This window comes from Diceros bicornis, chromosome 3 (assembly GCF_020826845.1).
Source record: "Diceros bicornis minor isolate mBicDic1 chromosome 3, mDicBic1.mat.cur, whole genome shotgun sequence".
Taxonomy (NCBI): domain Eukaryota; kingdom Metazoa; phylum Chordata; class Mammalia; order Perissodactyla; family Rhinocerotidae; genus Diceros; species Diceros bicornis.
Window position 1 is genome coordinate 84,177,937 of NC_080742.1, and position 143,490 is coordinate 84,321,426.

The following is a 143,490-nucleotide window of genomic DNA, read 5'->3' on the forward strand; positions in this document are numbered from 1 at the left end:
GAACTTCAGTAAATATTTATTGTGTTCAGAGGCTGTGCCAGGCACTTGCTGGGCACTGAGGATGGAGTCGTGAAGTGAATAGATGAAGTCCTCACCCTCATGTAGCTCACCGTCTGGTGTCTTGCAACTCAAAACATAGTCCACAGACCATCGGTAGCAGCATCATTTGAGAGCTTAGTAGAAATGCATAACGTCAGGCCTCAACTCAGATATACTAAATCAGAATCTGCAGTTTAACGAGATGCCCAGGTGATTTGAATGCACGTTAAAGTTTGGGAAGCAACTAGTCAAGACTTGACTGAGTCAAGTTTTAAACTAGACATGTTGGAAAGTAGAGTGTGTTATAGACATTTACCAGCATCAGCATCTCCTTCCTCTTAGTAGCCACTTTAGTTCAAAGAGAGCCTGCCCCTTCTGGTTATAATTGATCAGGGAGCACCTGACACCAGCTTGACCAATCAGCATTCCTTTCCCAGGTATTTGAAAATGGTAAGGAAAGAGTGATTCTCTTTCTGTTGGTTGGACCACTTAATGAGTAAACTCAAGTAAGTTACAGTGGCCATATTCTGGAAAGCAGAAAAAACTCAAAGGCAAAGAGAGAGAACAATGAAGCAGATGTACGGAGAAAAGCAGAAATGGAGAGAAAATGCTGCTTAAATTCCTGATAGCCTTCCTGTTCCCAATCATTGTCCAATGTATCTCTGTGTTAACACTCCCATATGGTTTATTTAAGCTAATACGATTCAGTGGTTGTTATTGGGAACCAGAGTTCTACTCAACAGAGCACATAAGGGTGAATTTAGAAGGCTCAGAGCAAAGAGAAAAGGGTGGTCTTGCTTTGTAAGTGTGTTGGTTGATGGAGGCTGTTGAGGGACTTGAAGACCTGGAGCAGGAGGTGGCCCACAGCAGGGTGGGGTAGCTCTGTGTGGAGAGAGGACAGGAGAAGTCTTCCAGAGCTCACTGCACACATGACACATGACAAGCACTTACTGATCCCTCACATTGTCTCATTTGATCCCTGCAACAATTCAGCGAGGGAGCTGGTGCTAGCCTCATTTCAGAGAAGGAAAGCGAACTTCAGAGAGGTTAAGTAACTTGTTCATGGCTGCCAGGAAGTGCAAGGCAGTCACGAATTGGACCCAGCTGTGCCAGACTCCAAAGGCCTCCATCTTAACTACTTAAGCACCTCACCTCTATCATAGGCGCTCAATGCAGGTTACACAGCATACCCATGGAACTTTTGAAAAATACAACCGTCCTCCACTCCCATAGATTCCGCCTGGGGCCCGGGTAGAGTATGTTGCAAAAGCACCGCCAGGTGATTCTGCTTTGCACTTACGGACGGACGGGAACTGCTCCCTCATGCAGTCCTTCTTGGTCAGGGAGTCCTAAGCCTGTCTGTGCATCAGAATCGTTGGGATGTGGTAATAATACAGAGTCTGGGGCCCAGACTCAGGTTTACAGAAGCGGTATTTGGGGCTAGGGCCCCAGAATCCGAATGTTCAAAGACTGACTTGAGACTTGCTGCTCCTCACAGGCCTTCCCGCCGGTCGGCCAGTTCAAGCGGTAATCCCGGGGCGCTCCGCCAGGGGGCGCAGGGGCGCCAAGAGCTGCTTCCGGGTGAGGCGAAGAGAAGCGGCCGGAGGAGCGGGCGGGGCGGGGCGTGACCCGGAAGCCGAAGGCGGGTTCCGCCCTTCGCGCCGGGGAGGCAGGCTGGGACCGGCGCACGGGACGCAGCCGCCCTTCGCGCCCTCCCGGCGGACATCATGCTCCAGTTCCTGGTGAGTGGAGCTGCCGAGGAGCGGGCTGGGGGCTCGGCTCAGGTCTCGGGACCCCGCAGCCCCCGCGCCTGCTCGTCGCCTCGCCGCTCGGGGTGAGCTGCGGGGTTTTGTGTCTGCCGCGCCCGCATCCCTTTGGTAGTGTTTTTCTGCAGCCATTCAAGTCCCCAAAACTTTGAGGTGTTGGACGGAGCGTGCACTTTCAGAGCTCCTTGTCGTTTGCCGTGCCCTGCGGGCACCGTGTCATCTCGGGTTAAAGTCTCGGGGTCCTTAGTGACTTTTCATAACCGTCCCCCCTTCAGCCCTTCCGGCCCCCAGCGTAGACACGTCCTCATCCTGACTTAGAGCCTTGCTGGTTGGCGGGTTTGAGGACCTAGGAGGGCGGGGAGGCCAGGAATAAACTCTAGATTAGTAAGCCGCCTCACGAGGCGCAGACACAGGGTCGGAGTCAGAGGCTTAAGGAGAGGCTCGTCAGAGCTTTTATAGCTTCCAGACTGTGAGGGTGGCTGGCTGCTGGCATGAGTCAGACCCTGGTCTACAAGTAATTTTTCCCGAATGCTCGTTTTGGGGAAAAATGAGTGTTGCCGTGAGTAAACGAATTATTTCTCATGGCTCTTTATTTCAGTTAAAAACGGGTGTTCTGGCAAAACTCAGTGTATTTCACATTGCCTGGTGGAGGTTTCAGGAGGTCTTGCCAGTCAAATTTCCAAGTGAAAGTCTTTCTTCCAAGCTTTTGTGCCTTCGAAACTTGGTGCTTTCAATCTCTAATTCTGATGAGAAGCAGGTATTCTGGTATCATCTGTGTGGCCAGTGGAAATCTGGTGCTCTGGGCATGAGATGCTTTCCCAATGTTATATTCTTTATCAAAGAGATTAAAGAAGAAAAAGAATGCCCGTTTTGTTCTTTTTGAGATGGTAATTGATTTTTAATTCTTTAGGCCAAAAGGGGGTATCCTTCACATAAGCTGCCCAACTAGACAGGGTGGCTGCTCTGCCTCTGGAAGTTTCTCCAGTGTCCTAGCTAGGTGTTAGCTTAGGAGTCAACAGAAATAATTACTGTCGTTTAGTTGTAGGAAATACTCAGCGTAAAAACAATAGCCGTTAGCCCAAAAGTGTAAGATGATATAATTGGCCGCCTACTCCAGCTATGGCTCATTGATTAACTGGGAGAACATTGATTCAATTATAGTACTTTGTGAGGGCTTTTGTAGAGTGAGTTTATTTGGTTTTGGAATAAACTTTTGCTGGGTATAAATATGGGTGTGACTGATTTGAGAATTCAGAATTCTCAGTATGTAAGGACAAATGCTGAAGCCATTCATTAAATTCCTAGCTCAGAAGGAACTGGAACACCGGGTGTTCTCTTGCGGTCTGTTCTCCCTCTTCCTCATTGCACTTGTGAAAAGAAGTGGATAGCATTATTTTTCACCTTGATTCTGCCTCTGTCAAATGATTCACTAACTGTGAATTGGGCAGATCTTTCTTTTTGCCTTCAGGCATTTCGTCTATAAAACAATGGGGTCGAAGTAGATGATCCCTAAATTCTCTTCTAGCTTTTAACCTGTGACATCATGTCCTAGTGCTTAAGGGCTTCAGTTTCCACATCTGAGAATGGGAGCCTACCTCTTGGTTTTGTTGTGAGGAATAAAAATGAGTTAATACATTAGAGTACTTAATGACACTTAAAAAGGAAACAAGACACAGATATTGTTCAGTTTCTCTTTTACAAGATATCAGTTGAACTCTGATTTAGTTTCTTCTCAGAAATGGGGATTAGTTTATCCGCAGAAGGGTAGGTGAGGGGAAGAGTTTTGGAAGTGATGGAACAGTCACAAGTTAAACGTGTGCCCTGTCATCACACATTTTGGAACCTTCCGGGATGTTTCCTGCAGTTGTCATTTCCTGGAACACTATTTGAAAACCACTGCACCCGATTGTGTTGCTTATATATTCATTGGTCCATATATTAAAATATTCACCATCATCCCAACCTCGAAAACTTGTGCCTGTGGTCCTGCTGCCTCTTTTCCCCTTCTTCTCACTGCAGTAGCTTCCGTAATTGCAGTAAGCTTTAGCTACAGTTGTTGTAAGGAAACTTTTGAAGCTTTTGATGGGAAGCCTGACGTGATGGCCCTGCGGGGGGCTTTGTGTACAGTGCTGTGGTACTGTGAGTGGGGTCACATGTCGCTTTTCTTACCTCTTGAAGTGGCAGCGCTTGGTACCCTTCTTTAATCCCTACTCCCTTGGCCTTGGGATCCCGCGTCTCAGTACTTGCTAATGTTCTTTCACATGATAACACACAGGGAATTATTTTTACGGAAGAACCTGCGCAGAGTGAAGGTGACTGGCTCTGGGTGCTGGCCGCTCCCAGGGCTGAAGAGATCAGTATTTTGGTGCACCAGTTGGGAAATGGCACTATGTAATCTCTCCTGTTTGTACTGGCTGCTTTTCCATTTTGGTTTCTGGTTGTTTCTCAAGACTCAGTCCTTGACTCTCTCCTCTTCTCTTCAAACCCACCCTTAGGAGGTGTATTCCTTGTCATGCCATCGTGTTCACCTCTTTGCTAACAGCTTCCAAAACTACCCTGAGTCCTTTTCTCTGAGTTTTCTGTTGCCTGTCATCAACTGCCTACTGAACATCTCCTGTCACACCGTCTATCTCAGACCCAACACGTCTGGACTCATTACCTCTTCCTTTCCTCACCCTGTAACCCACATCCCAACACCTAACTTCTTTCTCTGTTCCCTTGCTCTGGCTTTCTCCATTTGAAATACTGACGTACCTTTAATTTTTTCTCTTCTTCATTCTCCATATCATTTAGCTCCTATGTGCCTGGCACATATATTTACTTGCTATGTAATCTTTGGCAAGTTACTTAACTGCTCTGTGCCTCAGTTTCCCCAACATAAACTGGACAGTAACAGTACCTGCTTTATAAGGTTTTGAAGAGCATGAGTTAATTCATGAAAGAGAGTTAGAATGCTACCTTGCACATAGTAAGCACTCAGTAAATATTAACTGCTGTTTTAAACCATCAAGTCTTCGTTACTCACCTATGAAAAGTTCTGACTTTATGTTCCCACTGCCAAGTTCATGGAGCAGGTCTTTTTCACTCCACCCTTGGACTGGCTACACTAGCTCAGCTGGTGTAGATATGACAGGTTTTGAGTTGGAAGAGTTATTTTAGGTTCTCTAGTCCAGCTAACATGCTGATGCTTCAGTCTCCACTACTAAGGGGACATCCAGTTTATGCTCGGTCACCTCAAGTTACAGCAGGCTCACTATTTCCTCAGGTAACCTCTTTCACTTTTGGTCAATATCTCCTTACCTAGATATTATACCTAGAACTATAATACCTAGAACTACTTGTCTAGTTCTAATCCTTGATGTTAAAGAGCAGTTCTAATCCACATGATAACCCTTTACGTATTTGAAGAGCATTATCTTGGTACCTCTCTCTATCTTCCTACCCCTATGAATCTCTTATTTAGGCTAAACATCTCTACTTCTTCCACCCATTCTTCATCATTTTAGGTTCATGCTGGTTACCCTTCTCTGAATATTCTAGTTTGTGAATCCTTTTTTAAAATGTGCCACTCCCATTATAGTCTGATCAGCCAGAGAAAAGCACGACGGTTGCCTCTATGTGTTTCCCTCGATGACCTTAGTTTTGTCTTGTCTTGCAGCCACCAGAGTAATCCTCCAGGATTAATTGCCTTATTTGCATGCTTAGAAACTGTCAGTGGTCCCTGTGTCCTTCCATATCAAATCCTAACCACTTTTACTTGATGTTCAAGGTTTGCTAATCTGGCCCTATTTTCCTTTCCCCCTGCCCTTCAACATATACCCTCTGTTTTCGATTGCCCGGGCTAATCTTAGTGATCCAGACCAACCTGTGGACCTTCTTGCCTTCACACCTTCATACCTTCTCACATGGTTTTGCCTTTATCCTCCTTTTTGCCTTACCAGCTACTCTTAAGGCCCAGCTCCCATCTTTTTCCACGAGCCTTCTTGATGATTTTAAGCTCCTTTAGGTCTTACATGTCTTTCATCAGTGTTTTATTGTCTTCTCAGTAACAGTCTTGTACCTTCTTTGTTATATTTATTCCTAGGTACTTTTTAGTGTAGTTGTTGTGAGTGGCATCCTTTTTAAAATTATGTTTTCAAATTCTTTGTTGCTGATGTATAGAAATGCTAATAATTTTGGTGTATTGATTTTGCATCCGGTAATCTTGCCAATCTTTTATCTCCAGTAGTTTGTAGGTTCACTTGGAAGTGAATCAGTGGAGGCAGTACTGTGTATCTCCAGTGAAGGCAAAAATGACAAATTTTGTGTTCTTTTCCAATTTCTCTCTCTCTCTCTCTCAAGTTAAGACTTCAAGTAGTGAGAGTGGATATCCTAGTTTTGTTTCTGCTTTTAGTGGAAATGCTTCTCAGGTTTTAGTATGGTATTTGTGTATCTGATATTTTCTAACAGATTAAGGAGATTCTCTTTTATTTCTAGTTTGAGTTTTTATTGTGATTGGTTGTTGAATTTTATCATGCTCTTTCCCCATCTGGTGATCATATGATTTTTCTCCTTTAATATGTTAATACGAGTAATGTTAGATTTCTAACACAAAGCACTTAAACCATGTGGCCCATTCAGACCATCATTTGGTGATGAGTCCCAAGCACGTGGTGCTTAGTCAATACTTTGTGATTGATTTCATTTATTTAATTAGATATTCCTCTTTTGCCTAATTACTACTGTCAGATATTCGTAAGATATTTGAATATTTGAATCAGCTTCCTTGAGAACAGGCAAACCAGTTCTATCTGATGTACCTCTTTCTGGAGTGTTACTGGCTAACTTTTTCATGAATGTCCCTATCCAATTTACTGGCTCAATTGAAGAATTAACAGTTTGTTTTCTTTCTTCATTCTCTAAGGAAAATTAGTGAATATAAAACCTAGCTTACATTTTAGAAATGTGTTTCTCTGTGGTGGTAGTAGAAGGGATATAGGTTATATCCTCAGCAGATTTTTGTTTTAATGTGCAGAATGTGGGTTTTATTATTACTTGAAGCAGTTGTTAAACACATTTGATAATGTTCTTCACACCAAGTCCTAAGTGTTTAAAGACTAAGGCACAAACAAGGGTGACTTTTTTCCCTGCTTCCTTGAAATGGAGAGGTCTTCTGACTGCTTCTCCAGCTGAGACTAAAACTGAGAAATAACATTATCAGTTTATCTTTTATTAATGTTACATAGTGTATATTCTTGGTTTTCTTGTCAGTGTGTAGCTTTTCTCACCTGAAACCATAAAACATTTTTAAGTATCCTTTTGAATGCTAGTGGTAGCTACACTTGCTACATAAAATGAAATTATTTTTAGATTTCTTAAACCCTTGTCAGTAAATATAGTTCTATGTCATAACTTGGGTTTGGGTATATACTTTTTGAAAATGTAATTTGATGTCATATTTCAGACTTGTCAGATAGTATTCACTCTGGGCTATTGCCAGGGCCATCCACAGACAAAAGTTGTAGCTTTATTTGCTGGTCTACACACATAACAACTTTTTGATTGGGAGAGTCGAGCAGCGAATGATGAGAAGAATCAGACTGATTTTGGAGTGGCTTTCTTCTTTTTAAGACTTAGTGCTTCTTTATGGTAATAGATGTAGTGTCGTGACTAACCTACTCACGTGTCCATACATAAAAGAGTCAGCTGACAGCATTTTCCATGGAGCTCTCATATACAAAGCCAGCCATTTATCTGAGTGGGCCTCCTTTTTTCACTCTGACATTTCCATTCTTTTTAAACGTTTGTCCAATCTGAAGACCTTGAAGTTATCTTTGATTTCCTCAGTTTTATACCATAGAGCTGACATTTTACCAAATCTTATTGATGTTTTTGAGAGTTTTGAGATATAATTCACATATCATACAATTCACCCATTTAAAATGTAGAATTTAGGGGGGCCGGACCAGTAGCGTAGTGGTTAAGTTCACGTGCTCCACTTCAGCAGCCCAGGGTTTCTGAGTTTGGGTCCCGGGTGCAGACCTACACACTACTCATCAAGCCATGCTGTGGAGGTGTCCCACATACAAAATAGAGGAAGATTGGCACAGATGTTAGCTCAGGGACAGTCTTCCTCAAGCAAAAAGAGGAGGATTGGCAACAGATGTTAGCTCAGGGCCAGTCTTCCTCACTGAAAAAAAAAAAATTTAATGGTCTATAATATGTTCACAGAGTTGTGCAACCGTCACCACAATCTAATTTTTATGTCTAGTATTTCATTGCCCCCAAAAGAAACGCCATATGTTAGCATTCATTTCTCATTCCCCTCACCCCTAACCCAGGAAAATCACTAATTTATTTCGTTTGTCTGTGGATTTGCCTGTTCTGGACATTTCTTTAAGTGGAATCATATAATAAGTGATCTTTCTCACTGCCTTTCATTTATCGTAATGTTTTCAAGGTTCATCAGTGTTATAACGTGAATCAGTACTTCATTTCTTTTTATGGCTCATTAATTACATTATATGGATATAACACATTTTGTTAATCCATTCCCAGTTGACGGACATTTGTGTTCTCACCTTTTGGCTGTTATGAACAATCTTGCTATGAACGTTCATGTACAAGTTTTTGTCTGGATATGTGTTTCAGTTCTCTTGTGTATATACCCTAAAGGGGAATTGCTGCATCATATGATAACTCTGTGCTCAACTTTTTGAGGAATTACTAGACTGTTTTCCAAAGTGGCTGCACCATTTTACATTCCCACCAGCAATGTATGAAGGTTCCAGTTTCTCCATGTCCTTGCCAACACTTGTTCATGTTTTCAATTAAAGTCATCCTAGTGGGTGTGACGTGGCACCTCATTGAGGTTTTGATTTGCATTTCCTTAATGACTAATGATGTTGAGCATCTTTTCATGTGCTTGTGGCCATTTATTTGTATATCTTCTTTGGAGAAATGTCTGTTCAAATCCTTTGCCCATTTTTGAGTTGTCTTTTTATCATTCAGTCATAAGAATTCCTTATATATTCTGGATACTAGTCCCTTATCAGATGTATGATTTGCACATATTTTATTCCATTCTGGGGGTTATCTTTTCACTTCCCTGATGGTATTCTCTGAAACACAAAAATTTTAATTTTGATAAAGTCCAATTTATTTTTTCTTTTGTCACTTGTGCTTTTGGTGTTATACCTAAGAAACCATTGCTACCTCAAGGTCATGAAGATTTACTCCTATGTTTTCTCCTAAAAGATTTATGGTTTTAGCTCTTACATTTAGACCTTTGATCCATTTTGAGTTAAGTTTTGTGTATGATGTGAGATAGGGGTCCAGCTTCATTCTTTTGCATGTGGATATCCAGTTGTCCTAGCATCCTATCTTGAAAAGACTACTCTTTCTCCCTTTGAATGTCTTAGCACTGTTGTTGAAAATCACTTGATCATAGATGTAAAGGTTTATTCCTGGACCCTCCATTCTGTTTTATTGATCTTCATTGATTTTTAAGAAGAAAAACCATTCGTGTTGCTTGCCATCTCCTGTGCCACCACACTAATCTGGGCCTTCTCTAAGCTGTATTTATTCAGCCTTTTTTGAGTACAGCTGCCAGGTGAATGCTTACAAAGCAGTGCTTTCATCATGTTGCTGCTGGTAAAGAGTAGTCAGTGGCTCCCTACCATTTTTGCATGTGAACTAAACTCCCTTGCTTGCTTTTTGAGGTCCATCAGCTAGCCCTGCCAAGATCTCCATTTTTAAATTCAAGTTCTCTTTTGCTATTCAGGCCTGTTTCTTTTATTCAGGTCATCACATCCTCATTCCAATTTGTGCCTTGATTCTCCACATTCAGTTCCCTTCCCAGTTTAAGTTTTAAGGTTTCCTCAGCATGTTTAGAGCCTTTAATAACAAGTTCAGGTACATTGATCTCTTTCAGATATGGTTTCTTAAAAGAATCACTTCTGTAAGTGATTTTGCTGCTAATGCAGGACCCAGTTCTGGTTAGTTTTTCTTGCGTTTGTTACATTCAGGATCCCCTGCTGGGTGCTGCCTTCTGTTGCTGTATAACTCTTTTACTTATATGTAGCTCTTCTTCCTATACATCATATAAATTCTTTAAGGTTAGAGACCATTTTATAATCCTTTCACAGGGCTGAATATAAAGTTGATTTTTAGGATATAAGGGTCTGCAGTCCTTTAATCAAAACCTTTGGGGGCCAGATGTATTTGGGAAATCAGATTTTTTTCTTATTTTAGAAGAAGTACTGTATTTGCATATACAAATACTTTGTTACCTGACAACTCCAGCAGGTGCTAACATCCATGCCAATCCTCTTCTTTTTGCTGAGGAAGACCTGCCCTGAGCTAACATCTATTGCCAGTCCTCCTCCTTTTTTTTCCCCAAAGCCCCAGTAGATAGTTGTATGTCATAGTTGCACATCCTTCTTAGTTGCTGTATGTGGGACGCTGCCTCAGCATGGCCGGACAAGCAGTGCGTAAGTGCGCACCCAGGATCCGAACCCGGGCCGCCAGTAGCGGAGCGCGTGCACCCAACCGCCAAGCCAGGGGATCCTATGTTTAAAGATTGCTATTTCTAAACCAAAAAATGAGTATTTGTACTAAAGTGCGATAAATAAAGAGACTATCAATAGTCTCATATCAGTTCGGGTCAGGTGTGATTTTGCTGCCAAATGAGTTATGTTGAATATTAGTTTGAATAGAGTTTTGAGTTTCAGAATTGTGGATAATGGATTGTGGAGCTTCACTGATTCTAGGTGTACTGTGTAATTCTAGAGTTGGAAAGCGCTGTCTCTTCTAGTGTGCACTGCTCTGTGCCAGTTGACTTCCCTCCTGGGGCTCTTAGCTGCAGCCTCTTCTCCCGCCCATTTGTCCTTTACACCATTTTCCTCATGTCACTCCTCTGTCCCCAGACTTTCGGTGTTTTACTGTTTATTGTCCCCAATGTGTTTGTGAGAAGAAGCTACATATTTCTGAAGTCTCAAAATGATTGTGGAGAGGGTGTGATAGTTGTGTATGTAGTGTTGAGCTCTGGAAGAAGGCATTCCCCTTCTTTCTGCACTGACTTCTCTGCAGGGAATACCATGGCGGGGACCATGTGATGCAAAGGGGTCAGACCGTGATGATGGCATCCAGCCATCTGGATGGACTACTGACGAGGCTTCCAGGTCTTGGCCTGGAAGAAGTTAAGCATTCTTGGCCTGCAGAGAGTTTTCAGACTCATTCAAGACCTTCTATCATCTGGCTCCAGTCCGACTTTTCAGACTTATGAGTCACTGTTCCTCAGATTTAGATTTTACTTTTTTAGATTTTTTATTTATTTATATTTTTAATTGTATCCTGTCTAAACTTGCCTATTGACCATCCCATGAACAGCATATAAATGCTTTTCTGGCTTCATGCATTTTCCCCAGCATTTCTCTTAATATGCGACATTTCTCTTCTTATATTGTGTATCTAGTTTTAGATTATCCCATTGGTAGACCTGGCAGTATTCTGAAATCAGAATTGGATTATGACTTATTTAGAGGCCCATGATTTGTGTTTTGTGTTTTAAAATAACTGCTATTTTTTCATGTGCCCTGATGCCTGGTGAAGTTGCCAAAATGAAGCCACGTTAGATATGCCATATTTATCCTGAGACACATATGGTAGGAACCAGGAATCTAGAATGTTGGAGGTGGAAGGAACATTGTTGGTGTAATGTTTTATAAATCAGGAAATTCAAATCAGCAAAGCTCCGAAGAGGTTAAGTGTCTTGCCTAGAGGTACACAGCTATGTACCAGAACGTAGAACCAGAGCTCTAGTTTACTTTTCTTGAAATTTTTTCAACCCTGTGTTCTTTCTGTTTAGTGTTAGAGCTGACATTCTCAGTTGATTTTTTTTCTCTTCTTTTAAGCAAATCTAATACTCTTTATGAATTTGAAAAACCTCTGTCTATTTGGTTTTAACCCATAGGAATGAAAAAAAAATCATTTTGCTTCTTGGTGCCATGTTGTTAAAAATAGTATTTCACAAGATGTATCTGATTAATCAAATCATCAGAAAATGGTCTACAATTAGAGACTAGATAGCCTGTTTTATGCTTCTTAATTTACTAACAACAAACCAATTTAAATTATGCTTTTGGTGTTTAAAGCTTAGTAAGCATCAAGCATTATGTTTACTATGCATCTCCACCTGGAAGCCAAGGTTAGACCACGCCATGTATTACTGATGGTTTATTGACTAGGAGCAACACGGATTAAAGAAAGTGATGAGAAAAAATTAGATGCTGGTTCAGATTTATGAAATTAGAAATTAGGCATCCAGTTGGAAGTTCTTAATTATTGGGGGAAGAAAACCTTCAGGGAATTATAAATTATCGTTAAAACTCAAAGCTTAAGGAGCTTTGGCTCTTTTGGTGTGAATGGAGTTTTTTAAATTTTCATGAGACAGTTTCTGTTCAGGAAAATAGTCACCCAGTGGGATAAATATTTATAGTTCTCTAAAAATCATGCCTGTCTCTCTTGTCACTGAGTAAGAGCTGGTTAGGGGACCTGTGTTCCCCGCAGGTCTTAAGTGTCCTGCCCATTAGACTCTGCGTGGCAGAGTTCTAAGCCATATTCTCTCTCAGTTGGATGTTAGAGTTTCCTGTTCTTTTCTGTCATTGTATACAGCCATGCCCCGCATAATGACGTTTCGGTCAACAACAGACCACGTATACAGTGGTGGTCCCATAAGATTAGTACGGTATAGCCTAAGTATGTGGTAGGCTATACCATCTAGGTTTGTGTAAGTGCACTCTGTGATGTTTGCACAAGGATGAAATTGCCTAATGACACGATTTTCAGAATGTATCCCCATCGACACACAACTGTATTTTAGTTGTTGAGTGTGAATCTAATTTAGATTGTCCTGTGCTCCTTCTTGTGAATGACGCTGAACAAGTTACTTCACTATCCTGGCCCTCAGGTTCCTCTTGAAATATGAAGAGATTGAACTGTGCAAGTCCCTCCGTTTTCTGAGATTCTGTAATTTAGCCAAATACTTTTTTTTAATTGAATAATTTTTATTTGATGTAGCAAGGAATAACAATACTCATAACCAAAAAAAAAGAAGAAAAAAGACAAAAAACATTGCAGCTTTTAACAAGAATCAGAACTTTGGCTTGGATTTCCAGAACTTACAGTCAAGTATTTATGACAGTTCTGAGGGGCAAGGAGAATTTAGGGTAGATTTGTTCAGTGCTGCCGTTTATTCTTTTGTATGCTCTTTAACCCTTGGGAGGATATTTCTATGTTTATTTTATAGAAGAAAGATGTGAATTTCACACTGTGCACAGCCTAGACTGGACGCTAGGGTCTTTAACTGTCCTGAGCTCCTTAGGAAAATATTGTCTGTGTAGTTTGGTTTGGTATTAGATGGCACAGAACTCAGTATCCAGTGTAACTCTTCCTGTTCTATTCTTTCAGCTTGGATTTGCTTTTGGCAACGTGGTTGGAATGTATCTGGCTCAGAACTATGACGTAAGTGACCATATCCATGTCATCCTTGATTCCACGTAACTAATTTCTAGTGACTTGTATCTGTTGAAGTAAGGTGTGCCTTCTAGCATAAATGAGGTCCATAGGTCTGAGGAAAAAGTTCTGAATTTTGTGGAAAGATTTTCCATTGTTGGAAAAAATAATAGGACTCACAGAAGCATCTGTCCTCCGTATCACCACAAGAGGGCAAAATCCCATCAGTTTAGGTGGTCTCATGATGATCCTGAACTGTGTTTGTTAGCCCAGAGTAATTATTATTTTAGATTCTTACAGTTCTATGGAAAATCATGTGAGAATTTACAGATTAGTTGGATAATCTTTTCAGCCCCCCTACCCAGTAGCAGAGATGATGGAGAATTTTGGAGATGGACCTATAGAGTGCAGCATGTTTAAGGACAGAGTTTTATGGAGTGGGAGTTGTATTAGTTCACTTTACTGATGGGGAATTTGAAAACCAGGTGACACAACTGCTCGTGAATGGGGATCCTGGAAAGATAATGTTTGTTTTAAAGAGACAAGAAAGGGAAACACGACTAACTTTTGATTTGTTTTGTAGTGAAGCTTTTAGTGTGACAAAGGGAATTCTCTTTGTCAACCTTCACTTGAGTCATATGATTTTCTAGGCAGGGGCTTTATTAATTTATATCACATTTATTATTTATATAACTTTTACTTGGCACTGGATTGAGGGGCTAAATGGGTATAAGTAGAAGTCAGGATCTGGTTTCAGAAAGGGAGCTGACTTTAACTTTCAACTTCTGATATCCTTCTTATGCAGTTATGAGGCTAAGAAATACCACTATTTAGCAGGCCTCTTAGGAAAATAAAAACTTGTACAACAATTTATCTTTGGAGGAAGAGAAAATAATATTGATTAGGTAGATGCAAAATTATGATAATCTTTTTTCTCTTTAAAGATACCAAACCTGGCTAAAAAACTTGAAGATATTAAAAAGGACTTGGATGCCAAGAAGAAACCCCCTAGTTCATGAGGCCGACTCCAGCACTGCCTTCTGGATGTACTGATTCTGCTGCTCTTGAGGGCCTCCTTTACCATCTGAACCAAAAGCTTTTGTTTTCATCTCCAGCTTCAGTGCGTTTCTTCTTTGCTGGACCCTGCGTTGCCTTAGAGCACAACTGGGGCCACAATTAAGAACTACCCTTACTTCTCCAGCATCCTCACCTCTGCCCTTCTTCCTTCCAGCCGCTTGGGAGGTCCTAAGACTGGAATTATGGTGCTAGATTAGTAAACATGACCTTTAATTAGTAGTCACCCCGTTATTCCTTGTGATCTCTACTATGTTTTTTCAAAAGAGAAATGGATGAGTTTTGTATAGCTGATTAGATATAAATGATGCTGATTTCACAGTTTAGAAATTAAAATGGGTGTTTAAACATTTAGTACTAAATTACATTGTTTCAAAGTAATTAAAATTGAAATCTAGAAGCCAGTTTCTGGTGAATTATCTATTTTATACTGTTGTCAGGCAGCTCCATAATTGCTAGTTTAACCAATAAATCAATTTACTATTCATCAACTTGAGAAACTATATTCTGAGAACCCTGTCAGGAACTGGGGAATTTAAAAATACGTAAAATAATGGCCTTTGTCCTCAGTAGAATTCATAGGCTAGTATGCATATTTTTCCTTAATGATGCACTTGATCTGGCTCTTTTCCCTCAGAAGAATCACACTTATTATAAGGAGTTACAGGTGCATTTGACATTACATGGTGGATAAATGAGAAGTTATCTATAAAAGAAATTCTATGCCTTTTCACATTAAAAAAAAGTATTTACATTATAACTTTATAGTGATTCTCATAAGAAAACTTTTCTTTTTTGTTTTTTTCTGCAATCAGAAATTATTCTTGTAATTTGTCAAACATATAATCAGTCCATTTTTTTTTTTTAGTCCATATTTTTTTAATTGGGGAAAAAAAAAGTTTAAATATGTAACTTTTCCCCTGGGTCAAGATACAAGAGTGAGTTAGAGTAAAGGCCCTCCCTCCCCTGTCCTCCAGCACTGTCACCAGTTTCCTGTATACTTTGAGAAGGATTCTGTGCCTAAACAAACACATGTGTGCACGGGGGTTTTATTGAAATGATAGCAAACTATACACAGAGTTTGCCCCCTTTTTTTAGATGGAGATCATTCAATATCAGTATGTAAGGAACAAAGAACTTCTTTCCTTTTTTGGCTACATAAGGTTCTATTGAATGTATACACCAAAATTTATTTAATCTGCTACTGATGAATGTTTAGCGTGTTTCCTGTCTTTTGCTATTATAGTGATAACCTTGAACCTAATGTTATTTTACATATCTATGCAGGGTGAAGCTGTAAGCTAAAATCCTAAAAGTGTAATTTCCACTAAATATATAGTCCCACTTCATTGGGTGTTTTGTTTCAGAGGGCTTGGGCAGCTTCACTGATAATGCCATTTCTGAAGACATTTTAGCAGAATCAGTAAACTGGGAGAATTATTTGGAGACACCTTTTTTTCAGACAATGATGACACTGATATTATATGTGATTATAAAATAAAGTGATTCTGCTTCTGTTTGAATCATGTATGGATCTCTCATACATAGAGATAACTTTTACCTCTATCAGGTTGTCCTGGGTGTGAGACAGATTAAGATCATATTATGATTTGGCTTCTCTCTAGCAGTGTGATCATAGGCAAGTGGCTTATTTTTCTGAAACTGTTGTATTCTCTGTAAGGTACGGATGCAATACCTACCTCATAGGACTTCCATGAGAAGTAATTGAGATAATGTATGTGATGTGTTGCACAGTGCTTTGCAAATTATCCAATAAATAGTAGATATTAGTCCAATCATGCTGCTTTTGGTTAGAGTACTTTGTTTTTCTGCAGTAACTTTCGGAACTAGTTTATGAACCATGCAAAATTTGTCATTATTCTGTGGTTACTCTCTTGGTTGTTGATGAAAATCTATAGTATCCACCTTGATCATACCACTTGGCTCACAAGATTTGATTTTCAGTGACTCAGTTGTTAGGAGAATGAACTACAGCCTCAAAGGGTAAAGGGTTACCATCCTTGAGGGTATTCAAAATGCCACAGGCTTAGAAATCGGTTTCCGAAGAGGGATTCCTTGTTATCAGCCTTGGTAGCAGTGTTATTTGTGTGTGTGGTCTCCCAGAGTGGTTTCTTTGGGCGTGAAGTTCACTTAGATGTTAGAAGATTAGGTCTCTATATATTATAACTTGTAAACAAAGCTCGTTTGGACTTAGGGCTTCCCTTAAGGTCACACTTAACCTCCCTGATAGGATCATTTCTACCAGCGGGAGCCATCCAGCATTTCTGTTCTTGCATTCACCTTCACCGTGTAAACTGCCAAACAGTGAATACAGGCTGACTTAGTGGTCACCATTCAGATACCCTCTCCCAGATTTAGGTTCTTGCAGCAGTGACAAGGAGCTGAGTTCTGGGGCAAGATTATCTTCACTGAGATGTATGTTGGAGGGACCCCAGAAAAAATCATGGATTTTAGGGTGTAGTTGAAAGTTTGTAATGTGGATAGGGGTGGTGGTGATTGTGATCCTGGCACTGAAAGTTACGTTCCCTGGGGGGCTTTGTAGGGACCCTTGCCTCACAAATCAGTGGAGGGATGGGAAGAACTACTGCAAGACACGCCTTTTTTTTCCTTTAAAAAAATGTTTGAAAACTCCTGTTGGTGTGATTTAAGAACTTTTTGCCACACGTGACCATAAAAGGAGGGTTACATAAAATGCTACTGAAGATTACTCCCATGTGAAAGAAAGGCTTCAGTTCAGGATTGATGTTGAGAACTTAATAAATACTTGAAAGCTTATCCTTAAACTGTCCCCCTCCCAAACAAAAAATCAAAGGGAGAGAAAACCCAAAACAACCTTGCTTAAACTTATCAAAAGGGGCTATATTTTATGAGTTTAAGTTACTAGTTGACATCTTTAGACTTTTCTTCTGATTTAGTGTTTTACGCAATTAAGCAGTTACCTGCTTCTGATTTAAAGGAGCAATTTTATTTCCTTTTTTCTAATTTGTTTACTCAATTTTCACTGGTGTGACTATAGAGAAAAGTTAAGGTGTGTGGTTTTTCCAGTTGTCTGTACTTATGGGTTCATAGAGGATATGTACACGTACCGTGTTTTCATTTCCACTGCGCCGTTCACTCCCTAGATACTATGCTGGTGTTTGTTTTTCTGCTGAGGTCTCCCACATTTTTAATCCTTTTTCTGTTATTCCTCCTGAAGGAACCCCATATACTGTACTGCAGTAAATGAGGCTTTTCTGAAACTTCTCATCTTGGACTTTGCATGTAGCATTTCCATTCCTCATGCAGATGAATGAGTTCTCTTTTCCCTACTAACCATCAGGGCCTTGCCTTGTGGAAAGGAGTAGGGTGGTGAAGGAAAGTATTTTGAGACCTTGCCTGGTCTCAATATGGAGTTTGTCACACTTAGATTTTCAAGTGTTCATTTTATACCTTTCCTAAATCTGGATGTAACTTACTTAGTCAAGTGCTGAAGATCTAATGGATGGCCTGTTTTGCAAGGCACTGGGAAAGAAACAAAAGACCAGAACAGTGAGGTTTTGTGGAAAGCGCTTAGGGCGGGGTATTGTAAAACCTGAGTCTTTTTTTTTTTTTTTTTTTGTGAGGAAGATCAGCCCTGAGCTAACGTCCATGCCAATCCTCTTTGCTGAGGAAGACCGGCCCTGAGCTAACTCTATTGCCAATCCTCCTCCTTTTTTTTTTCCCTTTTTCTCCCCAAAGCCCCAGTAGATAGTTGTATGTCATAGTTGCACATCCTTCTAGTAAAACCTGAGTCTTAAGCCTGCTTGAATCATTGCCTGTGTGGTAACATCTTATGAAAGGTGCAGTGTGGTTGCATCATTCTTACATGAACAGTTGTACAGGATTGGGACAAGAAAAAGGGGCCATGTAAATAGTGCGGGCAGTTGTGCTCAGCATGGATTCAGTGAGGGCAGCCCCAGAATGAGTCACCTGTGCACGCGGGTGGTCTCCATTCCCTTTGTGTTCTCATGGTTCCAGCAATCTTGCTATACTGAGAATGAGTCTAGTGTTTAAACTTTCTCAAACATGGTCCCTAAGGGTGACGCAAACTACTTTATTTGGTGTTCAGCTGAAGAAACAGGGATCTATTCTGACATGGGAGAGAAAACTAGCTATTTTTTGTTTATTAAAAGATGGCATGTGAGTCTTTGTGCCATGTAAATGCTAATGTAAAAGATTGTATACCATGTACTTCATGAGTGACTTAAAGGACTTTCAAAGGCAGCTTTGACTAAGCAAAATTGATATATAATTGACTTGGGAATAAGATGCAACCTACACTTACTATCTTTGTTTCTCAGTTTCATCATCTGTCAAATAAGCTGGTATAAGATGATCATTTTCAGCTTTTCCATCCATATAGTATTGTGATATTAAAAGATAAAAACTAAATCATAATCTATTTCCAAGAGACACAAGACTACTAAGGAGAGCTCCAACAGTGGAGTGATTTTAGGTGACAAGGAGTTGTTAGTCATATCTGACATTTCCTGTCATTGCAATGAGCAATGAATGGCCTGAATCTCTGGTGTGGGGAAAGAACAGTGCTGTTCTTTAGAGTGGTCAGTAGACCAGACTGAAATAGATGCTCTTTCTGAATTGGCTAGTTGAGTGCATTAGCCACTTGGAGTGCCTGGCAGTGATCATAGCGGGGGAGTTGTGCTGCTTTCCCTTTAGGAGTGAGTCAGGTTCTCAAATAGCTGAGCAATGGCCAGTAATTCTGAGTCAGCTTAATTCGAAGTCAACTTTTCTTTCTATTTTTACTTATTTATACTCCTAGAATCTTATTGATTATCTGCACCTTCGACTTATTGTCTGACTTAGAGCATTCATGTCTAACTTCTGTAGTGGGTCAGACATTTGATGATTTGGCTAACCCGACAATAGGAGTAACACCCTACTGACTCTTCTGAACATTTTAAAGCAAAATAACTGTAGAGATGCTGGCTTGATGAAACCAGCTGTCATGTACCTAATATTGGTATTTCATTTGGGATCAGTAGGTCTTCACTTTTATAGTCGCCAAATAATTTGGCCTAAGCTAATTCACAGGGCAGAAGCAGTAATAGTCCTGGTTAAACCTGGTCAATCACACGCTGAGGTCAGAGTGTGCAAGTGTTGACTCGCACAAAAGAAACTTTACAACTCCTAAGATACTTATCAACTAAGGGAGTGATTTTATTGATAAGTTATTCCTGTAGGAAAACTGTACATGCTGTCAATAGTAACTTAAAATAATGAAAACAGTATAATAACTATGGGGTGCTCTATTTCCCATAAGATGTATTTAGCAAGTAACTGATGGTAGAAATTGGAAATATGTAATGCTTGAAAGCCGGGGGCATTGGGAGCTATATCCAGTCAGAGCAAGGATGTCTGTCATGGAGAAAGTGACACGGTCTTCAGGAGGAAGAAGGAGCCCTTGATTCCAAAGTGATTTTTCTCAAGGGAAACATTTATTGAGCAGTTACAGTTTACTATATTACATAAGTTGCTGGGGACTTGAAGAGACATAAGACATCTCCCCCTCCCTCAAGGGTCTCGTCGACTTGTAGGAAGTGACTGATGTGTTGGACTCTTGTGTACTTGCCTTCTCAGGAATGAACTACTCATTACATCCAGAAGAAAGCCAGCCAAATAGCATTAATAGTGCTGTGGTTTAATTATAGTCTTGGTATCCTTAATAAGACAGGTCTGAAAGTTTTTTCTCCCTCCTAGCACTTAACCAACGCAGTGGTATTGATGGTTAGTGATGAGTGAAGAGAGAGATAATAATCTTAGTGTGTCCTCTCTCTCTACTTCCTTTTCCTTTGACAAAGAGAACAGCACCAGCCTCTTTCTAAAGGTGAACACTATTTCTTTACAGGAATTTGGTGCCAAGGTAAAGAGAAGCCATTGAGGAGAGATGCTTAAAAGGGAATCAGAGTAGTGATAAAAGAGTACTGACTGCCACAAAGAGGACTTACTAAGAATTACCTGTTTGTGGAGAGAACTTAGGATAGAAACTCTTGAGAGAGAGTAGCTGACATTAGGTCTCAAGTTCTGGGGGAGACTTTCCCCCGAAAGGGGAGCTGTGACTGGTTTCATTATCTGTGCATAGGTAGGATGGTTTGGATTTCTCTTTCAACTCCTAAAAAGGGATTAAGAAGTTAAGAATAACATAAAACCTAGTGAGCCCAGTCAGGTTGTGAGGCTTAGCCTCTGAGGGGCAGCTGAGACGTCCTATCTTCAGAAAGAATTGATTGGAGAGACTAGATACAAGGAAGTGAGAAAGAGTTTAGATTTTCTTGAGCTGTGGTGCTAAGGAAGGAGGGCAGAGAAGACACTAACATCCACGCATGTATATTTGGTTGTCGGAGGCTTCTTTTACTTCACTTGAGATGGTAGATGGTGGAATCTTCTGGTGGGGGTTATGTGCCCATGGTGGTTTTCTTGGCCCGTTGGTCAGATTCTCTGGGTGCTGGCAGCTCCTTTGGTTGGGTGGTTTGCCCACTTGTGTTAGGCCTGATCAGTGATGTTACTAACCTGAGCCCAGGCTGGAAAAGTGTCCAGGTGGAAGAGGCTAATTCCCCATGTATTGATGGCCACCATCACAATCACCAGGCCAATGACATTGACCCCTAGGCCAGCTTTCACCTGCATGACACAAACCAGCACACCCTAGTCACTGAGCAGGCAGCAGCACAGATCCCCAAGTGCTCCCCATCCATGCCCTACACCAAAGCCTTGCCCCTGACATGATCACAGCCCACCTGCTTGGCCCTGATTTGTTCTGGTCACTGCCTGGAGTGCTCTAGTGTTGCCTCGTAGGGTAGCACAGGGCTATGGAAGGATGGGAAAGGCAGGGAGGGCTTGGGGCTGGGAGAGGGCCATTAGAATCAGCTCCACTTATAGCATTCTCACTATCTAGTGGAGGCCTAGAAGGTGTGTACTTGGAACACCAGATCTTGGAATGTGAGAGTTACAAGGAAAAGGATCGTGCAGCTACATGATAGGGAAATGTGTTAAAATTAACCAGGTCTCTTTAAAGCAGGAACTTAGAGCCTTTAAGGTGCTGACACATCTGGGGGACTTGTAGGATTGGCTGTATTCTATGAAGCCTTTGCCACCGTTACTTTTTTTTCCCCCTCAAAGAACAGCTCACGGACGAAGTGTACCTTGGGTTAACCTAGGGAAACAGGTCAGCGGCCTCTGCTCAGCCCTTCCACAGGAAGGTGACACAGGCATGCTAGCTTTGCTTCTTTCTTCTGGAGGAATGTCACCTTCGACTCTGACCCCTTCCATTTCTGCCGTGGTATTGACACGCCCAGGCTGAAGGGGGATGTGAGGGATGACGATGGCAGAGCCAGGGCCAGATGGAAAAATGTACGGTAAGGATAGCTGGCATCCTCCCAGGGAGTAACCAGGCATACAGCGTGTAGCCACAAGTCCACTAGCTGGCATTCAGTTGGGCAAGTTACAAGGGAAAAATGAATGCTAGGAAATTGTTCCAAGCAAATGACTAGACGTGTCACCTCTCTTTCTGGCCTGAGCCCTGGACTTATTAGTCATCCTGGCCCCCTGGACCTTTGAGTGTAGAGAACTGCCCATGTTTCCCAGCAGGTGAGGGGAGCAGGTTCTAAAGGAGTTAAATTAAGGTTGCTTCTGCTGAAAAGGACCACGTAGAGCATCTAGTTTGAACCTCCTCATTTAGCAGATGAAGACATTGAAGTCTCGAGTCAGTGCCCAGGCTGGGAATAGAACCCAGGACTATCTTGCTTCTTGCCATCTGGTGCCTTCGGAAATTACTGGCTCCGATCACTTGATTCCAGGGTAGAAGGCTGGGGGTGAATGGTGGGGGCACAGAGCAGAGGAAATGGGATGGGGGGCAGGAGAGCTGGGGCAGAGCTCAGTATGAGCAGGCTGAGGGTTGTGCAGTAGGATAGGAGGGGGAGAGGGGTGGCTGTGACCGCCCTTCCCTAGGCGTTACAGATGACTTAGATGAGCAGTTGGGAAGGATCTGAATATCTGAGACCCCCACTGAAGCTCTTTGTTCCTTTCCTCCATTTGATACTTACAGAGCTGCTGAGAAGGAGTTTGAACCCTAGTGAAAAAAAAACTTTTTAAACCCTCAGCAAGGGTGAATGGGCCCTATTTCAGACAGTCCTGCCCCAGCAATTTGTGTTGGTTTTTTTTCATCCTTCCCCCACTTCGGTCAGCCCTGGATATTAAGAAGCATAGCTGTGAGTATAGGTTGAGGAGTGGAAGGTGGGTATGCCCAACACTAAAATCAGCCGCAAAATATCTCCTCACAGCCATCTTTTGTGAGCCCAGCTGAAAAGTAAGAAATGAGAAATTTGCCATTGTTGCTTCAGGGGCTTCTTGCTTGGGAGAGCTGAACATAAGGATCCTGTTCTCACAGAATATCTTTCACCCTAGGTTCATACACTTTCTCATACTTCAACTTCTATGAATAAACCAGCAACTCTTTGAATGAATATGCCCACTGGTCCAATGAAGAAACTGAGGCAAAGACTTGTGCAAGCTCATCCTGTGTCTGTTCCAGCTCCTTCTGTCCATGTACCACTTTCTCCCAGATAAGGGTTGGGGAGAGCACATTGTTGCTATTCTTGGTGCTTATGGACCAACCGAAAACGTTTTTACCAGTACCCTTCTTTCTACCACGCTAGATTGAGTGTTTTGACAGACCAAGGACACTGCTACAAAATAATAAACTTTAGGAGAAAGCTGTGCAGCCAGTCATCCCTGTCCTCATGGCAGCTGGGCCTGGCAGGAAGAGGGCACCCATGACTCACCATATCTTTGATCTGGCAGTGCCCGTAGCTGAAGACGATGGCATTGGGGGGATTGCCCACAGGCAGCATCACTGCAAAGGAGATGCACATGGTGACGGGGATCAGGGTGTAGAGTGGATTAATGTGCAGTGTTTCAGACTAGGAGAAGAGAGAATTCAGAAACATTAGCATTGACATTAGACTTGGCATTTTCTGTGGTTAACATCACAAACATGTTTTAAGTGCTGGCTTGGTGTTGGCTAACCTTGGCCGGACACCATGTGCTAGGAGTGGTTAAATCACTGCCCTCAAGGGCATGCAGTGCTGGCCAACCCAAATGGGCTCATGCTGCTCACTCACTTGCCACGGAAACACGGGCTTTGAGTTACTTCCTAGAAGGGATGTTTCATTTCTTGGTGCTGGTCTAATTTTATTCTTTAGCTGAGAAATTCTTTCTTCAAACTCAAATCTCATGAGTAAGCTGCTTTGATTGAAGTAGGGATACTTCACCCTTGGGGTGCAGAACTAAGGTTTTTTTTTTTTCTAGGTAAGATGCTTGCTTTATATGGCATTTGAGACCATAGTGTTGCCTTCAATATTGCCAAGTTTTAACTAAGTGCACTCCCATGCTCACACAAATGAGATGATGGAAGGGAGAAGTTGGAGGGAGACATCTGAGCAATGGGCAAAGAGCGAGGCTAGGGGCCAGTTTGGGGCTAGAAGGAGCAGGAGGATGTTACTTTGTTGGGGTTGGTCATTTCATAGGTCCCACCTCACAGAATGGGACAGATGCTTCATTGTGGCTAGTGCATTACCTTTGGGGCTGCTTAGCCAGACTAAGATCTGGCAGTTGCTCCCCTTCCCTATTCCATTAATAACAAATGGTTCTGAGACCGCGGAATGAGGCTGGCCTTGCTCACAATTCTCAAAACCTCCTGGACAGAGAAATTGGGTGGAGGTGGTGATGATAGTTAGAGCTGTGGTCTTGGTCTTTGCAGCTGTGTGTATTTCTGGGAGCATTTTTGCCTCCATTTTCTGTGGCTCTCTGGCCCTACTGTTGCATCTTATCTCAGAAGAGAAAGGTTGATGATGATTGTGGGGAATTGAAATCCTAGGGTTTTAACGTTATTTTGTTCATTCTTTTGTTTTGACTCAGGGCTGCCCCTAAACTAATCCTAATCCTTTGGAAAAGGTTTCTAGAACCCTTGCTGTGATTTATTAATTTATATATTTACTTCTCAATTGCTATTTAAAAAACTTGATTTTTCAAACTATGGCTTGAACACCGATCAGTGAAGGCTGTGGCAATGACCAGAGGAGAGAGTACAGCCATGGAACTGCTCCCTGCCACCTCAGGCCCTTGGGGCAGCCCATCTAGATATGTGGGAGCCCTGTTCTACTCACCAGGCTGCACAGGATGGGCAAGAAGATGGTGATGGTGGCAGGGTTGCTCACAAACTCCGTGACAATGGACACCAGAATGCATGCCAGCAGGGTGACAGCCCACGGTGGGAGGCTGCTCAGGGACAACATCTGGTGCCCAATCCATGTGGAAAGGCCTGAGCTCTGCAGGAAGACAAGGTGATACAGTTAGAAGAAAGGGGGAAAAACACATTCCCCATGGAATTCTTAGACTCCAGAAGGTCAGGGATGTTGGGGGGCTGGAAGGGACCACCAGGAGGCATCTGATTTGCCTCCCTATTTTCAGGCAGACTGGAGCCAGCAGCATTCCTGATTTTTATGGTTAGAACATTTTTGTAGCCCAGAAAATTCTTTTTTATGATTGTACAACATTAAGTCTTATGGTCTCCTGGTCATTCGTCATGGGGCATGGAGAGCCACCCATCCTAACTGCCATGATCCTTCTTAGGACTTTGCCATGATGGGTTGGCAGGCATTGGAGATCTGTGGGGCCATCAGCCCCTCAACTTCAATCTCATTACCCGTAAGCATAGTCACTTATGGTGACTAAAACAGCCCCAACCTGTTTTAGGTTCAAATCCCATCGTGGATGACATCAGGATCTGCGATCTGCTAGTGCTTTTTGCTGCACAAGATATGAAGGCATATTGCCACTCTTGAATCTTTTCCATGAGCAACATTAGAATAATGTTAGGATAGAATAATTCATTTGGCTGGAAGCTGTTCACCTGTCAATGTGAGGACTCTCCCCCCGCCCCCAAAAATGGAGGGCACCATTGAGTTTTTGTATTGAAAAACCCCACGCTGCCATATGCATTCGCCTGCCCTCTCTTGTCTCCCTTCTATGGTTGACATGCTCTGACATTAACTATTTACCCTAGAGAGTGCAAATGCAATAAAGAAATGGGAGTAGGGCAGAAAGCAAGGTGAGACATTTTATGATTCCTTGAGCTGTAAGTCCTACTCATGTTTCACTATTAAAAACAGCCTCACTACACCGTCAGCAGGCTACCTTTTCTCCTCTTTTCCAAATTCATCAAAAGCTCATTTTATCACCAGAGCACCCGGCCACCTCATAGACAACTGATGACCAAAAGCCTTCAGAATTTTCTCTGCTGTAGCCATTTTCACCTTGGAGCGCTCTTCTTTCTTTGTTCTCTCCACTTGAGAGCTGCAAATCCAGTTATGTGGGCACTACATCAACTAATGGTTGGTACAGAGCCTCGAGGCCTACAGGAACTCGGTAATTGCTACCTCTTGTTACACATTAAACCTGGCTTATTGGCAAAGACTGGGGAGGAAGAGCAGTTAGCTGAGCAGAAACAGTACCTTTTATAAAGAAATGGAATTTTATTTATCATGTTATCCAAACAGTACTCATAAGTAAAGTGAAGTAATTTAATGGCAATTTTTTTCCAATAGAACTGTTTTATACTATAATTTGAAATAAATTCATAAATTAGACTGCAAAGTTAGAAAAAAATACAACAAAGGAAGTCTTAATTTTTTAAAACCTTGATATGGAAACATTTTTACATTGGATTTTCCTCACTAATGTCAAGACTCTGAATTATTTCATACTCGGTAGGAATCACGTATATCATACCCGAATTATATTATTAAAATTAGTAGAGTCAGTAGGTGTTACAGAAATATCAACTATACTATCTATAATACATGCACAGTTTTGGTTAAAAAAAAAAAGTCTTTCCAGGCTAGACTCAGGAGCCAAAACTAAGAACTGAAATTCAATAAAGATAAATAGGATATCCTGAACTTAGAATTAGAAATATTGACAGCACAAAAACAGGACTAGTTTTAGGACTTGAGGTTTCATAGTGGCTAACGATTAAAAGAATGCAGGGTTTTAGTTGAGTGCAATTTCAATATAAATGTTGACATGAGTGCCAATGAAGCCTTGTAAAAGCTTCCATAAAAATCTCGGATGGTACTTGGATCATAGATGAGAGATGGGGCTTGGGTAATATAACTACTCTGCTCTGCAGTAGACTGACCATTTCTGGACCATGTTTGAATAAGGCCAAGGGCAAAGTGTGGTGAGTCCTGGGGCGAGAGACCAGCATGCTAAGAGGTCACTACTTCTATGAGGAATGGTTAAAGGAACTAGGGAGTTTTAGTTGGAAAAAAAGATGATCTAAGGGGATCTAATGACTTTCTTTATTAATAATTATTACCTCAGACAGGGTTCCAAAGGACAGAGCAAGAGCAAACAGTGGAAGACATTCAGAAGACCTGAGCTGAAAGTAAAGAACAACTATTTTTTGTTCCCTGTGCAAGGAGTCCCTGTCACTGGTGGTGTTCAAGCCAGGGGTGTCATGGAGGGAAATCTTACACTGAGTAGGAGATGGGACTCAGTGTCCTCCAAGGTTCCTTTCAAGTGTAGGATTCTGTGACCTTATTGTTAGCGATGCTGATGGCATTTAGGCCCTCACTGAGGGGGCAATCAAAGGTGAGCCAAGTTTAGAATGGGGGAATGTATATAGAGAAGGTGGAGGGAGAAACAGTGGGAACCTTAACCTGATTCATTGGTAGGGTCATTTTCTATTTCAGAAAGGGCTAACACTTTAGGAAATTCAACTATTTTCCACCAGCCCCCTTTAAAAGATCTCATTTCAAATCCTCCCAATCAGGAAATCAAGAAGCATTTATATCAGCCTTAGCATAGATTATCCAAAGGGGCTCAGTATATACATATGGACTGACTGAGGGACAATTTACTGTGTCACTTGGGGTTTCTCTGGGCCCTTACAGACCCTGTCTCCTGTCACTTATCACCACTGTCATCCTCAGAAAGAGATGGCTACAAAATCCAATAAACCTTTCCTTATGGCAGTGTGGGCCCGTAAATGAGGTATGAATGCCCGTGTGCCATGACCCTGTGGCACAGCTGATCTTTAACTCTCTGTTCCCAGTAGTGCTAGCTCAGGGTGGGACAGGATATTCATCCCTGGCTATATTGCTTCCCTTCCCAGTGACTTGGGTGAACATTCACCTCTCCCTCACATCCTTTGAATCTTCTCTCCCAGAACCGTAATGACTCAGGTAAAGCTGCTGGAAAAATATTTGACCCAATAAGAACAGAATTCAAGAGTTACCTTGCTGCCAGAAGCCAGAGCATAGCCTCCTCCCACCAGAATGACAATCTCCCAGGGCATGGTCTTCTGGAAGTCCTTCCACGTGATGATGGGCTCTGTCCCCAGTGAGGGCTCCCGCTTCTCCCCTGGATCACAGGTAGATAGAGAGGTAGATAGATAAACCCCAATGGGGGGGATTTGTGGAGATAGGGGCCCAACTGATGATCTGGATGATTTAGGAGGCTGCTCTGCTATTTTGGGGTGGTGGTGGGGAGAATCAGAAGGGCCTTGGTTAGGCTCCTTCTGAAAATTCTGACTTGAGTATTGGACTAGAGCCAGACCCAACTTCTTCCCTTGAGCTCCTCTCACCGTCATTCTTTTTCCCAAAGCAAGGCTTCTTTGCTGGAATCAGGAAGAGGAGGAAGCCAAGGAAGACAGAGACCGTGGCGTCGGTGCGGTAGCCTTTCCTAGCAAAGAGACAATCAGGGCTGGAGGAGAAGGGTCAGGAAGCCTCATGGGTAACATGAAGTCTCAAGTCACTCTGTCTGAACACAGTGCCTCTTTTTAGCACCTCTTCTAGAGAGGACGTCAACCTTACTTCTTGCCAGTTGCTGCCATGCTATCCAACTGTGGATTTAATTGGCGATGGTTAATGTTGGAGGCAGGGCCTGGCTAGGGTAGATGTCTTACTGTGAATTTATGAGCCCATTAGAAGGAGTGATCAGAAGTTATTTAGATAAAAGAGAGCAGAAAAGGATGAGTCCTCTTTCCTGCCAGAGTCATACTTCCATGTGTGTCTTTTCTCAAATGAGAACCTGGTGCTGAGGAGCTGTGGCCTGTGGCCCGGGCCTCGAGGGAATGTGCAGGGGAGGTACAGGAGCCTGTGTTTGCGTCTCCCTCCACTGGCCTCAGCCACTCCACGGCCAGCCTCTTTACAGCTGGCATTTTACTTTATAGACATTTTCTCCTTTAACTCTCATAACAACCTATGAGACAACTGAGGTTCCAAGAGCTTTAAGGAACCAGACCAAGCTCACATGGCTGGTAAGTGGCAGCACCGGATGGCAACCCAGACTCAGATTCCAAAGACTATTTTTCCTCCTGACTCCACACTGCAGCTTCCCTAAAAAGAGGAGACTTCCGAGGGAATGAAGTGCTTCCTGGGTTCATGACTGCCCCTGAGAGTCTGGAGGGGACACCAGTGGGAACTGCCTGAAGAGTTTCGATGAGGGGGTTGTTCTTCAGGAGGAGACGATATCACTTACTTTTCAAAGAAAGAATCCCAGCCGGGAACAAAGCCAGGCTCCCGGGTAAACCACAGCACGGTCATCAGGATGAAGAAAAATCCAGTCACCATTTCAGGGTAGCTACAGCATAAAGCAGAAAGACTCGCTCCAGGAACGGGGAAATTGCTGTTAATTTTTTCACTTTGCTTCAGGATGCTCCTGTGTTCAGAGCTCCAACACCGGACACATAAAACCAGTTACCGCTTCACCACTCTGAATGGCTGACTGTGAAGTGGGAAGAGGGCTGAGATGATGCCAGAAAATATGACATTAACCATGCTTGCTAGAGAAATCTAGGTGGGAAGGGAACAATAACACAGCACCATACATTTATAAAATAAAATACAGAATGCAGTGAAATGAACCCCTCAAACACTGCCAGTGGGGGTAGGAATTGCTACAACCTTTCTGAGGCAATTTGACGATATATATCAGGAGCCTTAAATTCAGTCATTCCTTTCATCTAAGAAAATAAGCAGAAATGCACATTGAAACATTACCTATTAAAAAATTAAACATTAAAAAGTGGAAACAACCTACGTATCCAATGATATTTCATGACGTTAAATACATGTTGCTATAAATATATGTTAACATGAGATGCATCTAATAATCATGTGTCCACAGCAAAATTAATGACCTGGGAACATAATGACAGTCTAATGCTAAGTGAAAAAAGGCGAGAGAGAAAACTGTGTTCACTATGGACTGAATTTTACCAAAAATACATAGAATTTTGCACAAAAAAGCTTGGAAGGAAAAGTACATCATGTTAACAGTTGTTAACAGTTAACACTCGGATGCTAGGAATGCAAGTCAATTTCAATTTTTTCTTTATATTTTCCTGTGTTTTCTCAATGTTCTACAATGAACATGTATTCCTTTTATAAATTAAAGTTTTAAAAATTACAGCTTATACCTTTTACCCAAAGTTGTACATGCCCATTACCATAAAAGGAGAAACAGCCCTAATATAGAATGCTGGGTTGCTGTGGGAAAGCTGATGGACATGGCTGAAGGTTGGTGAGTGATTTCGTGGACCCTCTGCCTTCAAGTCTGTATATGATGCTGCCTGATGCTCTAAATACAGTACAAAGTCCCCAGCTCCCAACAGTGGCCACAGGATCTTGGGGTGGCCCATTCTGAGCAATGTGAGGAGTGCTGACTTCAGAGAGCATTCAGCCTGTCCCAAGATGGTGGCCGTGCTGTCCTGCGTTGTTCTTTCTCCAGCAGCCCCAACTACGACACTCTACCCCCAGGCCATGGCTATACCTTGGACGCGGAATATAGCAAAGGGAACGGGCAGCCATCTGGAATCAGCCAGCTGGACTTTGGCATTAAATAACCTCTCTAAATGCCTGGATTCATAGTTGTGGGAAATTCCCCCAGCTCAAAGAACTGTGGAGAACAAGGCTGCTTCTGTGCTCACTTTCCCTGCCACACTTTCCCGGGGAAGGAGAGAGGTGAATGGCTGATTTTTACCTAATGGCTCCCAGCTTTTCATATTCCTCTTGGATCCTCTTCTCTGACAACTCTTCCCTTTTGGTCTTCTTCTTCTTGCTCAGAGAGCAGGTCTCTTTAAAACTGAGGGGAGAATGAGCAAAAGAGTAAAGGAAACATGCTTCTGAGGCCCGGAGGAGATCAGGTGTCAGGCAAATACTAGACCACTAGCTTGCTGTGGGCACTTTTCTCCTCTTCACTCACACGCTCTGCCCCTCCAACCGCACCTATCGTATAACTTTTATTTGCCAAGTTTCACAGCCTCTCATCAGTCTTCTCCCCTAGCCTTTTGGTATATCCCTGTGGTATATCAATGTGAAGTTACATCTTATGGACTTGTGCAAGTGTATTTATGTGGGGTTGTTTCTCCATGCTTGTCTTTTACATAAATGAGAGTCAATGTGATGTGGCATACATGTGTAGATGTTTATATGTTTGTGTGTTTCACACACATGTATGTGTGTGTGTTTGTCTAGAGACAAGGCTTATCTGGGGTGAAAGTGGGTTGTTGGTTTACTATTAGCAACACTGGAGGTATAGAAGTATACAGCTATCATTGAATTGACAACAGTCTCTGAGTTATTAAAAAAAATGTCAGCTCAGAGAACATTCCCTGACCAGTGGGAGCCTTGGGTTCCGTGGACTAATAGGAAAACATCATACATATCTTCCTTTTATGTGTTTGAAGCTGATCTAATTTGGAGTAGTTACTGATTGTGAAGAAAAGGTTTGCTAAGCAGGTTAATATTAGAAATAATATTGCAAGAAAAATGTTAAACTTATTATTTTTAGGAGTATAAGCATTTTCCATACGACTAATAAGTATAAATCACTCATGTCTATAAAGTTTAGCCCAAGGCAACTTCTACCTGGAGTCATATTACTTTAGAAGTTAGTTCAAATTATTCTGTATGCTTTAAGAGAAATCAAACTACATTAAACACTCCCCAACTCAGACTTTTTATAAATCAGACAGTTCCTCTAACCAGTTAGTTGGAATTAAGAACATTTCATTGTAGAGCTTATAGTGAAGTCCGTGTATGTTTAGAGTCCACTGCGTCCTCCTCTGAGCATCCTCTGTGGTTACTTGGCAGCTCCCCCTTGAGCGGCACCCTCCAGGGTTTGTGCCATGGCCTTGGATGGACAGGAAAGCCTCACTGCCTTGCTGGCAGGGCCCTGGGACTCACTTGCAGCCCAGAAACAGCCAGTGCATCCAGAACCAGCTGACTACCAGCATGATGAGGGAGATGGGGAAGCTGAAGAGGAACCAGGTGCCGAAGTTGACCACCTCTGCAGCTGGGTACTGGCTGGAGGGGAAAGAACCAGGTCAGCGATTAGAAGGGTAAATTTCCATGCGGTATTTTGGGGGTAATAAGCTAAATGCTCCTTAAGAAGAGATACAGAGGAGCTAACAGTGGAGATAGTGATAACAATATGGTGAAACATTATCTAGAACTCACTTATCTGACAGTTGCAACTGTACAGAGCCCAGCCAAGAATTATAAAGTAAAAAAAAAGGCATCTAAGCAACCAAAATAGATATCATTGAAGTGTATATACTTTGCTCTCAGGAGAGTCACTCAGGATCTCTTTGCTCTTAATTCACGTAAAGATGCTGATTAAGTTTACTCATCTGGTTTTCAAGACAACAGAGAATGGAGAGAGCAGTCTGGTGTACTTTGTTTAAAAGTCACTGAAAGAATGTGAGTTTTAATAGGGGGACACAAGGCACCAATTCTGGAGAACTTTGGACTCTAGAGCCTCCTGAAGGTTCCAGGTGTTGACTGTGCCCATAGGAGAACCATGACTTGGATTCTCCAAATCTTTTATCGACGTCCGCTGCTGTCTTAGGGTGCCAGGGAAGTTGCCTGGAGGACTCCTCGTTCACCATTGGGCAGAGCTGTAGCCCCCAGCCCAGGTGTTTCCTGGGGAGCCAGCATGGACCCCTGTGAGCCATGACTATAGCCTAGACAAGGCCTGTGTTTCTTTTCCCTTGGGCCTTTCTTGTGGGACTGGGCACAGAACTCCTCTAAGGTGGGAGGAGACTGTGCCCCTCTTCACGCAAGGCACTGCGTGGAAAAAGAAGGGCCAAAAGCAGGATCCCCCACAGAGAGAATGCAATGGAAGGACAGGATGCAAGAGTGTTTCATCTTCTCTGTCATCGCAGGGACATCTACTGTGGGCTGGTCATGGACTTACCTTTACTAACATCCATGTGCCTCTTGGGGAAGTTATGACAGCTTGTGCCCTCCCTAAAGGCCAGATTCGGTCACTGATAGTGGGGACTGGGAAGAAGGGCTTTTCAAGCTAGATGGACGCTGGAGGGCATAAATCATTCAGTGACTCACTATGGGCTGCCCTGGGCTAGAAGGCATAAAGTCTGTGGCATCATCTCTTCTCTGTACATAAAAGCCCAGGCCCTGCTCCTGGATCCAGGAAAAGGAATGGACATTTAGAATAGATTAAATAGACTTTTGTGGATAAATGTGAGGGCCTAATGCCATTTAGAGCACTTTTATTTTTATTTTTTATTTATTTATTTTTTAGAGCACTTTTAAAAGTGAGAGTATATATACTGAGTGTAACAACTAATTTGTAGGTTTTTTAAACACAGCCAAAATGATCTCTGGGGGTGGTATGTTCGCCATGTCAAGAAAAACAGCATGGTGGCACTTTCAGACCAGTGGGGATCCAGGGAGCCTACCTTCCTTTCCTAGAATCCTTATTGTACAGGTAAGCCACAATTATGACTAAATGTACCATTTCACGACCCAAGAAGTAGACTATGAATATGAATTGGCTCAATCACAAAATGAACCAGAAATTAAAGAGCAGAAACTCAGAGCCTGGACAGAGTAACATGATGTGAGGAGTCCATGAAGCTCAGATCCTGGAGAATTAAGTCTTAAACTTTCATTGGTCTTTCCCCCTGCCTCCTCCCCCGCTTCCTCCCCTTTCCATCCTTCTTTCTTTCCCTTTCCTGCTAAAATGAAAGGTGTGTTTCTTCTCTTGTCCGTGATTAATCTTTACTCTTTGCTCTGGATCCCATCCCTTTTTGTTTTCTCAGTGACGTCACTCTATCAATCATCTCCTCTTTCCCAAATCTTTAATTTTCCTCTCATCTGGATTGTCCCTATCAGCATTTAAATGTCTTCCATCTTAAAACCCCTGTCTTGACCCTTTATTATCTCCCTTTATTCTCATCCTGTATCTTTCCTCCCCTCCACAGCCAACTCTCCATTTCCTCACCTCCGTCTTACTACTCAACTCACTGAAATTTGGCTTCTTTTCCCACCACTTGATCAAATTGCTTTTGCCTAGGTCACCAGTAACCTCTATGTCACCAAATCCAATGGATACATTTTTGCCCATATTTTGCTTAATCATTCAGCAACTTTAAACAATGTGAACCACTCCTTCCTCCTTGAACCACTTTCTTCCCTTGGGTAGAATGACACGAGATTTTCTTCTTTCTTGTCTGATACCCTGTTATTCTCTCTTTGGTAGTCTACTTTAAATGTTCCAGCTTAATAATTAAGCCCCCTGCTCCACTCACTCTACATGTTCTTCCTGAGTAATTTTCACTCTTGTGGCTTCAGTTTCCACGTGCATGCTGCTAGGACTGACACCATCTAATTTGTGGGGCTGAGTGCAAAATGCAAGTGTGGGGCCCCTTACTCAAAAATTATTGAGAATTTCCAGATGGTGACAGCAGAGCATTAAACCAAGTTTGGGGCCCTTCTGAGCATGGTGGCCCTATGTGACTGCACAGGTTGCATGTCCATGAAGACAGCCCTGCAGGCCACTGACTTCAAATATATGCCTTCAGCCTAAAAATTTCTCTTGAGATTCAGAGCTATATCTCCACTGGACATCTCAACCCCTACATCAACCTTTCCTTATCTTTCCCCTCATTTAGGTCAAGGGCAACTCTGTTCCCTCAGCAGCCAAACCAGGAGCCTGACACTCAGACTTGGCCTTTCCCTCTCTCAGGCTCTTTCTAATCTAAGCCAGTCAACTCTACCTCTGAATTTCTCTCAAATCTGACAATTTCTCCTCTCCACTGCCACTGTTGTCCAGCCCACCGTCAGCTCTCTGCCGGGCATCTGCAGCAGGGTCCTAAATTGTCTTCCTGCTGCCTGCTTTCTCCTCTCCAAGCCATTCTCCATTTTTTTTGTGTGTGAAGAAGATCAGCCCTGAGCTAACATCTGATGCCAATCCTCCTCTTTTTGCCAAGGAAGATCGGCCCTGGGCTAACATCCATGCCCATCTTCCTCTACTTTATATGGGTTACCACCACAGCATGGCTTGATAAGCGGTGTGTCAGTGCACGCCCAGGATCCGAACCCTGGGCCGCTGCAGCGGAGCATGCCCGCTTAACCGCTATGCCACCGGGCAGGCCCCACCATTCTCCATTCTTTAAGTCCAGACTGAGTTTTTAAAGATTTTATTTATTTATTTATTTTTCCCCCCAAAGCCCCAGCAGATTGTTGTATGTCATAGCTGCACATCCTTCTAGTTGCTGTATGTGGGACGCGGCCTCAGCGTGGCCGGAGAAGCGGTGCATCGGTGCGCGCCCGGGATCCAAACCCGGGCCGCCAGCAGCAGAGCGTGCGCACTTAACCGCTAAGCCACGGGGCCGACCCACACTGAGTTTTTAAAACTATAAATCTGAGACTGAGTTTTTAAAACTATAAATCTGGGGCTGAGTTTTTAAAACTATAAATCTGGGGCTGGCCCTGTGGCTTAGCGGTTAAGTGCATGCGCTCCGCTGCTGGCGGCCCGGGTTCGGATCCCGGGCGTGCACCGATGCACCGCTTCTCCGGCCACGCTGAGGCCGCGTCTCACATACAGCAACTAGAAGGATGTGCAGCTATGACATACAACAATCTGCTGGGGCTTTGGGGGGAAAAATAAATAAATAAATAAAATTATTAAAAAAAAAACAAACAAACTATAAATCTAATCACCTCACTCCCTCCCTAAAATTCTTCAAAGGCTTCTCACAGCCTTTTGGGTGAAGTCTAAGTTCCTTAGTGGGACTTGCGAGGCCCCTTGTGATCTGTGTGTCCGCCTCCCTGCCTCCTTTTGCCCTCTCATCATTTTCTTTTATGTGCTCTGCTCCCTTTCCTCTGAGCCCTCCTACTCACTGTTGTCTTTGTCTGGAAAATCTCCCTTCATCTACTTTACTCTAATTCATGCTTCAGGTCTGTACTTTCATCATCACCTTTTCAGGAAGGCGTTTCCTCCCTCTGGGCTGGGTGAGCTCCCCCAGCAGGGCTCTCCTGGCAGAATCCTGCCCTTCTCCAGTTCCATTTAACTGTAATGACTTGATTGTCTCTTTTCCCTCCTGGAAAAGAAACTGTTCTAGTATCATTTTCTGCTGTATCCTTAGCACTTAGTCCCATTCCTGACACATAGTGGGTGGTTAGCAAATATTTGTTGACCAAGTGAATTACTTACTTGTTGAAGTGTTCCAAGAAAATAAGGCTGGTGGAGGTGCCAATGATGGTGGTCAGGCCCCCAATGGTGGCAGCATAAGATATGCTCAGAGAGAGGCACTTGCAGATCATTTGGTCATGCTGGGACTTGTACTTTCTGTTGAGTTCCTGGTTCCTGGGCCCCGGGGTCAGGACTAGTGGCTTTTCCTACCAAAGGAAAATCAGTGAGTCTCTCCAACCCAGCTCGGGCTGTCCGGCAGTCAAACCATGAAAAACAGGGGCACCGTGGTGCAGTGGAAAGGTTCTGAGTTTGGGTGTCAGAAAGACAAGTCCCAACCCCAGTTCTACCACTTACCAACTTGGTGGCCCCACCAAGCTGCAGTTTCTTTTTCTGTAAAATAGGGAAAATCCTATTTTCTCTGCCAGATTGTTGTGAAGAGTAAATGAAGTAATATATCTAAAGCACTTGGAACACTTCCTGGCATTTGATGAATGGTAAGCTATAATTATTTTTGTTGTTGTTAATATTAACAGCTTGTACTGTTTTTTACTTAAATTCCAGTAAAACTGGTTGCTCTCCACTTTGTGTTTGAATAACACATAGAAGATGGTTGTTCTATCTGGAGTTAAAATGACAGTGCTGATTGGGAGATGACTAAAAAATAAGCCTTGGATTACAGAAGGAATCTAGCTTTAATTGGGCAGAGGGTCGAAGTGTGTTTCTCTCCTCCCTTCTTTCCTGACTTATTTTTCCTTCTTGCCCATTGGCCTTTCCTCCCCCTTGCACATAAGCCTTGCCACGGTCCTTGCAGGCTCTGCTTGGCCCAGGTGATGTCCTTTCAGGGTCAGAGTTTACTGACCTCTGGTCTTAAGAGTGGACTAAAGAAGTGAGTGCCATCTGCCCCTCCAGACCTGGCCTGCTCTCACTGAGTCTTCGTGAGACTAGGAGCAGCCTGGCCCAAATGTCAGCAGGCTAGGTCATAGGAAAACCACGGGGAAGAGGCCCCGTTGCCACATTTCTCAAAGTCCTTAACCACTGCTCTATCTTCCTAGGAGGGCCCAGGTACGTCTGGACCCTTCCAAACCTTCCTGAAAGATTCATTAATTATCAGAGCTGGAAGAAACTTCATAGATTCTCTGGTCCAGCGGTTTTCTACAGTCCTTTCTTCTAATGAAATTTTACCTGGACCTCCAATATATAAAACATAAATGTAGCATTTAATTGGCATATGTTTATTTTATAACTGAAAGTAGAGACATATGGTCAGGGAGACTTGGATTTGAATCGAGGGGCTCCTCTCACTAGCTCTGAGGCCTTGGGCATGTGATGTCATCTCTCTGCCTCATCTGTAGACATAGAGTTCAAAATTGTTACCTCATTGAGCCAAGACTAGAGAGAAAATGCTTAGCACAGTGCTTGGTACATAATAAATGTTTAATAAATGGTGGCAGTTATTTATGATGATGATGAATGTGAAATAATTGAGATTATGTTGATGAACACAGAAATTTGAAATTGAGAGTTACAAGTGATGTTTGTAATTTTATACCTTACAGCTTCAACATCCATTTTACTTCTGCCTTTTGTTTCAGTGGAATGGTACCAGGGAAATCCTTATTCACATAGAAAAGCAGTTGCCTTACAATCTCAGGGTACTCAAATAAAACATTTGCAATGTCCCTGAAGGACCTTTATGGAATAGTTTGAACAGCTCTGATCTAGACCAATCCTCAGCTTTTATACTTGTAATTGGGGCTCAGACAGTAGAATGACTTGCCAAAGTCAACAGTGAGTTAGATGTTTTATCTCCATGGCACACGCAGGCCAGACGTATATGTGGATAGAGTGCCTGGTGACAGCTCACTAGCCTGACGCCCTCACAACTTCAAGACCAATGGCCCTTGGAAAGCTCAAGGCATTTCATGTAGGAAACAGGGTCAGGAGGTGCAGTTGCGTTACCTGGGGTGGGTGCCACTTCTTGCCCTGGTGGTTTGCAGTCTTGACAGGATTGGTGATTGTGGGCACACCATTCAGGTTCTGTCAGGACAAAGACCATCACACTAATCAGGAAGAGGATGTGGAAGAACTCGACAAGTACCACCCCATCGTCCCAGGGGCGCCTCACACCTCAGCCCTGTGGGAATCAGACCAGAAGCCAGGGAAAGCATGCAGTTATGAGCCACCCCGACTATGCCTGCCTCCCTTTCACAGGTTCCCATCCAGCCTGGTGTCAAGCACCCCATTTGAAGTGGCTTTTGAAACTTGGCAGAACATGGCTCTGTCCTTATAGGAGAGCTTGACTTTCTGGAACTTCATTAGCTAATGAAGAATCCTTCATTTTTCTTTAACAAAAAGAAAATGAAAAAAAAAAAAAATCTCACCATAACAAAGTCCACAGTTTGGACTGATGTAAGAAGAGATGTACAACCAGATTCAGGGGGAGGGAGTGAGGCCGAGTAGCAGTGTGCAGGTAAACTTTGCTTTCCCCTATAAAGCAAACTTTGCTTTCCTTTCCCTTTTTATAATACAATTTTTGTAAATGGAATCCCCACTGCAAGGAATCCTAAGGGAAAATCTGTGGCTCTTGAAAATCTGGATGGCTGAGTACTGGGTTTCCATGAAAAAAGGTTGTCCTGTACTTTATGTGGCTAGACCCACTGGGGTTCAGAACTCCCCAGGCCCACGCCAGGAGCCTGTCCAGCCCTCCTTATGTCCAGGCTTATGTGAGCACCTCTCTGTTCTCACATCAGTGGAGGCCACTGGGCTCTAGGACAAGCTGCCAGGCATCTCTGTCCCTGAGTTATCTTGAGAGACTTTCAAGTAACCTCAAAGTGCAGGAAGAACCCAAGGCCATACCTTGTTCTGCATCAGAGAAGTGAAGTCTGCAGTTGATGTGCTAGAACAAAGCAAAGGACATGAGAGAAACAACAGTGGTCCAGACTTCGTGAGATGGGAATTCTCCCCACACATGGCCGTTTGGTATATTGACCTCTCTAGACTCTGTTTTTCTAGGCTACAAAGAAGAGGAATCTCACCCTAGTCTTCCTCGCCTTCTGGAGATGCTGTCAGGATTCTTGGGGACAGGGGCCTGCTCCTTCCTGAGGCCAGGGCAGTGCGTTTCCTTTGAAGTGATACTGACACTCCTAATAATGGCTAACATGGACTGCTTAGTGGGTGCCGAGCACTCAAATAATGGGCTTAAATCCTCACGACACTGTTAATCCTCATAACGGACCGATGGTGCAGGTCACTACGTGCGTTTACAGAGTAGGAAACCAGGCAGAGAGGTTACCAACTTCCTGAGGGCACTGGGGTGCTAAGTGGTGGCTCCGGATAGGAGCCCGTCTCCCTCTGCCTAGACAGCCTGAGCCCCTGACCACGTCCTCACTGGCTGACTCCATCATGGTCACTATCTAGGAAGAAAAACTTGTGAAAGGCTTATCTGAGGCAACAAGAGCAGAGAGGGCCCTGACTGCACGTGGTGAAGGGCAAGTGAGACAAGAAGATGGAGAATTTCTGCTCAGAAACTGCACCTCAGGGGTGGCAGTTGACTGTGAGTGCTGAGTCCTTCCACACCTGCTGGTCCTAGCCTTTGCCTTGAGTAGAGAGGAAGCTGAGGGTTTAACTGTCACATTACTGACTTGCACTGAATACTAATGCTTCTGGTTTGTCTTAGTTCTGAGGGGGGTGGGTGCTACGAGCTCACCCACCGTGAAGACAAAGGAGAGGGGCTGGACACACGTGCAGGGCGTGGGGTCCTGTAGCCATCACCCGTCTCCAGCTACATCAGGGGAGGATACAGGGTTGATGGGGGTTCACAGGGGAGCATTCTTTGGAGAGAGTCGTTAGTCTGGGAGGAGTAGAGTGTTGTGACGTTTCCCCTCCCTCCTTCCCAAGTCGGGTGACGGGTGATGAGGGCAGGCAAGGAGCCCCTCAGCCAGCATGGGAGGAGCAGGCCGCCCTCGAAAAGACTGCATCCCCACACCACCAACAGCCCCGGCTCCCTCCAGCACTCAGCTGAGAGAGTTCTAGGGACAACTGAGGTTTTGCTTTGGAATTTGGGGATACATATTTGTGTCTGGAAAAGAACAAAGGCAAGAGGCCAACGGGCACTGCCTGCAAGGCCAGAGTGAGAAGGAAAGAGTCCTGCGATGGGAGCAGCCTGTGCTTTCAGTGTTCAGCAGGGCAACGGTGCCTGGTCTTGTCAAGGGTGGGCGCACTGGAGGGTAGCTGGGCTAGAGCCATCTTGAAAAGGCCCTGCCGAAGATGCAGAGGTGACCGGAGCAAAGGGGCTGTGGGGAGTGAGCCACCAGAGCCCAGAACTAAGGGGAGGCCGAGTGGTCATCCAGGAGCACCTGACTACCGCCATCAGGCCTGCGGCTATGCACAGGTGGCCTCAAGGGGACACTCCAAAGACCTTGAAGGTAGGTGCCCAACAAGTGAAAGAGCCAGGGTCTGAATCTCAGAGAGGGCACCAACCCCACTCTACAATTCCTCCGGCCCAGTCCCTTTTTGCCCCTTTATCTTTCCTGTGCCCTACAGCCTCTGCCCTAACCCTGGAGAAGTCAGAAGCAGCCGGGTGAGTTGTGAGGGGCAGAGGAGAAGAGGGAGGTGGAGGAAGAGTGAAAGAGGAGTTGACTCTGTCCCACTGACTTTTACTTCTTACTCTGCAGACCTGGGTGAGTTGTGAGGGGCAGAGGAGAAGAGGGAGGTGGAGGAAGAGTGAAAGAAGAGTTGACTCTGTCCCACTGACTTTTACTTCTTACTCTGAAGACCTGGGCTGAAGTGGGTGGGTGTGAGCATAAGAGGAGGAGGAAGGACCTCTGGATGAGAGATTAAGTTTTGATGTGAGTCTGGACTAGACTGCTGAATATCTGAAAATGAGATTGTTCTAAAATCTGAAAGGAATCAGAAGAACTATGGGATTTGCCTGCGATATCATCAAGGGCCATGGAGGGAAATCCAATATGGTACACCTGAAGACTGTGGTGAGAGGAAAATGAAGCCATTTCCTGATGGCACCCTTCTGTGTCCATCCCGTTACATATGCTGGTTTCACTCAATGTGAGTTCTCCATTTCTTATGAAAAGACCAAATTACAAAACTGAGCTCTATTACAAATCCAGCTTTTAAAGTGTAATATTAATCATAGTATTCCTTGAAGACCACATTTTGATATAGAATCTCCAAAAGAAATCAGCTGTTAATGGATCTGTTTCACATGAATGTTTGAGATTGTATTTCTCCTTTTTTAGCTTCTTTCTACCATCACATGGCTCTCTCACCAGCTGTCCTCTAATCCCCTACCTGTCACCTAATTTTTCTTTGCCATATCTAATGAGACTAAATCTAGTAAGACCATATCTAATATCTATAAAATCCTTTGTGATTCTCTAAGAAATCTCCAGTGACATTTATTATGCGAGTGTTTTTCCATTAATAGATTAAACGTATTATTCTCCTAAGAGGGACATCAATTTAGATGAAATTCTACTTGGGAGATGTATGGAAAATTCACATACCCCTCAGATTCAGTGTAGTCATTTTTTCTTTTCTCTCATCACTGCAACACCCTGTGGTTAAGGGAGTTGCCCTCAAGATCTTGGCAAGGGGCTCTCGGGTGTTACTGGAGAGGAAATCGGGGCAGGGAATGTGGTGGTGTGGCAAGATGTGAGCTTGGCCCATACATCTGAAAGAGCTGTTTAGGGGCTCAGGCCCCAGCTTTCCTGACCCCTGGAATGGACCTGGAGAGGCTCTGTCCGGGAGAAGGGCAGTCATACTCACTCTTCATTGACAAAGATGAGTTCCAGAGAAGGTTGGCTGTTGTTTACATCAAGACCTACAGTAGCAAAGGGAAGCAGGAAGTGAGATGCGGAGGCTGGAGCTGACCCTGTGGGTCAGAGCATAGTTCAGGGGCTCAGGGACGAATGGGGAAACAAGGGCATCATAAAGGCTCCTGCTGGAGGCGTGGTGCACGCTGACCCCCCTTCCCTGCCCTCTGAAGGCATGGTGGGCTCTCAGGTATAGACAGGCCCAGGGTTTTGTCATAACCCTTATGCGTTTGGGAGAAAGGAGCAGTGGTGGCTGCTGTAAGTGGGAAGAGTGGGAATGGGGGGCCACAGGGAAGATTCAGGTTAGCAGGGCTGGTACGGGATAGAGGGGAGGGAAGGGGAAGCAGCAGAAGATGCAGGAGGGACATAGGTGAGGGGGTTGTGGCGGGGGCACCGAGCTGGGCAGTATCAAGAGGAGGGTGGAGGAGCAAAGGGGAGATGAACTCCAGCAAACTGTACTGATGGGCTCGGCCTCTTCGGCGCTGGAGTTGCCGGCCACGAGCTGCTCCTCCTCGGCACTGACCAGCTCCTGCAGCACGGCCTCCACGATGGGCATCACCATGGCGGTGGTGGACGTGTTGGAGAGCCACATGGAGAGCAGCGTGGTGCAGCACATGAAGCAGAGCAGCAGCCTGGAAGGCGGGCAGGGCCGGCAGAGCATGGGCAGTGTGGCCATCTCCCAGGGCCCAGACTGTCGACCTCACAGAGCTCCTTCGGGGCCTCCCACAGACCCGGTGGTGCTGGCCTAGAGAACCGTGGCTCGCATTTATCCAGAAAATCAGGTTTTTATGTCATACAGGGCACCATTTGGCTTTGTACTCCCAGGGCTTGGCACAGAGTAAACATTAAATAAATATTTGTTGAACGAATGAATCACGCTTCCTGGGCTACTGGCCGTAGCCAGAAACCAGCCCTTACTTAAGCAAAGGACAGCTTTGGTAGTAGGCACACAGGGTGTGGACTTACTGATTGCTTGTCTCTCCTGTGGACATTAGCTTGGTGATGAGGTGTGATTTTCGTGTATAAGGGATTTTTTTTTTTTTTTGCCTGTGTGGCCAGCAATTCCATGAATACCATTACATTCCTTGTTTTGCAGCCAACCTACTGTCGTTATTAGTGACCAAAGATGAACGTATGAAGCTCACAGTTCTGCCCACTACTTGTCCCAGCTGAAACATGCTGAAAGTCAACATGCTGAAAGTATAGCCCTCACAGTCACAGAAGTGTCCCATAGCGCTGTGTGCCTTTTTCAGCTGGTATCTTAAAGAGTCAGCGCCTAGAGGAGAACACTATTAAACATAACTCTCAAGTGATTTCTCTTTGGCTTTGAAAACATGGAACGTGTGTTTGTACAGACTTGGTTCTCATTTCCATGAGGTAAGCCAACATAAAGACTAGCCGTGTTTATTACTTTAGGTGGAATCGTGGACTTTGCACAGTTTGGGGACAGCACATTTATCGTGTGGATTATGTCTGGGTAAGCCAGAGTCCTGATGGTGTTTTTGTTTAGGCTGACCATGATGTGAGTTTGCTTGCCCCAGAAACGCATGGCCAAGAGAGCACCATAGGGGTGGAAGCTCACTGGGGGTGAGGTAAACAGAGACGAGTGGAAATGCAATGGGGTAAAAATTCTTGAAGCTAGTACCCCGAGGTTTTAAAGAGCCACAGAATCCCAATACAATGTGAGGAAATGTGATTGTGTGCCTAGGAGGTTGAGTGTGGGGTACAAGATTATTACTGAGTGAAGGGGTGAATTACGATAAGCTGTAGTTAAGTGGGAGATGGGACATGTATTTTAAGGATAACCTGTATTCATCTAAATGACTAATGTTGAAAACTAATCCTATATTTTTTATTTATACTCTATTGGACTCTTGAAGGAGTCAGGGCTGCTTACATAAAATGTTGCAAGAAAGCTGTAAACTAGAAGGAGGTGAGAATGATATTCCAAAGGGAAGATAAGGGTAGGTCTATCCAACGGGGCAGAGGTGAGGTTAACACACAACTGACTTTCATCCTGACTTTCCCACACATTCCCCAAGGCTGGGAATCCCTCCGCTGGCCTTCTTGACAGCAGAGAGAAAAGAGGAAGCAGCGGAGGCCATGCAGTACATTGCAGACTCTGGGTCAAATGCAACATGTCTAACAGGTCTGTGGTCTGGTTCAATGACAACAAAAACTCAGGGTGATTGGGAGGAAACCCCCACATCTCCTTAAATGACAAAGGAGAAGACACCACTTCCTTGTCCAGCCTGTTCCCTGATACACCGGAAAAACGTTGGGAAACAATTTATGTTGGTCCATCTTGTTTTACCTAACGAGGCCCTTATATTTTGTAACCTGCTGCCCTGAAGCCTAGGTTGCTCGGGTAAGTTATTTAGATCGTGACAGTCTAATCTATCACAGGGCCTCTCACTGGAGGGAGAGGCTGGAGCCTGTGGCCCTGGTGTCATCCCATCCCCACTGGTAGAAAAACAGCCTGAAGTGAACATCCCCCTGTGGCCCAGGACCACTGACCAGGTGGCCCCCTGGGAGCTGGGTGGATGCAATACGGCCAGGCACTCCAAGTGCAACTTACATGCCTGGCTTGGCTCCGGCCATGATGACCATGCGCAGAGCAATGCGCTTGTGCAGGTTCCACTTCTCCACGGCAGCCGCCACGCAGATGACGCCCACCAGCAGCAGCGTGGTGTTCTTGAAGTACTCTGCTGCCACCTGCGGGAGGCCAGCGCAGGTCACCCCCTGCCCCACCCAGGGCCCAGCCCTGCCAGGAGCTCGGGCTGTGCCCAACACAGCTCACTCTCAACTGAGGCTGGCAAACAAGAAGCAGGGAGATGAGGGTTATTAAAATAGCCAACTGTTATATATATACATATCTTAAATTTTGTTTTAAGATATGATATCATTTATGATATGAATATGATTTCAAAGAATAAACATACTTATAATTTTACCTTAATCTTAAAAAGTTATTAAAATAACCTTGAGTTTGTCCCCAGATCTCATTTTTCTCTTTTTCAGCTTTTTAGAAAATTATGTTCATTTTTCATTAGAAAATTAATACATGCTCATTATGGAAAAATTCAAAATAAAGAAAAATTTAAAGATGAAATTACCCTTAATCTTACTTAATACTTTGGTATAGTTTCTTTAATTTTTTTATGTCTATGTAGATACATAATTGGATTTATACACTATGTACAGTTTTATATCCTGCTTTTTAAAATTTTACATCGAACACTGATCATTTTCTAATGAGGCTTAAATTTGCTGGAAAAATCCATGTTAGTGGTAGCATAATGTACCATAGAATTTTTTGGCCATTTTCCTTATGTTGAATATTTAGGTTGATTCTTTTTTTTTCCTGCTACAAATGGAGCAAAGAATAATTTTCTGCTTAAATTGTTAACCTTATATAAATGTGATTATTTCCTTAGGATAAAGTTCTTTCTTAGGATAAGTTCTTAACTTGCCTTAAACCTTAAAAAAAATTTTAAGTTTACATAACTCCAAATAATTCCAAAGTTTCAAAGAGTTCCAAAATGATAATGGTACAAGGAGTATCCATATACTCTCTTTGTCTACATATGTTTTTTTTCTGAGCCATTTGAGGCTAAGTTACATACATTTTGGCCCCTTACCCCTAAATACTTCAGTGTGTATTTCCTAAGAATAGGGATTTTCTCTTACACAACCACAGTACCAGTTATCAGTTTCTTCCTGGTTTTTAATGATGAGGAAATTCAGATGTAGGCCTGTTAAAAATATGTTTCATATGTTTGGACCCATGCACCAACTCTTCATTGATTCCCTCCCTTGGAATGCTCTCTTCTCATCTCTGCACAGACCAATCAGACTTCAAAGCCAGTTGAGGTCTGGTGCCCTCCAGAAAACCTTCCTTGTGACTCTGGTCTCTGACTCTAGAACATTCCCTGTGGGCACCATGAATTCCACACCTCACAGAGCACTAGGGCAATGCTTGAATTGTTGCTGCATGACTGTATTGTTTATTTTTTTTATGTGTAGCTCTCTTTTCTCTTAACTAAATTTTAGGCTGCAAAAGGACAACACAATGTTTCTTTCTAGATCTCTTCACACCGAGTAGAACAATATACAAAAGAGGATGCTCAATAAATATTTGTCACATACATGAGAACTGTTCCCCACAATGGAACCATGACAGAAACTGAGAGGAAAAGATATAGAAAACTTTAACCTCTGATTTAGAAACCCTCTTAAGTGAGAAAACAAGAACACTTTTAACTGCAGGAAAAATAAAAATTGAACAGGGAAGGAGATGTATAGTGAAATATGTAGCATTTGAAGTAAACAATATTTACATAATCATACTGTTAAACTTTGATTTTGGAATTAAAAATGGTGATATTCCTGTATTGGGAGGATGGAGGCAGGGGAACTGGGGCATGTAGGAGAACAAAAGCCTCATCTGCAGTAATTGGAAGTCAACTGATAATATCTAAGAGTGATAACTCGAGAATTAATCAAAGAATAACATGTAGGGATGTGGACTTGAATACCAGCAGAAGCAGTTAACAAGGTTAAAAGTTGTTGACTCTGGGGGTGGGGAGGTGGGACTTGGTAGGGGGTGCAGTGGGGGTGGGTGGGAAAGGCGACTGTTGGTTTTTCATTATCAGCTTTTCAGTATTATTTGATTTTTAAACTCTGCACGTTAACACTTGGATAACATAAAAGCCAAAAGAAAGGCAAACTGCTCCATTTCCCCCTTCTCTCTTTGGCCCCACAGAGATGGAGATGTCGTTCATCTGGTTGATCAGGTTTGTGTAGCAGAAGGATCATCTCTCCTCTCTGTGACCGTTTCCTGGCAGCAGAGCCCTCTGCTTGTGGTTCATCTAGGTCTGTCCTCAACCCCAATCCCCACTTACACTGTCACTAATGTTCCCAGAGGGCAGAGAAGGCCCCCTGCTCTGCTGGGCTTGTGTTTCTGGGGCAGAGTCCCCTCTGGGAGGGGCAGGAAGGCCTCTGGGCTGTGACCATGGGTGGAGATGCTGCCCCCTAGCGAGAGGTGGAAGCACCGCTGGGAACCCTGAGGGCTATGCTGAGCTGGGGGCCTAGGACCACTCTCACTGCACCTTACCTACCCAGGCTTGTAGGAAGCAGCTCTGTGGCAGAAGCAGTGTTTTAATTTCCTCTGTCTACTGAGGAGGGAAACGCACAGAAGACATGAGCCATGTTGTCCTGGGTGACAGTCTCTCCATGGCCCCATGACTCTCAGCCCTCTGCAAAGCTTTTAAAGAGTCACTGGTACCAGGGTTACTTCCCCAGGGGACTGACTGATGGCATTTTAGTTTTCTGCCTCTTTGGCACGTGTCATAATAGAACACCAGTTTGCGATGGCCTTTTAGGAGGCTCAGAGCCTACATGACAGATGGGGTTACTTTCTCTGAGCTCCTTTTAAAGCGAAGGAGAAAGGAGCCAACATGTATAGAGCGCCTTCTACATACCAGGAATTTTGCATTTTGCATTCGCTGTCTCCCTTAAGCCCCACAACAGTCCTAGGAGGGAGGTACTGTTGGTGTCTCACTTTGCAGGTGAGGAAACAGACTCAGAGAGGTTAAGGAAGGTTTCCAAGGTCACAGTGTGAGGGGTGGAGTCGGGATATCAATCCAGGTCTATCTGAATCTGAAGCTACTAGACAACACGCCACTTAGGATGGGCCAGCTGGAAACCGCTCATCTAATCCAACTCTAGGGCAATTTTCCTGGTCTCCCTGATAGCACAGGCCAGCACACATTTGTCATCTTCATTCATAATCACAGTCCTGACACTGGCCTTAAATACCTGGGCCTGGCCAGTGTAAGCCCCAGGCCCAGCTTTAGCTGGATCTTGGCCCTGTGCTGTTTTCTTATTTGGTGTTTGGTGGGCTCATGTCTATTCACGTGCCTTCCTGCCCCCTTGTAAGCGATGCCATGTGCTTGGCCGCTGCAGCCTGGGTGTAGTTTGTGATAATGAGGTAGCACAGTCAAATGGGGGAAGAGAGAGGGCTCTGGAGTCAGCCAGGACTCAGCTGTGTGACCCTGGGCAAATTATTCAACCTCTCTGGGCTTCATTTTTCTCATCTAAAAAAAATGAGGATTCTGTGAGTCCCTACCTTTTGTAAAGCTGTTGTGAAGATTAAAGGACACGTGCAAACCAGCTAGCATGGCCCACCACAGTGACAGCCAGGATTCCTGGTGGCTCTTCCTGTCACTAAGCGGTCCCCACAAAGGCTGGCCTGGTCTGAGGCCGTTAGCACACAGAGAGGGCCCAGGCACAAGGCTGCCTTTTCCCTATTATGAATAAAATCCTGTCCAATGGTGGTGTTTGTTAGTTTTCTAGTCCATTGATTTTTCTTTTACAATAAAACCTTGGTTTTTCAGAACCCCTCTGGGAATGCCAGAGTTCCAGGGTTCTGGAGGATTATTTTAATCGTTTTCTAAAACGTGTTGCATACTCATGCTTGCCACGAGCATCCCTTTCCTCGCTATCTAACTTCCAAGACTAATATTCTGTGAGTTGGAAAACTAGATAACGAAGCTTGTGAGTGCATGGATTTTGTGACGTTTGCAATGGTGGTGTTATTGCCTTTCTGCTTTTCTGCTCTGTGGTTTTCTGAGGTATGCCAAACCACTGAGCTTGGAGAACAGAGGTGTTTCTGGGCTGTGGTTTGAAGACAGGGGCTCTGTGAAAAGGTGGAGCAGAGAATGGCAATACTTTGGGCTGAGTTCTGGCTACCTGGGTTTAAATGGCTGCCCCCCACAGATGAGTTGTATGCGCTTGGACAAACTACTGAGCCCCTGTGTCCTGTTACTCCAGCTTTTCAGTGGCGACAGTAATGATACACAGCGTCATGACATGGGCCTTCAGTAGGATAACGCAGGCAGGCTCCTGGAACAGTCTGGCATGTGGGAAGTGCTCAGTGAATGTCCATTATTATCATTAAAGAAGTAAAAAAGATAAAAATCTTCAAGATGAGATTGAGGGTTAGGAATCGCGTAGGCCAGCGTGACCAAATGAGGGAATAAGAGAAAGAAATGAATTAAGAGGGAACAAGTGGACCTAAAAAACAAAGATTCCTCCACGTTTTCTTAAGTGAAGGCTGGGTGCTTTGGAAGAGCTTTTGGACCCAGCCTGGATGCAAAAACACAAGGACAGAAGTGTTGGCGAATGTGGTCTGTTAACTAACTAGTTCATTGTTAGTGAATTGCAGGCAGCATCGTTAGTAGTGAGCTTTTAAAAACACTACTTTCTGTGGACACAGAATTATTTATTGCTCTCTAGATATGTTAGGTTTATAACTTAAAAAAAATTTTTTTTAAAAGGGGAGGGGGGAGTTGGGGTTCTATTCCTAGAAGTCTGAGGAGAATGGAAATCTGGACATTAATCTCAGATCAGTGCTTCTCTCACTAAGAATGTTTGAGTCTTCCTCCCTGGGGCCACGTCCACCATCCACCAAGAAAGACAGAGACAGACCCACCAATCATTCATGCCTCTGGGTGCTGTGATAGCACTTGCACACTCAGCATTGTCTAAAATCCTCACATCTCCCCACGAGGTAGGTATTTCCATTATTCTCATTTTTCAGATGAGTAAATGGCAGTTTAGAGAAGTTACACGACTTGCTCAAGACCAGTTAGTGACAAAACTGGATTCAAACTCAGTTCTACCCTGCTCCCAACTTGGATCCTCCCCCTTTCCGCATTGCCACTCTACTTGCTCACGGTAGCGGCAGCCAGAACAGACCAGCAGGATGTGTGCATCCGACTGTGTCCATTCTTCTGATGTGGGCACTTGGTGGCATGAGTGAGTCCCATCCCCTGTTGCCGACCGCACAGACCCAGGCTCTCTTTGCAAGTCAGCTGTGGGTGGGCCTCTTCAAATGGCGGGAATGTGGCAACCCCTCAGGAGACCAGTGGTGGCCTCTGGCAATGGACCTGTTTTGAGGATTTTTTGGGTCATCTGAGCAATTTTGCTGTGAAATCCTCTAGACCCCAGGAGGGGTCACCTGGGCTGGCTCTCTCCTAGTGCTGAGCTAAGCCGCCAGTCAGAGTGAAGCCCCACACCACAGCATTCCAGCTAGTGCCCCAGCAATGCAGCCAGATCCAGTGTGGCGGCTCCCGGCCTTCCCTGGGGGCAGGAATGCTGTTTCTGTGGGTAAGTCTGTGTGGGCTCAGACACTCTCCTAATTTACCTGATTTGCATTCCCCAAGGACAGAGCTTTTCAAACTACACTCACTGTCTCTGAAACTTCAGGGGCCCCGGTGGGAAGGGGCTGGCCATGAGGTATGGGGAGGGAAGGGTCCAAGCAGCCAGGGCTCTGGGCCCCCATTCTCAATTTGGGTAGGACTTCCTCTTCCATCTGTTTTACATGTTGAGTCTCCTAAGATTTGGTTTAAAGAAAAGGTTTTGTTGCTTAAGAAGAATTCTTTGCAAACTGTACCCTAGAGAAGTTTACAGCAGAGAAACCCGGATGGGTGCTGATCTGGTCCAGAAGTCAGTGCAGCTCCTGCACAGCTGGAGATGCTGACTTGCGGACTCATAAAGTGCTCCCAGTTTCTTTTTGGAACTGTAGGAACTGCTACAATGGAAGAACCTAAGGCTGGGGGCTGGGCTGTGAGCCCAGAGGCAAAGGGGCTGGCTCAAACGTCGGGAGTAGCTCTTCCCACAGAAACATTAGCTTGGCCTCAAAGGGCTGCAACATCTGTAGGTTCCTGCTTCCAGGCCCCACTCAAGGCGTGGATGTGGAGCTCAGCTCTGGGCTGTGTCTGGATGACTGTGGGTGATGGGCAGCCTGGGTTCAGGCAAGTGGCCGGGCCTGGATGCTCAGCCTACATCGCCACTGGCCTGTACGCAGGGGGTCAGCCTCCATGGTGAGTAGAGGCCAGAGAGGCCGAGTGGAGAGCAGCGTATAAAATGCCCCCCAGTTTAAACAAACAGAGAAAGTCAGGGTCTAGGCACTGGTCTCCTGATCCAGCGGGTCAGAAAGATCAGGAACAAACCGGGAAGCAGATTCATGACATCAGACTCTAGCGTCATTTGGCTGCAAAGGCTGTTTTGTTAACCCAGCTGGAGCTGCTCACTGCCTCTCTTGCTCTGGCAGGAAGCAGAATCTGAATGAGACTTGCCGGGGGCCTGCAGTGCAGGGCCACTGAGACAGCGGAGGATGGATGAGTGTGTGGGGGGGGGGAGGGGTAGAGAGAGAGAGCAGAGGCAATCATTACCAGAAGTAGTACCTGACCCTGGCATCCTGGAGACTACTCCCAAGCCCCAGCATTTAAAGCATGCTGTTTACTCTCCCGGAGAGCCCCTTCACCCCCACTCCTACACCCTTCTCCTGTAAACAGTAAGTCCTGGCTAGCTTGATTGACACTGTACTGTCCCAGGCTATGGTAACACATTAGAAGGGCTTAGACGACTTCAGAAGCAGATAGGACAGCAGTGAGAGTCACAATGGAGGCAAAACAAAAAAAACTAAAAAAAAATCTAAAATATAGGCCCGAGCTCTGTATACCAGCAGAGGGAAGTAGTGGATGCTTACAAGATCAGAGAATCCTAAAGTCAAAGGGACCTTAGCATCCAACCCCCTCCCAAGATGTGAAGTCTGTCTCTAACGTCCCTGACGTGTCATCTGGCTTCACTTCAGGGACAGGAACATGAGGACCACGCATGGCGGCCCACTTCAGAGTCTTTCCTCCCACAGAGCGGGACCTCCCTCATGGCGCTCTGAGGCTTTGGTTCTGGTTTGACCCTTTGAGCCTGGCATGTTGAGCTGCAGAAGCCAGAAATCACACCTCTCTGGAGTCTTCTCTTCATTCCTCATGTGACTCACGTTCTAGAGTTTTGACGTCTTGGCTACCCACCTCTGAATGACCTCCTTATCCAGAATTTGATGCTCTGGACACAGATGTTTGTTAAGTCAGCAGATTTCAGTACGGATTGGTCAGTGGTTCTGAGCACAAGTTCTGGAATCATACAATCCTGGGTTCAAGTCCTGGCTCTACTACTTACTAGCTGTGTAACCTTGAGTAAGTTACTTAACCTCTCTGAACCTCAGTTTCCTCCTCTGTAAAGTGAAAATAAAAATAATAGCTACTCTATAGAGGATTAAAGGATACAATGCATGTAAAGGACCTCCCATAGTGCCTGGCTTATGGTAAATGGTGGAAATTCTGGCAGCCACATTGAACTGATGACATACTGAGTTTGTACTCAACTAAAAGCCAAGTGTCTTTTCACACAAACTGCTAACGTTTATCCTTATTAAACTTCATTTTGTCAGTTTCAGTTCATTGTCTCATGGTATCAACATTGATTCTGTCACTGTACATTGGCTAGCCCATCCATCTTTGAGTCATCTGCAAATCCAATAACACGCCTTTTATATTTTCATTTGAGCTCTCTCTCCAGTCCAGTGCCAGTATGTTACTCAAGATTCTTTAGGTTCAGCTGTTCAACCAGCACTCAGTTTACTCAACTGTGCTAGCATCCAGCCCACATCGGCTTCTCTGATTAAGAAAATTTTTTTCCCCAGAAATTTTGAAGTCTCCAAAGAAAAAGTTAATTTATGTTCAATAACTTCTGTTTAAAAGGCCAGGGAAATTATAAAGCCTTTTAGAAAGACCTCAATCAAAAGGTGGTCAATGTAAAGTTTAGGCACTTGATAGGTTAAATTTCATTTATCTAGAACAGTCCCTCATGGGGAATTGTGTAAATTCTCTGCAATGCCAGAAAATGAGGCATTACTGCAAAGGGTCTTCTGTGTTTCTCCATTTGGTTTACACTTGCTGTCTGCTAGAATGGAAACTTCCAAAGGTCAGGAGTCATTTCTACCATTTCGTGTCTCTTTCAGCACCTCAGTTCCGCAGAGAGAAGGCAGTCTAAGCTTTGCACACAGACAACTCTCAATACCTGCTGACCAACATGTCACCATAAAAACTAACCATTTACTGGGGCCAGCCCAGTGGTGTAGTGGTTCAGTTTGCACGCTCTGCTTCAGTGGCCCGGGGTTCATGGGTTCGGATCCTGGACGCAGACCTACGCACTGCTCGTCAAGCCATGCTGTGGCTGTGTCCCACATACAAAAAATAGAGGAGGATTGGCACAGATGTTAGCTCAGGGCTAATCTTTCTCAGCAAAAAGAGGCAGATTGGCAACAGATGTTAGCTCAGGACCAATCTTCCTTACCAAAAAAAAAACCAAACAAAAAACCCTAACCATTTATGTGCACACATCTAGCCGACAGTGGGAAACTCAGAAGTGTCTGCTGTGAGATTCAAAAACGCAGGAATTATGTGTTTCACTTTTGCCACCTTCTGGGTACCTGTAACATCCTGTATTGCACATGTTAGGAACAGAACTCAGAAAAATTTTTTCTGAATGTTGAGTGAATAACATGAGGGACAAAAGCCACAGTCCCAGAGTCATACTGATCCTATTCACATGCCTTCCTTCATATGGAGAGTACACTATTGATACACCATCAGGAAACACTGTAATCAAGAAATAGTAACTGAGGGCTAGTGCAAGGATGGCCTGCATACAGGCCATAAGACGTCATTATCATAAATCCCAGGGGGTATGACTCTTGGTGGAGAGAGGACATGTCTGTGGAATGTTTCTATCTCCTGTATCTCATGTACCATTTAAAGGATAAATGGTACATTTATCCAAGGGAAGGGAACAGCACTTTTAGCCAAGGTCTTTGGAAAGGCTCCACCGAAGAGGGTAATTGGGTAGTATTTTAAAAATTGAAGGAATTGGAGAGAACTTTCCAAGGTGGAAGAATGGCCTGAGTCACAGCAAGGGGCTGGGCAAGCACAAGGGGGGTTTGCGGAGTGACAAGTAGATGATTTGTCTGCAAGAGGGGGCTTCTGCAGATGCCCAGCCCAGCTTCTTTCGGTGAGCCATAGCACACGCTGGTGTAAGAGTTTGGCCTGTGGTTGTGGAGTAGGTGTTTTCTGTCTGCAATGGTAACTGGCTCACAAAGGGCTCTAACCCACATCCTCTACCTTATTGGCATTTTCCTCGAATCTGAGTGTAGAAGCTCAGCTAAACAGACTATATTTGGCCTAAGCTGCTTGCTATAGCCCAACTGCTAAATATCATCACCAGCCAAAACCACTTTATCAGACAGATGGGGTAGGACTTTTCACCTAAAATGCTAAACTTTGCCCTCTAGCTCTTCCAAGGTTTCCCATCTCCAGCCTCAGCAATAACAACGCCCAGTCTCTCACCGGACAGTCTTCCTTTTCTCCTCACAGTCATGTTACCCTCAAAAACTACTGTCTCCTAGATTCCTTCTAGGTTTGGCCTTCCTGTTTGTGCAAAGGGGCGGGCCCTTGGATGAACTGTTGCCTAGTAACTTCTCTACTATGCAGAGGGGCTGACTGGCCCACCCACTGGGGGGACTGACATGGCAGGCAGCCCTTGGAGAAACAGAGATATCATCTACTTTAAGGCTGAGGCCTGCTGTTGGCTTTGGGGCTGCCTGTAGTGAAATACAAAGCTCTAAGTCTCTCAATTATTAGCTCACTTTAAAATGTTACTTAAGGTTCAATTCTTTCTATAACTTCATTTTTTTTTTTTTTTGTGAGGAAAATCAGCTCTGAGCCAACATCCATGCCAATCCTCCTCTTTTTTGCTGAGGAAGACTGGCCCGGGGCTAACATCGTGCCCATTTTCCTCTACTTTATATGGGACGCCGCCACAGCATGGCCTGACAAGCGGTGCATCAGCGTGCTCCCAGGATCTGGGCCCGGGCCACCAGCAGTGGAGCGCGTGCACTTAACCACTACGCCACGGGGCCGGCCCCTCTATAACTTCATTTTTTCTCTGACCTCTACTTTCATCCCTTGACTCACTGGCTTTTGGTTTTACAATTTTAAAGAGAAACCTACAGAACAAGTTCATACACTCCTCTTAAGAAAAGCTATATTGAAGGTTGATTGTTCTTCTGGGCACACACAGACCCAAACTCTCTATTCTTCTTCCACAAAGGAAGGAGGAAAATTGGCGTGACTGCCTGGTGATTCAGGTCACAGGCTAGTTTTAGTGGGTCCCCAGGATACTGGTATTGTACCCATCTTCAGGAATAAAAGCACTGCTGAAGGTTTTGGGGATCCTATTCCTTTTGGAACACCTGAGGCTACTCAAGGCCACCAAAAAAAAAAAAAAAAAACCCCTGAAACAAAAAAACCCCAAAACAACACACCCAAAACCCAAACAAACAAACAAAAAAACTGGCCACTTAAGTCTATCCAGTAGAAAGACAATCTATTCATCAGCAGTCAAGTTCAACAACTAGGAGATCGCCTAATTCTATCTTTGGCGTTTCAAAAAAGTTCTGTTATCCGTGGTTAAGGGATCCTGTAGGCCCAGCTTCATTATTCCTTCCTCACAGCACACAGGAAAAGAGATCCACAGTTCCCAGTAATAACTCACCAGGAAGCTAGATAATACTTGATGGAGTGTTTTTCTTCTGGTATAGTAAGCAACAGTACAGACTTTGAAATCTAACGGATATGAGTTTGAATCCAGTTCGGCTACTTCCTACTTTGTGATCTTGGGTAAGTTTTTTACTCTCTGTGCCTCTTTCCTCATCTGTAAACTGGAAATATTAACATCCACTTTGTAGAGATCTCAGGAGTATTGCATAACTCATACAGCACTTCCAGTATAGTGCCCGATTCTTAGTAGGCATTCGAACATTAGCTCCCTTTCCTCTTTCCTGTGCCTCTCTCTCAAATCTCTACCATTCAGTCTTCATCAGAAACTCTAGGCAGAGACCAGATGCTATAACAAGACAGTCCAAACAGAACCAGGTATGAGGACCATCCTTTCATCTTGCTCCTCAGTTCTGGCTGTGTTTTTCTTTTTTCCTATTTGGAATATGCTTAAGTGTTTGCCCTGAAATTTGGCCACAATCTGGGCTTCGTATTTACAAATTCTGTTGAGCTTTTAAGAACGCCATAGACAGAGAGTGAACAGAGAGGGCAGACTCTAGGTAGACAGCAGTCAAGGAAAGAACATTGAGTTGAGGAAGAAGCAACAGAACTGTATTCTTAGGGGAAGTGGATGAAGACACTGTCAGACTCAGAGAAACATGGTAAGTCTCTCTGTCAACAAGCATTTATTGAGCACCTACTCCATGTGGGCTCAGCTTTGTGATGAGATTCCAAAGACCCGGGAGGCCCGATCCTGTCTTTGAGTGCTTAGAGTCTAAATGGACGTAAAAAAGACTGAGAAAGATAGACAGCAGCCTAGTTGTATACACCAATCATACAGTTCCTAGAGGGTTTCAGACCAAAGGAGCAATTGGGTGTGATTAAGCAAGTAAGGCTTCCTGAAAGAGGCAGTTTCAGGGAGATGAGGGTCATGGGTTGAAGGAGAGGAACTCAGGGTCTGGAGCAGCAGGTACAAAGGCTTAGTGCCAAGGGGCTGTTCCAGAAGGTGAAAAAGCCCCCTTCTCAAGTGCTTTGTGAATCTCCCTTCACCTCGAGCCCTCTTACATAGGCCCGGTGGGGACCTGAGCAGGGGGCTGGGCCACAAGTGGTCTAACCTCGCTGGATCGGAGGACTCCAAAGAACGGGTAGAGGAAGGCGGGCACCAGGGCTGCAGCTCCAAGAGGCACTGCCTCAGACACCCAGTACACAGCAGTCACGATCAACACGTAAGCACAGGCAGCCTCCTGGAAGGGGAGGAAAGTGGGTGGTTAGTCACAGCGGCGGCCACTGCCCTGAGTATCCAGCTGAGATCCAAGGTGGAGGCAGTGGGCACCCGGACTCAAAGATGGGCATGGGACACAGCCCTGGGAAGTGTGAAGCTGGCTGTGGCTAGGCAGTGTGGTGGACACGTGGTGGGGCCCGTACTTTGGTGTGTGAAGTAATGGCAGCTCCTTGGGTGGACCAAAGCCTGGCATGCAGTTTGCATTGATTTGCCACAGGACGGCCATGGGACTGTTATGATATCACAGCTCTGCTGGTTCCTGAAACTGTGCAGGGTGGGGACTGAAAATAACAGCAGTGTCCAGACCCCCAATCATATACTATAAAGGTGGAGTTCACAGCTTTAACTTGGACTGGGGCAGAATATTTTGGTGTCAAGTTGATTGGACACTAGAGGTTCTTGGGGTAGTTGAGGGTAGGGATTAACTTATGTAATCAGTTCACATGTGAGCTCTGAGATCGGCTCATTTTGGGCCAGATAATTCCTTGATGTGGGGGGCCGTCCTGTGCATTGTAAGATGTTTAGCAGCATCCCTAGCCTCTACCCACTAGATGTCAGTAGCACCTCCACAATTGTGACAACTAAACATGTCTTTAGTCATGGCCAAATGTCCCTCGGGGGGGAAGACTGTCCCTGGTTGAGAACCAGTGCCATGACCACTGTCTGGTTCTCATTGTTCTGGGACATCATTCGACCTGTCTGATGCTCATGCAAACATCCTTCTGACAAAGGGAATAAAGAGTGCTATCTACCTGGAAGAGAAGGCCTGAAAATTTACCAGCATTTCCCCAGCCCATGCACTTTGCTGGTTGACAACTTCAGAGTGCACAGAGTAAATAGGTACAACATTCTTATACAAATCAGCCCTCCTTAGTCTTGGCCTCCAGTAATGCTGGTTGCCCTGAATGGTGCTGATTAATGGTGTTGAGAAAGGTCACTGGCTTACTCTTGGGAGAGCTCATTGTGCAAGGGCCTTAACAGTGGACTTGGGAGGCCACTGTACAGAAGACTCAGGTTGGCTGTGGGTTCTTTAATTTATACATAGTTCTAAACCATCTGGGTTCAGGTCTGACCTGCCCTGAAGCTGGCTGGTGATCAAGGAACCTGACAAACCTTGTTCTGTTTAACTTTCCCTTGGGTTCAGAACAAGTGTCCTCAAATTTTGACAAAAAAGTTACAAAAGGTCACTGTGATCAGTGAGGGGCGTCAGGAGTGATTAACCGAGCTTGGCTGGATGGGACCTTGCTCCCTCCTGATATGCTTGGATTATGGGGTTGGGGTTTGAGAAATGGGAACTGGGCCCAACAATTGTTGACTGTAGCTCCCACTGAGATTTCCTCTGGAGCCGAAAGATCAGAGAGAAGTTAAAACTTTTGGAAGTGCTGATAAGACAACAGAATCAGTAGTGGGAAAAAAAAGTCTCCATTTGGAAAAGAATGACATTTAAAGAAATACTCCCTTTGTTGCAGAAATAAAACTACCTAAAGGAGTTCAAAGCCCTTTAGCCCCCTGAGCCCACTAATTCCCATCTCTTTACTGGGAAAGAGACAGAATGGCAGGTCTTCACTCCAGCTGAAGATATAGGGGACAGAATGTCTTTCCCTCACTGAGAAGCCCTTATTCCTCCTGAGAACCTTCAGTCTTTCTCATCCTGGTCATCACAGAGCCTCAAGTTAAGGGAGGGGAGAAGGGGAGACAAAGAGAGAGAGAATGAGAGAGAGAGAGAAATTTCCTTCTACCAGGTACCGTTTGGGTTTGAATTAGGAGAATTTGGGTAAGCCATGATAAACTTTTTGATTGTAAGTGTTGTTAGGAATTAGAATATGTTACTGGAGGAAGTCACCAAGCCACTTTCATCCAGCAGTATTATGAACAGGGTAAACCACCGTCATTTTTATCTGAACTCTCCTGAGAGCAGAGAATGGCCAAGAGACCACCTTCAGGCCTTTCCATATATTTCTCACTCAGTTCACTCATGGAATTTACAGTAACTTCCTTTTGCCCCTTCTCAATCTTCTCAAAATTCAGTAGGTAAGCTTATATTCAGACAACCCAAAATACTCTGTGATGTTTGATTACAGGAGTTCCGTGTCCCTGCATCTGGCCAGTGTCTGGCAGGTAGCTCAATCAATGTTGGTTGAACTGAATTGGGCTCCTCTGCTGGCTAACAGGTCTCTGTTATCTACTGGAGAGAATATTCTGGAAACTCCGGGCTCCTTATACTGCCATTGGTCAGCAGGTATGTAGGGGTTGGTGAGTATTCAGGCAGTGCCTTCAAGGAATAGCGTTATCAGTTCTTTTCTACCTCTGTTTATAAACAAAGGAGAGAGTTCAAAAGTGGCATGTCCCCCTATCAGATGCTTCCTGACTTTGCTACTAACTGATGTTTGCACCTGCTCCTTTTCCAGGCAGTTCGACCGCCCCGGTGATATCCCATTCAAAACTCACTAGAGGGGGGCTTGAGGTCTGTGTATTTGCCGTCATAAATGACTGGCAGGCCTTTCTGAAATTTAGCTTGGGAGTTGGGTGTAACTTTTACCCCACTGGGGCCTCTGAAGCAGGTCTTAGTTATGCACGCCCTCTTGTACCCTCTTCTTCTGTAGTATGGTAAACCGAGTCTGGGCCCCTGATTTTAGAGAGCTGGGCAGGAACAAGAGGAAGGTCCTTCTACCCCTTCCTAACATGGAGCTGTGGCCTGTCACTTGGAAGAACCATCAGAACTGCAGGCCAGGAGCTCCCCCTCCGGTGGCATCTCACAACTCCAGCCCAGAGCAAGCGGGTCCATTTAGGAAATTTAAGGATTAAGTATCAGAATCTAAAGTTTGATGCAAGGGGGGCAGATGGGTGAGAGACACTCCACGTGTTGGTTTGTGCCGACTGTGGGCACTGGTGTCCTCAACGTGCTTTTACGTCATTGTGGAGGAAGAAGAGCAGTGCTCTTATTGACACAGTGACACACCAAGGAGCCGTCTTTCTCCTAAGGTGGAACTCAGTCTGAAAGAAGGGGCCAGGTCAAGAAAGTCCAGCTTTAAAAATCTCTTCAAAAATTATTTAGAGAGCCAAACAGAGCTGAGGCTCACCCTTCTTTCCTTTTCTCTCCTCTTTTATTTTCACAGTATAGATTATTTTGCCTCTTTCAATAATTTATTTTATCTTTTTTCTTTTCGTGGATACTTCTCACTAGTCGCTGGTGACTAAGAAGCTCAAAGACAGGGTCCCAGAATAAAATGTGGGGAACACTATACCCTAGAGTCATGGTCCCCAAAGATGGGGCTGACTTAAGGGGACATGGGGGCACGTGATACTGCTGTGGAGAAGAAGAGCAGACTGGATGCAGCCTGCTCACCACTTGGTTAGCATTCCCTTAAATCCACCTGATATTGAGTCAAAACAACAACAACAACAAAAACCAGGCTGGCCTGGCGGTGTAGCAGTTAAGTTCACGCACTCCGCTTTGGCGGCCTGGAGTTTGCAGGTTCGGATCCTGGGCGCGCACCGACGCACCATTTATCAAGCCATGCTGTGGCGGCGTCCCATATAAAGTGGAGGAAAATGGGCACGATGTTAGCCCAGGGCTGATCTTCCTCAGCAAAAAAGAGGAGGATTGGCAATGGATGTTACCTCAGGGCTGATCTTCCTCACACACACACAAAAAAAAACCCATGTAAAGAAAAGAAAAGAAAAAAAAAAAATCAGCCCATTTGGACAAAGCAGAAACTTGACTGGTGTCTGGGCCAGGAAAACTGTCAGCAGCAATCACTGTCTGCTAATCCCAGCCCGGGTTTAATCAGTGTCTCCCTGGCATGCTGGGGTATTTATTCCACTAAAGATTTAAGCCAGTTTGTTTTTAAGAAGAACTGTCCTAATTCACCCTATTTAATTTTATAACTTAATCTTGGTTACCAAGTTACTCAGGGAGCTGCGTGGAAGGCGCTCTTCCCCTCCCACAAACACGATTAACCTCTGTTAGCTTATTTTTCCTAAAGTCTCAAGGGCAGTGCCAGCGGGGGAGGGGTAAAGCCCCTGAGAGCAGGAGAAGGAGGGGGAGGAGAAGAAGAAGGGGGACAGAGCCAGGAAGGGAAGGGAGGCAGGCGATGCTCTGAGAAGCAAGCCGAGTGCAGAGCCAAAGCTGGGGCTCCTCTACTCACACAAACCAGGTTAAAAATTCGGTCATGGTCCAGAGTTATGTCTTTTTTATGGTGTCATTTGATGTCTCTCCTTCAAGAGCACAGAGAAGAAAACACAGAGGGTACAAATAATCAAAGGGCCATGTGTGTGAAACCAGGGCAAGACGCCATGCTCAGCCCTGTGCTCTAAACTTAAAGTTCGGAGGGAACTTTAGAGATTAAGAAGTTCAAACCCTGGTTATCAGCCCACCATGACTGGCCCAGAGACCCAGGCGAGGTGCACAAGAGCCTCCTTGGGGACCACACCCCACCCCACCCTGCCCTGAGTTCCACAGTCCCCTCCCTCCCTCCCTCATCCCTGCCCTCAGTGTCATCATTGGGAGGTCTTCCTGCATCGCAGTTGCTCTCACACACACAGGGGACTCTGACAAATCCCGGCTCACCAGCGTGTCCTTCTCCTTATCGGCACGCCCTGCCAGGGCGGGCTGGCCCATTGATTTGTGTAACACGTATCAGCCAATGCAGCTGCTGCCCTTCTTTAATCTCACTCCTGGCTAGGGGCCATGGGGTTGGGGGATGGGAATAGGACAGAGGGACAAAAATGGCAGTTTTTAGGCAGAAAGTATTTTAGCCTCCTCCAGGAAAACACTTCCATTTCTTCAAACCAACAGAAAATCATGTTGAGGAATTGCATAAGCACCCCACTCCCTCCACCCGCCTCCCCTCCTTGACCTCCCGCCTGACCCATTGGCCCCAGGAAGGGACAGGCCAGTACTCACGCTGCTGGGGTAGAGCATGGGCAGAGGCAGCAGCAGGAGCGGCACGAAGACGACGAGCAGCAGGTTCCTGGCCCGGAGAAGGCCCTTCAGCAAGCCCATCCTGGACCCGTGCGCTCTCCTCCTCCCCTCGGAGCCCGGGGCAGGCCGGATGCCTTTGCTCCTCGCGATGCTCGATGCTCAGTCTAGAAAGACTTAAGCCTTTCTCAGCTTCCAAGAGTCCTCTTTTGTCTTGGGGGCAGAATAGGAGGGCAGAGACAGCCCCTGTTTGCACAAAAGTCTGGGCTCTTTGCCTCCTGTTTTAGGTAGGATTGGCCAGCATAGTTTTATGCCCAGCAAAAAGGAAGCGGGAAAAGATGATAAATGGGGGCATAGTGGTTTTCCTCTCTGCTTGATTAGTAATAGAGTAACTTCATTCTAGGGCTCAGCAAAAGTCCCCTTAATCAATCAAAATTGCCCCTCTGCTGCTGCTACTCAGGCCCTGCAGAAGTCATTTGAAGGCTTAAAAAAATTAAAAATACCAAGAGCATATCGTGCCCTCCATCATTTTTTCTCTCTCTGATGGCCTGTTTTGGGCAGTACCAGGTTCACTTCCTACCTGTTCTCCCTGTACCCTTTTCCCCTAAAAAATCTAGTACTCGCCTTCCCTTAAAACAAGCCCCCGAGTTTCTCAGTGGAGGATGCAGCCTTTAGATGGGGCTGGTCTTCTCTCCCAGGACCTGGCACCCTAACTCAGTTCAAATTTCTTTCCTTCTAATTGGTTTCCTACTTATAATTTGCTTTGAGCCTGGGCCTCCAAAGCAGAAAAAAAATCCCCAAGACATTCCTTGTTGTCACGGGACAAAATCTTGCTGGAGGCCCACTTTAACTTTCATTCACCTATGGGACGCCAGACAGAGGCAGTAGCCCCGCCCATTCCTCACAGCCAATCAGCACGTTGGAAAGAATGAGTCGGTATCTCTTCCAAAGGCAGTTCAAGATTGGTCCCAGCAGGGGCCTGCTGATTCTGCAGACCTAGGCAACTTGCAAAGCTTATTTTTGTTTCTCAAACATCCTACGGGCTGAAGTGATGACCATCGTTGCAAACATAATCCCACATCCCCAAGCTCTGCTTTATCATTGCAGACCACAGGACCCAGAGCTTTCTCTGGGAGGGCCTCTTGCTGATCTAACACTTAGGAAGATGATGTGTCCGGTGGCAGGGAGAAAATGAAATATTAATTCTGGAGCAGTTTGCCCCAGAGTGTACAGTGCTAAGCCTTTCAGACCTCCCTGGTGGCAAAGATCATTTGCTTCAGTTCCTGGGTGAATACAAATCGTCTAAACCAGCAGAGTGTGTCCGCTTGTAAGAAAGACCACAGACCCTTGTAGGGAGAATGAGAAGGGTGGCTGCCTCTCTGGAAAAGTCTAGATGCCAATCTCTTTTCAAAGGCCCTTCCAGCCCAGGTGTCAGTGGATTTTCTGGCTGGAGTAGGTGATCAGATGCTCCTCTCTGAGGTTCTTTACCAAAAATGAAGCCGGAGCTTCCTTTGGCTGGTATGCAGGGAGGAGGTGAGTAGGCAGGGAAGAAGTTGACAAGTTCAGGGACAGGGTCTTCACAGCCACTGGACTCTGGAATTTCTGCTGCTTACAGATTGGGAGAAGCTTTTCTCTTTTCTCAGAAAGGACACGTGGATTTGGAGCAAGGAAGAAAAGAAAAGAAAAACAAAGAAACAAAGAAAACTTTTATAGTTGGTGGTCCTTGGCAGCATTGCCTTGATCTGAGAGATGCTGAGAAGAGTTAAGTGTTATAAAACCCAAGTTCTCTTAAATTCACGCAACACAGGAATGGTATTCTGAGATCTGCAGCTATACAAGTTGAAATGACCCCCAGGCTAAAGGGAAAGTGACCAGAGAAGTGACTCCAGAAAACCAGATCTTCCTGGCTTCTCAGGCAGGTGCAACCCTGGATGGCCCAGATCCCCTTTGACATTATCTCACCATTGTAGGATGGGCTATGATGACTCATCTCTTTAAATGCATGTTAAAGACTGGCTACTGTATTTACTACATTCAGGCCTCATTTTTGTGATGATTTTGAAACTCAGAATGAACAATACCACATGTGTGATGTTTTGGTGGCAAATATTAAAAAGACTGGATAATAATAAACAGCTGTGGGAGTCAACATCCACTATTGTTAAAACCCATGAACCGCTTCAAATTTCTTGGTGAGATAATCTGAGATAACAAAGATTCTACTGAGCCTAGTAACTTGATCATGATGTTTTTATTACACCATAAGTGAGTATTTGTTAAATAAAATTAGGTAAGGGGAGTAACACGGTAAGACCAGTAGTTCTTCTTCAGGACTCTATCCATTTTTCATATGAAGAGAACATTTTCCAGAATACAATGCTTGAGAAATGTAAGACAGATTCCACTTATATGAGGTACGTAAAGTAGTCAAAGTCTTAGAAACAGAAAGTAGAATGGTAGTTGCCAGGGACTGGAGAGAGAGAGAAAAGGGGAGATGTTGTTCCATAGGTATCATTTTTGCAAGATGAAAAACTTCTAGAGATCTGGTACACAACAGTGTGCGTAGAGTTAACATTACTGTACTGTACCCTTAAAAATGGTTCAGATGGTAAGTTTCATGTTATGGGTTTTTTACCACAATAAAAAAAAGTAAGACGTTGACATGGGTTAGGAAAGTAAGGGGTGCTGTGTAAAGTCATTTATTAAGCATTTAATTTTGGATGTTTACCTATGGAAATACCTTCTGTATTTACCATATCACATAAGTGGTAAGTTAGATTCAAGGTGAGATGACAGAGTGATGAAAATTTCAGCACAGATGTTTTCCAGTGTCTTTTGAGTGACACCAGAGATAGCCACGAGGATGCCAAAACTTCCAGAACTTTTAGATCCTAAAATTTTCCAGCAGTATAGAAATGGCAGAAATGGTTCCATAAGTCACAGGCAGGTTTCCACTACAAACATCACATCCCAAATTATTCTGTCTATGAATAAATATGATAAAATGTGACTCGGCTGTGATTGTGGTGTGTACAGCATTGTGGTGTGTACTGTTAGTGTGGCACTAATGAGACAAAATGGGAGAGTCCGTTTCTGTCCAGTCTTCTACTTAGTGTTCACTGGGCAAAAAGTTGGGTTTTTGGGTGGTGGTAGTTAGCATAATATTTGATTTTGCATGTAAATGAAACCATTGTTATAAAACGCTTTGTGGGTAAACAATTTGTATTCGCACTAAAATAGTGCTAAGTAAGTAGTTACTGAAAATGAAATTTTTGTTTGTCTTTAAAAAAGGTCATCCCTTTCTTGTTTTTATTTTTTTCAGTCATATATTGCCACATAAATATGGGCCCCGATTTATGAGTACAAAAGTGCCTTTCATTTTTTTGTTGCAGGGTGAATGGTCTACCATTGCTGGTCCTGGGAACCATCCTCCCATTCACAGATCTCCTACCCCTAGGAGCAGCCATCTATACCGTAACATGGTAGGCAGGGACTACAAGAGTGGGTCTTTCCATCTGGTGATAAGAGAAAGCTCTCAGATCCATTCTGACGAGGATGGATCCCAAGGGAGATGCAAGACTCTGACTGTCAGGGTTATGCACAGTTTCTAGGGATTGAGGCCTCTGCTGAGCCCATCCCACCCCACATCCAGGAGAAGTACAGATGGGGAAGGTAAACTCTGAGGCTAATCTGCCTTCTGGGCAATCCCAAGCCTGTCTGTACACTGACCTTTGTTTTAGTCAGACGGTGAGTCCCCAAGCAGACTGAAAAAGAGTGAGCGTCAGAGACAAAAAGAGAGCAAACGTCAACCCGGAGAGACTTGGAGCTGCCTCAGGAGATGGATACAAAGATAATCAGAATCGAGCCTAAAGATAGAACAGCAGAGACACCAACTAAAATAAAAAGAAAGAAAGAGATGAGCAGAGTGACCGTGTCAGAGAGAACACGTAACATTAGAAAGAGGAAAATTGAACAAAAAAGCATATATCAGAGTCTGCATTGAGGGAGGTAAGAGAGCAGGAAAATGAGGGAATGAGAACGAGAGAGAGACTGACAGTTATTAACCTTCTGAGCTGAGAACATCAGGATGCAAAGCTGTTTTCTCCCCCGATGATGAGTATCTTCTTCCTGTATCCTAGTGTTTCTCCAAAAACGTCATCAGCTTGTGCTGCTGGGCAAAGCTCACTTGTTCAAAGATTTTAAGGAAGTCCTGACCAGCTTTCGTCATCAGCAAATGACAGTTGTTAAGTACCCATTTCAGAATCAAATTTAGCCCAGTGAATCCTCCCAGACTTCTGGCAACTTTAGCCTCCAGAACCCAGCTGTAAACCTCGGAAAAGCCAGAGAGATCTCCGAGCTAGTGAGGAATCTTTGTTAGAAGCGGGTACTTTCCTCCTAGCAGAGGTCCTCATCTGTTAACTCTTATTTAACAGAGAATTATAACAAGCCTCGCTATCTTGTTTTTTAGGTGGTGGCAGCTAACAAAGAACAAATTGCAGAAGGCAAGTTGTGTTGGTCACAAAGAAAAGTGCTCTCTTATAGCCCGACAGTGAGGAAGGCGGCGGAAAAACTCACACCAGATGCAGAATTCGCAAAGCCTGCGACCTTTCTTTCTTTTTTTTAGCCTGGGATCTTTCAGGGTTGGTACAAATAGTCCAGCAGACCTCTCGGGACCAGGTGTCCTCCCTGTAAGATCTCACAGTCAGTTAAATGACTGTGGAAATTTCAGAAATAGAGAAATCTTAGAGATTGTCTTCTTTAACTCCTTCATTAGAATGTTTCAAAGACACTAAATAAAAGCTTAAGGGGTTTCACATGTATAATTCAAAAAGATATCAAGTCAATATTGCTAAAATGAAAGTTTTGGCATTTGAAAGGGTAAAATTCTGTCACCTGAAAATCGTTTTTATTTTGGGGCACTTAACTTTCTGATGATGCTAAATAGGTTTAGCATTAGGATAGATCGGCGTGGCCATTGGTGGCACCTATTCATTAGGATGACGCTCTCTGAATTAGCCTGGTTTCTCTGTTCAAAAGACAAGGCATGACTAGCATTTCTGTGGGCCCCCTTCATGTTTCTCCTCTGTGGTAGACCAGCCTGCAGAAAAGAAGAGTCAAGACAGAGGTCATAAAATTACTGATTTTCTAACTGATTCTTCTTGGTGGCTTTTGGAAAAGTTGAGAAGTATATCCTTGACTAACAATGTATTTATGTGGCTATAGCTCTAGTTTCTTTATATCTTACTACAGAACCTTTGGAAAGATGTTCAACCCAGCACCCTGATCTCTTAGGACCAAAGAAATCTGTCTCCATCTTCCCATCAAGCCCAGACCTCTCTGATGTCTCCTCTAGCTCTGTCCTCGCTCTGGGGTGTTTGTGGCTGTCACTCAGTGTTGAAGCATATCTTAGACTCCTGCGTGTCACCAGATAAACCCTTCGACCTCTGGAGGCATCTCGAATTACCACTCCAGCCCTTTCTTCTAGCCCAGGTCACATTGTGACATGAATCAGGTGTGCTTGTCTGGAAGCTACAAGGGGCTAAGGGTTACTTATTGTACCTCTGCTACTCTGAACTGGTGGTATGTGTTTTGTTGCTGGTGTCTGTAAATGGAGTCGAGAATGAAGAATTTCTGGATTACTGTGTGTGCTGGTCTCTGCTCCATGGTCCTGGGGCGGTGTCTCTCAGGGAGACACTCTGGCGGCCGAGGACCGCATCAAGTCGTGCCTCAGGGCCTGGAAGAGGCTACGGAGGGACTGGGCCCAGATGTCCTTCTGATGCCCCTGGGACTGGGCCGTGCGGTAGGCTGTGTAGGCCAGGGTCAGCACTGTCCTCTCAAAGTCCTCTTTCTTGAGGGTGCCAGGGTGGCTGGCGAGGCTGGCGCTCAGCCGGCGGATGTCTGGGATACGCTTGGGGATCACTTCATTGCAGACAGCGTGGAAGTCAGAGGCCTTCCGCAAGGAGGCAAGCTCCTCGTCCTTGATGGAGATCTTCAGGTCAGGGCCGATCTCCAGTTGGGCCAGCAGGAACTGGTGAGAAACACAGGATGTGGAAAGACATGAAGCATTTGGGCATTGTTGAGGACACCATTGTATTCGTCATCACACGGGTTCATTCAGGGAGGCAGCTGCAGAAAAAGCTCTGGAATCCCAGAGACCTGGGTTCCACTTCCGACTTTCCCACTTACTGTGTGACCTGGGATGAGCTACTTAACTTCTCTGATCCTCATTTTCCTCCTCTGTGAAATGATTAGTGACAATACTTCACTGGGATATTGTTAGAAGTAAATAAGACAAATATGGACAACGTCTAACACTGTGCCTGGTACAAAGCCACTATTGAAGTGCCTACTTACTGTTTCTAGTGTCCCAGATCACCTCCTCCTTCCCTTTCTCCCTCCCACCAATCAAAGATCTTCTAAAGCATGAACTGATTATTTTGGGTAATTTTTTATCGGAAGCTGGGAATTTGAAGGATGCAGAGAATTGTGCTAGGAATTAAGTGGGATACAGAGATTTGTCTTCATCTCTCACCTGTTCTCTAAGAGTAGGGGTGGGGTGTGTCACATGCACCGCTGCTTAGATCCAGGCTCGTGTCGGGAATCTGGTACCTCTTGGACTCAGAGTTCTAACTCTTCCGTCCGTCTCTGTCTTCCCTTGGCTCTAATCCATCCTCCACGCTCCTGTATGCTGTCTTTCTAAAACACAGATCTGTTCCTATGACTCCCATGTGCAAGACTTGGCACAGGCTGTGCATTTTCCTTTTTGCTCCCTGAAGCAGGATTTTAAATCGACCCCCTGGCTCACCTGCTTGGCTACAGCAGCTGTTTCTTTGCCAGACAATTCTAGTGCATGGAGGAAGTCAGAGGATGTCAAAGCTGGGGAGGAATTCTGGAGATCACAGTTGAATTCCCTCATTTAATAGTGAGGAGATCACGCCCAGAGAGAAACTGTGGCTTATGCAAGGTCACAAAGCTGATAGGTGACAGAACCAAGACTAAAGCTCAGATCTTGAACCTGGGATCTTACCACTGAACCAAACCAAGCTGCCTTGGGAAACTTCCCTGTGGTTTGGAGAGGGAGTGGGGTCTCAGTGGTGGAGGTGTGAGATGTGAAGTGTGAGAGGTGATTGTCTTGGGTGACCCCAGGAATCAGAAGCTGGGCTGTCACAGTGTGCAGTTCCTGGAGGCACGGCTCCACGCAGACACTGGCTTGGCATCGCCTGAGTGCTACTGCCGAGTCCTGCCTCATGGCCTTCACCGGGTGCCCCACTCTGCTGTTGGGGCTGTAGTGGCTCCTATGAGCCAAACCTAATCTCCAATTTTGCCTCAACTGAGCTCCTAATGCCATCATTCCTGTCATGGCGTGCGGGAAAGGAGAGGGGGTATGAGCAATATCTTACTTTGGGATGGGCAGGATTCGATGACCTCCACAAATTAGTCTAGGCCAGTCGCTGTGGCAGCAGAGGCCATTCATTTTCAGGGGCTCGGGTCATTTCTCCTTTAAAAATCATAGAGAAGGGGCAGTGCCTTTTGGGTGACTGGAATTGACTGCGTTCTCCCCTGCCTACCTCGTAGAGCAGTTCTACTTCCTCCAGGGAGGTCTGCAGGACGGGGTTCAGCGGCATCGACGAGGATCTCTTTGGCCGATGGGCAGCAGGGAAGAGCACGGCTGAAAGACACAAGAGTGAGCTCGCCGGGCTGCCGCGTACACACTGGCCTGCTTCCTCCTGTTGACCTTAAGGTTAGCTAGCCAGCCTTGAAGTGACCGACTGGAAGTGGCGGTGGACATCAAGCAGGGAGATGTGACAGACAACCCTGGTGTGTCCCAGAGAGCTCCCAGGCATGTCAGAAGTTACTATTTCAGACCAGTGATTTCAAACCAGGCTGCTCATCAGAACCATCCCAGAAAGTTTTGAAAAATATGTATGTCTGGGAATGTGTATACTCTAGGGAATTTATATTAAAATGAAACAAAATAATACAAAATAGAAATGAGCAAACAAAAAAACCCCAGATTCAACAAATGAGTTCCCTAATAATCCTGTGCCCTAATAGGATTGCACATTTTAGCACTTTATTTTATCAGTGTGAAGTGCTGGTTTATATTTATTCACAACCCTTAGAATTAGAGGTTCAGACTTCTGGCTGCCCCAGCCATCTAAAATATAGCTGCCAAGAATCTGAACACAGGTGACAAAGTAAAGGAAGAGAGCTGCCACAGACCCTGACACTTGGCTCCAGGGGTGTGTGGAGCCAAGCTCAGGGTTTCCTGCAAGGGCCGGCTGACTTAGAAATGCATTTAGCATAAAGTTGATGACTTGCCAGTGTTGTTCCTGAGCAGCTGCGTGTAGAAGTGGTAGCTGGAGGAAGACGATGGGCTGCTAGAGGCAGAGGGGGTAGCAAGATTTAGGAACTGACTGAGGACAAGAGAAGGAGAAGACAGGGTATTACAGAGTGTAGGAATAGTCATTATGAATTTCAGCTCTCTGGGGTTGTATCAGGCTTGGAGCAGACAGCCCCGTGCACCTCCACAGCCCCTCCACCTACCAGGGCGCTGTGCAGAATGATGGTCAAGCCTGCTGCCCGTTGTAATCACCTGGGAGCTGTAAAAAGTCCTGATGCTACATCCACCCCAGAGATGCCCATGAATTGGCCTGGTGGTGGCATTGGGCATTTGGGTTTTTAAAATCTCCCACGTGATGCTGATGTACATCCAGTCAAGGTTGAGAACCACTGGGCTAACTTGAGAGCAGCCACACAGCCCCAGCAGCTCCTTCTATACAACCTCAGGTCAAGCTCCCTCTGATTCTCAACCTTGGCTGCCATTAGAAGCATGAGGAAGCTTCTAAAAATCTTACTGTCCCAGTTGCACCCTAGATCAATTAAATCAGAACTTCTGGAGCTGAGACCCAGGCATCGGTATTTTTTTTGGTAAGGGAGATTGGCCCTGAGCTAACATTTGTTGCCAATCTTCCTCCTTTTTCTGAGGAAGATTGGCTCTGCGCTGACACCTGTGCCCATCTTCCTCTATTTTGTATGTGGGACGCTGCCACAGCATGCCTGGACAAACAGTGTGTTGGTCCGTGCCCAGGATTTGAACCAGTGAACCCTGGCCTGCTGAAGTGGAGCATGTGAACTTAACAACTATGCCACCAGGCCCGCCCCAGGCATCAGTATTTTCTAAGCCCCACCAGTGATTCTAATGTATGGTCAAGGTTGCCAACCAGTGGAACAGGAGATGCCTCCTTCTCCTGAGCTCTACCTGAAACTACAGGCAGAAGCAATGAGTCAACAGAGGCGAAGGCCTCCTCAAGCCCTAAGATCTATCCAATCACAACCATTGGGTTTTCCAGATCCACAGCAAAGCAGTGGTGCCCTGCTACGTTCAGAGCTCACTCCCATCTTATGGGGCCTTACAGGTCATCTGAAGAGACCTAGGCCATCATGTTCTTGGAGGCAAAAGAGTGGAGGCACAAAGACGGAGTGCACTTGACCCTGCTTTCCCCTTGGTGGGAGGTGACGCCAGGACCAGAACTGGTCCAGAGCCAGTTTTTCTTTCTGTGTGTCCTTCCTTTCTTCCTACCATGAAAGGTGGGTGAAACCCCCTTCTTAGGGTGGGATCTGAGAGCAACTTTACTTCTTTAATTCTTCTCTCTTATTGAGAAATTAAAAGTCTTGTTCCCTTTATAAAAATTCACACCCCAGCTGGTGAAGGGGATGGGAGGGGATGAACGTCCCAGGCACGGAGCCCTTTCTGCTGCCGTCATCTCTGACTTCAGATGGTTGCCTCCCGGGAAGTTGTTCACAGCTAGACCTGCACTTTCTTCACTCCATTGTCTCCCTGTGAACAAACGGCAACACTCTTTAACGTGCTCACCCCAGGCGGACGCCTAGTTCTCAAAGAGCCGGGAAGAAAATACTTCCTGATTCCAGGCTGAGCTTAACAATGGAAACGTGGTCATTTCCAATAGCCCTTGTTCTCATGCTTTTTAAAATAATAACACCGTTTTGGACGATTGTTAGAAATAGCTTTAGCCTCTAGACTAGGGGACCAATTATTGCTTCAGAAAGTGTGTGTGGGGAGCACAGGAATCTTAAAGATGGAGCCCTCTCTCCTTCCTCCCATTCTCCACATCGTTCTACCGCCTTCTGCTGGTCTCCCTCATGTTGCCGTAGCTGCTTTGACAGTGTGTGTTGGGCACAGGCTCTTATGACCCCTTGGGCTGGGTAAGTGCAGCCAGCTCTGGGCAGACGTGCCAGCAGCTGCCCATAGCTGATTCCCCGTGAGTGAGGCCTGGAGAGGATCAATTCGTCTTCCCTGCGGATGCTGCAGGTGGTGGGCGAGAAATAAGCTCTGTTGGGTCCATGTCAACAACTGGGGTAAAAAGTTAACTGTACTGTCACTCCAGACGTTCTTGTCCATAACGATGACCCTGCCAGAAGTGCAAATGGCTGGAAAAAGAGCTGACCAACTCCGAGATGCATATTCACAAAGCTTTAAACTAGACTTGCCCCCACGTGGTTAGAAAAACAGCCCTGTTCCTGGGAAGCCCTGCCCTGTGACCCCGCAGTACTCCGTTGTCTTCCTTCTCTGCCTCCTACGCTTTCTGCATCCATGCTACACATTTCACACCGTGCCAGCTATCGCCAGCTCCTGGCAGGGAGGGAATGGGCTTTATGCTTCCTTTGCTTGACCTCGGTGTCTGCGTAAAGCTGGGCTCTGACTGCAGGCTCAATCTATATATTTTGGAATGATTTTAAAAATAAACCAGGTACTAAAAAAACAGCAATAAAACAAAACATCCCTGGAGACTCTGCCATTGGAGCTCTGCTGGTTTTCCTTCCTTTCCCTTGCATCCCATTGCCTGAATTTGTGGAGGTCGTTTCACGTTCGGCTCCCTGCTCACTGGAGTGATGAGCTGTGGGCGGCCCCGTCTTCGCCAGGCCGAGGAGAGGGAGAGCGGAGCGCTCCCCGTGGGACGGCCATTAACAATGGCGCCTTCTCTGAGGGAGGAGGCGCAGGGGTGGGTGGGGGACCAGAGACTAGCAGAAGGAGTCCACTCCCTCAGGAGCCACCTGAGTGTGGAGCCTCAGGCAGGAAGGCTGCTTGGACAATTATGTCTAAATCGCCGACTTTGTGTACCTTTTGCTTGCTGTAAAGCTAGGCCAATTTGTTTCTTTCTTCTCCACTCAACATTCCACACCCAGCCTGCTCTCCAGCGGTTTCTTCAGGATGTGAATGTGCCCACGAGAGCCACTCAGTGTGACCAATGGACACAGGAGACTCCCATATCTCCCTGCGTGAAGGTCTGCTCCACAGGCTGGCCTTGGGGCAGGGAAGCCTTGAGCTTCTCCCGGGTGCCTGACTCCCTGGACAGATGAGTGTCTGTGACACGTTGGACCGACCAGCAGAGAAGAGATGATTCACTTGCTAATGGTCACACCACACGCACAAAGTCAGTCCAGGAACTGGATCCAGAAGTTCACGTGTTACAGCATGTTCAGTCCACGTCTTCTGTTGAGAGACACACTGTGACCTCAGACCAAAGCTGTTAAAATGTGGAGCTCAGACAGAATAACAGCTCATGAGCCCACTGTGTGCCAGTTAATGTGCATTGTGCTTTCCACACGTACCTTGGGAGGTAAGTACTAACATCCCATTGTATAGTTGAAGAAATTTGGAGGTGAAGGAACTTGCCCTGGGCCACTCAATCTGTTTGCTACAGGACTGAGATTAAAGTCCAGATCTCGCAGGCTCCAAAACCCACTCTCGCTGAGAGTGTGAACCATGCTATCTTTTTGTAGGTGCATCTCTCTCAGTTGCTCAGGCCAAAACCTCGGTGGTCATCCTTGCCTTTTCTCTCTCTTTCACGTCCTGCTTTCCACTAGTCAGCAAATCCTGTCAGCCTTCCCTTCAGGATATATCTGGAATCTAGCTACTTCCTACCACGTCCCTGCTAGCCTGGTCCACGTCTTGAGCACCTCTCCTACCAACGTCTCTGCTTCCATCCTTGGCTCCTGCCCTCATTCTGTTCCTAACACAGCAACTAAAGCACTTCTGTGAAAACATAGGTCAGATGATGTCCCTCCTCTGCCGAGAACCATCTATGGCTTTCCATCTCACTCAGAGTAAAAGCCCAAGACCTTCCAATGGCCACAAGTGCTACCTGACTTGACTTCTTACTACCTCTTGGAACTCATCTGCTCTTCTCTCCTGACTCATGCCACTCCAGCTATAGGCCTCCTCACTGCTCCTTGAGCTCACCAGGCATGCTTCTGCCACCGGGCCTTTGCACTTCTGTTCCTTCTGCCTGGAATACTCACTCTTTCCCTGGAGACTGCATGGCTCACGCCCACGTTTCCTTCAGGTCTTCAGTTACTTCCTCAGGGAGGACCTCCCTGACTGCCTTATTTAGAGTTATAATCCTCTATACCCTCTAAGCTGTCCCTACTTTATTGCCATCCAACAAATCAAATGTCTTATTTACGTATATGTTTATTGTCTGTTTCCCCTCACTGGATGTCAGCTCCACGAGGGCATGGGACATTGTCAGTTTTGCCCACTGCTGCATTCCCAGTGCCTACCATCCTGCTCATGACTGTTTGTTGAATGAATAATTGACCACACAGAAACACATTAACTACCCTTGTCACTAAATTCCTTTCTTTTCAAATGCAGTGCTTCACTAAATCCTTCTTTTTCTAACAGGGTGATTCTAGAACTTATCAGCAGTTCCAGGTGCTGGCTAATTATCAGAAAGTAGATGTTGTCTCCTGTCTCCACCATGCCCTCCCTTTGTCTCTGAGGATCCCCTGTTCCAGTCTGGGAGGAGCTACTTTTTTTTTTTTTGTGAGGAGGATTAGCCCTTAGCTAACATCCGTTGCCAATCCTCTTCTTTTTGCTGAGGAAGACTGGCCCTGGGCTAACATCCGTGCCCATCTTCCTCTACTTTATACGGGATGCCGCCACAGCATGGCTTGATAAGTGGTGCGTATGTCCCCGCCTGGGATCCGAACCTGTGAACCCCGGCCGAGCCACCGAAGCGGAGCGCGCCCACTTAACCACTACGCCACCAGGCCGGTCCCTGGGAGAAGCTACTTTTAATGATCTCAGTCAAGGCTAGCCCCTGTCTCCCCCACATCTTAGCCCGCCCAAGCTGTCTCTCTCATTCATACAGGCAGAAGCCTCCCTAAATGGAGGAGTCTGTTTTTGCTTTGAGCCTGACCTTCTCTTCGACTTTCTGTAATCTGGGATAAAAATCTCTTCTCTCTTCCTAATCCCCAAATGGGTTCACTATAGCAGAACAGTATTAAGGCTAACCACGGTTTCCATCTAACCATGCGCAGCATTTGCATCAAAGGGCTTGCTGGGAAATCTTCAAGCTGCAGACATATCAAACCTAAACGCAACCAGATTTTTACTGACTCAGTTGCAGCAACTCTATGGAAACGACCGCGAGTGTGGAAAGGAAAGCTCTTGTTTCTAAAAGATCGTTTGCCAGATCCTACTGATACCATTTACTTTTTTGCTCCCAGGCCAGCCCTGTAGAAACGCAGTGATAATCTGAGTGAGCCTGGATCTTGGCCCCGTGCGTTGGGGTCCTCGGAGAGCGCTTCTGGAAGGGCTGCTGTGAGGCGGCTTCCTTCGGCCAGACCATCCCGCCACCCCGGGGGGAGCTTGGGGCTGTTGGGAACAGGGGAGCACAGGAGCACCTGGAAGGATGGAGAGGGATGGGGAGGGGATGGATGAGGACAGCCAGACTCTGATGCCATAGACCTGGGGTGGGGGGTGAGTGTCAAAATCCAGCTCTCTCCTTCCTACTAAGTGATCCAGGTCACGACTTCTTCCCCATCCTCCAGGTTTCTTACCTGTGAATGGTCAGCATAGTACCTGCCTCTGGCAGTGACCGTGGAGTGAAGGAGGTGGCCACCCATGGTGTCCTCAGTAATGCTAGTCCAGTTTGTCTGTCAGTCAATACTTACTGAACACCGACCACAGACCCTTCCCTTTATGGAACATTCATGACTGAAAACACACACACCACTAAAATGGACACCTGAAAATGACATAAATTCCACCAGATAACTAAGGGCCATCCTTCCGTATGAAATTGCTTTTAAAAGAAATAATTTACATGTATTTAATAAAAACGTAGATATTTATAGTAATTAATACATGTGTTTCTTTTTTGTTAAGACTGGCTAGCGCTCCCCCAACCCCCAGGTGGTGCTCTGGCAGGTCCTGAGGTGGGCTGGGACTTAGGCCAGGTGTGTCCAGCTTCCCTGGGCTGGCCATGCTAACTGCAGGTGAGTCATCTGGTCTTAATCAAGTTGGTGGGCCTGGAACAGCCATCCTGGCGTGGAAATCTACCTCCCAGGGGGGAATCCTAGAGAGCGCTCTTCTTAGGGGGAGACTGGGAGAAAGGTAGGAAAAAGGATGTCCTGACAGCTGGGTGTACTCCTTTTGGGTTTATGTCTACATTTCTACATGTGGGGGCAGGCGGGTGGGGGAGGGCTAGGGCTGGGGTGGTGGTGAGGCGGCGAGGGAGGGTGGGGGCTGAGGTGGTGGTGGGGGGTGGGGGAGGGCGGGGGAGGGCGTGGGCTGGGGTGGTGGTGAGGGTTGTGGGCAGAGGTTGGGGGTCTGAGGGCTAGGGATGAGTGGAGGACCAGGATCTTGTAGGGAGAGGTCACCCTCAGACTATTTCAAAAGGGAATTCTTCTAACTTAGGCCTGGAGTTGGGGTGGGGGTGGGGGTTGGGGTCAAGATCAAGGTGAAAGGAACAAGAAGCACATTTGAAAAATAGTTTTTTATTTGGGTGTGATTCCCATTCCATCTTAAAAAAAATGGAAATTGTGTCCTCCTTTTAAAATTAGAAAAAAATGTTAAAAATGAAAAAATATCTACGTGGAAGACTTTTGATGATGGTTGGAGGGGCTTCGTGTCATTTGTTGACTGACACTGCTGTGAACCACTAACGTGGCATTTAACACCAGCCTCCTCCTCTTGGCCTCTGTTCCAGCTGTTGGCCTCATATCTTTATAGAGATTGTTATTGTTATTGTTATTGAGGGGCAGACTTTCCCCAGTGAGGAGGGGATGGGGCCAGAGTAGTTACTCCCAGAATGCTGCTATAGACCTGTCTGTTGAGAACCTCAAACTTTCTTTATTGAAGCTTTTTCGTTTTTTTGAGTGGTAGGTAATAGCTAACATTTACATAGTTCTTCATTTACAAAGCATTTTATTTACTTTTTTGAATATGACCCTCACAACAACACGGTAAGGGTAAGTTTTGTTATTATTAATACGTTACCTTTGTGAACTAAAGCTCAGTGAGGTTAAGAAACTTGCCAGAGATCACACAGCCAAATAGAGGCAGACTTAAATTTTGAGTTCCTTGCAGGGTAGCTCATGATGTGGCTATGGTGTTATAAGCCTCGTTACAAATCAAATCATCTCATTTGGTTTTCTAACAGCCTGTGCATTAGGAAGAGTGGATATTATCATTCTTTCTTAATGGGCAAATTAAGGAAGTTTCCTAGTGTCACACGGGGTAAGTGGCAGAACCCAATCCTGAGGTCTCTGCACTCTGCTTCCAAGTTTGTGCACATGACGAGCAGGGAGGGGTGTGTGCAACGTTATCAGAAAAAAGGAAAAGGCTACATTAATTATTTGTCTCTGCGCAACAGTCATTTCACAGCTCCGCTCAGAGAGCTGGCGAGTCCCTAATCTCAGGCTTGTAAAGGAGAAAATAAAAACTCCAACAGGTGCTGTGGCTTTTATCGCCCTCCCTCCCCCAATTTCAGATCCATCTGCTGCTCCTTCCTTCCCTGAAACTCTCCTTGAGATCCAGGAGGCTTATCCGCATGCTACCATGCCAGCCTATTTTGGATCTCTAGAAACACCTACGAGCCTGACTTCTTTTTCCAGTTCTTTCCGGGAGACCTCAGATGACTTTAGGCAGCGGAAAGATTTCAATTGAGATGGGGAGGAGGTGGTCTGCACTATTGATCCCTTACCTTTTTAACAGTGATAAACTCTAATTGGCTGGAGGCGCTGGCCAACTGGAGCCAGTCCTGGGGCAGAGAGAAAGGATGCCATCCGAGGGAAAGGAAGCTGGCCGTGAGGGAGAAGGTCTTCCCGGACCCCCTCCTTTCCCAGGTGGACCGGCGGGGCTGACGGGAGTAGCAGGCGGGCACACATGTGGCTGCTGGAGGGTTACCCTTCTCCTGCCTCTGGGCCAGGTCTGCCCAGCTGGAAAGATGTGTCCACTCCTGGTAGGGAAGCAGCGTGGAGACCTCCATACTGAGCAGCGCGGCCCAGGGCCTCTTGTCAGGTTCCCCAGGTAGTGACCATTTACATCCCAGCACCCACCATGCCATCATGTTAGCATCAGACCTCAGCACCTGCTCTCCAGGTGCCCTGCCCAGCTGCAGCAGCCTAGGGGGGACCTCCAGGGGGTCTGTCCACATTCTGTGAAGCAAAGATGACTTCTCTTGGGCAGGTCAGAAGGGATGCCCTCTGCGTTCTCCACCTTGACCGAGGCCCCTCAGCAGCTTTGGTTTTTTTCAGTGTCATTTTCCCGTCACTTCTAACATGTCAAGAAGCATAAAGCCATTGGCAGAGACGAGATAAAAGGAGGGCGTGGGGCTTCTAATTTCCTTCCGCCCCCTCCACTCTTCCCCCTTGCCAAATTCCTAATTGTATTTAAGAAAGAATAATGAGCATCAAACAAACAAATAAATAAAAAGCGACTCACCCCGGCTCCACCTGTGGGCCACAGTAGCCTGAGCATCGTAACACAACAGCAGAAGCAGCAGCGTCTTCCAACACATCTTTTCCTCCAAAAAGGTGAAAAGTCACCCTCAAACCCACTGGGACCCCAGGAGCTACAGGTATGGCCGTACTGGTCCTCCCAGTGCGGCAATATGGTTCTTACCACCCTTCCCTTCCAGAAGTGCAGAGATGCCCTCTCCCGCCTCAGAGGGGTGGAGGCAGAGGCTGCTTCCTGGGGGGGCAGGGGCAGAAATTGGGACCTCTGTTAATCCGACTCTCTCTGGGATTGGGGGACTGGGCTTCCACAGACAGACTCTGTTTTTGAGCACATCTGGAGTGACTCACGGGGCATGTGATCTCCTTGGCAGTGGGGCGGATAAATATAATTTCTGTACTTGAGTTCCATGTGTTGGATGCACTCACTGGAATCTTTCTTTAACAAACAGACTTGCGGAACTTGTTAGAGAGCCCGGCGAAGAGTTGGCTGCTGTCCCTGTCCACACATTCACACCAGAGCCAGGGGCGAGGGCTGCTGGAAGGGCTGGGACGCTGGCCTGGCAGACGCCGGGCTGACCGAGCCCAGAGTTGCCTTCAGGACAGCACAGTCATTGTGGTATCTGGGCTGAGTGTCACTTGTTGCCCTTCCCTGGAGCTAGACCTCGCGATGTTGGTGCCTAGAGCTAGCTCCCAGAGCCTCCCCGGGCTCTGGGTGGATGGGGAGTCGGCAGGTTGTGAGGAGCAGAAGTACAGAGGTGCACGGTGTGTAGGGATCGTATGTGCAGGTAATGATCAGGGGCCCATAGGTGACCTTCTCCCCCCATTCATGTTCATGCTACCCCAATTTCTGGACTGTGTCTAGACCTGGGACCAAACCACTTTGATTCTTCCAAATAAAATGTTAGTGTTTTTCTATGATTTTTTTTGGCATTTAGTTAAATTTTATTGAGATGTAATTGACATGTCACATTGAGTAAGTTTAAGGTGTACAACCCGTTAATTTGATACACTTATATGTTGCAATATGATTACCACTGTAGCCTTAGCTAACAGCCTCCATCATGTCACACGATTATCATTTCTTTTTTGTGGTGAGAACATTTAAGATCCTTGATCATTTTTAAAGCTTGCCGTAGACCCCTTGATTTTGTCCAATACCGCTTCCTCATCTCTCTGAAATTATAGACGTGTAATGCTAAAGCCTGAAGGACATTTAAAGATGATTTAACCCTGTAGGTTTCCAACCTGTAGAGGTGGTGCCCAGGGTGAATGGGTCCCTGAAGAAGAGACCTCAGAGATCGCCTCTGCTTCCGTCAGAATTCCCGTTTTATCTGTTATAAGATGGTGCTTGAAAAAAAATTTGACCATAGAATGTGAAAACCACTCACCTCACTAATATTAATAATAGCTATTGGATGCTTAATTTGTTCCAGGCTCTGTGCTCGGTGCTGTCTGTGTATTGATTGATTTAATGCTGGCACCAAGCTATGAGGTCAGAATAGAACAGTACTCTCCAATAGAAATACAATGTGAGTCACAAATGTAGTTTAAAATTTTCTAGAAGCCATGTTAAAAGAAGTAAAAAGAAACAAGTAAATCATAATAATACATTTTATTTAACCCAATATATCCAAAGTATTATCATTTCTACATGTAATCAATATAAGTATTAACAAGATACTTTCTATTCTTTCTTTATACTAAGTCTTTGAAATCCAAAGTGTATTTCGCACTTATGGCACATCTCAGTTCAGACCAGCCACATTTCAAGTACTTAACAGCCACACGTGGCCAGTGGCTACTGTAGTGGGCAGCTCAGGGCTTGAAGGGGAGAGGGCACTCTGCAGCCAGACTGCCTGTCTTTATATCCTGGCCCCTCCACTTACTGGCTGTGGGATCTTGGCTGAGTTCCTTAATCTGTCTTTGCCTCCATTTTCCTCATCTATAGAATGGGGATAATAATAGTTTCTTCTTCATAGAGTTGTTGTGAGGAATCAATGAATTAGTATGAATGGAATGCCGAGAACAATATCTGACGCATACATGTGTGCTACATACACATGAAGAGAGAGGCTCAAACAGGTTAAGTAATTTGCCCGAGGTCACCCAGGTAGTAGGTGATGGAGCTGGGATTTTTTTTTTTTTTTTCCATTGTTTGGATATACCACAATTTATTTAGCTATTTCTCTGTTCAACCATTTCCCTGCTAGATCTTTATGATTCTGTTTATCTAACAGCAGACATTAGTATGTAAAATTTGTTCCCAACATGTCTAGCCCAGTTTTACAAGTTCAGGGTAATACTTGTGTTGGAATAGGTTTAATAGAACTCATTGTCATTTGTAGGGCGTGCACCAGCCCAATTTGTTTTTATTTTTATTTTTTTTTAATTTTTTGTTTATTGCAGTAACATTGGTTTATAACATTGTATAAATGTCAGGTGTACATCATTATACTTCTATTTCTGCATAGATTACACCATGTTCACCACCCAAATACTAATTACAACCTATCACCACACACATGTGCCGAATTATCCCTTTCGCCCTCCTCCCTCCCCCCTTCCCCTCTGGTAACCACCAATCCAATCTCTGTCTCTATGTGTTTGTTTATTGTTCTTATTATCTACTACTTAATGAAGGAAATCATATGGTATTTGACCTTCTCCCTCTGACTTATTTCACTTTACATAATACCCTCAATGTCCATCCATGTTGTCACAAATGCCTGGATTTCATCATTTCTTATGGCTGAGTAGTATTCCATTGTGTATATATACCACATCTTCTTTATCCATTCGTCCCTTGATGGGCACTTAGGTTGCTTCCAAGTCTTAGCTGTTGTGAATAACGCTGCAATGAACACAGGGGTGCATGTATCTTTATGCACTTGTGTTTTCAAGTTCTTTGGATAAATACCCAGCAGTGGAATAGCTGGATCATATGGTAGTTCTATCCTTGATTTTTTGAGGAATCTCCATACTGTTTTCCATAGTGGCTGCACCAGTTTGCACTCCCACCAGCATTGTATGAGAGTTCCCTTCTCTCCACATCCTCTCCAACACATGTTGTTTCCTGTCTTGTTAATTATAGCCATTCTGACGGGCGTGAGGTGATATCTCATTGTAGTTTTGATTTACATTTCCCTGATAGTTAATGATTTTGAACATCTTTTCTTTTTTTTTTTTAAACTTTATTTTATTTTATTTTTTTCCCCCAAAGCCCCAGTAGACAGTTGTATGTCATAGTTGCACATCCTTCTAGTTCCTGTATGTGGGACGCGGCCTCAGCATGGCAGGAGAAGCGGTGTGTCGGTGCGCACCCGGGATCTGAACCCAGGCCGCCAGTAGCGGAGCGCACGCACTTAACTGCTAAGCCACGGGGCTGACCCTTGAACATCTTTTCATGTGTCTGTTGGCCATCTGTATATCTTCTTTGGAGAATGTCTGTTTAAGTCTTTTGCCCATTTTTTAATTGGGTTGTTAGTTTTTTTGTTGTTGAGATGCATGAGTTCTTTATATATTTTGGAGATTAACCCTTATCAGATGTATGGTTTGCAAATATCTTCTCCCAATTGTTAGGTTGTCTTTTCGTTTTGTTGATGGTTTCCTTTGCTGTGCAGAAGCTTTTTAGTTTGATGTAGTCCCATTTGTTTATTTTTTCTATTGTTTCTCTTGCCCTGTCAGACATGGTGCTTGAAAATATGTTGCTAAGACCGATGTCGAAGAGCGTACTGCCTATGTTTTCTTCTAGAATTTTCATAGTTTCACGTCTTACATTCAAGTCTTTAATCCATTTGGAGTTAATTTTTATGTATGGTGTAAGGTAAGGGTCTACTTTCATTTTTTTGCATGTGGCTATCCAGTTTTCCCAACACCATTTGTTGAAGAGACTTTCTTTTCTCCATCATATGTTCTTGGCTCCTTTGTCAAAGATTAGCTGTCCATAGATGTGTGGGTTTATTTCTGGGCTTTCGATTCTATTCCATTGATCTGTGTGTCTGTTTTTGTGCCAGTACCATGCTGTTTTGGTTACTATAGCTTTGTAGTATATTCTGAAATCAGGGAGTGTGATACCTCCAGCTTTGTTCTTTTTTCTCAGGATTCCTTTAGCTATTTGGGGTCTTTTGTTGTTCCATATAAATTTTAGGATTCTTTGTTCTATTTCTGTGAAAAATGTTGTTGGAACTTTGCATTGAATCTATAGATGGCTTTAGGAAGTATGGACATCATAACTATGTTAATTCTTCCAATCCAAGAGCATGGAATATCTTTCCATTTCTTTGTGTCTTCTTCAATTTCTTTCAGCAATGTTTTATAGTTTTCTGTGTACAGCTCTTTCACCTCGTTGGTTTAGTTTATTCCTAGGTATTTTATTCTTTTTGTTGCAATTGTAAATGGGATGGTATTCTTAATTTCTCTTTCTGCTGCTTCATTGTTAGTGTATAGAAATGCAACTGATTTTTGTATGTTGATTTTGTATCCTGCAACTTTACCATATTCGTTTATTACTTCTAAAAGTTTTCTGGTAGATTCTTTAGGGTTTTCTATGTATAAAATCATGTCATCTGCAAATAGTGACAGTTTCACTTCTTCCTTTCCAATTTGGATCCCTTTTATTTCTTTCTCTTGCCTGATTGCTCTGGCTAGGACTTCCAGTACTATGTTAAATAGGAGTGGTTTCAGTGGGCATCCTTGTCTGGTTCCTGTTCTTAGAGGGATAGCTTTCAGTTTTTCACCATTGAGGATGATATTAGCTGTGGGTTTCTCATATATGGTCTTTATTATGTTGAGGTACTTTCCTTCTATACCAATTTTATTCAGAGTTTTTATCATAAATGGATGCTGTATCTTGTCAAATGCTTTCTCTGCATCTATTGAGATGATCATGTGATTTTTATTCTTCATTTTATTAATGTGGTGTATCACGTTGATTGATTTGCGAATGTTAAACCATCCCTGAATAAATCCCACTTGATCATGGTGTATAATCTTTTTAACGTATTGTTGTGTGCGATTTGCTAGTATTTTGTTGAGGATTTTTGCATCGATGTTCATGAGTGATATTGACCTGTAATTTTTTTTTTGTGTTGTCCTTGTCTGGTTTTGGTATCAGGGTAATGTCGGCTTTGTAGAATGAGTTAGGGAGCTTCCCCCTCTCCTCAATTTTTTGGAAGAGTTTGAGAAGGATAGGTATTAGGTCTTCTTTGAATGTTTGGTAGAATGCACCAGGGAAGCCATCTGGTCCTGGACTTTTATTTTTGGGGAGGTTTGTGATTACTGTTTCGATCTCCTTACTGGTGATTGGTCTATTCAAATTCTCTACTTCTTCTTGATCCAGTTTTGGAAGGTTGTATGATTCTAAGAATTTATCCATTTCTTCCAGATTGTCGAATTGGTTGGCATATAGCTTTTCATAGTATTCTCTTGTACTCTTTTGTATTTGTGAGGTGTCTGTTGTAATTTCTCCTCTTTCATTTCTGATTTTACTTATTTGTGCCTTCTCTCTTTTTTTCTTGGTGAGTCTAGCTAAAGGTTTGTCAATTTTGTTGATCTTTTCAAAGAACCAGCTCTTGGTTTTATTAATTTTTTCTATTTTTTTTGTCTCTATTTCATTTATTTCTGCTCTGATTTTTATTATTTCCCTTCTTCTACTGATTTGGGGCTTTGTTTGTTCTTCTTTTTCCAGTTCCTTTAGGTGCATTGTTAGATTGTTTATTTGAGATTTTTCTTGTTTGTTGAGATAGGCCTGTATTGCTATAAACTTCCCTCTTAGAACCGCTTTTGCTGTATCCCATAAATTCTGACATGTTGTATTTTCATTTTCATTTGTCTCCAGGTATTTTTTGATTTCTTCTTTGATTTCTTTGTTGACCCAGTCATTGTTCAGTAGCATATTGTTTAATCTCCACATATTTGTGGCTTTTCTGATTTTCTTCCTATAGTTGATTTCTAGTTTCATACTGTTATGGTTAGAAAAGATGCTCGGTATTATTTCAATCTTCTTAAATTTATGGAGACTTGTTTTGTGGCCTATTATGTGCTCAATCCTGGAGAATGTTCCATGTGCATTTGAAAAGAACGTGTATTCTTCGGTTTTTGGATGGAATGCTCTGTATATATCTACTAGGTCCATCTGTTCTAGTGTGTCATTTAAGGCCAATGTTTCCTTATTGATCTTCTGTTTGGATGATTTATCCGTTGGTGAAAGTGGAGTGTTAAAGTCCCCTGCTATTATTGTGTTACTGTCTGTTTCTGTTTTTATGTCTGTTAATAATTGCTTTATATATTTAGGTGCACCTACATTGGGTGCGTAGATATTTACAAGTGTTATATCCTCTTGTTGGATTGTTCCCTTGATCATTATGTAATGCCCTTCTTTGTCTCTTTTTATAGTTTTTGTTTTAAAGTCTATTTTGTCAGATATGAGTACTGCTACCCCAGCTTTCTTTTCATTGCCATTTGCATGGAGTATCTTTTTCCATCCCTTCACTTTCAGTTTGTGAGTGTCTTTAGGTCTGAAGTGTGTCTCTTGTATGCAGCATATATATGGGTCTTGTTTTTTTTTATCCAATCAGCCACCCGAAGCCTTTTAATTGGAGCATTTAGTCCATTGACGTTTAAAGTAGCTATTGATAACTATGTACTTACTGCCATTTTTAACTTTTTTTTCTCAGTGTTTTAGTAGTCCTTCTCTGTTCCTTTCTTCTTCCATACAGAATTGATGGTCTCTTTAGTTTGATCTCTGTCTGAAAGCTGTACTCTTTAACTCCCCTCCTCCCTCCTTTTATGTTTTTGATATCGTATCATTTGTATCCATTACCCTCTTATCATGGAAATAGATAATTTTTCCTATTTGTGGTCTTCTCTTTTCCCCTTAAATCAGTCCCTTTAACATTTCTTGTAGCACTGGTTTCTTGGTGACAAACTCCTTTAATTTTTTCTTGTCTGGGAAATTTTGGATCTCTCCTTCCATTTTGAATGATATCCTTGCTGGGTACAGTATTCTTGGCTGTAAGTTTTTTCCTTTTAGCACTTTAAATATATCATGCCATTCTCTTCTAGCCTGTAAGGTTTCTGCTGAGAAGTCAGCTGATAGCCTTATGGGGTTTCCTTTGTGTGTAACTTGACTTTCTCTTGCAGCTTTTAGGATTCTCTCTTTATCTTTAATTCTGGACATTGTGATTATGATGTGTCCTGGTGTGGGCCTCTTTAGGTTTATCTTGTTTGGGGCTCTCTGTGCTTCCTGTACCTGGATGTCTGTTTCCTTCCTTAGGTTAGGGAAGTTTTCATCTATTATTTCTTGAAATAGATTCTCTGCACCTTTGTCTCTCTCTTCTCCTTCTGGGACACCTATAACAGGGATATTAGTGTGCTTGATGTTGTCCCAGAGGTCCCTTAGACTGTCCTCACTCTTTTTAATTCTTTTCTCTTTTACCTGTTCAGCTTGGGTAATTTCTTCTAGTCTTTTGTCCAGCTCACAGATCCGTTCTTCTGTATCCTCTACTCTGCTTTTGAGTCCCTCTAATAAATTTTTCATTTCCAGTATTGTATTCTTCATTTCTGATTGGTTCTTTTTTATATCTTCCGTTTCTTTGTTGACATTCTCACTGAGTTCATCTATTCTTCTCCGCAGATCAGTGAGCATCCTTAACACTCTTTGTTTGAACTCTCTGTTGGGTAGGTTGCTCATTTCTGTTTCACTTAGTTCCTTTTCTGGGGTTTTGTCCTGTTCCCTTACTTGGAATGTATTCCTTTGCCTCCTCATTTTGCCTCTTTCCCTGTGCTTGTGTCTAAGTATTAGGTAGGTCAGCTATGTCTCCTGCTCTTGGATAGGTGACCTTATGTAAGTGATGGCTTAGGAGGCCTGCCGTGTGCTTCCCTCAATTCTCAATGTTCCAGGGGTGACCCCTATGTGGGCTACGTGTGTCCTTCTGTTGTGGCCTGTTTGCTCTCCCTGTACGTGCCCAGGGAGGCCGAGTTATGCTCCTGGCCAGCTGTTGTAATGCTCAGCTGCTTGTAGTTGTTGTGGGCCCTTCAGTCTCTTTATCTGGTGTGGGGAGCCCCAGCACAGTTGGCTACAAGTTCTACTACCACATTTGTGTTGCAGTATTTCTTTTAAGTGAGTAGGCCCCCAGTGTGGCAGGTTGTTAGGCTCAGGGCCTTACAATTGCTATAAGCCTCCAGCCTTTAGGTTTCTTGTCAGCTCTCTAAGGATTGCAGCTGTGTGGGGCTGGCCTCAGGCATGGGAGCACCCAATTGTTTCAGGCTTTGGAAGGTGGGGCAAACCCCCTATGTGGGTCTTTGAGAAGCACAAGTCTTCTGCAGCTGACAAGCCCTGCAGCTGACAAGCCCTGCTGCCCACAGGTCCACACACACAGTCAACACAATCCTGCCCCGTGTGCGTGCCCTGACCTCCCGAAGTGGACCCAGTCTCTCCACGGCAGGAGCCCCACACACTCCACCACTGCCCCACACTCTCCACCGCTCCTTGTGCACGCCCTGCCCCACTGAAGTCAGCTCAGTTGCCAGGCTGCAGAGAATCCAGTCACCAATCTATGCAGGCCCACAAGTTGCCTGAGGGCTTGTTGTTGGGTGGGGCCAGTCTCTAGGGTGGGCTGCCTGCCCTGGCTGAGCTGGATTAAATCGGTGCTCTAGCGGGTGGGGCAGACCCTGGGCTAGCAGGCCTCAGGGAGAACTCCAATGGCGTCTGTGTCAGCACACCCACACCAGGCCACAACAATGGCCGCCGCCAGTGTCCCAGTCCCTGGAGAGGTCTCACCTCTCACCGAGATGCACTCAGGGCCTATTAGGTGAGTCTCTTTTCACCAAAGCACGCTGCACCTTTCTTTCTGGTGATTTTAGGTTGCTTTCTGAAACGGGTGAGTTTGTGAGTGGGCTTTTTAAGAGCCAGTTTTAATTTCTTTGTGAACCAGGTTTTCTGGGGGTACTCCCCAATGTTTTAGTAGCAGGCAAAGTCAGATATTATGCCACTCGTCTCGATTGTGCTGGGTCCACAAAATGCCCCCAGCGGGGGTGCTCCCAGGCTCAGGGCCCCGCGCCTCCAGGGAGGCTGCGTACCTGTGGGCTGTTCCCGGGCAGCCGTGAGGCGCTACGGCTTATGAAGGCGGCCTTTTTCCTCTCCAGAAGGGAGTTTCTGCCTCTTCCACCTCAGTTAGGATTGTCCATTGTTGCAGGAGTTTCTCTTATCCGGTTTTCAGTTCTGTCTCAGGGGTAATTTTTCCACGAGTAGTTGTAAATTGGCTGTGTCCACGGGAGGAGGTGAGTTCAGAGTCTGCCTACGCTGCCATCTTGACTTCCTCGGAGCTGGGATTTTAACCTAGGTCTATGTGTTAGACCTGGTTGAGCCTGCCTCAAAGCATTACATTTTGGGAACGCCTTAGTGGAGTGCTGGTAAACCAGTTCTGGAGGGGCAGGGCAAGCCCTGGTTTGTAGCACTTGCCAATTTCCCTGGTGAAAATACTCCCAGTGTGGCTGATTTTAAGCTACTAATAGTTTAACAAGTGGCTTGCAAAATTTCTAAATAATTAACAGCTCTCTGGGAGCCCGAATGAGCTGGGTCCAGCACACCACTGTCTCTTACTCAGAAGGTTAGTTCTACTGGCTCTGATGGCTTCTTTGTTTCTGGTGTGCTGTTTTCTTTTTGTACTTCCTTTTAAAAAAATTATCTTAAAAAATTTTCATTCTTATTTTTTAATTATTTTCTCCAGTTTTATTGAAATATAATTGACATATAGCATAGGTGTACAACATAATGATTTGATATATGTATATACTGCCAGATGATTACTGCAGTAAGTTTAGTTAACATCCGTCACCTTACATAGTTACAAATTTTTTTCTTGTTATGAAAACTTTTAAGTTCTACTCTCTTAGCAACTTTCAAATATACAATACAGACTATAGTCACCATGCTATACATTACATTCCCAGAACTTATTTGTCTTATAACTAGGAGTTTGTACCTTTTGACCATCTTCACCCAATTCCCCTATCCCCCACCTCTGGCAAACACCAATCTGTTCTCTGTTTCTATAATTTTGGTTTTTTAGATTCTACATATAAGTGAGGTTATACAGTATTTGTCTTTCACTGCCTGACTTATTTCACTTGGTGTAATGCCTTCAAGGTCTGTCCATGTTGTCACAAATGGCAATATTATTTTTTATGGCTGAATAATATTCCATTGTGTGTATGTGTGTGTGTGTGTGTGTGTGTGTGTGTGTATATATGTATATACATACATATATATATGTATGTATATATATGTATATATGTGTGTATATATGTATATACATACATATATATATGTATGTATATACATATATACACACACACACACACACACACACACACACACACACACACCACATTTTCTTTATCCATTCATCCATCGATGGACACTTAGGTTGTTTCCATGTCTTGGCTAATATGAATAATGTTGCAGTGAACATGGGGGTGCAGATATCTTTTCAAGATAGTCATTTCATTTCCTTTGGATATATACTCAGAATTGGAATTGCTGGATGATATGGTAGTTCTATTTTTAATTTTTTGAGGAACCTCCATCGTGTTTTCCATAGTGCCTGTACCAGTTTACATCCCCACCAACAGTGCATAAAATTTCCCTTTTCTCCACATCCTTGCCAACACTTATCTCTTGTCTTTTTGATGATAGCCATTCTAGCAGGTGTGAGGTGATATCTCATGGTTTTGATTTGCATTTCCCCGATGATTAGTGATGTTGAGCACTTTTTTATGTACCTGTCGGCCATTTGTATGTCTTCTTTGGAAAAATGTCTATTCAGTTCCTCTGCCCGTTTTAAAATCAGATTGTATTTTTGCTATTGAATTGAATGAGTTCTTTATATATTTTGGATATTAATCCCTTATCAGATATGATTTGCAAATATTTTCTCCTATTCCATAGGTTGCCTTTTCATTCTGTTGATGGTTTCCTGTGCAGTGCTGTTTACTTTTTAAATCTTCAAGGATTGCCCAAAAGACCTAACACGGGACCGGGTGCCCTGTAACTGCCCATTGAAAAATTTTTGATAGATGCCGAAGCTGAGAAAGCTCCTGATCAAACTGTTCTCTTGCTAACCCTCCCGTGAGTGAGGAAAGAGCTGAGGAGGGAAGATGGACATGACTTGCCTGGCCACAGGGAAACCAGGACCAGAAATCACGATCTTGGCCTCCAGTCCTGAAGTTTTTCATCAGCAGGCTCAAATCACCAAACTGTCACCTACTAATCACTAAACTGGGATAAGGATTAGTTTTGGATTTGGGCTGGGAACGAATGTGTTTGTAACTAATTTCATTCCACAAAATGATAAACCAGGCCTTCTCTCCCACCACTACAACTTGGCAGCATGAGGCAAATGTCTACGGTTTCTCAAGGAGCCTGATTGATGTCTTGGGAAACCCTGGCCTGGTGCACTGATTTTTTTTCTCTCTCCATGTTTTTCTTGTACTTGCTGCAATTCTGCGCACGCTGGTTAAGACTGGCAAGCCAATGGAAAGCACTGCATTTTGTAACAGATCACAGTAAAACCACAACTATGGAGCTTCCCAGAACTATTGATTGTGTAAGGAATACTTTCGGGGGGATGTGCTACTTAAGGCAACAATTTTCAAGTTCATTTTCACCTCTGAACTTCCATTGCACCTACCTGTAGATCTGTCATCACCAATCATTTTCCAGCTTAGTTACGTCTACGTTTTACTGAGTTCTGACCACACACCTTATTTTCTTTCATTCAGTTTTCACAACAATTCTGTTCAGTAGATACTATAATAGAGTCCATTTACACATGGCAACCTGAAGCTTAGAAAGGATCAATAACAAGGGTCATGCCACTACTAAGTGGTAAACACTTCCGTACACTGCCCCGCAGGGTCTGAGATGAAAACAAAACACCAATGCCACGACCTCTATACATTGGAAGCATGATGCAGTAGCAGGAGGGCTGGGCTGGGCCCCACATGATAGTAATAGATGGAGGAGGGAGAGTCTGTTCATTTTGGGGGCTCCAGCACAGAAGCGGCACAGTCAACACCCATTTGTTTGTCATTTGTTCCTTCATTCATCTAGTTTTTGAGCATCTCTTCTGTGCCAGGCAATAGATATATCAAGCCAAATAAGACATGGTCCCTGACATCAAGAATCTTCATTCTAATGGGGGAAATAGACACCTCCACAGAGATTTAGAACACGTAATGTTAGATTTAAAGATGGAGGATCCTATGGTAGGAAATGAGAGGGGAGAAGTATCAGTGAAGGCTTCTTGGAGGGGTTGACACCAGAATTAAGTTTTTAATTAAGTCCCTTACATAGATTGTGGGAGAAGGTATGGTGAGGAATGGGACAACCTGAAAAATGGCACAGAAGGGAGAGACAACTTGATGTACACAAGGAACTAAAAGTGGTTTGGCCTTGTTGGAAGATCAAAGATGAGCCAGGCAGCAGTGGGAGGCAGACTGGTGGGAAGGTAGGGCCAGTCATGGAGACCCTTGGGTGCCACACCTGGACTATACACTACTGGGAATAGGAAGTCATGGATGGTCACCATCAGGTGGTTAGATTTCTGGTGGCTGTGCCATTGAGGGTGGATTTGACAGGGTAGAGACCAGTCAAGGAGGGAGCAGATGCAAAGTTCCAGGGAAAGATGGTAAGAACCTGAATCAGGGCAGGAGCTAGTGGTGAAAGAGAAGAGGGCATGGATTTGAGAGAGATTGGAGAGGTAAAATCAGAAACACACAGTGATTTCTCAGAGGAGGAGTTGAGAGTGGGATAGTGGGGTAGACAAGTTCTGGGGTGTCCCCAGCTGAGACTGAGAGCACAGAATGAGGAGGCACTGGTTTCAAGGACGGTGTGATTTCAGTGTTGGCAATGTTGAGGTCGAAGTGTGTGCTGGGCCACGGTTACTGGTTTCTCTGCCACACCCTCTGTGACACACGGCTGTTCTTTACCTGCTAGCCTGGAGAATGGCTTCTTGCTCTCTAATTTGAGTGCTCTCGTCTGCATGTGGGCTCTCTGCGATGATCTGCAGCTGTAGGGGTGGGAGACAGCATAAATTCCTTTTGGAGAGAAGAGTCACTTGTGGATTGGGATATGAATTAAAATAGACTCCCCATTGGAGGGAAATATGCACACCATGATGTAACTCTTCTGAGTCTTCTCCCTTAGCCAAGAGGGGTCTTAAGATCCCCTCTTTATGTGGTTGACTCTATTCATCCTTCACATTCTGCCTCAGGTGTCCCTTTCCCCAGGAAGCACTTCCTGGCCCCCCTACTAGAGCGATTCCCCCAATTAAGCATATTCATAGTACTGTGAACCTATCCTGTGTTGCAATTTTACTTGGTGATATTTTGAGTAAGTCTATCAAACTGTGGACTGTAAGCCCTATGAAGGCAGGGACTATGCTGGCTTTTGCTCACCTTGTATCCCCAGTACTTGCTGGCACTTAATAGGTGCTCTACCAGCAAGGCAGTCAGGGAGTAGGGGTCTCAGTCAAGATTCTGGCAGGAAACAGGTGGTACATTTTAAAAAGGAATATAAAAGAGTCTAATGAAGGGACTATTTTTAAAGGAATGAAAGGGTTAAGGGACCAATCTAAGGACAAGCCACACTGAGAGGCTGTTACCACTCGTTATGCATTGAAATATGTCCTCCAGAAGATATGTTGGAGTTGTAATCCTCAGTTTCTGTGAATGTGGTCTTATTTGGAAATAGAGCCTTTGCAGGTGTAATCAAGTTAAGATGAGGTCGTTAGGATGGACCTTCATCCATATGACTGGTGTCCTTAGAAGAGGGGACACAGACAGAAACATACAGGGAGAAGAGAGCCATGTGATGACAGCGACAGAGATTGGAGTGATGTGTCTGTAAGCCAAGAACTCCCAAGATTGTTGGCAACTACCCGAAGCCAGAAAAGGCAAGGAAGAATTCTCCCCTCCATGTTCTAGAGAGAGCGGGGCCCTGCCAACACCTTGATTTCAGACTTCCAGTCTCCAGAACTATGAAACAATACGTTTCTGTTGTTTTAAGCCATCCAGTTTGTGGCACTTTGTTACAGCAGCCCTAGGACACTAATAACCACTCCTGGGCCTGAAGGGACAAGGGGAGGGAATCAGCTGTTTGCAATGAACTGTAGCAGAGGGGCCACCTGCCGGGGCCTGTGGCCCAGGTAGAAGAACACAACTGCTGCAAACTGTGGCCCAGCAGGGACGGAAGAAGGCAATAAACGCCTTGACTTCCTTCCTCTCCACTTTCTAATTTCCACCTCCTGCCTCCCATTAAATGCCCAGCCCATCTGGCCCAGAGGGCAAGGGAGGTTGGTGATGTGGCTGTAGAAGTTGGCCTCCTGGGCACAGAACAGAGTGGCTAAGGGGGAGAGTGATCTGGTGGGCAAGCAGAGTAGACCCCATCCTGTAAGTAAATAGTGAATGAATACTGAATGAATGGAAGAATGAATGGGAGCGTGATGGAGACAGAACTCCAAGTTAATTCTCGTTTCTAGTTTAGGAACAGACAATTTTATGGTACCACTCTATTTCCGTCACGAGGATAGAGGAGTCATAGGTTTTTTAACAGTTAGGACTTTTGTGTCCTTTGTGTCTAGCTTCAAGTCTGGTCCTCTGGCTCAGCACCCTAGTTCTGAGTCTTGTGAAGCCCCCCTCTTTGTTTGTGCAGCCAGCACCTTTAGGCTGGGTTCTATTTTAAGGCTGTAAGTGAGGTAATTTGGTATGATGACAGAAACACAGCTGTAATTATGAAGTGCCAGGATCCAAAGCAGAAAAGTTATCGGCCCTCCAGGGTTGCCAACACAAGTGACTCGGTAGTATGTGCCAGGCCAGGACGTCCTCCTGCAACGTAGAGGCCCACTGTGCACAGAGTAAAAGGAGCATTCAGTAATTCAGCTCCTGTGTCGATGTGAGGCCTCAACATCCAGTTGTTGGCAGCTCTGCTAGCCAGAGCAGTAATTCAGGGGAGTAAAGGTTAGGCCCACCCGTTGACAGGCCAACTGAACAAAAATGGGCCAGATCTCTCCTCTGGTGGAAATATGGTCAAGATCAGGCTGACTGGCAAAGCCTCTGAAGCTGGGTTTACATGTCATTAAAACAGCTGAGATGTGATCAGTTCAGCTGCTTGACTTTGTGCAGACCCAATGATGGCATCATCTCCATTCTTTTATTTTTTATTTTTATTTATTTATTTTTTTCCCCAAAGCCCCAGTAGATAGTTGTATGTCATAGCTGCACATCCTTCTAGTTGCTGTATGTGGGACGCGGCCTCAGCATGGCCGGAGAAGCAGTGCGTCCGTGCGCGCCCGGGATCCGAACCCGGGCTGCCAGCAGCGGAGCGCACGCACTTAACCACTAAGCCACGGGGCCGGCCCATCATCTCCATTCTAAGTGCAGGTACCTTGTCTAGGGGAGGCCAGGGGGAAGAAGAGACTACATTTTTGTTTGACTTGTCCATCCTGAGATCTTTGTATTTCTCACATCAAAAATAACCAAGTATACCCTTTGCTTCTAGATTTTTTTTTTATTTTTAAGTATGTTGCTAAAACAGGGACATAGCACGGGTAAAGATTTAGATGGAACAAATTCTAGATGTTCCCATCCATCCCTCGGGCTTCCTAACTTTACTAATGATGCTACTATTTCCTCGGAATTATCCTGACTGTCTTCAGACAACAAACATTCACTGGTGTCCACCATGTGCAAGCCACTGTGATGAAAACATAACTTGGTGGCACTGCCCCCTGGGAGATTACTATTGTTTCTTTCTTTAGCAAAAGGAACTGCCAATCAGTTTCTGCTGAGGCTGATCTAGAAGGGCACCTCAGGGCAGATGTTGCGACTCCTCACTGACTAAGCAGGTGTAAGGTAGGCAGAGACCCGGAGAAAAGATGCAAAATGATTTCCTTGAGGAGCCTCTTTTGATATGAAAAGCTCTGGGGAGAAAGTGGCCTAATTTGCACAACGAGTTCCAGGGTATTCTGGGAGTGCAGGGCTGGATATTCACTTTATTAGTTAGGATGTGCAAGGTTATGCTGCTTTTACAAACAACCCCAAAGTTTCACAGGCTTTTGTCATAATGTGCCATCAAGTCAGCTACAACTCCTGGTGACCCTATGAATGAGTGATGTCCACCATGTCCTGTCCTCAACAGCCCTACCCAGCTTTGGCTTCCTCTGTGGAGTCAGTCCATCTCATATCTAGTCTTCCTCTTTGCCTGCTGCCTTCTACTTTTCCCAGCATTATTGTCTTTTCCAATCCTGCCTTCTCATGATGTGCCCCAAGTAGGACAGCCTCAGTTTTATCATTTTTGCCTCCAGCGACAGTTCAGGCTTAATTTGCTTAGGACCCACTTGTTCATCTTTCTGGCAATCCAGGGTATCCGCAGAGCTCTTCTCCAACACCATATTTCAAATGAGTCAAATTTTCCCTGTCAGCCTTATTCACTGTTCAGCTTTTGCACCCGTACATAGTAATTGGGAATATGAGGGTATGGATAATCTTGGCTTTGGTCTCTAATAACAGTTTCTTACCCTTGATGATCTTTCCTACTTCTTTTTTTTTTTTTTTGCTTGAGGAAGATTTGTCCTAAGCTAATATCTGTCCCAATCTTCCTCTAGTTTGTATGTGGGTCACAACCACAGCATGGCGGCTGACGAGTGGTATAGGTCTGTGCCTGGGGACTAAACCCAGGCTGCTGAAGCAGAGTGCGCCAAACTTAACTGCTAGGCCACAGGACTGGCCCCCAAATCTTTCCTAATTCTTTCATTGCTGCTTTTCCAAGTCTCAGTCCTCTCTTGATTTCTTGGCTGCAGTCTCCATTTAAATTGATGACTGAACCAAGGTAAACAAAATCTTTAACAATTTCAGTGTCTTCGTTGTCTGCATTAAAGTTGTGTAGTTCTTCTGTGGTCACGAGTTTTGTCTTCTTGATGTTCAAATGCAGTCCTGCTGTGGCACTTTCTTCTTTCATTTTCGCTCAGAAGTTGTTTCAAGTCATTGCTGCTTTCTGCCAGTAAGACGGTATCATCTCATATCCTAGATTGTTGATATTTCTTCCACCGATTCTCACTCCTCCTTCCTCTGAGTCTAGCCCAATTTTTTGTATGATACGTTCTGTGTACAGATTAAACAGATGCACCCTTGTCTGACGCCTTTACCTATAGGAAACCATTCTGTCTCTCCATGTTCTGTCCTGACAGTGGCTTCTTGTCCACAATACAGGTTACGCATCAGGACAATCAAGAGCTGAGGCACGCCCATTTCTTTCAGAGAAGCTCATAGTTTTTCATGATCCATGCAAAGGCTTTACTGTAGTCTATAAAACACACACTAAACTTCTGAAATTTCTTGGAACATTCTAGTAGCCAACAAATAATCACAATTGGATCTCGTGTGCCTCTCTCTTTTCAAAATCCAACTTGGACATCAGGCATTTCTTGCTCCATATAAGGTCAGTGGCTTACAGAAACAATAATAAAGGTTTGTTTCTCACTCATGTAGTATATTCACCAAGAATTGGCCATGGCTTTACCCCATTTACTTCGTTCTAGGCCCCTAGCTAGTGGAGCAGCTTCTCTCTGAAGCACTGCTTGATCATAGCAGAGGGAAAAAGATTCACATAAACCACACTCTAGTTCTTACAATTTCTGCTCAAAAGTGACACACATCCCATATTGCAATTCCTCCCACGTTTAAAGTCACGAGGCCATTCCCGAGTTTAGCAGGGCAGAGATGTATAATTTTCCCATAGGATGGAAAAATGGAATATTTGATAAAACGTTAATACAACAACAACAGGTTATTTACAACTTCCTCCTGAGATTCGGAATTAGCGAGATCTATTGGGATCAGCAAGAGGCTGGCTCTAACCATGCCAGTCGCAGGGGTGGGTAACTGGATCCCCAAAATGAAGTTACTAGGAAATTTGAGATAGATAGATAGATAGATAGATAGATGGATAGATAGATAGATAGATGGAGAGAGAGAGAGAGGGAGTGCGCAGATGGAGTCACCTGACTGAGGCAGAAGAGAAGAGTAATGGTTCTGGGTCCGTGAGGTGCTCGCTGGAGCCCATCCTGATCCATTTCTCCAGGAACTGGCTCACCCTGGGAAGTAGAGAAGGAATTCGTGGGGGAGGGACTCGGATCTTCCGTGCGGTTTTCTGGTCTGAGCGTAGCCCAGAGGGATCACTGCTGTGGCTTCCAGGAGGCATGTTGCCTATCTTGACTTCACCCAGGGGAGTGAAACTTTTCTCCAGCTACCAGCCTGTCACTGCTGTTGCACAGCTCGAGAGGACTAAATAAAATTTGACTTCTCCCCAAGATTTCTTATTTCCTTGCATTTTCTCTCCCTATCCCCTACCTACATACTAATAAGAACTCATGTGTCTTTGGTATACAAAGGCAAAGGAATTGGGGCCTTGGAAAATGTAGACTGAATTTTCAGTTACTACCAACTCTGGGACCTGGGTGAGGTACGCTATTTGTACTACACGCTGTAAAGAGAGACATCTCAGTTACGTAAATATGTGTAAGTCACAGTTCCTCAAAGAATTATGACCTAGAAGCCAAGCCATATAATTTAGAAAAAAAACAATCAAGGCAACATTTGGTAAGTGCAGCGGATATTAAATGTGAGAGACAAGTGACCCTTCAGTACGTTAATCCACTGAAGATGCTGGGACTGTTTGTTACAGCAGTTAGGCCTATGCTGACTAATACAGTGTGTGTGTGTGTGTGTGTGTGTGTGTGTGTGTGTGTGTGTGTATGTGGTGGAGGGTGGTGGGAATTGGTGTTAGAGAGATGGAGGTGGTGGTGGAGTGACTCTGGAAGGAATTTCTCAGAATGGAAAGTTCTCTAGGGTGGGCATCTTGGCTTCTCTTTGGCTAGATTCCATGGAAGGAGAAGACATTGCTGAGATTTTATGGAGGAAGTGGTTGGTGTCTGCAAGTTAAATCCCATCTGTCCTGAATTCTCACCTGGAAGGGATTTGATGAATAGACATGAACTTACGCTGTGAAGCTGTAACTTACAGTAAGTGGCGGTTGGCTCTGCTCGGAGCCAGTGGGTGGCTGGGCTGGGAACGCAGGAGAAATAGCCAGGGAGGAGGCAGGGAGGAGTTGGAGGTTCCTGATCCCAGCAGGCTTCGGGAAGAGAGGCTAGTTATGCAGGGAATTTCCTGTCTTTGCAATCCTTAATGCCAACAACCACAGTTTAGCAAATTCACCTCCTGGACACTTTTGGTGAATTTTCAAAAAATACCTCAGAAGCATTTTTAGATTTGTCCTTAAAATCCGAATCCAGTCCAGGACTGGTTCATTTCTGAATCAGATTTTGGTAAATAACTGACAACCAGTTTATTTTTATCAGCTATCAAAATGGAAGAAACTCTTTTTCTTTTCTTTTCCTCTAAATTTAGAAATGCTGAGGGAAAGAATTTGTTCTTGAAAGACTAAGAGGTGGATGGAGGGTGGGGAGAGGTTAGGAAAATACCTTGGTTTTGGATGGCGCCGTCAGAGCTAGTGCTGGCCAGGGGCTGGGATGGGGCTGTCAGGAGCTGATTATACGCAGTGTTGTCATTTTTTGAAAAGGGTGAGACCAGCTGAGGTAAAAGAACAAGGAGTCAAGTAACAGACAAGCACCACCCCTGCCTGTTGTGAGGATGAGAGAGACGGGAGCGCTGGGGCCTCCACCTGCGCATTAGGATCCCAGGGAACAGTTTCACTCTCTGTCTTGGAAAATCAAAGTGAGTGGGATGTGGGGGGTGTATGTCCTGATTTGAAGGAGCTGGGGAAACAGTGGTGCATTAGGTCAGCTGGTGCAGATGAGGTATTCCTGGGGTCCACGTAGGGTAATTTGAGGGGAAACAGTGCCTAAAGGGGGGATATAGGACCCTGAATGGCTTGAGTAAAGGCTACTTAGTTGCAACATCTACATTGTGTTGTCTTCTTCCCTTTTCTTGTGAACTCATAAAGAGTGGAGATCAGTAGAGAGACGGAACTAATTAGGAAAAGAAAGAGAAGAGAGGTGTGGAAGAAAGGAGAGATCAAGGGTTGAGCTGGGGGGATGATGAAAGGAGACAGGGAGGGAGTGGGATGGAATTCGTGTTCCCCCCACCACCCTGCCCAACGTGTGTTTTGTCCAAGGGTTACTTGTGGGGATGGGAGGACTTTATTGGGTGGTACTCACGCTGGCTGCTAGGTAGCACAGTAGTGATAATTCAGACCATTAGGAGTTCAAGTCTTTGTGGTTCAGTAAATACATGTCAAGGCAAAGTGACTTTTTTAATGTGTGTTATCCAAATGACTGTTCCCAGTCTTTTCTTCGCATGCTCAGGAAGAGTACAAAAAACGCATTCTCTGGTTAAATGGATGCCTGTCTTTATGATGAAGTTTGATTGTGTACTGCATGAAGACTCGCAAGGTATAGTATCGATCTGTTAGAGCTAGGATTAGACAAAATAAAAATCAGAAAGAATAAGTGGTAGGAGTTCGTTTAAGGATCTGTAAACTCCATCTGATGGAAGTGCTTTGGAGACCTGGTTAATAGTCCCACTGTGGGCCTTACTCTTTCCTACATATCTCAAGGGAGAAATGCTGTTGTTTTCTGTGGACAGAAGAGTTGACTGAAGTAGATACATTTATTTACATCTCACCATTTCTACTGGCCTCTCTCGAGTTGCTTCTAGTAGGTAGAGCAGGAGAGCATTTTCCTTTGAGAATATACATCATCTGGTGAGGAGAAATGGGTGTGTTTCTTGTACTTGAATAAGACCTCTAGTTTTTGTTGGTGAACTCATGGATGCGGGAGTTACATCTCTGTTTATGAGAAAACAACCACTCTTTGCTCTGCAGTTCAGAGAAAACACTGTCATAACCCGTGTGCAAGTCGGTGCTTGATAGAAGATCTTAGAGAAGAGATTGAGTTCGAGGATTTCATGGCTGAAAGGACCTTCAAGATCATCAGGTACCTCTTTCTCTCTCATCATGCTGTGACCTGTGGAGGGTGACTTGCATTCAAGTTCATTTGAATAGAGAATTAAAATAAGCACATGAAATTAACAAAAAAAAGTCAAATGAACATGATAGTCCCAAACTGAAAACAATGCAAATATCCATCAAAAGGATAAACAAAATGTGATATGTTCATACAATAGAATACTATTCAACAATAAAAGAGAATAAATTGCTGGCACATCACAGATGATCCTAGAAAACATTGTATTGAGCAAAAGAATATGAGGTTGATATGAGGTTGAAGAATAAGCAAAACTATACTATGGTGATAAAAAAAGGTGGTTACTTCTTTGGATAAGGGAGACTATTGACTGGAACAGGGCATGAGAGAACTTTCCGGAATGATGGAAATGTTTTATATTTTTATCCAGGTGCATGGTGCATGGTGTGTGTGTGTGAGTGTGTGTATGTGTATGTCATTGAGCTGTATAATTAAGGTTTGCACATTTTACTCAATGTAAATTATACCAGGAAAAAACCCCCAAACCAAAATCCAAACAATGAACACATACAGATTGGGAAATATGTGGTTAACGGAGTTTGGAACATTTAGTGATAAGCTCAATGAAACAAATTTAATAAATGAATAGAAGTCCCCTTGCCTAGCATTTTAAGTGACTTGGACATGTTAGTTAATGTCTCTGAATTTTAGTTTTTCTTCTATTAAAAAAAAAGGAGAGGGTTTATTTGTTCGTGGCACACAGAATCTGCCACGTCAAATGGCACTGGTCTAGCAGTGGAGAGGACGTGAAGACTCCAATTATAGACCTTGATGCTGTTCTGCCCGTACAGTGAGCCGAGTGACACAGAAATAAATTTAGCTGCCAACGCCAGCCCTGCCCTGTCTCCCTTTTCCTGCCTTTCCGGTTACAGCCAGCACAGAGGAGCATTGAAAAGGCCTTATGTTTAGGCCCAGACGGGAGCCTCTCTCCCTCCTCCAGGAACCTTGCTTCCCCTGTGCTCCAAAGCTGCTCTTGTCTTCCAGCCCATTGGCCCTGAAAGGCTCTTTCTGTTTGGTGAATGAGTTTGAAGCCAGAGAGAGAAAGAAAGAATGAGACAGAGAGAGAGAAAGAGAGAGAGAATCTGAGGGCACTTGACTCACACCCAACGCCAGTGCCTAAAATATGTGGCCAAGAATCAAAGTCTAACTTCCCCTCAGGGAGACAAATGACTAAGTTCCTCCTCGAGGCAGTTCCAAAGACATGTAAAGAGATACCAATCCCTCCCCAGCCCAGCCCACCACCCTAGGCCACAGAGCTGGTCCGGAGCTCGGTTCTCAGTTCTTCCTACCCGTTCATTGCCTCAGAGCCCCCAAAAGGGAGAAAAGTGGAGTGTATGGTTTGGACGTAGTCACTGGAGCAGCATCCAGGTAATTTTCCATCTTGCTTCATTTACTCAAGCCTTTCCTCCTGGCACAGGTAGGCAGATCAGTTAAGTGGCTCTTGTTTTCTGATGGGAAAACGTAGTGTCTGAGAATAGAGGTATCCTAACTGGAGGTCCTTGGGCAGAGGTCACACTTACCCTCTCTGATTTAGACTTAGGATCAACACAGGAAACCAGCTTATCTCCTTGACCTGGAGCCAGGTAAACAGTCGTTGGCTGAGACATTCTCCTTACAGGAGCAGGGTTCAGTGGAAGCACAAATATTGGCCCAATAAAACCATAAATTCTTAGACAGGAAGGCATTTGGAGATCAGAGACTCCAACTCTATTTTACAGATGAGAAAACTTAAGCCGAGAGGGGTGACGTAACTTGCTTAGGGGCAAAAGCCACTCAATGACAGAACTAGGCAAAGAACCCAAGTGGCTACACGAACCCAAATTCCTGAGCCAGCCAGATAGAACTGACCACATCATGTTTGTCCCAGTAGACCAGGGCTTCTCAGCCTCCACGCTATTCACATGTTGGGCTGGATAATTCCTTGTTGTAGGGCATTGTCCTATGCATTGCAGGCTGTTTAGCAATATCCCTGGCCTCTACCCACCAGATGCCAGTAGCACCCCTCGCGCCAGTTGTGACAACGAAAAATGCCCCTAGACATTGCCAAATGTCCCCTGGGGGCCAAAATTGCCCATGGTTGAGAACCACTGCAATAGAGAGCCAGTTCTTTCAGTTCAACACACAAAGATGCATTGCTTTGCACTGGTATTCGCAGACCGGTCTCATGCATTAGTCTGTAAGTTCTTTGAGGTCACCTTTATGTTTCCTGGCACGTGAGACACACGCGATAAATTGTTGTAAATGAATGAATGAATGAATGAATGAACTGACTCCGTGGGAGACCCTGAAATGTAAACTTTCCTCTGCTGGATATCTAGTATTGTATTAAACATTAGCCTGCTATAGGCTGGAGGAGAGGCAGGAGAATGATTCCCGTGACCTTCTGTCTGAGGGAAGTGGGAGCCTCCTGTTCGTCTGCTTCGTCACCCACTGTCACAGCCACGCAGAGACGTCTTCTCCTTGAGCTCCTTCTCTCGGGCTCCAGGCTTGATTACATGGCTCCTTTTCATTCTTACAAAACAATAGAAATAGATACGACACTGAAGAGATTTTTCTCGCTGGGTACAAAGCCAACATTTTGGAATGTTAAGCCTTGAGATTCTTATAGTTAAAAGGAAAAAGCCCCCAAATGTTGCCATTAGTAGCCATGAAAGCCACGGGAGGATATTTGTTATAGAGTCATAAAATTTTGGCATTGGGAAAGTCACAAGAGAAATATAAAACGACAAAATCTCTACCACAAAATCCTATCCTATTCTCTTTCTTAATCCCAGAAATTTTCACCAATGTTGGCTTTGAGCAAGTGACTAAAATCTTCTTTGTCTCTTTTCCAAACAATAAAGTGCTTGAGAAGGTAGCGTTCTCTTTTGTTAAAAAAAAAAAGTGCTTTCAGAAGACTTTATATGCAAAGTTATAAAATATAAATTCCAGTGGATCTTGAAATTCACTGGAAGTTTATATTTTATGGTTTACGTCGGACAGGAAAAAAAATGGAAGAGACTGAGTGAGAGAAAATACAAGGTATTGGTTAGATATATCTTATAGGGGATTTAATTTCTTAAAAAAATATGGACTGACCTTTGCAAGGAGTTTACTGGTCAATTAATTCCAATGGACAAATTGAGTTGAACATAAATGGTGAAAGAGAACACAGTTAAAACAGAAGTAAGGACAAAAAAGGAAATAAAGACATGGTAGCTAGAGGGAAGAATGATTGCTAGAAGAATGATTGGGTAGTATTGGGTTAATATTATTGGAAAGTGAGTTTCACCCAGTCACTGAAGTGCATCAAGGACTCCACCATAATGCCCTCTTGTCTGGCCCTCATTGTGTTAGAATTCACGTGATTGCTTTTCTGCCTGAATTTGGGTAGGTCACTGTTTATCAGGGATAATGATTATTGCTTATTATTGTCTGGTTGCTCTTGGGGATGTAGGAGATAAACCAGGACCAGAGGGAAAGCCAGAAGATTTAGGGTCCCATCTCAAATGAGGACCTCCAAACAGGATCCATATTCGAGATGAGAGGAAGAAGTTAGGGAGGAGGAGAAGTGTCAGATATTTCAGGAAGAGTTGGGAAGCGGTTTGCTACGGGGACCTCCACTGAGAGAAGGAGCTGGGGCCAGAGCTGGACCCCTGGGTGTCCTGGGACTGGAGCAGGTCTGGGCAGCACCGGGAGGAGGGAGACTCTGGACTTTCCAGTGAGCCTGGTGTGCACAGACTCACAGAATTTAGGCAGGAAAGGTTGAGGAATCTAGTCTAACCTCACAATTTTCAATTGGAACTCAGGGAGACTGATGTATGCAAGTGAGAGGCCTCTCTCATAAATTTCACTGTCTCCTCTGGAGAAGTGGTCTCTGTTTTCTCTGAGACCATAGAACATATTTATTGGTTCTTTTAGGCATTCAGCATGACCTTAGGCAAGCAAGTCTGAAGTAGCCAGACATGAAGTGTCTCCCAGTAAGATTTATCTCTGACGCTGTTCAACGCTGAGCACAGATCTACATCAGTCTATATGCTTCTGGTATGTACTGCCATAAATCCTCATCTGCAGCACAGGAATTCTACAGCACTTCAGATGACCAGTCCAGGACTGTGTGGTGGCCAGAGCCTGCTGGGGGTGGGGCGAGGGGGGGAACAAGAGATTGTGGTGGGAAGGGAGAGATGACATGATGGGGTTGCCAGATTTAGCACATAAAAATACAGGACAGCCAGTTAAATTGGAATTTCATATGAAGAATGAATGATTTTTTAATACAAGTATTAAAATATTGCACAGGACATACTTATATACTGAAACATTATTTGCTGTTCATCTGAAATTCAAGTTTAACTAGGTGTCCTGTGTTTTATCTGGCAGTTCTTTCTTGAGACACTCGGCAGCAGAGAGGCCTGAATCCTTGATGATGGTAGTGAAGTTGAAGGCATCACGCTACCCCTATTTCAAATGGAAGGTGGCTGCCCAAGTCCTCCTCTCTCATACCTTCTCTCATCGCCTGGGGTTTCTAGAAGTGACCGGAAATCCTAATGCCTTGGGGAAGTCCAGGCAGCAAAGGAAGGAGAGAGAGGCTTTCCTACGTCACTGCTACAATGAATTTCTTTCTACAGTCCTCTTTTGTCTTGCTCCAGCAAGAGGAACAACATAGTCTTTAAGGATTTGAGGACAGAAGGAAACGTGGCTAGATAAAGCCGGCACACACTGTAGCATGTGTCCTGGGGAGATAATGGCTCTGAACCTGCTAAAATAAATGGTCTGCTTTGTTCTTGAATAATAATCAGCTGGCAGCTTTGTTCTCTCTTCACAGCAGCTGGATGAGGAGGTTCTGATTTCAGAGGAAAAGCAGTGACCTAGGGCTGACCATATTGGACAGAGGGGGAGGGGAAATTTACCACACCAGCAGCCCCCTAAATGGTGATACAGCCCCTCGCTGCAAAGTATTTCCCCACTGCCTGTTATAATACCCAAAGGTCTGCCATTAAGTCTTAAGGTTAATGACCTTCTCCTTAAAAAAATGCATATATTCCTGAGAAACACAACGTAGTACAACATTATCCCTTTAGAATGAATTAGTTCTTTAGAGTCTTTCTAACTCCACATTTGGCTGAGAGCCGGGTCTTGGGGTTATTGGATCCTAGGACAGGTAATTCTCGTGACAGAGAGGTTGACCCACAGAGAATATGAAGAAAGCCAGACGCTAAAGGGTCTGGGCAGTTCAGGAGAATGGGGAAAGGGGAGAGAGGGGAGGAACAAGAAGAGAGGAGGAGAGGAGGGACAGAGGAGGTGGGTGGGGTAAAGCTACCTGCCTTGCTCGCCACCATCTCTGCTGGGGCTCCTGTGAATGGAAGGTTCCCAACTTTCCAGACAAATTTGGGTTGGGCATTGCTGAGGTCAGGGCATCTGAATTCCCGTCCTGCTCTTTTGTGTGAGTCGGAGCCAGTGAGTTCTGCTCGGTTCTCTTACCCCCTCCTCCCAAGTGCCAGGAGGACAAATGAGAGCACAGAGAGGGAAGGCTCTGCACAGCTATTGCTGGGAGGAATGCATGAGGCTGCAGGGAAGAGAAAACCCACATCCAGTGGCTTGAACCTTAAGGGGTTTCTTTTTTTCAAGTGACAGCAAGTGCAGAGTAGTCAGGACCACATGTCATCTGGGGTATACACAATATCTACCACCCTACAGTAAAGGAGGGCAAGGGGTATGGTCTCGGAATCAGTGTTAAGTAAGCTGCAATTCCCAGAAGAGAAATCACTAGAAAATATTCAGGATAGCCCTGGCATCCTGGGCCTTTCTCTTTGCCACCTGAAGAAAAGTCCACCACTCTGATGTGATTTCCAGCACCATTCATCTTGATGAGTGGCTGAATGTTTCATTTCCCCACAGATATCTGACCCCATCCAGGTGCCACCTGTGGCTGCCCCTCCATCTGAGAGGGTACCATGAACACTGAGGGGTTCAGTTTGGTGCCCGGATCTTAGTAGATTCTCCGGGCACAAGATGACTTTTTTCCTGAGTCCCCCACCCAAAACCTACTTTACATGAGAGCAGTGGTCAGAACTCTTGCTCCCCCTATGCATAGAATTCTTACACCACCGTCAGTTCAGTTTCATTTTATTCCTGAGGACTAAAGCCTGGGAAAAGATACAGTGTGTGGCCTGAAGGTCAGAAAGATTGGACTAGCTGGAGCAATACGTGCTATTTTCCACTGAGAATGCATCGTGCTGTCCTCCTCCCCCTAGAAAGTCTGCAAGTCCCAGAGGCTTCCCTTGACTGGGCCTTGGCCAGCTGACTGAATATTTCTGATTCAGATAACAGCAGAATTTGGAGTATGATGAAGCTGGTTGCAAAATTCTCTCCTTGGATGGATGGATAGTTCATGGTATAAAGGAAGGTTAGGGGTTCCTGTACCCTGACTCGAGCCAGCTGTCCTAGAAATGCACTTCTAGGTTTCAAAGGATAAAGAATGTTGAGCATGTTCTCTCCAGGTGACAAAAGCTGCCTGATTTAGTAACAATAAGAACTTTGGAATCAGGAGGCCAGGAGGCAAGCCCTGGTTTCTTCTCTTGTCTATTGAATGGTGCTGTACCAGTACTTAAGATCTCCAAGCTTGTTTCCTCCTCTGTAAGATAGGGGGTAAAACCCTGGGTTGCCTCTCTCACAGGAAGGTCATGGATATGAAAGCATATTTCAAATGCTGAGCTCTTACACAGCTGTAAGTAAGTATAGTTTTCTGATTGTGATCACAACTGCAGATAGAGAGAGTTGATTTCATAATCAAGAGGCAGCCCATTCGGCGACTCTGCCCCTATTGTCCCTGCTAAGACGGTGATTTCTAAGGCAGTGCCTTGAACGTAGTAGCTGCTAATAAGTGAAAGTGACGTGAATTAGTCCAAATGAACGGATGGCGAAGGTCCCCTCATCTCTGCTTCAGCTCACCCCAGGACTCGGGGTGCTGTGGTCCAGCCAGGCTGTTCAAAGGGATGGTCCATTCTGAGACATAACACATCACTAAGTGTGCCCATGAGCAGGGGCGGGGCGCCAATAAGGCAAAGTCCCATTCAATAAGCCTCTTCTGCCCGAAAGGACATGAGAACCTGCTTCCTCGTGGACACCTTTATGTGTTCTAGCTCAGATCTTCCCCAGGAACTTTTTTTCACTACTACAAAGTATCTTTTAATTTCTGGTTAAAAAGAAAAATACTACTATAAAAAATCCTTGGCTATCTCCAAAATGATCAAACGAAGGCAATTGTCCAGATGATTCAGGTCAAAACCTCGGTGGATGCGGGCGCCTGTGCCTTGATATGGGGTATGTAAAGAAACAATGGCTAATATTTATTGAGTAGCCACTGTGTATCAGACACTGCCTGAAGCATTTACACATGTTACTGCATTTAATTCTCACAATGACCCATTGGGATAAGTGCTATTACTATACCCACTTTACAGATGAGGAAACTGAGGGTCAGGGAGATCAAGGAATGTGCCCCTACAGCTAGGAAGTAGCAAGGCTGGGACTTAAACCCAGAACTGTCTGATTCCAAAGCCTATGCTCTTAACCACCATACAGTTATTTACCTCTTTGCCTTATTTTTCTCCGCAACATGTGATTTCCAATCAATCTAAGAGAAAACACAGCGCCTTTGCTCCCTAACTCCCCTTGTCTCCTTTCTTCCTTTGGGCAGCCCTGGGTTCAATTCCACAGTGAGGCTCTGCCACACGGAAAGGAGAGTGGGACTTGGTGTTGAGCTCTGACCCAGGTAGGCTTTGACGCTATAAGCAGACTGGCGTACTCTCTGGCAGTGATTATGCCCCCTGGCACTAAGGGTGCCGCAGATGCCCCTGGCAGTCCTTGAGAGGAGGGCAGAGCTTAAAGGGTCAGCGACAGGATGTTCTGTCACTATAGGGCGCTCCCTGAAGCTGGCAGGGGTCCTGCCTTACCATGCCAGCACTGTCTCCTCAGCCCCAACCCCATGGCGATCCAGGGGCGGAGCTGAAGTCTCTCTTCTCAGTTTCTCCTTCTTTGAAATGGGCGTAATGATGGGATACCAAGGGGCAAAAGCATGAGAACATGTATTTTGCCAATTGTTTTAAAAGGCTCAGAATCAACCCCATTCCTCCTCCCTCTGCAAGCTTTGCAGAGGTGCTCCTGGCTGCTACTTCCCAACTCAAATCAGTAATGCAGTCACATCTCCAGGAAGTCGTCTTCCCTGAAGACCCAGGCTGGGTTAGGGCACCCCCCCACCCCCATCCCCCACCAAGCATTCTGCTCTCAGCATGCATTATTAGTGCATTAATGCTATTAGTGCATTTATTACCACTTTAGGTGTCAGTCTCCCCCAGACCCCCTGCTCCTCAAGGGCAGGACTACATTTCCTGGCATGTAGCAGATACTTGTGCATGTTTGTTGATCTGAACCATTAAACGGAGTTGAAGAAAAGATCAATATCCATATTAAAGGGTTGTTGTTGTTGTCTTTAATACCCGACTCTACCACCTTTTAGGCAGAGCTATCCCTCGGAATTTTTAGATGTCTTTGGAAGTTTCCTTGCCCCATTCAGATCTCTAGGTCATGAGTTTGTGTTCCAGGGAACTCCAGGGAAAAAAATCATTTGCTTCTGCAAAGGCTAATGTCCACTGTTCTGATAAAGGATCCCAGCTGTGACAAGGAGATTATTTACTTGAAACTAATGAACAAAGCTAATTACTGCAGTATTTGGGCAGGGACAGAGTGTACCAGAGCAGGCTGCTGGCAAATGTTCCCAGCCCTCCAACTTGGCAACTGAGCCAGTGAGCCCACTAGACCTGCCAGTGCCTTTTGGTCTTCAAATCGCCTGTTCAATAGCAAACGTAATTTAAGATGGTGGTTTGGGGCTCAATTGTCTGACAGGAGCCAAGAGTGAATTTCTGTGGCTTGTTCTTTTGCTCTCTGCTTCCAATTTTTGTAAATATATAATAAACAGTTAAAGTCTGACTTTTGAGGGTGTGGGAATTGGCATCCACCCATCACTTCCACAACTTCATTCCTCACGACTCCTACATGGTTCCTCTCCTCCAGAACAGGAAACCTACTTCTTGTTCCTCGCTCACAAATGGCTGGTGCCCATGGCTAAGGCTTGTCTGCTCCATCCTCTGCCTGGACTCTGAACCACATCCTCCTAATGCAGTTAAGCTCACCTGCCAGGAAGTCCTTGCCATTGACACCACCTGACAATGTTCATGCCTTTATTTGGCATTCTGAGCTGCACTTGTACCAGACGCCAAATCCCATTATAATGAACTATGTGGGACATCAAAATTCTTTCCTTTTGGTGGAATTTTGTTAAAATTAGACCTGAGGAGAGGTAATAGTGGTAGAGGATGAGAATTAAATGTATGGATTAAATAACATAAAGTGCTTAGTCCAGTCCCTGGCACGATTTATATACATTTTTTAGACATTTAATTTCAATACACATCTTTAGGACATCTATTGTAAAGTCCAGTCCTGTTCTCTATACTGTATGAGGAAAAAAAGCACATGCATAAACCATGGTCTCTGCTCTCAAAGGGTTTGCATTTTAGTGGGGAATGACAAGACACATGTGTGACAAGCTAGAAGCAGTCTTCATGTGATGCACAGGCTACAAGGAGAGAGATGGCATGGGGAGCAGGCAGAAGGAGCGTTGGGAATTTAAGTGAGGCTTGAACAGCCATAGGTGAGGTTAATTGGAAAAGGCTTAATGGGGAAGGAAAGTCTGAAAGTGTAGGTACTATTTTTCCAGAGACTATTGGAGAAGGTACCCTAGGCATGAGGAAGAGGGTGCAAAAGCCCAGAGATGGTTACCATGGCAACAAAGGTTGCCCTGCACCTCTGAGGTGCAGAGTCTGATGGGTCACTGATAGGGTCTGCAGGAGCTGAGGGTACGATGGCACCTGGGCTTGGCTCATTAGTGCAACTGTCAGAGGCCCGTGCAATAATGACTTCTTGGGAGGGGTTGGTAGATGGTGGGTATTTCAAAATTCATGTAAGGAAAACATTGGTTTTCCTTGGAATTCAGGAGTGAAGAGCATTACCTAACTTAAGTTAGAAGCAGGCAGAGAAAGAGAGTCTCTGTGTTTGAGAGGAATGGGGCTGAGTTGTGTTCTGGAAAACAGCAGGTTTGGCCAAGGTGATGGTGGAGACAAGAGGTGAAAATGGCCTACATTGAGGGCAATTTAGCTCTAGGAATTGGCGCTTCAGAATACAAACCACAGAGGCTATACCTGGGAGCTCTGGGGCAAAAAAGAGTGGACACCCATTTTTTTTTTTTTTTTTGTGAGGAGGACTAGCCCTGAGCGAACATCTGATGTCAATCCTCCCCCCCATTTTTTTTTTCTTGAGGAAGATTGGCCCTGAGCTACCATCCGTGCCCACCTTCCTCTACTTTATATAGCATGCCGCCACAGCATGGCCTAACAAGTGGTGCGTCGGTGCGTGCCCAGGATCCGAACCTGCGAACCCCGTGCCGCCGAAGCGGAGCGTGCGCACTTAACTGCTTGCGCCACCGGCCGGCCCCTCCATTTTTTGTTTTTTTGTGCTGAATCAGCAAACACATGCTGTGCTTTGAATTCTTAAGGACAAATAAGGAATTGTCATGGATCTAAGTTCTAGAATTTTGTTTTTAAACTTACAATAGAGATATTTTTATCCCGTACAACTGGTCAAAATAAAAAAAGATAGAGGAATCAATATAAAAATAGGACCTACATAGCTTAAGCATTTGAATTAAAAACATAAAATGTACATTCATTCCCTAATATTTTAATGTTGAGTCTAGGGTTTTTCTTTAACTGTGAGTATGCTTATTGGAGTTATTTTCTTTCTTACATGAGCCACATTCATAATGGATCAATAATGGCCACAAATCCTTTGCTACTCCTCCCATTGAGAGGTGGAATGCAATTTTCCTCTACTTGAATCTGGGCTTCCCTTAGTGATTTTCCTGACAAGTAGAAAGCAGCAGAAGTGACATTCTGTGATTTCCACAGCTAGGCTTGAAACTCCCTGCTGGGCTCTTCGGAACACTCTCTGTGTTCCAGAGGACAGTCCTAGCTAAGCTCAGCCTTCCAGCCATTCCCATGAAGATATGTGAATGAAGCCATGTTGGGTCCACCTTCATTGATACCACATGGAGCAGAAAAACTGAATGGCTGAGCCCTGTCGGAATTCCTAACCCACAAAATGGTGATATAATAAAATGGTGGTTGTTTTAAGCCACCAAGTTTTAGGATAGTTTGTTATGTAATAGATAACTGGAACTTTGTTTTAAAGAAGGGTGAATAGATGTTCACAGGGCTGGAAGAGACCTAGAGATCAGGTAGTTCAGCTCTCTAATGTACACATAAGAATTCTGAATGTTGTCCAAGACCTCCAGGAATTGACTGCAAAATGCAGTGATCGTACAGAAAGTGCCTGAGCCTCCCTATCTCAGCCTCACCTTTCCTGCCCTTGAAAGTGAAGGGTCTTCTCTCTTGCCTTTCCTGGATAACCTTGCTGGAAAAGTGCCAACAAGCAGGGTTCAATGTATAGATGGTCAGCCACATCATCTCGTCCATGTGAAGTTGTTCCAAGAATCTGTTCTTCAGTGGTTGGTGTCTGCCTCCCCAGGCCTGGAGAGTCTCTCAGGTCAGGGACTGAATTTCCTGTTTGTCTGACTTTACTCCCCTTCCCATTCCTTCCATAGGGCCTATGGTGGACAGGCTCCCTCCAGCCTGGTGGGGGCAGAGCCCAGCTGAGGGAGAGCTCGGAGCTTCCTGCCTGAACACTAAGGCTCCCATAGATGATCCCATGACCAGGTCCGGGCCCATGGGTGGGCAGCCAGTGTGGTTGCACAGGACCTCGTACACAGAGGAGCCTCATGCTTGGTCTAATGCTCTGCTGTTGCATCTTGAAATTCTTAATGCTTTTTGAACCAGGGGTTCTGCATTTTCATTGTACACTGGGCCCTGAAAATTATGTAGGCCATCCTGCCCATGACTCACACTGTGTGTGGTGGAGACCAGGAGCCAGGCCTGTTCCCTTAGAAGAGCCTGACTACCTCACTGAGGACCTGTGGGGAGGTGGGGTCAGTGGAAAATGAATGCTGTAGTCCTGTTTCCCTTGTTAAAAGATAAATCAAGGCATATTAAACATTTTAAGAGTTTATTTGAGCAAAAATCAATTGCATCAGGCAGCACCGGAAGTGGTTAGGAGCGCTCTGCTGACAGGAGCCAGGGGAAAGGCTTATATAGGGAAAGTGCAGGAGCAAAGAAAGGAAATGAGTTGATTGGCTGTAGCTTTAAGCCCAGTTGGCTGTGTGTGATTGGTTGTCCTTAGCTTTTTGATTTCATAACCTTGAGGCATTGATAGGCTGAGGTTTTGGTTTGTTTACGTAGGCCACCACGGCATTAAAGCTGCCTCAGTCTAATGGCCTTCTTGTTTAATTAATTTGACACCTTCCATATGACAGACCTCCTTCCCCACCCCCCACAATTGACAAAATGACCCAGCTCTGGCAGGACTGACTGGGTGTGAGGGGTGCTTGGCTGGGAACTAGGTTGGAGGCAGACAGTGCCCAGCAGCTCAGGCCTAAAACAACAAAACCCAGAAGCCCCTCAGCCTTCCTTTGCTAGGAACCAAGCTGAGGAAGCTCCTTTCTCCACCAGCTGGGTTTTCATATAAGGAGAGACATGGGCAGTGAGGAGCAAGAGAGGTGGCAATAACTGGGGTGGGGGTAGGGGGAGTGGCAGGCATGCGCAGCTTCTGACAGACGGAAGAAATGAGGGGCTAAGGCCCCACCCAGGGCCTGGACAGAGGCCTAGGAAGCTAGGGCAGGGGTTAAGGAGACCACACTCCCTCCTGCAGCAAATGTGAACCCCACTTTCTCTGGCTAAGTCGCCCCTCCTCGTGACAAACTGTTCCACACTTGGAAATCATTTAAAAACTCTCTTCTGCCTGCTCCCGGCTTGCTCTTCCACACACCTGCTCAAATCCAAACACAGCTGTCTCTGTGTACCAGCTGCATCTCAAAACCAAACAGGCTGGGTCAGAGGTTACTAGCTGATGAGTCTTGACTCTTTCTCTTCATTGTCCGAGAACAGTAATTCGCAAAGCCTGGTTCCTGAACCGGCAGCACGGGCCTTACCTGGTAATTTATTAGAAATGCTCATTTTTGGACTCCACCCCAGACCTCCTGAATCAGAAACTCTGGGGGTGAGGCTGGTAATCTGCAGTTTGACAAGCTCTCCAGGTGATTCTAATGATCACTAAAGTTTGACTGAAATAAGGCCCTCTTCCAGCACCCACAATTTCAGGGTTGACACCTGTGTGATGGATGGGGTATCATTTTTGCAAAGGACAACAGTAATTCTTTTTGTACAATACCCCTCCTCCACATAGACGTATACACACAAAAATACACAAAAAGGGGAAAAATGCTCTTCTCATTCCTCCTCTATTTCACATCTGTTATCCGTGCTTTGAGTTGTTTGAACAAGAGAATCAATGTTAGAATAAACTTGCTTGTAGGGTGTCTGGAAGGCAGGTGCAGCCTGCCACTTTTAAGGCAAGCTGAGAACAAACACAGCATACTGAGCCCAAATCAGCCTTCTGCTGCTAGAGACAGAGGTGGAATTTATGTTTTGCTGGGTTGATACCCCCTAAGATGCTGCCTTACCTTGAGGCATTAATTAGAAGCAGCAGTGGCCCTCGGGCCTGCTGAGTTTCTATTTGATGTGATTGCCCAAAAGAGCTGAGATGGAAAACTAGACCTTTTGTTATTTCACACATTCTGAAAAGCTTTTTCGTAAAAGCCCGCTTCCAGTTTCTTATTTGCTGTCACATGCACCAGGGTAATTTTAAAAAGATTTATACAGGGCAAACAATTGGTAGTATCTGGTTTTCCCACGTTTGCCACAGATTCTGAGATTCAATTCATGTCATCTCGGCCCCATCTCTTCTCTCTCACAGGGCCCTGTCCCTACCCAGCCATCTTCCCATTCACCACTGTCTTTCCTTCCCTTCCTCCCTGTGGGTCTCGCTCATTTTCCCTTGGGTCTTTCTAGAGATGTCCTAGTGTCTAGTAGCGGCTTGGAAGCTTGAACATTAAAAAAAAAATTCAATATAAAAGTGAAAATACCCACTTGAGATGCGGGTATTTTAATTTCATAATTGTATCCCCTGAATTGTCCTGATAGATCAAATGAAAGAGCTGCGGAGATTTTCTTGTGTCTTTCTTTATACCAAAATAGTCAACAGAGGACATACCACAGGCTGTGAGGTGTCAGCTGTAAGCTATTTGAATGACTAACAAGGAGCCGGAAAGGGGAGAGATGTGACTATCTTCCTGGATCTGCCACATGTGTGGTGTAAATGAGTTCATGGGCTTAGCCCAGTGCAGCTTTTGGTTCATAAGTCTTAACTGTCTACTGTGTGGCACTCGCCTGCACAGCAGAGTATCCTTGCCCTGGGTTAACAGGAAACACATAGGACCTGATGTCTTCTGACATATCAAAGGGGTCTTGCACCCGGAGCTGTGGAGCTGCATTGATTGGACCAAGTCTCTCATTGCTCTCTGTGTTGATTCTCTGGGTTTTCAAATCACGGCTTACTCTTTTTTTTTTTTTTTAAACTTACTTAACTCCCTTTAAGCATAAAAGGGAATTTACAGGAAGAATACTGGGGTATCTCACAGATCCCAAGGCCAAGAACTACAGCTTGAGTTCATGAAGGCCTAGAACCAGGAAGTGTGTGGAAAGCCGTCAAGAACCTAGTCGGTTATTTTATCCTCACTTTTTTCTCTTTCACTTGGAGTCACCCAGACTCTTTGCTTCTTTCTCCATGTTTTATCTGTGCTTCTTTTTGTCTGTAGGCCAGCTTTTACTTCTTTGGCATGAGCATGAACAAATATGGATGCCACAAAATGGCAGACTTTGATCCCTAGTTCGAAGGGGAGCCTTGAGGATGTCCCAATTCCCAATAGCTGATAGCAAAGCTGATCAGTCTAGGTTGGGTCAGTTGTGACCGAGGCTGTGGCGAGGGACAGAGTCATGTGATACCAACATTACTGCTATGGTTCACTCCACTATATAGGGATTTGTTTTGTTAAGAAAAAAAAAATTATCTCAAATTTGGAAATAAGGCAAAAGGAGAATAGCATGTCCTTTCAATGTCATACTGGAGCATTGTTTAACCACCTAAGAGTTCTTTAATTAGGGAATGTACCTTTATTTGACTCACTTTCTGCCACTGATTAAAGGCGCAGACTCTGTGAAATTACATGACAATTCATAGATTTTTGTCCAGTAGATATTCAAATGATTTCTCTCTGGAAAAAAATATAACCAATGGTTATAGTTTTATTGCCCAAAGTACATTAACTAGTTTTGTACCTAACCTAGCAATCTTATTCCAACATTTTCTTTCTTTAATGACTATGTAATCAATCCTTCATACTCTTCCTTTGAACCAGCCCCTCTATCCTGCTGATTTCCTCATAGATGAGTTGAACATATCTTGACATATGTTTATTTTGTATTTGTATGAGAGTCATGATGTAACTTATGTAAAATTATATATTTTTTTAGTTCTCAGAAAAGAGGGAAGGAGGATTGGGTTGACACCTCAAAGGCATCTATTATATCTTCTTTTTTGGTTCCTGTAAATTTCTTGTTTTTTGATGGCTTCCACGACATTTTACCAATGATCTGGTCTTTTGCTTTAGTGAGAGTCTGCTGTTAGTAAAATTTTTAAGTTTTTATTGGTCTGAAATATATTTATTTCATCTTGTCTCTGAAAGAAACTATCATTGGATATATATTCTAAGTTGACTCTCTCCTAGGCCTTTGAAAATATTATTCCACTGTCTTCTGGCTTCCTTAGTTGCTGTTGAGAAGTCAGAAGTCAATCTAATAGCTATTCTAGCATAGGTAATTTTTCTTTTCTCTTTCGTTGCTTTTAAGATCTTTTCTTTATCTTTGGTATTTTGTACTTTGATTATAAGAATCTTAATGTGGATTCTTTCTTATTAGTACATCTTGGAATTCATAGGGCTCTCTGATTCTGAGGATTTGTGTTTTTTATCAATTCTTAGAAAATTCAGTTAATATTTCCTCAAATATTACTTCTTCCCATTATTTATATTATTCCAAAATTCCAAGTAATTATATGTTAAATATTCTTACTCTATCTTCCATGTCATTTAACCTCTATTAATCATATTTTTTTTTCGTTGTGCTGTATTCTGGGTAATTTCTCCAAATCTATCTTCCAGTTTACTAATTCTTGCTTTAGTGGTAGTTAATTCTCTTCTGCTCAATATACATCCAAAAAGGTGTTCAACAGTATATAATCAGGAAAATGCAAATACAAATTATTACCCTTTCATCAGAATGGCTAAAATTGAAAAGAAGTATAATTCCAAGTGTTGATAAGACTGTGGAAGAGTAGCTACATTGGTGGTAGGAGTGTAATTTGGTATATCTCTTTTAGAAAAAAATTATTATTTACTAATATTGAAGATTCTCATACCCTTTGAGCTAGCAATTCTACTGATAGGTGGTTAATTAATAGAAATACAGGCACATATGCACTAAGAGACTTATAAGTTTGTTCATAGCAACATTATTCACAATGGCCCCAAACTAGAAACAACTCAAATGTCCATTAAGACTAGAATGATAAATCATGATATATTCATACAATGGGGGAAATATAGCAATTAAAACAAACTCTAGCTATAAACAATAATGTGGTGGCATCTCACAAGCATAATGTCGAGTGAAAGAAACCAGATTTAAAAGAATATATTCTGTATGAATCCGTTTATAAACAAACAGAAAACCAAATCAAATAAATTGCAAAACAAAACTGTAGTGTTTAGGGGTGAACACTTAAGAGTTAAAACTATTAACAAAGGAAGAGATAACCATAAAAGTCAGGATAACAGTTAGCTTTGTGGAAGGTGGGATAGTGTAGTGACTGAGATGGGACACTCAGGGTTTTCTGGGGGTGCAAGCAATATTCTGTTTTTCAACCTGGTTAGTGGTTACTTGACTGTTCATTTTGAAATAAATCATGGAGCTATATGCTGTTTTGTGAAACGTAAAATACTTTGATTTGTAAAATAATGAAAATACTACATATCTAAATTTGTGAGATGCAGCCAACATGGTATTTGAAGGGAATTTTATAGCCTTAAATGCTTATATTATAAAATAAGAAGGGCTAAAAATCAACTGAGCATCCAATTTAAGAAGTTAGTAAAAGAATGCTAACCCAAAGAAAGTAGAATAAAGAAATTGAGAAGAAATTAATGAAATAGTTCACATAAATATGGAATAAAATATAGAATAAAAATGATGATCAATACAAAGAATTTGTTCTTTGATATGACTAATAAAATTAACAAACTTTCAGAAAGATTGATAAAGACAAAGAAAGAAGATAGAAATAGTCAATGTGAGGAATAGAAAGGGAACATATAGCAGATACAGCAGAGATTACAAAGATAATAAGAGACTATTATGAACAAATTTTTAAAAATTATGTAAGTTTCAAGTATGCAACGTTATAATTCAACATCTGTATACATTGCAAAGTGATCACCCCCAAATATCTAGTTACCATCCATTACCCTGCAATTGACTCCCTTCACCTCTTATATCCACCCCCCAATCCACTTCCCCTCTGGTAACCACGATCTGTTCTCTGTATCTATGAGTTTGTTTTTGTTTTGTTTTTTAGATTCCACATATGAGCGAAATCATATGGTACTTGTCTTTCTCCTTCTGACTTATTTCACTTAGCATAATACCCTCAAGGTCCACCTATGTTGTTGCAAATGGCAAGATTTCATTCTTTTTCATCGCGAGTAGTATTCTATTGCAGATATATACCACATCTTTATCCACTCATCCATAGATGGACCCTTAAGTTGTTTCCATATCTTGGTTACTGTAAATAATGCTGCAGTGAACATAAGAGTTCATATATCTTTCCGAATTACTGTTTTCATATTCTTCAGATAAATACCCACTAGTGGAATAGCTGGATCATATGGTAGTTCTATTCTTAACTTTTGAGGAACCTCCATACTGTTCTCCATAGTGGCTACGCCAATTTACAATCTTGCCAAGAGTGTATGAGGGTTCCCTTTTCTCCACATCCTCTCCAATGCTTGTTATTTCTCGTCTTTTTGATAATAACCAGTCTAACAGGTGTGAAGTAATTTCACAGTGTGGTTTTGATTTGCATTTTCCTAATAATTAATGATGTTGACCCTCTTTTCATGTGCCCTCTGTATGTCTTGGCCCTCTGTATGTCTTCTTTGGAAAAACATCTATTCAGATCCTTTGCTCATTTTTTGAATGGGTTGTTGTTTTTTTTTTTTGTAGAATTGTATAAGTTGTTTCTATATTTTGGATATTTACCCCATATGAGATGTATGATTTCAAATATCTTCTCCCATTCTGTAGGTTGCCTTTTCGTTTTGATGATGGTTTCCTTCACTGTGCAGAAGCTTTTTAGTTTGATGTAGTCCCATTTTTGTACTTTTTCTTTTGTTTCCCTTGCCTTTGGAGTCAGATCCACAAAAACCTCACTAAGACCAATGTCAAGGAGCTTACCACCTCAGTTTTCTTCTAGGAATTTTATGGTTTCAGGTCTTACATTCAAGTCTTTAATCTATTTTGAGTTAATTTTTGTGTATAGTGTAAGACAGCGGTCTAGTTTCATACTTTTGCATGTGGCTGCCCAGTTTCCCCAACACCATTTATTGAAGTGACTATCCTTTCTCCATTTTATGTCCTTGGCTCCTTTGTGGTAAATTAATTGTCCATATGTGTGTGGGTTTAATTCTGGGATATTATGAACAAATTTATGCCAATAAAACAGAAACTTAGGTGAAATGGACAAATTAATGGGAAAATATTACTTATTGAAACTTACTAAAATGAATAGTTCTGTAATCATTGAATTACTGAATCAAATAAATTGATTTAGCAGTGAAGAATCTTCCTGTTAAGAAAATGCCAAGCCTAGTTTTATAAGTAGGTTTCATCAGACTTCGGGAAACAAATTATTAAAACATTACACAAATTCTTACACAGAATAGAAAAAGAGAGAACATTACCCAGCTCAGTTTATAAAGCTAGTAAAAAATCTTCATACCAAAAGCAGATGAGGGCAATCTAGTCATGCGGCATATAATGACATCTCAATCAACCACAGATGGCATATACGACGGTGGTCCCATAAGATTAGTACCACATAGCCTAGGTGTGTCATAGGCTGTACCGGCTAGGTTTATGCAAGCATACTGTATGATGTTTGCGTGATGACATCGCCTAAGGACGCATCTCTCAGAACGTCTCCTCATCGTTAAGTGACACATGACTGTGTGAGAAAGGAAAATTGTAGGCTTATTTTACTCATGAACATAGATACAAATATCCTAAGCAAAATATTAGCAAACTGAACGAACAATGTATAAAAAGACAACAAATCACGACTAAATTGGAACTAGGGCTTATTCCAGAAATCCAAGGCTAGTTCAACATTTGAAACATTTGACTTATGTAGTTTACCACATTCATGGAACAAGTGAGAAAATTCACATGACTTTCCCTCAATAAAAGTGGAAAAACTGTTTGGTAAAATCCAACATCAACTTATGATAAAGAGTCTTAGCAAACCAGGAGTAGAAGAGAACTTTCTGAACCTGATAAAGGACATTTATATATAAAAAATAACTTATAGCAAATGCTACACTTAATGATGAAACAGAAAAAGCAGATCCTTTAGAAAGCAGAAACAATACAAGGATTTCTGCTTTCACCACTTCCTAGCCAGTACAATAAGGCAAAAATTTTTTTTTATAAGGTATAAGGATTAGAAAGAAAGAAAAGAAACTGTTTATTCATAGATGATATGATTGTTTGCATAGAAGCATAAGGACCTCGTTAGAATTTATAAGAGAATTTAGCAAGGTTGCCAATTATAAACCCAATATAAACAAGTCAATTGCATTTTTATACACCAGCAATATTTGGAAAATTAGATAAAGCTATCATTTACAATAGAAATAAAAATATAAGGAAATTACGTCCATTTTTCCAAATTTGAATTCAAGATTTAAAGCACCTCCAATAAAAATACCAACATGGTTTTTCATGAAAGTTGCCAAGCTGTTGCTAATATTTAAGTGGAAGGACAAAAGTCCAAGAATAGCCACCACAGTCTAGAAGAAAAAAGGACAGAGTGGAAGGATTTGCCCTGCTAGCTATCAAGCCTGATTGTAAAGCAATAATGATTAAGACAGTGAGGCATCAGCGCAGAGAGAGACAAAAAGACCACCAGAATGAAGCAGAGAGCCCAGACACAGAAGCATATTGGGAAACTCGATAAATGACAAAAATGGCATTACAGAAAAGCAGGGAAGTGTAAGACTATTCAATAGTTATCCATATGGAAATTAAATAAAATTGGAGCCCTATATCATTCTGTGTACAAAAATCAATTCTAGATTGATTAAGGACTCAAAAGTAAAATGTACAACTTTAAGCCTTTTGGAAAAAAACATAGGATATCTTTAAGACCTCAGGGTAGGGGAGGATTTCTTAAGCGTTACACAAAAGTGCAAGCCAGCAAGGAAAAGAAGGATAATTCTACCACCTTAATTAAGAACTGCTATAAGATTTATATAAAGAGAGTGAAAATAAAATCTCCAAACAGGGAGAAGACATTTGTAACCCATATAAACAATGAGGATGATTATTCAGGATATGTAAAGAACTACTCAAAATCACTAAGAAACAGGTAAACCACAAAATATACGAATAGAGAAGACATTATAGAACAGGAACATTATAGAAAAGGAAACACAGATAAGAACATATAAAAAAATGTGCAACTGCATTATTAATCATGGAATGCAAATTAAAACAAGGAGTTGTTACTATTTTACTTCACCAGACTGGGAAAAATTAATAATTCAGACAATACCATGGATGTGGAGCAAAGCATTACTGGTGGAAGTATAAATTAGTACTTTGGGGAAAAAACTGGCTTTATTTAGACAAGCTAAAGATGCACAACACCACAAGGCCCAGAAATTCCATTCTGTACCCCCTAGAGAAATTCTTCCATATGAGCACCAGGAGAGAGGCACGAGAATTTTGCTGGTAGAATTGTTGCTAATGACAAAAAACTGGAAACAACACAAATGTGCATCCAGGAGAAAATGAATACATAAATTGTGCTATATATAGTGAAAAATAAATGAATGACAGTTTATGTATTAACCTGGAAAAAAAAAAATCTCAGCAACAGTGTTGAGTGAAAGGAGCCGTTCACAAATGAACACGTCCCCAGTGACTCCATTTACATTAAGTTTGCAAACATACCAAAACCAAACAAGGTGTCATTCAGGGATACAGATATATGCTGAGATATTTTGAGGTGAGCCTCATAATAGACACATTCTATAAGCCAGGCTACTGGCTGCCTACCATTTTTGGCCAGAAGACCCTTACCTGCTTCTTTGAGAGATGAGGGGACCCTGAGTCAGGACCACAGGCATCCTCAGGCCTGCTCACGTTCCTTGCTATATCTGTCTGGTCATCAGAAATAACTCCTGGCTATCTGAATTCGCCCATTCCAACAGAGGGGACCAGTTATTGTCCCAATCTTCATTCTCAGTCCACGTCTGGGCTCTGGGGTTAAGTCAGGCCGTATTTTAGGCAGGGAAATGTATGGACTCCTAAATGCCAGATTTGGTGGCTTGACATGTATTTCTTCTTGTTCAAACCAATCACCCTGATTCCAGCGTTCTTTTATTTTGCACCTACATCATACTGACATGATACTATTTTTTATTTAAAGGCTAGGACGTGGTCTGAGATCTATACCAGGTAACATTTGGGTACAACCAGAGTGAAAGTCAGTAAACCTGGTCCTGCCTGTTCTGTAGTCACTGGAAGACCCAGTTTCTGGCCACGTCGTGTCCTGGGCAGGGATCCTGTCACCCGTGGGCTGCAGCTGCTCCTGCTTCCTGTTGAGGGGCTCACGCATCTGTTCCCCTTCGTCCTTGCCAAGGCGACTGTCTGGTGGGACGTTGAAGGGGAGGAGGGCAGGGAAAGAGGGAGGTGAGGGGAATGTGAGAGGAGGAGACACAGGAAATGAAGCTCTTCAGTCCCTGAGCCAGGACTCCTTTTGAAATACACCGAGACCTTTTCCAGCGAGTCCCCAGACAGACCCACCATTCATCTGGACAGCGCATTTTTCCTTGCAGAAAATAACCGTGCATCAGCCAGCTGCGACTGGAATGTGGGCTGAGGAACACGGTCCAAGGGGCCAGCCCTCTTTCGCCCACTGACACGACATCACAGCCTAAAAATAGCCTCCGCCTCACCCCTACTCTCTGGGCCCTGCGCTTTCCAGGGACTCCCTCTCCATGTTGACTTGGTTTGGGATAGGAAGGGTATTTCTGGAAGAATAATATTTCTATCCTGAGCTGCTTTTTCATTCCAAGGAAGGCCACCTGAAAACACTTGCCTTCAATGAAACATTCAGTAGGAAAAGATGTGATTTCTACGAAGTTTGAACACCTGATTCAAAACTGAATTCAATCAAGGCCAAGTTCCTATCAGCGGTGTGTACTGAGATGTGCAAACACACACGCACAGTTATGTGAGAGCCAAAAGGTAAAAATAGACCCACCTGCAAATTGGCGAGCAGAGCTGCCTGAGAGCAGCCATTCAGAGCTTGTAGATCTGATGTTCATTCAACCCAATGACACTTTGAGTTCAAAAAGAGTGAGCCCAAAACAACAGTAAACCTTTAAACCTCTGAGTTTATAGGCAAGGGACTTAGAATTCATTTAACATAAAAGTTATCATTGAGTTGAAATATGAAAAGGTGTACTCATGTTGTAGGGAGAACAGTACCGCCAACCATAAAGACAGGTCAGGTTCCTTCCTCCAAGCCAAGGACCACAAGAGGGCATTTAGTGTAGATGATTCTGCCATCACCTCAGTGTGCTGTTCCCCACAATCTCACTTATCTCACTAGTGAACCTCGTTAATCATCTTCCCACCCCACACCCCAGCTTCCTTTCCCAATGACCCAGTTCCCACGAGGGGAACTAAAGGCCCGTCTTTCAGTCAGGCTAGAGAAACCTCAGAATCTTCTATGATAACGCTTCCCTGCGCTTCACACCTGATATTCAATCTGTCCTCAAGGCAGCAATTATTTTCTTCCTTAGAAATGAAAGGTTTGCTTTAACTCCCACTCCAGCTCCCATCATTCTAACAGTGGTTCACGGAGGCCCCTGATTAGGGTAGCAGCCTCCCCATAGGTCCCGCTTTAACCTCCTGGCCTGTCCTTCTCAAATTGATCTTATCCAAACCTTGCTTTTGTCATATCCTTACTCAGGAACTCACAATAGCTCCCTCTTGCCCCCTCCCTGTTTGTCCTTGGATGGCTCTTGTTTTACCCGTTCAACCTTTGTTCGTGGTTACTCATTGTGTGCTTTCTGTTCCAGTTGGGCAGGAATTCTCCACTTTTGCTCACACTATTCCTCCTTCCTTGGCCCTGGGTCTCCTCCTTCTCCCTCCCTTTATCATAGTTTGGGCTTGACTAGTCCCTTTATATTTCCCCTCTAGCTCATAGCCCAGCATTCTCAGGGGAGGAGGAGGGGAAAGGAGAAGGAAGGTGGTAGGGAAGAGAGGGGCTCACTTTCACCCCTGTGATTGGCTCATCCTCGCCACCCTGCCATTTGCCTGTGTCCGCTCTTTCCCCCTCTTCTCCAACAATCTAGGTCTTGAGCTTCCTTTCTTTGAGACTCAGCTTTCTATCAGTGCCTTCTCGATTAGGAACATCTTACTCCCTCGCCTTATGAGCTCCTTCAGCCCCTGTGGGTGCAGTTTCTATAACTCAGGTACTTTATGGGGAGACATGCTGGTGCAATCGTTCTCCTACTGGACGTGCCTGCTGCCCATGGAAAGTTAAAATGATCCACTTCAAGATTTGCTACCAGAGATTGAATTGCATGGACAGCCTGTGTCCCTGTGCATTTCTCAGGCTTCCTAAATAACCCTTATGTGTTTGCTAACTGATGTAAGGAAAGAGCGGAATTCTGCTGTCTCCTAACCATTGGAGGTCAAATTTCCTCTCTCCAACTTCGTCATTCATTTATGAAATCTTTGCTGAGCACCTCCTTGTGTGCCAGGTGATACATTTTAGTCTTTGAGGATCCAGATGAATAAGGCACAGCTCCTGGCCTCAGAGAGCTTACAGTTTAGGAGAAAATAGACACGTAGTAAGACAACTATAGTGCGGCGTGATTAGTGCTTTGATAAAAGATAGGCATAGGAAACTGATGAAGAACTAATGATTGGCACTCAATGCAGCAGGAGAGTCAGAGCAGGCTTCTTGAAGGAGGTGACACCTTACCTGTGTCTTGAAGAACGAATAGGACTTAGGCGAAGAAGGCAAAAGAGTGCAGTGCAGTGGGGTGGATGGTGATTCCAGGCAGATGGAGGAGCTTCCTTCATGCCCCTCCCCGGTTGTCTCCTTTGTCCCTGCTACCTTGGGACACCTGGCTGAGAATATAGGAAATATTATAGCAGGAGCTTAGCTTCCCAGAAAGAGAACAAAACTCTCCTTTCCAAACATGCTTTAGCTTAGCACACAAGTCTAGGGAGTAGATAGGTCAAAAGTGGGCAACCATGAAGGGCCTCCACTGCCCCACTTTAACTCAGAGAGTGAATTTAAACGTTTTGTTGCTCCAATGGCTTAAATGGCCAAAGTTCTCATGGAAAGAAAGTAGTTCATAAATTTGCCTATGTCTGTGGTATCTAAGACATAAGGACTAACCAGAACACATCAAATAGGAGGCTAGCAAGTGGCGGAGCACAAACTGTTGCTTGTGAGAGAACTGTAGTACACCACCACCATGTTTAAAAGTTCAAGTTATGGAGAACCAGTGGGAGATGTCAGATGCATTTAGACTTTTTATTCTTTTGTATTCTTGCTCCTAAAGGAATTTTTATCTTAAAATAGAATTACAAATTATTTAGTTGTATCTCCATAATGAGTATTGAGTTTGTGTAAACTCATTAAAAATTTACTATATGGTTTGGGAAGTAAGATTTAGTTTCCCAAAGAAAGACTTTCTTGGGCCAGGCTGTCTATTTTTGCATCTTTTTTACCAATCTAGCGGTGGTTGGGGTGGGGTTGCAAAGCAGGGAATGTGAGCTGGCAGTTAGCTGACCCTGTCCTGTGGGCTGAGACTCACGAGGTGGGGAGTGGAATGCCGGTACACTGGCCCCCTGTGCAACTTGCAGAGTGTGGCCTAATTTATATTTATGGCAGGATGTTTTGTAAGAGTGGCTTTAACAACTTGTCTTAAGCAAGGGAAATGCTGTTTAATCCCCCTGGTTCAGCATATTCTTTTAAAAAATTATCATTTTCTTTTAAAAATAGGTAATACATTTGCACAATTCAAAAATAAAAACTATAAATAGATATGGTAAAATGGCTCCTTCCCAAATCTGTCCCCAATCCTCCCAGTTTCATGTCCTCCAGCAGGTGTCCAATACTATTTAGTCTCTTGGGGCATCCATTAAGAGTTTTTATTGAAGCAGGTACAAACAAATACGAATATACAGTCGTTCCTCTTCCAACTTTTTAAAAACAACTTTTCTATCCTCTATTCTGTACCTTTCTTTTTCCTTTTAACATCTTATCGTGGACACTTTTCCATGTCAGTTAAGAGTTTTCTCATTTCTTTTTAGAGCTGCATAGTACTCCATTTTGTGGCTGTACCATAATTTATTTAATCAGTTTCTTATTGATGTACATCTAAGTTGATTCAAATCTTTTTCTATTGCATGCAATGCTTCAGTGAATAACTTTGTACAGAGGTCATTTTGCATATGTAAAAAAAATAACTGTATGATAAATCCCTGGAAGTGGAATTGTTGGGCCAAAGGGAGCATGCCTTTGTGATTTAATAGATGTTGCCAGATTGCTTCTAAACAGACTGTATCAGTTTACACTCCCACTAGCCATAAGTGAGAGGACCTGTTTCCTCTATAGGCTTCTGCCTTACTAAACATTTGGGTTCTTGCCAATTTGTTAAGTAGGAAAGATGGTATCTCAGTGGCTTTAATTTGCATCTTTTATTATGAGTGAGGTAGAGCATTTATATTCCTTTTTACTGGGCTATCCTTTGCCCATTTCTCTTTGGACCATTGATCTTTTTACTTGTCCATATGTAAGAGCTTTTTGTATATATGGGATGTGAGTTGCAAACATTTTTCTATTTGTCATTTGGCTATTTTTAAAAAAATTATTTTATTGAGGTCACATTGGTTTATATCATTGTGTAAATTTCAGGTGTACATTATTATATTTCAGCTTCTGTATAGACTGCATCCACCTCCGGTAGTCTAGTTTCCATCCCTCACTATACATATGTACCCCTTTACCCCTTTTGCCCTTCACCTACCCCTTCCCTTCTGGTAACCACCAATCTGTTCTCCTTATCTATGTGTTTGTTTATCTTCCACATATGAGTAGAATCACATGGTGTTTGTCTTTCTCTGTCTGACTTATTTTGCTTAGCATAATACCCTGAAGGTCCATCCATGTTGTCACAAATGGCACGATTTTGTCTTTCCATGGCTGAGTAGTATTCCACTGTATATATAAACCACATCTTCTTCATCCATTCATCTGTTGATGGGCACTTGGGTTGCTTCCAAGTCTTGGCTATTGTGAATAATGCTGCAATGAACATAGGTGTGCATAAATCTTTTTGATTTAGTATTTTCATGTTCTTTGGATAAATATCAGAAGTGGAATAGCTGGATCATATGGCTGTTTGTTTTTATCCATGAAGAAGTTTCCATTTTTCCAAGGTAAAAAATTTTAATATTTTCTTTCATGACATCTGGATTTTGAATCGTTTCAGAAAGCTCTTACCCATTCTGAGGTTATAAAAGAATTCTTGCATGTTTTCTGATAGGGTTTTTTTGGTCATTACATTTGAATTCTTGATACATTTGAAAATTATCCTGGTTTATGGCATAAGGTATGGCTTACAAACTTTTTCAAGATGGCCTACCCAGTTTTAATAACACCTTTTATTGAAAATTCCATGTTTTCCCCAGTGATTTCCTAGATTTATTATATACCAAATTCCTTTATGTATTTGAGACTATCTGGACTTTCTATTGTTACATTAGTCTTGTGCTTGCTTAGACACTATTACCACAATTTAAAATTTTGAGGCTTAATAACATATGTTAATACCACTCATTGCTCTTGCTTTCCAGAATTTTCCTACTTCTTTTTTCTCTGAGAACTTTAGAATCATCTTGTCTAGCTCCAGAAAAAGAAAAGTCTGTTGTTGTTTATATCGATATAATGTTAAATTTATGAATTCATTTAGAGAATATGGACATATCACAACATAGTATGTCTATTTGTTAAAATCTTCTTTTGTTTCTTTCAGAACTGTTTTCTACCTATAGGCCTTGAACTTTTTTGGTTAAGTTTATTTTATTTTTTCTTTCTCTCTGGTTCCTATTGTAAATTGGGCCTTTTTACCCCATTATATCTTCTGACTGGTTATTGTTTGTTTATTAATTCTGCAGCCTGCTACTACCGTACTAAAAATTCTTATTGTTCGAGGTAGTTTTTCTGTCAATTTTCTTTGGTTGTCTGATATATCATCATAGAATCTGTAAATAGTGATGTTTTTCTTCTTTCTTTCCAATTTTTATATCTCTAACTACTTTCTTTTATCTTGTTCTAGGAAAGTTGGTGGAATGGCTCTTTAGTAATACACATGCAAAACAAGTGCACTGTAATAGAGTTTGGGCATAGTAACATATGCCGCCCAGCTGTCTCGAGGGAGGAAATGGATTGAGACTCTAATCTCTTCTTTAGAAAATTCAGGTGGGAATGTAAATTGGTACAGCCACTATGGAAAACAGTATGGAGGTTCCTCAAAAAATTAAAAATAGAACTACCATATGACCCAGCAATTCCACTCCTGGGTATATACCCAAAGGAAACAAAGTCACTATCCCAAAGAGATATCTGCACCCCATGTTCACTGCAACATTGCTTACAACAGCCAAGACATGGAAACAACCTAAGTGTCCATTGATGGATGAATGGATAATGAAAATGTGGTTTATATATATCTTCATTCATATATGTATATAATTCCTATGTATATATATATAGGAATACTATTCATCCACAAAAAAGAAGGAAATCCTGCCATTTGTGATAACATGGATGGATCTTGAGAACATTATGCTAAGTGGAGTAAATCAGACAGAGAAAGACAAATACTGTATGATCTCATTTATATGTAGAATCTAAAAAAGACAAATTCATAGATACAGAGATCAGATTTGTGGTTGCCAGAGGCAGGGGTGGAGGGGTGGGGAAATGGGTGAAGGGGGTCAAAAGGTACAAATTTCCGGTTATAAGAGAAATAAGTTCTGGGGACGTAATGTACAGCACAGGGACTACAGTTAACAATACCATATTGTATATTTGAAAGTTTCTAAGAGAGTGGATCTTAAAAGTTCTCAGCACAAGGAAAAAACTGTGTAACTATATGAGCAGATGGATGTTAACTAGACTTATTGTGTTAATCATTTCGCAATATATGCATATCTCAAATCATTATGTTGTACACCTTAAACTTATGCAATGGTATATGTCAATTATATTTCAGTAAAACTGGAAAAAAAATTCAACGTTGTTACAACATATACCATTGACTCTGTTGCCCAATGGAAGTCAGATGACGGGAAAGGATAATAGGAGGCTCTGAGGGAAAACTCACCATAAGGTGGGGAGTCTGGTCTAGGACTCAGAGAAGGCTGATTTTGGCCACAGTGTTTGGCTGATTCAGGAACTACTCTAGATCCAACTATCTTGGAGCCATGAATGCGACTTTGGGGAAAAAATTGCTCTGTGTGTGCGAGCGCGTGTGTGTGTATCTTCCTGCATGTATGCTTAGAAAGAGGGGGTTAATAGACTTGTAACATTTGAAGTTCAAGTTCCTTCCCCTTTCATGAGTTGTACTGTGGCTGAGTGCAGTGCTAGGGGATGAGGAGCCCCTGCATAGTCTGCAGCTGCTGTGAGCATTGTACCTTGTGCTGTCTTTATTTCTATGGATTGGAATCTTCACTACTCTGCCCTGGTGATTCATGGGGTAAATAGGCCTGTCCCGGGCTGCTGGGACCCTGGTAATGGAGGTGATATCGTGTTTTAGGAGCAGAGGCATCAAGGATGGAGAACGGGGCTTTCCAGCTGACTGAGCAGGGCACAGAAGCTTCTCCATCTCCAGACCTCCAACCCGAGGAGCCCTGCTTTAGAACAAAAGTGCACCAATTCTGCCTACCTCCAGCAGGTGGCAGTAGTGGAGGTCACGCAAGGTCCTTTCATAGCAGCCATACTGGTTTCTAGTTTACTTTGTATACGTATACTAGTTTACTTTGCGTATGTATAGTGAATTATTACTAGACAGTAGGGATGGTTAGAAGGACAAAGAGCAGATCAACCAGGTGAGACGTTTGTCAAGTCACAAGGAGACAAGGAAAAGTGACTGATGAAATCAAAGAAATCTGCAGCTGTGACGAGAGGATGAACACCATTGTTGGAAGTCTTGGCTTAATGTTGGTTCAGGGGAGAGCTAGCAGTTTCTTTAGGACCTTAAAACCAATAGGTGGTGGAAATGTTGCTGCTGAGGCATCACAAGTCATTGTGGGCCCATAGGTTCTAGGCCTGTTCAAATCTGCTCAGCATCAAAGAGTGAATTTGAGGAGGTGATTGCAGATACAGTGGCCTTGAGATCACAGCTGCTAAGGATTTTCTTAAGGTAATCATCCAGGAGAGGGGTTACCTGCCTCAACAGGTATTCAGTGTAGGTGACATTGGCCTATTCTATTATTTATTTTTTTCCAGCTTTATTGAGATGTAATTGGCATATAATATTGCATAAGTTTAAGGTGTACAACGTATTAATTTGATACTTATACTTATTATTGCAAAATCATTACCACCTTAGTATTGGCTAACATCTTCAACCCATCACTTCTTTTTTGTGACGAGGACATTTAAGATTTACTCTCTTAGCAACTTGCAAGTATATAATACGGTATTATTAGCTATAATCACCATGCTGTACATTAGATCTCCAGAACTTGTTGATCTTTTAACTAGAAGTTTGTACCCTTTGACCAGTATCTCCCCATTTCCTCCACCCCCCAGTCCCTGGTAACCACCACTCTATTCTCTCTTTCTCTGAGTTTGGCTGTTTTAGATTCTATATATACATGATATCATACAATATTTGTCTTTTTCTGTCTGAACTTATTTCACTTAGCATAATGTCTTCAAGATTCATCCAAAGTGCAGCAAATGGCAGGATTTCCTTCTTTCTTATGGCTGAATAATATTCCAGTCTATCTATAAATATATACCACATCTTCTTTATCCGTTCATCCATTGACAGACACTTAGGTTGTTTCCATATCTTGGCTATTGTCAATAATGCTGCAATGAACATGGGGGTGCAGATATCTCATTGAGATTCTGTTTTCATATCTTTTGGATATATACCCAAAAGTGGGATAGCTGGATCATATGGTTGTTCTATTAAGTTTTTGAGGAACCTGCATACTGTTTTCCATAGTGGTTGCACCAATTTACATCCCACCAACAGTGCACAAGGGCTGCCTTTTCTCCACACCTTTGCCAACACTTGTTGTCTCTTGTCTTTTTGATGATACCCATATTGGCCTATTCTAGAGAAGACTGCCCCAAAGGACACATATCATCCACAAGTGGTGGTAAAGCTTCACAGGGTTGAATCACAATCCTATTGACGGCAGTGAATCCAGAGATGGCTTGTTAACTTTAGACTGATGGCCCTTTGGAATCTGATCTGCTTTAAGCGAGAAAGCTTATGTGCCTGGCTGCTATGTGGTGAGAGTAGGCAAGGCTACACTTGGGTCTCCATAGGCAACCCTGGGATTTCGTGGAATATTCTTTGGAAGGAAGTTCTGGAAGTAGGTCTTAGCTTCTTGCTAACTTTGGCAGCTGGGGGCTTAGAGACTTTATAAGAAATATGACTTTCTTTTGCATCCCAGGCTAGTGAAGTGGAACATAGCAGTTACATCTTGCCCTTTCTTCCATGTGTATCTCTCTAGGTACTACATTCTCCATTGCATCAAGGAAACAGAGGCAATGTAGTAGACCCCAAAATATGCAGTAGTGAGGTCTTCTGATTTTTCAAAGACTTGATTTCTCAAGAGGGCGAGAACCACATTTGCTAAACCACCAAATTAGCTGGAAGCTCTGCTGGTGGCAGCCCCACAAACAGTAGACACATGGTCCATGATTCTCAGCCAGAATCTGGTGTTCAGGGTGTGGGCATGAAAAGAACCAGAAGACTTGGTCAGGAGTCTTCAATTCTGGCCACACGTCAGAATTTTAAGTGCTCCGGAGCATTTACAAATCCCAATCACTCCGGCCTCTTCCCCAGAAGTCCTGATGCAGTGGGTCTGGATTGGGGCCCAGTGAGTGACTCAGATGTCCAGCCAGGGTTAGGAACCGCCGACCTAGGCCTGTCCCAACACAGTCACTGGGGAGCCGAGTGACCTTTGGCAAATCTCTTCACTTCCTTGAACTGCAGTTTCCTCATCTCTAAATTAAGAACTTGGATTGGAGGTAAACAAACTGGCTGCAAACCAGCAACTCTCAGGGAGCTTTAGAAATTCAGATTCCTGAGCCCTACTCCAGACTTACTGAGTCTGAATATTTGTGACCAGGGCCTGGGAACCTGTATTTTTTTTTGGGGGGTGAAGAAGATTGGCCCTGAGCTAACGTCTGTTGCAATCTTCCTCTTTTTGCTTGAGGGAGAATGGCCCTGAGCTAACATCCGTGCCCATCTTCCTCTATTTTGTATGTGGGTCGCTGCCACAGCATGGCTTGATGAGTGGTATGTAGGTCCGCACCCAGGATCCAAGCCCATGAACCCTGGGCTGCCGAACAGAGCTTGCCGAACTTAACCACTATGCCACTGGGCCAGCCCCAGGAACCTGTATTTTTAAAAAATTGTGGTAAAATACACGTGACATAAATTTTACCATCTTGACCATTTTTAGCTGTATAGTTCAGGAGTGTTAAGTATATTCACATCGTTGTGCAACCAATCTCCAGAACTTTTTCATGTTGCAAAACTGAAACTCCATATCCATTAAACAACCCTAGGTACCTCATAATAACTGCAATCATAAAGTATTTGTCTTTTTGTGACAGAGTTATTTCACTTAGCATAATGTCCTCAAGTTTTATCCATGTTGTAACATATTGCAGAATTTCCTTCCTTTTTAAGGCTGAATAATATTCCGTTGTATATATACCACATTTTGCTGGTCCATTCATCCATCCATGGACACTTGGGTTTCTTCCATATTTTAGCATTTGTGAGTAATGCTGCTATGAACATAGGTGTACAAATATCTCTTCGAGATCCTGCTTTCAATTCTTTTAGGTGTATACCCAGAAGTGGAATTGCTGGATTGTATGGTAATTCTATTTTTAATTTTTTGAGGAACCGCCATGCTGTTTTCTGCAGTCGCTACACCATTTTACATGCCCACCAACAGTGCACAAGGGTTCCAATTTCTCCACATCTTCACCAATCCTGACGGATATGAGGAACCTGTATTTTTTTTTTTTTTTTTTTGTGAGGAGATCAGCCCTGAGCTAACATCCACCAATCCTCCTCTTTTTTTTGCTGAGGAAGACGGCCCTGGGCTAACATCGGTGCCTATCTTCCTCCACTTTATATGGGATGCCGCCACAGCATGGCTTACCAAGCAGTACTTCGGTGCGCGCCCGGGATCCGAACCAGCGAACCCCGGGCCGCCGCAGCAGAGCGCGCGCACTTAACCGCTTGCGCCACCGGGCCGGCCCCGAGGAACCTGTATTTTAAGAAGCCCCCAGGAGATTCTGATGCAGTCATTGGGTAGGGACCATTGGACTCAGTAGTGATTTGATCCCCTTCTAGCTTGAGAGTGCCTGAGTTCATGTCTAATGATGAACTCATATGGCTAAACTTAGGTCGAGTATCAGCAATCGTCACGATTTGCCTACATGCTACGTCTATCAGATTATTCTCTAGCTGTTTTAGGTATGAGCACTTTTCCTCCCTATGTTGACTTCAAACTGCTAGCATCAGTGCCTGGCACCATGGTAGATGGCTCAGAAGCTGCGTGAATCCATGAATGAACAAATTAAGTCCTTATGGCTGAGGACATGCCTTTTGTCTACTGCGAACCTCTCACTGTGTCAAGCAGAAGTGCTGGTAACGTGGTAGATACTAATAAGTGTTTGAGTGTGGAATAGACAGGTACATATCATTTTTGCCAGTATGGAAGTTGGCACATTGAGAAGGTTGAGTGCAGTGTGGACCCCAGGTGACAGTGTTTGATTTTTTTCCTTGTATGAGTGTTTTTGGTCAAGGCAAAGCCTGTGTAGGCAGCATCTGAATGCACAGGGTCTAGAGGAATACACCTAGATGAATCTGTGCATTTCTCTGCCTTGTGCATGGGAGCTCTCATGGCTAGCCAACTGTTGGTAGGCAAGAGACCATGGCACCCTGGAGCAGAATCCATTGTTCCAGGGGAACCTCCCACCCAGCCATGGCCTGCCCTGCCCTGTAGGGTTGCTAGTGCCAGTGTTGCTCGGCACTGCCTCAGAGGAGCTGGAGCCCTTCCCCGCAGCATGGCCCAGAGAAGCAAGAGACAAGATTGGTGCTTTGTTTTCTGGAAGGGGGAACAGGGCACAACAGCACAGCTCTACGATGCCCGGGAGATCACAGTCTTGTGGGTATGTCTGGGGCTGTGTCCTATGGGGCCCCCACTGCCTTCTGGTCTGGACTGCAGTCATGGAGACAGCAGCCATGCAGCCTCCTCACCATCCTGGCCCTCACCTTGGGGACTCCCTGGCAGGGGCAGGGCACTGGTTCATCACAGCCAGGGTCCTCAGCCAGTTCTTGCCTCTTACATGCTCCCATGGTTACAAAGCAGATCTTTCCTTGGAGTGTACAGTCTTAGAGTTTACAAATCATATTTACATACAATGTCATATTTCATCATATGCAGTGGGTTGTTTATTAGCTTTGCAGGGTGGTGAAGTAGAAAAGCTGGTTTCTTTAACAGCCTTGGCCAGAAGCACCGGTGTCATCTGCTCCCTCCACTCACTAATTGCTGGCTCTGTGCTGCCTTTCACCTCCCCTCGTTCAACATAGAATATTTATGAAAACAGCAAGCTCCTCTGGCCTCTCTCACACTGAGTTTTGTCTTGGAAGCTGGCTATGATTGAATTAGTGAACTGATTTAAAAACCAGGATGCATCTAGGAGAAGGTCATTAGGGAAAAACATTTATACCCTCAAAATTAATAATAATAAATTCACAATGATAACTAACATCGATATAGTGTTTACTCGGGGCTGGCTGTTCTAAGCCTTTTCCATCTCACAGAGGAGAAATTGGAGACCTCGAGAGGGTGGGTGACTCCCCCACGGTCACACAGCTAGTGGTGGCAGAGTTGGTGTCTTCTGGATCTTGGTCTAGTGCTCCTCTCACCACCTTGCTGCTTCCTTAGATGTCTTCATAGGTCTCCTTTATTTTCTATTCCCTACTCCATGCTCCAAGCACTTAAAAAAAAATGAGGCAAAACTCACATAACATAAAATTAACCATTTTAATGTGTACAATTCAATGGCATTTAGTACATTCACAATGGTGTGCAACCATCTCCTCCCTCTAGTTCCAGAACATTTTCATCACCCCAAAAGGAAACTCTGTACCCACTAAGCAACCATTCTTCATCCCCCCTGCTCCCCAGTCCCTGGCAACTACTAATCCGCTTTCTGTCTCTATAGATTTGTTTATTCTGGACATTTCATATAAATAGAATCATGCAATATGTGGCTTTTTGTGACTGTTTTCTTTCACTTAGCACAATGTTTTCAAAGATCATCCATGTTGTAGCATGTATCAGAACTTCATTCCTTTTTATGTCTGAATAATATTCCGTTGTATGGATATACCACATTTTGTTTATCTCTTCATCAGTTGGTGGGCACTTGGTTGTTTCCACCTTGTGACCATTATGAATTGTGCTGCTATGAACGTTTTTGTATAAGTATTTGTTTCAATACCTGTTTTTGATTCAATTACATACCTAGGAGTGGAATCGCTGGGTCAAATGGTAATTCTATGTTTAACTTTTGAGGAACCTTCTAGAACTTTTGAATGGAGTAGTTCTCTCCTTACTCTAGAAGACTGGAACATGCTGGTGGTAGATAAAATGCTGAGCCCTGCCTCCTTTCTTACCTAGAGCCAGTCCTTTAGCTTCCATGCCTTCAGAGGGACAGAGAAATGACTGGGCTAGGGGAAGAAAGCTACAATGCTGTGCTAGTCTGCTTGGGCTGCCATAACAAAGTGCCACAGACTGGGTCACTTTAACAACAGAAATTTGTTTTCTCACAGTTCTGGAGGCTGAAAGTCTGAGATCAAGGAGTCAGCAGGGTTGGTTTCTTCTGAGGCCTCTCTCATTGGCTTGAAGATGGCCGTCTTCTCCCTATATCCTCACGTGGACTTCCCTCTGCTTGTCTGTGTCCTAATCTCCTCTTCTTATAAGGACACCAGTCATATTGGATTAGAGCCACCCGTATGACCTCATTTTACCTTAATTCTCTCTCTAAAAGTCCTATCTCCAAATATAGTCACATTCTCAGGTACTGGGGGTTAGGACTTCAACATAGGAATTTTGGAGAGACACAATTCAGCCCATAACAGACGCTGTGAGGCTTGTCACAGTAATTTGAGTTTGAAATCTCGTTTCAGCCCTGCCAGCTAATAAGTATAAGTAGATAAGGGACATAATTTTTCTAACTCTTAGTTTTCTCAGCCATAAAAGAGAGTAATACCAGTCTTGAAAATCGGTAAACATGAGGTAAACTATATAAACGTTTCTAGAACTGTGTTTGGCAAAAAGTAAGTGTTAACAACTTGTATTTTTCTTCTCTCATGTCTTTAGTACTTTCTCCATCTTATTTTCCTCAGCAAATACATTTGAAACATGAGTCTTTCCAACGTGGCAAATGAAGGCATCGGTGAGATAATGGCCCTGAAGTCTCTGTGAGCAGTCTGGGACACAGTTGCTAGCCAAATTCAAAGCATTTTGTGTATTAAGAGAAATAGTGAGTCATAAGAGTAGTTTTTGGTGTGAAATGTAGGTAGTCCATAAAAACGATCCTTTTAAGTTCTGCTTTGAGAGCTGAACTTCTCCATATTTGGGGAAAAGTTAAAAAGGTAGTCAGTCTGAACTACACATCTCCTTTCCCACTGCCACCACCCCTGGCCAGATGCTTCCCCCTTTTCCCTGATTGCCTGCTGTGGCACGACAGCCAATAATTCCCCCAGTTTCTAGCACCTCTACCTTCCAAACCAAACTACCCACAGTTTAATCTTCTAGAAGTACAGTTCTTATCATTCTCCCACACAAAAGCTTCATTAGCTTCCCCACAGCCAAATCTGTTGTCTCCTTATCATCTGACACAAGGCTCTGGGCTGCATGTCCAGCCTGGTTTTCTCTGTTCCCTCTTCTGCTTCTTGCGCTCCAACAAATGAGGGCTTCTTCATCTTTCCTTGTGGGTGCTCAGTGTTTCCCACTTCTGTGCTTTTGTTCTCTGCTCTTCTGCGTCGGTTAGGAATGCATTCAGCTGCAAGAAAACTAAAACCTAACCAACAGTGAAGCAGCCGTGTCATCAAAGCCCCAGTCCCTGTTGATCCTTCTTTTCTGTCATCTCGCATGTCGGCTTGTTGCAATATGGTTGCAAAGTATCTGTTCTAGCTCCAGACAGCATGTCTATGTTCAAGGTAAGAAGAAGGGCAAGGGTGTCATCACTGACGGATTTGCCTTTTATCAAATAGTAAAACCATTTTCAGAAGCCTCCACAATCTTCCTCTAAAGTTTCGTGTCCAGCATGGTGTCACATGGCCCCCCAATTCTAGCTGCAAGGGAGGCTGGGAAAGTGAGTATTTAGTTGGGAAGTGAGCAAGAGGGAAGAGAGGAGGGAATGGCTACTGGGTGAGCCCACCATCAATGTCTGCCACACCCTCTCTTCCCCATCCTCCACGAGGCTCCATTGTCTCATCCAGATGCAAGGAGCCCTTTCCCCTTCTTGCTCCTAACGTACTCTTTGTATCTTGATTTCAGCCCACATATACTCTCTTATATGGTAGTTAGCAGTTATTTTTGTGTTTATCTTATCTTTCCTCCTAGACTAGAAGCTCCTCAAGAGCAGAGACCATTACTAGTTCATCTTTGCATTCTGTATAGCACCCAGGACTGTTCCTCAAACCTAGATTGTATACAAGTGTTTTGTTAATAGTTCATGAGTGGTGACTTGACTTTAAAAACTTGCCTTTTGTGTTGCTTGGTTAGAACTTTTATACTATATTTTCTTTGTGAATATTTTAGAATATAAATGGTTATTATAGCAAACATTTGCATGCTTACCATGTGCCAAGCATGTGGTAATACCTGTAAGATGCTCAGCACACGGTAAGGACTCAGTACACACCAGCTATTGCCATGCCCTTCAAGTCTCAAACATCCCAGTGGAGTAGGTGCCATTATTATGCTTGCCTTACAGATGGGGCAGTTGAGGTTTAAGAGAGTTAGTCCCCTGTTTCCAAACACCTACTAAGTTGCAGAGCTGGGATTTGAACGCTGGTTTATCTGAATCTGAAATCCATGATTTTAACTATTAGCTATACTATTTCCAGCCTAGATGACATTTCCTTCTCTACCTCCTCCAAGACCTGACATTTAATGGAGGTTGTGTTCTTTGGTGCTGATTTATGTTTTTCATACCCTCTCCATCCACCTGGTCAAGGGTTTGGTGCATTGGCCTGGATGGCACCAAGGGAAACCATCCGTCCTTATCAGGCTAAAACTGACCTGAAGAGGCGTTGTCCTAGAAGGACTGTGAACTATAGTTCTCAGTGACCAAGTAAGTCCCCCAAGAAAGCTGTTCCTAAACAGACCCAGAAAATCTATGCCCTACAAGATGGTCCTCACCAAACCTGCTTCTTCAGTTCAGCACTTAGCCTGAATCTGATCAAGACAAGACTCAGTCACATTAGCCCTGTTCACAGAGATGATCTTGGACCTCCTTCCTCCTCCTTCTGCTCTTTGAATGATTATTACTTACCCCTTTGGCTTTGTTTAAATTTGGCTTCTCTAGCCTGGTCCAAAAACTCCTTAGAATTCAGTTTTTCTCGCCCCGTGGTCTTCCTGTCTTGGCTGCATCAGGTAAAATTTGAGTTCATCTCAGCCCTGGCAGCTGTGACCTCATCCTGGCTGAGTGGCGGGGACTCCTCTGGCCCTCTGTGATGGGGGCCTCAGATCAAGTAGAACTTTAGTCCATAAAAACATTCGCTAGCTTTTAAAATACATACTGACCTGGACGAAGCATTGTTTCCTCCTATCACTAGGCAGCCCTATCCATTTTTAGACTTTATTATTAAAACGTAACTACCTTTACACAAGGCCAAATATCTGACTGAAAAGCCCACTATGTGTATATTCTCAATGTTTTGTGATCTAAATGTTTGACTCTAAGGGAACACTGGCATCTGTGCGCATTAAATATGCAGACACCCAAACTTTTGGATGAAGAATAAACAACTCAGCAAAAACGGGGATCATTGGCATTGAAAGAGTTGGAAGAGAAGAGTTGAATGGCCGACTAGTCTTCCGCCTGATTCAGGCTAGTGTAGACAGACCTCGGCATTTATTATATCAACACAGACTCTGATTAAAGACCAATCTAAGTCAAATGAAATGAAAACGAGGGGCAGAGTCTAATACTCGCCTCTCTGGCTCCCCTCTCTGCCTGCTTCTGCCAGCTTCTGGACTCAGGGGCATGTGTCAACTTGCATAGCCTCAGTAACCCGCTTTCCTGGCTCCAGCCTGTCTTAGAAGGCAAAACAGCTCCCTTATCCTGACATACCACAGCTACTTAGATGTGGAAATTTAGCCTTCTTAAGAGCAAAATCCCCTTACTTACCCTGTCCATTACTATACTGGAGAGAGTATAGCCTAACCGATTGATATAAGTAGGCTAGCAAAAAATATCTCATCTATACCACATCTGTTCTAAAACACTGAGATCTCTATTAAGCTGGTAATGTCCAGGAGTAAGTACATTGGCCTAAGGTTGATAGATAAGGAACTTCTGTACATGGCTGTGCTGCTTGGTAGTTTTCAGTGTCTTCATTGCCTTCGTGAGGCAGTAGAAAGAGAAGGGACTTTGACATTAGACCCAACTGGACTCAAGTCTTGGGTCTAACTCTTCCCAGCCTTATGACTTTTCTCCATAAGCTTGTTTTGGTTTTATTTTTGTTTTGTTTTTATTTGCTTATTTACTCGTTCCCTTTGGGCTGTTGTGAGGATTAAATGAGATAAGGTGTGTAGTTAGTTCTCTTCTGTGTCAAGCAAGTTAGCTCCCCATGTGCCCATCCCTCCTCGCTACCCCATGTAACCTTTATTCTTCACACCGGTTATGTTTTTATTGCCCATGGTTTACGGCCAAAAGATGGAGGACACAGCACAGGAGAACGGTATATCCATGTTCATGTAACGTACCATGAAAAACTCGCATATTTTCCTTCCATCATGGTATTCCATGAGCCTTGCTTCCTTCTGCCCCTTGTTTCCTTTTCATTTTACGGCAAGATGAATTAGATCACCCAGAAAGCACATTCCTTACCCAAAACATCAACACACCCTATTTCTTTTGAACAGCAGAATCAAAGGAAAGCAAACAAGCAAACCAAAGAAACCCATCGTGCAGGCTGGGAAGATGGTTGCCTCTGGAATGCTTGGATCTGAGCCCTTCATTCCAGTGTGGGTGGTTTCAGCAGCCAGAGGAGCTCTCGGGGCAGGACAGTGCCCCTTGCCTTCAAAAACCCATTCCTTTTCTTCCACAGCTCCAAAGTTTATGACCGTTGACTATCTCTGCTCTTGGGGACGCCCTTCCTCCCTTCCACAAACATTTGGTGTGTGCGAGGCATGCGCTATCTGTGTAATCAGGCAATGGGTTGGAGTTGCATTTCCGGATTAATGGATCCAGTGCTAGTCACACCACAAGGATTTTATTAGCCTTCGGCTGAGAGATGTCTTAAAGTATTTACATTTAGACGTTGCCAAAATAGTCAAATTATTCCAACAGCATCCGAGTAAATTCTTGGTCCCTGAGCCTTCAAAATTTAAGTAAGAGTTTTTTTCCAATCTTTTTTTTTTTTTTTTTTTGAGAGGAAGACTGTTGCTGAGCTAACATCTGTGCCACTCTTCCTCTATTTGTATGTAGGACCCCGCCACAGCATGGCTTGATGAGTGGTGTGTAGGTCTGAACCCAGGATCTGAATCCACGAACACTGGGCCGCTGAAGCAGAGTCCATGAACCCAACTACTATGCCACAAGGCTGGCCCCCTGATCAATTTTATGTGCAAAATATACAGCCCTCGAGTACACTGCAATTTGTAGAGGTGATTTGATTGAAGGCAAATATACCCAGCCAGGCTTGTTTTAGGGTGGGGAAAATTCTCTTCTCTCCCACACCCCACATTTCTCCCTGAGCTCTTGCAGACTTTCAGAAGAACCTGGGAGCAACCTGCCTTTCCCTCTCGCACTTGATTCCCTCCACAGGAGAGCGGGTGACTAACTGGTGAGATGGAGGAAAGGCCTGTGAGCCTGCACTCTGCAGCACCTTCCTGCCTAACGAAGCTCCATGCTAAGTCGAACAGCACTTGCTCTATGGAGCCTTCTCTGAACCCTCCCATGCTGGAATCTGTGTTTTCTCCCTCCATTGTCTACACTTACATATCAGCTGTGGCCTCCCAATGTCACCCAAGGTAGCTAAACTTGGCTTGAACTTCCAGTGTCTTCACATTCCAGGGGTGGAGAGGGGCTGAAGTAGCCAGGGACCTGCAGCCTGCAGGCCCCCAAGTCTTTGGATGGGTCCCTGGTGTGACCTCAGCGGCCCAGGTGTGACCACGGCTGCTTCTTCAGGTGCCAGCATGTCCCATTCACACCAGTTGAATATGTTTCCTAGAGTTGGGTGCTTGCAGGGAGGGGGCGTCCCACCTCTCCACACAGCTTTCCACCATCTTGCTGACTTCTCTCCCCTCACCTCCTGTCTTTCTTTTGAGTCCCTCTCTCCTCCCTCCCCCAACCCTACCTCCTTTCCAGCAGAGCGGCCCTGGCCCTCCTCTCACCACAAGCTCTTGTGCCCACTACATCCATGTCCCTCAAGGGCTCACCATTTAGCCCTGGGACTTACCAAGTTACTCAGCCAGACGAGGAGCTTCCTCTCGAGGAGAAATTTTGGTGGCAACTATTGAAGATGGTCATTTTATCCCCAACGCTGCTTATATTGTTCATGTGGTAACTGACCTACACATGATGGTAGGGTCTGCAGTTATTGGTCAGGCAGCTGGGAGGTTCCAGGCTGCCCCTGGTCACAGGAAAATGCCCCCACTGATTTCTGTGTAGGTATCCCTTGGTGAGGGGCTCGGCTGTCCCTTCGTGCCCCCACAGAAGGGGGTCCCTTACTCCAGGTTCCCAACCTGCAGATTGGAGGACTTACACACGTCCAGGAGGTTGTTCACAGGAGAACTTGGCAGGGACTTTCCACTCAGGGCAGCTCATCCTCCTTACATGGCCTCTCTGATGAAAGGGTCTCCTTCTGTTTGGACTGCTCCTCATCCCTTTGGAGTCCAGACTGTCCTCCATTCCTGTATTCAGTGGCCACCATCTTTTCTCTCCCCTTCCTAAGGCCTCTGAGGAAAAAATCTTCGTCTTGCACCTAAGTGGAAGTGAGTGTTTTCTTTGGACGTTTGTTTCTGCTTTGGTGTAACCTGTGGAAGAGAAAATGGCCCTGCGGTACAAGTAACAGAGCAGAGGGGAGGGAAACATACGCATGACCACATAAGGGTGCACAGGCTGTGCACTGCCCCAATCCAGGGTCCATTCACACAGACAGTGATGTGATACGCAGAATGGGGTTTGCAACCTGATGAAAATGCTTTCTTTGAGCTCTGACTTCTCTCCTTCAGGAGTGGTATGGATGCATGGAGAGAGTGATGTACTTTGAGCCCCAAAGATCCCAATTTGAATCACCCCAGTTCTGTTACTATCTCACCAAATGGACCTGGACTAATCTCCTAACATCTCAGGACCCCAGTTTCCTTATTTATGAAAGGAAAATTCTAGCATCTCCTTTACAGAGTTGCTGTGAGAAAGAAATGAGATCTTATATTAACTACCTGGCATGTTTTAGGTGCTCAGTAAAAGCCATTTTCCCAGAAAATTTGTGCTGGTTGAAGGAGTGTTTGCCAATCTTGCTATTGGCCCTTTTCACGTGAAAATATTCAGGGCCTTCCAGAGATGCTGAGGGTATATCTGTCGGAGGCTGAAAAAGATACAATTATTCCTCTTGGAGCTTAATTGAAGAAAATAACAAATTTATTAAGATATGTGGCCTATCGAGGCATCTCAGAAAGTTGCAGTCTTAACGACGACCACAACTTATTGAGCACTGCTATACGTTAGGCACGATTTTCAGCACCTCCATATACTATTGCTCTGGGGACAATCAGCTGTTCTGGGACACGGCATCCCAGAGCCTGCCCCTGCAACTCCATGTCACTGTACAAGGGTGAGGAGATAACTTTTCTTTGCTTCCCATTCCCTTTCCCGACATTATCTGGTTCTTTTGTAGATTCAGGTCCCTGAATTTGGTCTGTTTCCATCAGCCTTTGTCCCTTTCGAGCAGTCACTTACCTCTGAGCAGTGAGCAGGAGACATCCTCCACAGATGAGCAGGACGCAGTCTGCCAGCCGGTGGTGTGCTGGGGTGAGCGTGGCCCACTGCCGAGAGCCGACGGTATGCATCTCTCCCCAGCTTGGCGGCACCGATGTCACACTAGTCCTTGAAATCAGCCCCGGTGGAATTATTCGCAGCAGGGAAACCAGCAAATGCTACAGATCAGGGCTACCCGCTCCCTGGGAGCCGGTTTACCACCACTCCACCGGCTTGCTCACAGCAACATTACAGCTGGCCCACACACTCGTGAAGAAAAGCTCAATAGGGTATTTCAGACATGAATGGAGGAGCTTGTAGAAAACCTTTAATTCATAGACATGCTTTAAATGGAGAATTTCACGTGGGCAGATTTTCTGCTTCTATTAAGCCCAAAATTGAGGAAGACCAGTAACAGGTCTTCAAACAGTATGCTGAAAGTTATGCTCTGCGGACTAGGTATATCTTTAGTGTCGCCTCCTGTACCTGGTATCAGCTCACCATGCTCAGGGACACCTTACATTTCTTATAATGTGACATCTCAGTGTGCCCTGAAAACTAAACAAGAGGGCACAGACCTAGTGGAAACCAGGTAAACTAAAAGAAAAAAAATGCGTTGGCATATCCTGAACTTCAGTGTTCCTACACAAGATGGCGCCCTCTTCTTAGGAGAAGGGGATATTAGAAAAATGCTAACTGAACCAGCAGCTGGAGTTGGACTCATCTACATGTTGTAATCTATTGCATTAGGGCAATTGGCTTGAGCTGAGCAATAGAAGGTCAAAGTCACCGCTCACTGCTTTACAAATGTATCTCTGTGATCCTATGAGTCAGCATTAACTATTTTCACTCCTGGGGGAAGGGGAGTAGAAAAACCCCGGCCCAACTGCAAGCCCTATTGCCGGTGAGACTTATGTTCATAGACAAAGGAGAGAAAATATAACTGATTTCTCACTTCCGATAAGTAACCAGAGGCTTTCCATTTCCAGATGGGAAACAAACAAAGTGTCAGAGACCTCTGTAGATCCAGCTTCTGAATTCATGGTTCCCTCCTGTTCCCCTTGTCTCTGCTGGCCCATTCTCCTACCCTCTGCACATCACCAATTCGCATCCACGATTAAATCCCAGTGCACGTAGCAGGGAGGAGAGGGAACAGTGCTGCTCAGATGAGGTACATTGCAGACACGGTCCCTTGTCACTCTTCCAGCTTGGCACAGAGGAAGGCGTTGACAGGTCCACTTCAGGTATTCCTGTCACCT

General features: G+C 44.1%; 3 protein-coding genes and 1 long non-coding RNA gene across 4 annotated transcripts; 2 read left to right on the forward strand and 2 right to left on the reverse strand.

Moving 5' to 3' along the window:
* The first annotated feature begins 1,690 nt into the window (after nucleotides 1-1,690).
* On the forward strand, nucleotides 1,691-16,173 carry STMP1 (short transmembrane mitochondrial protein 1). The gene is made up of 3 exons (XM_058530847.1): nucleotides 1,691-1,781; nucleotides 13,254-13,307; nucleotides 14,243-16,173. The coding sequence occupies exons 1-3, from the start codon at nucleotides 1,767-1,769 to the stop codon at nucleotides 14,315-14,317; spliced, it is 144 nt and encodes a 47-aa protein (XP_058386830.1). The 5' UTR covers nucleotides 1,691-1,766; the 3' UTR covers nucleotides 14,318-16,173.
* Nucleotides 16,174-19,825: 3,652 nt separating this feature from the next.
* SLC13A4 (solute carrier family 13 member 4) lies at nucleotides 19,826-62,240 on the reverse strand. Its single transcript, XM_058530833.1, has 16 exons — nucleotides 61,410-62,240; nucleotides 56,337-56,465; nucleotides 44,340-44,476; nucleotides 42,221-42,393; nucleotides 41,715-41,769; nucleotides 38,787-38,826; nucleotides 37,890-37,967; nucleotides 35,952-36,136; nucleotides 31,676-31,795; nucleotides 30,471-30,572; nucleotides 28,968-29,069; nucleotides 28,072-28,169; nucleotides 27,724-27,848; nucleotides 24,590-24,751; nucleotides 23,207-23,344; nucleotides 19,826-21,047 (listed from the first exon to the last, which is right to left on the reverse strand). The coding sequence occupies exons 1-16, from the start codon at nucleotides 61,506-61,508 to the stop codon at nucleotides 20,910-20,912; spliced, it is 1,881 nt and encodes a 626-aa protein (XP_058386816.1). The 5' UTR covers nucleotides 61,509-62,240; the 3' UTR covers nucleotides 19,826-20,909.
* Nucleotides 62,241-67,107: 4,867 nt separating this feature from the next.
* On the reverse strand, nucleotides 67,108-78,256 carry FAM180A (family with sequence similarity 180 member A). The gene is made up of 3 exons (XM_058569322.1): nucleotides 78,181-78,256; nucleotides 68,993-69,093; nucleotides 67,108-67,452 (listed from the first exon to the last, which is right to left on the reverse strand). Exons 1-3 carry the CDS (start codon nucleotides 78,254-78,256, stop codon nucleotides 67,108-67,110), a joined length of 522 nt encoding a protein of 173 aa, XP_058425305.1.
* Nucleotides 78,257-98,588: 20,332 nt separating this feature from the next.
* LOC131422260 (uncharacterized) lies at nucleotides 98,589-104,067 on the forward strand. Its single transcript, XR_009224053.1, has 3 exons — nucleotides 98,589-98,662; nucleotides 99,094-99,205; nucleotides 103,616-104,067. It is a non-coding gene; the product is annotated as an uncharacterized LOC131422260 (long non-coding RNA).
* The last annotated feature ends 39,423 nt before the right edge of the window (nucleotides 104,068-143,490 follow it).

What these genes read in the sequence shown, in the direction of transcription:
- FAM180A (XM_058569322.1), bottom strand. Translation starts at nt 78,256, where the DNA reads ATGTGTTGGAAGACGCTGCTGCTTCTGCTGTTGTGTTACGATGCTCAG. An exon ending in GGCCCACAGGTGGAGCCGGG is followed by an intron (nt 69,094 to 78,180) that starts GTGAGTCGCTTT and finishes TGTGTCTTTCAG; the next exon opens with CCGTGCTCTTCCCTGCTGCC. An exon ending in AAGTAGAACTGCTCTACGAG is followed by an intron (nt 67,453 to 68,992) that starts GTAGGCAGGGGA and finishes GTTTCTCACCAG; the next exon opens with TTCCTGCTGGCCCAACTGGA.
- STMP1 (XM_058530847.1), top strand. An exon ending in ATCTGGCTCAGAACTATGAC is followed by an intron (nt 13,308 to 14,242) that starts GTAAGTGACCAT and finishes TTCTCTTTAAAG; the next exon opens with ATACCAAACCTGGCTAAAAA.
- SLC13A4 (XM_058530833.1), bottom strand. Translation starts at nt 61,508, where the DNA reads ATGGGCTTGCTGAAGGGCCTTCTCCGGGCCAGGAACCTGCTGCTCGTC. An exon ending in GAGTCCTCCGATCCAGCGAG is followed by an intron (nt 44,477 to 56,336) that starts GTTAGACCACTT and finishes GGCCTCCCGCAG; the next exon opens with GTGGCAGCAGAGTACTTCAA. An exon ending in TGGGATTCTTTCTTTGAAAA is followed by an intron (nt 28,170 to 28,967) that starts GTAAGTGATATC and finishes TCTCTTTGCTAG; the next exon opens with GAAAGGCTACCGCACCGACG.